Source organism: Convolutriloba macropyga, chromosome 2 (genome assembly GCF_964194025.1).
Source record: "Convolutriloba macropyga chromosome 2, txConMacr16.3, whole genome shotgun sequence".
Taxonomy (NCBI): Eukaryota; Metazoa; Xenacoelomorpha; order Acoela; family Convolutidae; genus Convolutriloba; species Convolutriloba macropyga.
Genome location: NC_134469.1, coordinates 42,805,758 through 42,949,936, shown reverse-complemented (window position 1 = coordinate 42,949,936; position 144,179 = coordinate 42,805,758). Strand labels below are relative to the sequence as shown.

General features: G+C 37.3%; 1 protein-coding gene across 8 annotated transcripts; it reads left to right on the top strand.

The window, feature by feature from the left end:
• Positions 1-28,380: 28,380 nt before the first annotated feature.
• On the top strand, positions 28,381-90,856 carry LOC142358680 (uncharacterized). 8 transcript variants are annotated; one of them, XM_075410182.1, is made up of 6 exons: positions 28,381-28,891; positions 86,026-86,267; positions 86,722-86,997; positions 87,225-87,661; positions 87,865-88,229; positions 89,707-90,856. In XM_075410182.1, the coding sequence occupies exons 2-6, from the start codon at positions 86,080-86,082 to the stop codon at positions 90,436-90,438; spliced, it is 1,998 nt and encodes a 665-aa protein (XP_075266297.1). In that variant the 5' UTR covers positions 28,381-28,891; positions 86,026-86,079; the 3' UTR covers positions 90,439-90,856. The 8 variants fall into 8 exon arrangements, with proteins under 8 accessions (XP_075266297.1, XP_075266300.1, XP_075266303.1 ...); XM_075410185.1 differs by lacking the exon at positions 28,381-28,891 and adding an exon at positions 36,103-36,402; XM_075410188.1 differs by lacking the exon at positions 28,381-28,891 and adding an exon at positions 36,103-36,468.
• The last annotated feature ends 53,323 nt before the right edge of the window (positions 90,857-144,179 follow it).

The window sequence follows — 144,179 nt, the reverse complement described above, 5'->3', positions numbered from 1 at the left end:
TAGTTTTTCGGTCGATTTGTAGCGCAGTCTCTGTAAACACAGGTCACAATCCGTTTCGCTATAATTTGTAACTTTTTTAGCTTCGTTTTTTTCTGGTTTTGTTAGTACTGTGACTACGAGATCTCAATAAATGTTAGTTTTTTATATTTTGTGCATTTCAAAAGATTTTTGTTTTCTTTTTAGAATATAACAAAACTCGTTGATCACATTGTCTTTGAAATAATGCGAAATCGAAAATGGGATAATAACATGTCTCATTTGCTTCATTTGTTGTTATTGATGAAAATTTTAATGGTTTCAGTTGATATCCAATGACATTAATAATTGTGAAATTCATTGTTTTCAAATATAGGAAATTATTTTTAAACATCGCACCTATTTGCTCTTTTTTGTTGACCTGTTAACCAATCGCATTGGAGACAGATCACATATCTTCTATAATGAAGTTTAAATTCAATTGTTTTGATTTTTATCTGATGCTAGTTCGATTCTGTTATGTTTTTCATTATAGATTTGTTTTTTATATCATATTATAGAGTTTATTATAGTTTTGGTCGTTAAAAATGTTTATATATTGATTTTTATTTTTGCCTTTCCTAGTAGTCGCATTATCAACAATTTTCATCAACTCTCTAGCATGGCATTATCGTAGCTCAGTGGTTGTTCATTGAACGATGTGTATGTTCTTGAAAGTTTTCTATCTCTTCATCATTTGGTAGCCAATTAAGTCAAGAATGTGGATGAGCAGGGTCGGAACATTCTGTGCGTACGCACATTACCGAGCCTCCTTGTTTTTGTTCAAGAAACTGGATAGGATTTTGTGTTCAATTATTGAAATGCGCATTCCCTCTTCGAATTGCTGATTTTTTCACACTATTATTGATATTTTTTTTGAAATAAAAATCAATTGAATTACATTATGGTACCAATAACCTACGTACACCTAAAGATTTTTTAAAAAGCATCTTTTGTGTTTAAGCGGAGAAAACGAGAAAGTAATTGCTCTTAAAACTTCTATATTTCAAGCTTTTTTTCACGCATTAGCGCAAATCTTGCTGATGAAGCACTAATCATGCTTTAAAAGCAGAAATCATGCTGTACGTAGCTTTTTGGTACCATTGTGTATTTGTAGTATAAAGGTATAGGCGATCACAGCAGCCCCAAAACAACCGAGCGCGAAATAGAAAAACCGTTAACTGAGAAACTTTGGCCTTTTTAACACTTTTTTTAGGTTCCGTCAGTTAATCTCAAATGTTTTGTTTGTAAAATTTAGAATATTTTTCTAAAATGAGGAAAAAATACTTGTCAGTAGCCTAATGCTGTATTTCTACACAGATCAAAATAGTTTCTGACGCGTGTGACCTCAATATTCTTTCAAAAACGTGTCCTAACTGTTCAGTAAATTAAACTTTTTTATCTGTAAAATGTCGCAAGTTTTTATAAAATTTCTTGACTTTTAATCAACTATAGATCAAATAGTTAAATCATTTCATATGTGGTTTGGTTTCTGTCGAAACGCTTGTGTTCAGTTTCCTACAAGAGAACAAAGCGGACAAAAATGTAATTAATCAATAAATTACTTTAGTCCCATATACTTTGGTCCGAAAGTTTCGTAATTAAATAACAGACGCATTATAATTTCTTTAATTTTTTCTATTTGCATTTTTAGACAAACAATCTACAATCGACATTCTGATGTATTTTTGTTTTCTATGCGTTACTAACCACTGAAGCATTTCTTTTAGGGAAATTTACATTTTTTGGGAAATTGACTTTTATTTCTATCGACTTGAGAAAAAATATATAAATTGAATTATATGGTTGACGAGAGAACGTATTCTAAAATTCTGTTTTGTGCTCGATGATATTATTGGGAAATAAGATAGTATCTTTGTTCTTTTTTCTCAATTGTTCACAATTTCTTTATGTAGTTTGCTTTTTAAACAATTTTTGAAAACTGCTCGATCTTTTGTCACGGCCTAGTTGACTTCATTTTCAATTTTTTGGGACTCCAAAAAGGATATCCTGAGTTTCACTGAGTAAATCCTTTGCGCCAATTTGAGTATCATTTTCATTATTGTCCCATAAGGCTGGGTTTCACTAACGATTTGGTTCTTTTGGATTTAGACACTTTATTATTTCTTACCAAGAAAAATTATTTACATTTGAGTTCATATTTTTTCTCTTGATTATAAGAGCGGAGATAATCGTAATGTTGAAGATTTGGTTATTAAAGTTGTTGAAGTGATTAACTAAGCTCTTTATTCACCTGAATCTTATTGATTCAAACAAGTTCCTTGTTTCTATGAAATTTTTTGCCAATTGATATAGAATTTTTTGTGTTTAACAAAAGGCCATCAAAATTTAATACACAAAGTTTGACATCTAATTTTTTTCAGGAATACTTTATTCTCATATCTAGTCTCAACAAAAGCCGCAGTACATTTTTATTACTGTTATCGTTTCTGCAGTTTTAGAGAAACAATTTGCACTCTAGATTCTGTCGTCATTGGTTTCCTCACTTCTGCGTTATGCCTTCTATTTTATTTTAGTAATGCTGAAATTTTCTTTCTTTTTTTTTCTGACAATTTTGGCTGATCGATATAATTATCGCAGAGAGTGCTGAGTGGTATCATTAGAAATCCCGTCCAGCGTAGTATATAAAATTAAAAATATTTTTTCAATATTTGCATTTTGTTGGGTGTTATCGAGGTTTAATTTTTCTGAATTTTATTCGCAATTCAGCCGTTTTTATTCACATTTTTGAACAAATTTTCGTCAATTATGCTCAAAAGTGTCACAAATTGTTAACAGTATTGTTACTGATTTTATCTCTAAAGATAGTTGAGGGTTGCTGAATTGTTGGATCCGAGTTTTTTGGCTAGAATTTGTGCTAAATTTTTCAAAATTCAGACTTTTTTCGTCGAAGAAATGGCTTTTTTAGCCTACTTGCTTTAAATTTCCTGGAAATAGACACCTTAAAGCTATGCCCATATTCTTTTTTAGCTCAAAAAACAGCTAGTTGTACTCCCGCTGGATTCAAGAGTCTTCTGGATTTATAATTTTGCAGATTTTTCGTTAATTTAGGCTCAATAGTTATACAAAAGGCAAGATTTTTTTTGCAAAAACAAAACTTCGTATAGAGTTCGTCTATTATCGCAATCAATTCACCAAGTGAGTGCTTTTTCAGACGCGCAGCATTATCTGGGCTTATCTTGATCTCACCATGGATTCTTATGAGAAAAATTTTAAAGTGGCGCAGCCTTTTTTTTAAATTTTCAAAACATCTCTGCTATGTAAATCTTTTTTTTTGTAAATTACGGACAAAAACTTCAAATTAGGACTCAGTTAAAGTCAAATACTTTTTACAATAAACGAGACCCAACGAGATTTTTCTATTGCTTCAGAGTTAAACTCATTGTGTTTATGGCTCTGACAAATTGTTTGCGTTAAAATTTTATGGACTTCTTGTGCTTTGCATTCATTTCATCTTTTTGTATCCTAATGACTTAGTGTCTCCAATCAAAGCTCCAGTTAGTTTTTAGAAGGTATGAGAGAACCTAAACAATTTTTTCATTTGTTATGCAGTGTCTTTTATGACTTTGAATGTACTTTTTTTGAGAAAATATCTGTGAATTTTTTGATATTTGCCTTAATTATTTTATCTTAACTCTCTCAACTTCAGGAGCAGTTTCAGTAAAAACAGGCGGAAACTAACTTTTTATGAATTTTAAATTGATGTCGGTAACGGTTTTTTTCTTTTTTTTTCGGTACTACGCGTTTTCATTTTCTTCTTTTATCTTTCATTTTAATTGCATATTTTATGAGTTCATTTTGTTTCCTTGTGGAATTATCAGGATATTGACAAATCCATTTAAAGCAATAAGAGAATTGTAGGGAAGATACAGAACCTTGAAAAAAGCGTATCTGGATATATTAATTTTTTTGTTGAATATACGCTTTTTGAGCTGAGACACATTTATCTCGCAAAATTTTATGTTTTTTTATTTTGCCAATGTTTTTCTTTTTTTCGCTGTTGTCGGCCATATGCCCCAAGACAATAGATTCTAATTGTTTCTCCATGAAGTTCAACTTAACCTTGTTAAATAGTTCAATTTATAGTCAATTTTTTAATGAGTTTCAAATTGAATTTAAAGAAAAGATTTTTTTCTGTCTCTTTTCTGCCTATATTTTCGTCATCACGTAACTCAACTTCACTCCTTAGAAATTTCAATAACAATTGTTGATTCATTCGTTTTTTTTGCGCTCTGTTATATGTTGTGACTGATTGGTTCAACCATTCAGTTTCATAGTAGCTTTCGCGATTTCTATAATATTCGATTTTTTTGTTCTCATTTCTAAGTAGTCCTCTTATAAGGAAGACTCGTTGATGACAAGATGAGGGTAAAATAATAATTTACAGTTCTGGCAGGTAACATTTTACAATTATAGAGCCTTGAACAGCGTCATGTCATGAAATTATTTGAAGTTTTGGCTTCTTTATGTGTTTGTTTTTTTTTGTGGGCACGTGATTTAGTCTCTCTATTATCAGGCATAATTGGCTTCCTGAGGTGTTGAAACTTAATTCAGCGCTTTTTTTGTAATTCTAAGTCTGCTATTAAATTTGAAATTATTTTTTTTTCAATAACAGATTTGGGTTTTTGAGCTTCGTCTTTTTATATAGTTTTTCAGTCGATTTGTAGCTCAATCTCTGTAAACACACGTCACAACCCGTTACCAGCAAGCAATAACTTACTTTCTATACCGGCTGTAGCTTCAAACATTTGTTTTCTTGGCTTTGTGGATACCGTTACTACGAGAATTCATATAATGATTGACTTTTGTATATATGTACTTTTAAAAAGATTTTTGGCTTCTTTTTAAATTATAACAATAACCGTGGATCCCATTGGCTTTCAAATTTTGCGCTATCTGACACTGAATAATGGCTTGTCTTAATAGTTTTCTATGTGAAAATAAACGAATATTTTAGTGATTTCAGTTGATATTCAATGACATTAATAACTGTGAAATTAATTGTTTTCAAAAATGGAAAAGTATTTTTGAACTTCTCACCTATTTGCTTTTTTTGTCAACCTGTTATCTGGTGGCATTGGGGAGGAGTCCCATAATCTTTCTAATGAAGTATAGGTTAAACGGTTTGGCTTTGGATTTTATCTGATGCTGAGTACGATTTTGTTGTGATTTTTTTTTATAGACATCGAGTTTTGGTCGTAAATAATGTTTGTTGTTTTTTATGGTTCTTTATAGTAGTCCTTTTTTATTGGCTCTCTAGTGTGGCAATGTTGTTTTTCATTGTTTATTTATTGAACCATGTGTATGTTTTTAATGTTTTCTATCTCTTCATCATTTGGGAGCCAATTAAGTCAAGATTGCGGATGAGCAGGGTCAGAACATTTTGTTCGTACGCACATTACCGAGCCTCCTTGTTTCAACTAAACTCATTGACTAGTACTTAACTTTTATACAATTCCCTATAGAAAACATTTGATCACTTGCCACAGTTCACCCGGACTTGAGTCGCAGAGCTTTTCAGCGCTGAACCAGCACATTTCAAGAGTAAAAACTTAATTCAGTTCTGAAACATTGTATCTCCAGATAATTTTAAGTTTCTTTATGTGCAGTATTTCTTCATCATGATTATATTGAGGTCATAGATTCGCCCAGGCTAAACTTATCCTGTATAGTCTAAAAATTACTCATACCCCAAAATTAAGTCTGAGCAGAGTAATGTCATACTTTTGTAGCTTATAACTAGTAATTACTTTAGTAGTATACGCATTGTTTATATTTAAGCTGGTTTGTAGGCAATTAAAAAAAAGCCCATTTAGCTCAGTGGTTACAACTTGCTGCGCAAATTAAATGTTACAAGTACCCACGCGGAAGTTCGAATCGCATATAAAGCAAACCTTGTTGGCGGGAGTTAAGCTGAACATATTATTTTTCATGAAGTAAATTTTACTCAAAAATCAGACTGGCCTGTGTAAATTGTGACATGAACAGAGTAATGGCCATCCTAAAAAAACAGAATGTCTTTAGACTGATTCAGCGCTGATTTGCTCTGCGACCAACCTCCGGGCAGTCATCCTCAGATTCATTTTCGTGGTTAGATAAAAATTACTCTGATTTTTACTGATTAATTTCTCTTTGCATTTTTTTAAATTAAAAACTATTGCTTTCCCTAACGATCAGTGCTTCAGCCAATCAGTACTTTTGGATTGTAACATGTTTTTGATTCCATTGAACCGTTATCTTTACCTGCTAGTTTTTCGATGAAACACTGCAGTGGAAGAAAGTGGATAAATTTTCTGTAGAATTGATTAGAATTGATTAACCATTTTTAAATGGTACTTCAATCAAACAATAATCATTTTATTGACAGCAAAAGATGAGTGCGTATTTTCGATTTTGTATACAAAAATACTTGCCTGGCTTTTCACAAAAATACAATTTTCTATTTGATATAGAAATGTAGTGATCGTGCGTGGAATATGTCCCATTCGAAGATTGTTTTTTTTGGTCAAATAGGGTAACTTCGATTTGCTGCAGGAGAAAAATGAAATATCAAATCCTCCTAACAAATAGTCTACTCTGAAAGCGGAAATGACAAGTTTTTTTTATACTTTTTAAAATTACAACATCAACAGATTTTTGTTTCTTTGTTCACCTTCAACAATCTTACCCAACCTGAGCAACACATCTACTTCTGTTGCGTATCAGTTTACTTGTTTTTTGTCCATATTAAACATGATTAATTTGCTTCTGTCGAGAACAGAGTGCTCTTTTAAAGATCTTGCCAGACTCTTGTTAAAAAATGTTGTCTCGTAAGAATACAACACTTTGCAAGACAGAAGTTTACCTGGCAAGATACTTGGAAGTTTCCTCCAGACGAGCCCGGCTTCTTCGGCTCTTTTTATTTGTTATTTACACAATTACAAATATCAGTTACACAGTTTACACGTAACGTATATTGTGATCACTTATACTGACCAAACTTTCCGTTAAACGTTTTCTCAACAATCTAATACAAACCATTATTTATTTTTTTCTGGAAAAATTTAAGACAGACTGCAACTTTTCGGTGCAGGAATTTTATATTTTGCGACTATTTTTCCAAAAAATCTATTGACTTTACTGGTAAAAGTTGCATCTCAGCATGTAAATGCAAATTTAAAACTTGTTTGAAAAAGATGTCCTGAAACCTCAGAGCTGAAAAATCAATTGGTCAATTGGTCAGTGATAGTTTTAATAGATCAGTCAGCATGAGCTCAGGATAGAAAATTGCGTCTGAAACGTTGGAACCTAAATATATGGACATATATAGTTGAAAAATGTAACTATTACAGGCGTTGTGATCAGAATAGATCTATGAGGAAGGTGTTCTAGCTATTCATCAAATATTCAACGTGTTATCCCAGGTTGAGGTCCCAGACGGAAAGTCGATATGTCCAGACCCAGATGAACGCACGACGGGGGTGTCGTGAGTTCAAATTTACATGGTCTGGAAACAATGAAAACCGCACGAAAGTCTGGACATGAACGCACAAATAGTCTGGTAAACGCACGAAAGTCTGATCATGAACGCACGAATAGTCTGGTGAACGCACGAAAGTCTGATCATGAACGCACGAATAGTGTGGTGAACGCACGAAAGTCTGATCATGAACGCACGAATAGTGTGGTGAACGCACGAAAGTCTGATCATGAACGCACGAATAGTCTGGTGAACGCACGAAAGTCTGAGCATGAACGCACGAATAGTCTGGTGAACGCACGAAAAACTGATCATGAACGCACGAATAGTCTGGTGAACGCACGAATGTCTGATGAACGCACGAAAGTCTGGCGAACGCACGAAAGTCTGGTGAACGCACGAAAGTCTGGACATGAACGCACGAAAGTCTGGTGAACGCACGAAAGTCTGGACATAAACGCACGAAAGTCTGGTGAACGCACGAAAGTCTGGACATAAACGCACGAAAGTCTGGTGAACGCACGAAAGTCTGGTGAACGCACGAAAGTCTGGCGAACGCACGAAAGTCTGGTGAACGCATGAAAGTCTGGACATAAACGCACGAAAGTCTGGTGGGCGCACGAAAGTCTGGTGAACGCACGGAAGTCTGTCGAACGCACGAAAATTTGGACATGAACGCACGAAAGTCTGGACATGAACGCACAAAAGTCTGGACATGAACGCACAAAAGTCTGGACATGAACGCACGAAGGTCTGGTGAACGCACGAAAGTCTGGACATAGGCATTTTCCGTCTGGGACGGTCTGGACATAGGCACTTTCCGTCTGGGACGGTCTGGACATATCGACTTTCCGTCTGGGACCTCAACCTGGGATTGCCCCTCTGCCGCGGGACAGATTGCTGACCTCAACGGCAGAGAGAATTTGCGAGACAGATTCCAGGTGTAAACCAGGAGAAACTGCGGGCAACTGAGCTCTTGGAAAATATTCAAAAATCATGAGCTGTGCTGTGATAGAGTCTGTTTCCGGAATGGAGAGCTTGAGGAGCTATGTGGAAAACTCCCGTTAATGATGAAATTATGTGGTTGATACCCGGGCCGAGGTTTCACCCCTAATCCACCACTAATTAGCGGGGACTAGGGTGTAATGCGTATTCCACTCGTATTTATTGGGGAAAAGAGGGTAAGAGTGTAATTTTGAAAAATTACACTGTATTTACACTCTTTTCTCCACTCATTTTACACTCTTTGCAAAGAGTGTAATTTAGGGTGGACTGATAAAAAATTACACTCTTACACAATTACCAATAAGACCAAATTGACACATCGGAATCTAGTGTGAGTTGGCGCAATGGTTAATGCAGAAATTTAAAGTAACATATCCGACAAGTGGAAGGTGGGGGATCAATCCTCAGTACCTCCTTGCACCTTTATTTTTTAAAATTACACTGTTATAATTACACTTTTCCACCCTTAATTAAGCGGAGAAATAGGGGTGTAATTTTTTTATTTATACACTCTTTACACTCTTTTCCCCGTTATTTTTGGGGAAAATCCTCGTCCCGGGTACGGTTGGTATGGTCCTACAATGAAGGAACAATTTAGTAGACAGTGAGTTTTGTCGTTTTTTGCGTTTCTCTGTCGCTGTTAGATGGATGGTGGTCAAACGAAACAGCAAAAATGATGAAACATTTTTGTTTTGTTTCTTTCAGAATATTTATATTAATCAACAGTTTTAACTGCATTAATTTTCGAAGCAGCATGCAAAAGTAAAAAAAAATTGTGCAACGACCCATTGAAATGAAACTTGATACACCTTGCCAAGACATGCAAGATCTTGACAGTCTTGACAAGACATGGATTATCTTACCAAGATCTTGATAGGACAAAAATTCTTGGTACATCTTGATAAGACCTTGCCATGATCTTATCAAGCTGTGTCTAAAAAATTTCTTGATTAAACCTGCCAAGATTATGGTTAAACATGGCAATATAAATTTCATTGAAATTGAGAGGCGTAAAAAGTAATCAAAGTGTTGTGATTGCTCTTTTCCTGGACATTATATTTTTTTACGTTGCTCTTTTCAAGACTTTTCGCATTTAAACAACTGTTTTTGTCCTCGGATGCTCGAATCCGTTGCTGTTAGTTATATATCAACAAAAAAATATGTTTTAGAACCACAAACAACGGCTTCTAATTCATTTCAGCCCTTTTTTAGTATTGATATGGGCACAAACACATATTAAAAAGTCTGTAAACAAAATAGAGTAAAGCGGAACAAAGACGCTTTTTGACATAAAACGAACTACGAATTGTTTTCTAAAGTAGAATGAACAAAGATAGGTCCCAAGTCAAGTTCAATCTCATTACTTAGCTCTGAAATAATTCATTCAGTTGAGTTTAGATGTTAAGAAGTACTGTAGTTGCTTAGTGATTGCTCAGTTTGATGAATTTATTGAGTCTTCCGTCATTTTATTCATTGTTGCTATATGTCATGTTAATTTTTTTTGTTTTTAAGCTTTTTCTAAATGGGACCTTAGTGGGGGCCTTCTCGGCGGCGGTCCTGTATAAGGTTTGTACTATGTACATACCGAGCTAGCATCCACTCAAAAATTTCATTATACTGGAGAAATTGGCTCATTTGTTGGTTAAAAAATAACCGAAGCAGCATTCTCCGACACTCCTGATAATTCTTGCTATTTCTTGATAAATTTTAATAATTCTCTCGCTTAATCTTATGATTTCTTGCTTGTTCATGTTTCTGGGTGCTATTGAATTTTTAATACTTGGTACATCTCGCCATGTCATAGCTAATCTTTCCTGGAAATCTTGCCAAGATCTTGTTTCTTGACACCCATGCAAAGATCATTCAAGTTCGTTCATTTCTTGATATTATCTTGCCATGTAACATGGCAAGATCTTGGCAAGAGTTTCCATGGTTAAGTATGTTTCTTATCAAGGCTATAGAGTTTTCGTTTCACTGGGGACTCCAGTGGTGCAAATTTGGTGAAACGCATTAATACACTGTTACACCAATAAAAACCGAAGCTATCCCTATGCTATTAATTTTATCAAATCTTAGAGATTAGCCAAAAAATCTTTTTTTTCGGTCAAAACAGCTCTTTTGCCATTCCATTAGATATATGATTACTTATCATTCAGATCAATTAATGCAGTTGAAATAACCAATGCTGCAACATATATGGTAATTAAAAAAGCTTATAACTGAAGTGGGTCACAAAATCGTATCTAATATAATTTTAAAGATTAGTGGCTGCTTAAGTTTGTCTATTTGTCAGCTTTTGCATAGGGCATAGCTCATTATCTACAAATCGCTCGATAAAATTTGTAGTCCTCAAGCTCCCTTGAATTGTCAAAAATTTTCATTATTTTTATCTTAAGCCAAAAGTTGTGCAGTAAAGGCAACAGATGATCTCAGAATCAACCAAAAATACTGCCAGTTATCTATTTCATCAAATGGCTATTATTGCATCATACCTACAAATGGCCATTCTCTTATCACATGGAGAGTTGAATATAATGTTAGCCACTAATCACTTATTCTTTGTCTCAAAAACCAACAGCCAAAAAAAGAAAACTTGTTTGTGAGTAAATCGAAAAATGACCCGAATGTCTTTCCAATAATTTTATAGAACACTGAAAACAAAAGAATAGGAAAAATTGTAAATTACATTTTAAAAAGAATGGTTTTTGCGATGTGCTTAAGAACTTGTTGAGAAATTCTCGTTTGAAGGTCAATATGTAAAACTTTGCCTGTTTGGTTTTTATTTATCCCAAGGTTAATAGTTGATTTACACTGACCTTGCTCACAGTGAGCTTCAGCGCTGTACTTTTGATTCTCAAATTTAACCACTACTGAACCAGACAAATAGCTGTATAAATACTTTTGCCAGTCTGTTTCTTTTTGACAGTCTGTCTCTTCGCAGCCTCATTTACATTATGGGTGAACACTGCACAGAATGTTTCACGTCATCAGAATATACATAAAAAGAACTTAACAAATTTTGAAAATTTTGAACAAATGATCTGATGCTTAAAAATTTAAAATGGCGATACCTTCAAAAGCTATTCTAGCTCAAACTATACCATATATCGGTGCATTGGTAGCAAAGGTCGGTAGCGGAGGTTGATGGAGGTCGGTAGTGGAAGTCAGTGGAGTTCGGTAGCAGAGGTCGGTGGAGGAAGGCAGCGGAGGTCGGCGGAGGTCGGTAGCGGAGGTCGATGGAGGTCGGTAGCAGAGGTCGGAGGAGATTGGTAGCGGAGGTCGGTGGAGGTCGGTATCGGATGGCGCTGGAGGTCGGTAGCGGGTGTCGGTGGAGGTCGGTAGCAGAGGTCGGCGGAGGAAGGTAGCGGAGGTCCGTGGAGGTTGGTGGCGGAGGTTGGTGGAGGTCGGTAGCAGAGGTCAGCTGAGGAAGGTAGTGTAGGTCGGCGGAGGTCGGTAGCGGAGGTCGATGGAGGTCGGTAGCAGAGGTCGGAGGAGATTGGTAGCGGAGGTCGGTGGAGGTCGGTATCGGATGGCGCTGGAGGTCGGTAGCGGGTGTCGGTGGAGGTCGGTAGCAGAGGTCGGCGGAGGAAGGTAGCGGAGGTCGGTAGCGGAGGTCGATGGAGGTCGGTAGCGGAGGTCGGTGGAGGTCGGTAGCGGAAGTCGGTGGGGCTCGGTAGCGGATGTCGGTGGAGGTCGGTAGCGGAGGTCAGCTGAGGTCGGTATCAGAGGTCGGTGGAGATTGTTAGCGGAGGTCGATGGAGGCCGGTAGCGGAGGTCGGTGGAGGTCGGTAGCGGATGTCGGTGGATGTCGGTAGCGGAGGTCAGCGGCAGTCGATATCGGAGGTCGGTGGAGTTTTGTAGCGGAGTTCGGCGGAGGTCGGTAGCGGAGATCGGTGGAGGTCGGTAGCGGAGGTCGGTGGAGGTTGGTAGCAGAGATCGGTGGAGGAAGATAGCGGAAGTCGGCGGAGGATGGTAACGGAGGTCAGCGGAGGTCGGTATTGGATGTCGTCGGAGGTCGGTTGCAGAGGTCGGTGGAGGTCGGTAGCGGAGGTCGATGGAGGTTGGTAGCGGAGGTCGGTAGCGGAGGTCAGTGGAGATCGGTAGCGGGGGTCGGTGGAGGTCGGTAGCAGAGGTCGGTGGAGGAAGGTAGCGGAGGTCGGCGGAGATCGGTAGCGGAGGTTGATGGAGGTCGGTAGCGAAGGTCGGTAGCGGAGGTCGGTAGCGGAGATTGGTGGAGGTCTGTAGTGGAGGTCGGCGGAGGTCGGTAGCGAAGGTCGGTAGTGGAGATTGGTGGAGGTCGGTAGCGGAGGTCGGTGGAGGTTGGTAGAGGAGGTCTGTGGAGGTCGGTAGAGGAGGTCTGTGGAGGTCGGTAGAGGAGGTCGGTGGAGGAAAGTAGCGGAGGTCGGCGGAGATCGGTAGCGGAGGTTGATGGAGGTCGGTAGCGAAGGTCGGTAGCGGAGGTCGGTAGCGGAGATTGGTGGAGGTCTGTAGTGGAGGTCGGCGGAGGTCGGTAGCGGAGGTCGGTAGTGGAGATTGGTGGAGGTCGGTAGCGGAGGTCGGTGGAGGTCGTTAGTGGAGGTCTGTGGAGGTCGGTAGAGGACGTCTGTGGAGATCGGTAGCGGAGGTTGATGGAGGTCGGTAGCGAAGGTCGGTAGCGGAGGTCGGTAGCGGAGATTGGTGGAGGTCTGTAGTGGAGGTCGGCGGAGGTCGGTAGCGGAGGTCGGTAGTGGAGATTGGTGGAGGTCGGTAGCGGAGGTCGGTGGAGGTCGGTAGAGGAGGTCTGTGGAGGTCAGTAGAGGAGGTCTCTGGAGGTCGGTAGCGGGGGTCGGTGGAGGTCGGTAGCAGAGGTCGGTGGAGGAAGGTAGCGGAGGTCGGCGGAGATCGGTAGCGGAGGTTGATGGAGGTCGGTAGCGAAGGTCGGTAGCGGAGGTCGGTAGCGGAGATTGGTGGAGGTCTGTAGTGGAGGTCGGCGGAGGTCGGTAGCGGAGGTCGGTAGTGGAGATTGGTGGAGGTCGTTAGCGGATGTCGGTGGAGGTCGATAGAGGAGGTCGGTGTAGGTCGGTAGCGGAGGTCGATGGAGGTCAGTAGCGGAGGTCGGCGGAGGTCGGTAGCAGACGTCGGTGGAGGTCGTTAGCAGAGGTCGGTGAAGGTCGGTAGCCGAAGTCGGCGGCGATTGGTAGCGGAGGTCGGTAAAGGTCGGTAGCGGAGGTCGGTGGAGGTTGGTAGCAGAGATCGGTGGAGGAAGATAGCGGAGGTCAGCGGAGGTCGGTGTCGGATGTTGGCGGAGGTCGGTAGCAGAGGTCGGTGGAGGTTGGTAGCGAAGGTCGGTGGAGGACGGTAGCGGACGTCCGTGGTGCTCGGCAGGGGAGGTTGGCCGAGGTCGGTAGCAGAGGTCGGTAAAGGTCGGTAGCAGAGGTCGGCGGGGGTCGGTAGCGGAGGTCGGTGGAGGTCGGTAGCGGAGGTCGATGAAGGTCGGTAGCGGAGGCCGTTGGAGGTTGGTAGCAGAGGTATGTGGAGGAAGATAGCGGAGGTCGGAGGAGGTCGGTAGCGGAGGTCGGTAAAGGTCGGTAGCAGAGGTCGGCGGTGGTCGGTAGCGGAGGTTGGTGGAGGTCGGTAGCGGAGGTCGATGGAGGTCGGTAGCGGAGTTCGGTGGAGGTTGGTAGCAGAGGTCGGTGGAGGAAGATAGCGGAGGTCGAAGGAGGTTGGTAGCGGAGGTCAGCGGAGGTCGGTATCGGATGTCGGCGGAGGTCGGTAGCAGGGGTCAGTGGAGGTCGGTAGGGGAGGTCGATAGAGGCTGGTAGCAGAGGTCGGTTGAGGCCGGTAGCGGAGGTCGGTGGAGGTCGGTAGCAGAGGTCAGTGGAGAAAGGTAGCGGAGGTCGGCGGAGGTCGGTGGCGGAGGTCGGTGGAGGTCGGTAGCGGAGGTTGGAAGCGGAGGTCGGTAGCGGAGATTGGTGGAGGTCGGTAGTGGAGGTCGGCGGAGGTCGGTAGCGGAGGTTGGTAGCGGAGATTGGTGGAGGTCGGTAGCGGAGGTCGGTGGAGGTCGGTAGAGGAGGTCGGTGAAGGTCGGTAGAGGAGTTTGGTGGAGGACGGTAGCGGAGGTTCGTCGTGCTCGGTAGTGGAGTTTGGCGGAGGTCGGTAGCGGAGGTTGGTGTAGGTCGGTAGCGGAGGTCGATGGAGGTCGGTAGCGGAGGTCGGCGGAGGTCGGTAGCGGACGTCGGTGGAGGTCGGTAGTGGAGGTCGGTGGAGGTTGGCAGCGGAGGTCAGCGGAGGTCGGTATCGAATGTCGGCGGAGGTCGGTAGCAGGGGTCAGTGGAGGTCGGTAGGGGAGGTCGATAGAGGCTGGTAGCAGAGGTCGGTTGAGGCCGGTAGCGGAGGTCGGTGGAGGTCGGTAGCAGAGGTCAGTGGAGAAAGGTAGCGGAGATCGGTGCAGGTCGGTGGCGGAGGTCGGTAGAGGTCGGTAGCGGAGGTTGGAAGCGGATTTCGGTAGCGGAGATTGGTGGAGGTCGGTAGTGGAGGTCGGCGGAGGTCGGTAGCGGAGGTTGGTAGCGGAGATTGGTGGAGGTCGGTAGCGGAGGTCGGTGGAGGTCGGTAGAGGAGGTCGGTGAAGGTCGGTAGAGGAGTTTGGTGGAGGACGGTAGCGGAGGTTCGTCGTGCTCGGTAGTGGAGTTTGGCGGAGGTCGGTAGCGGAGGTTGGTGTAGGTCGGTAGCGGAGGTCGATGGAGGTCGGTAGCGGAGGTCGGCGGAGGTCGGTAGCGGACGTCGGTGGAGGTTGGTAGTGGAGGTCGGTGGAGGTTGGCAGCGGAGGTCAGCGGAGGTCGGTATCGAATGTCGGCGGAGGTCGGTAGCAGGGGTCAGTGGAGGTCGGTAGGGGAGGTCGATAGAGGCTGGTAGCAGAGGTCGGTTGAGGCCGGTAGCGGAGGTCGGTGGAGGTCGGTAGCAGAGGTCAGTGGAGAAAGGTAGCGGAGGTCGGTGCAGGTCGGTGGCGGAGGTCGGTAGAGGTCGGTAGCGGAGGTTGGAAGCGGAGTTCGGTAGCGGAGATTGGTGGAGGTCGGTAGTGGAGGTCGGCGGAGGTCGGTAGCGGAGGTTGGTAGCGGAGATTGGTGGAGGTCGGTAGCGGAGGTCGGTGGAGGTCGGTAGAGGAGGTCGGTGAAGGTCGGTAGAGGAGTTTGGTGGAGGACGGTAGCGGAGGTTCGTCGTGCTCGGTAGTGGAGTTTGGCGGAGGTCGGTAGCGGAGGTTGGTGTAGGTCGGTAGCGGAGGTCGATGGAGGTCGGTAGCGGAGGTCGGCGGAGGTTGGTAGCGGACGTCGGTGGAGGTCGGTACCCGAGGTCGGTGAAGGTCGATAGCCGAGGTCGGCGGAGATTGGTAGCGGAGGTCGGTAAAGGTCGGTAGCGGAGGTCGGTGGAGGTTGGTAGCGGAGGTTGGTGGAGGAAGATATCGGAGGTCGGCGGAGGTTGGTAGCGGAGGTCTGCGGAGGTCGGTATCGGATGTCGGCGGGCGGAGATCGGTAGCAGGGGTCAGTGGAGGTCGGTAGCGGAGGTCGATGGAGGTTGGTAGCGGAGGTCGGCGGAGGCCGGTAGCGGAGGTCAATGGAGGTCGGTAGCGGGGGTCGGTGGAGGTCGGTATCCGAGGTTGGTGGAGGAAGGTAGCGGAGGTCGGCGGAGGTCGGTAGCGGAGGTCGATGAGGTCGGTAGCGGAGGTCGGCGGAGATCGGTAGCGGAGGTCGGCGGAGGTCGGTAGCGGGAGTCGGTGGAAGTCGCCGAGGTCGGTGGAGGTCGGTAGCGGAGATTGGTGGAGGTCGGTAGTGGAGGTCGGCGGAGGTCGGTAGTGGAGGTCGGTGGCGGAGGTCGGTAGCGGAGATTGGTGGAGGTCGGTAGCGGAGGTCCGTGGTGCTCGGCAGCAGAGGTTGGCGGAGGTCGGTAGCGAAGGTCGGTGGAGGTCGGTAGCAGAGGTCGGTGAAGGTCGGTAGCGGCGTTGGCGGAGGTCGGTACCGGACATCGGTGGAGATCGGTAGCAGAGGTCGGTGAAGGTCGGTAGCGGAGATTGGTGGAGGTCGGTAATGGAGGTCGGCGGAGGTTGGTAGCGGAATTCAGTAGCGGAGATTGGTGGAGGTCGGTAGCGGAGGTCGGTGGAGGTCGGTAGCGGAGGTCGGTGGAGGTTGGTAGCGGAGGTCGGTGGAGGACGGCAGCGGAGGTCCGTGGTGCTCGGAGCGGAGGTTCGCGGAGGTCGGTAGCGGAGGTCGGTGGAGGTCGGTAGCGGAGGTCGACGGAGGTCGGTAGCGGAGGTCGGCGGAGGTCGGTAGCGGACGTCGTTGGAGGTCGGTACCGGAGGTCGATGGAGTTCGGTAGCGGAGGTCGACAGAGGTCGGTAGCGGAGGTCGGTGGAGGTCGGTAGCGGAGGTCGGTGGAGGTTGTTAGCTGGGCTCGGAGGAGGTCGGTAGCGGAGGTCGGTAAAGGTCGGTAGCAGAGGTCGGCGGGGGTCGGTAGCGGAGGTCGGTGGAGGTCGGTAGCGGAGGTCGATGGAGGTCGGTAGCGGAGGTCGATGGAGGTCGGTAGCGGAGGTCAGCGGAGGTCGGTAGCGGGGTCGGTGGAGGTCGGTATCCGAGGTCGGTGGAGGAAGGTAGCGGAGGTCGGCGGAGGTCGATAGCGGAGGTCGATGGAGGTCGGTAGCGGAGGTCGGCGGATGTCGGAAGCGGAGGTTGGTAGAGGAGATTGGTGGAGGTCGGTAGTGGAGGTCGGCGGAGGTCGGTAGCGGAGGTCGGTAGCGGAGATTGGTGGAGGTCGGTAGCGGAGGTCCGTGGTGCTCGGCAGCAGAGGTTGGCGGAGGTCGGTAGCGGAGGTCGGTGGAGGTCGGTAGCAGAGGTCGGTGAAGATCGGTAGCGGAGGTTGGCGGAGGTCGGTACCGGTCGTCGGTGGAGATCGGTAGCAGAGGTCGGTGAAGGTCGGTAGCGGAGATTGGTGGAGGTCGGTAATGGAGGTCGACGGAGGTTGGTAGCGGAGTCCAGTAGTGGAGATTGGTGGAGGTCGGTAGCGGAGGTCGGTGGAGGTCGGTAGCGGAGATCGGTGGAGGTTGGTAGCGGAGGTCGGTAGAGGAGGTCGGTGGATGTCGGTAGCGGAGTTCGATGGAGGTCGGTAGCGGAGGTCGGCGGAGGTCGGTAGCGGACGCCGTTGGAGTTCGGTAGCGAAGGTCGATGGAGTTCGGTAGCGGAGGTCGACAGAGGTCGGTAGCGGAGGTCGGTGAAGGTCGGTAGCGGCGGTCGGTGGAGGTTGTTAGCTGGGCTCAGAGGAGGTCGGTAGCGGAGGTCGGTAAAAGTTGGTAGCAGAGGTCAGTGGGGGTCGGTAGCGGAGGTCGTTGGAGGTCGGTAGCGGACGTCGTTGGAGTTCGGTAGCGAAGGTCGATGGAGTTCGGTAGCGGAGGTCGACAGAGGTCGGTAGCGGAGGTCGGTGAAGGTCGGTAGCGGCGGTCGGTGGAGGTTGTTAGCTGGGCTCGGAGGAGGTCGGTAGCGGAGGTCGGTAAAGGTTGGTAGCAGTGGTCAGTGGGGTCGGTAGCGGAGGTCGGTGGAGGTCGGTAGCGGAGGTCGATGGAGGTCGGTAGCGGAGGTCAGCGGAGGCCGGTAGCGGAAGTCGGTGGAGTTCGGTAGCGGAGGTCGGTGGAGGTCGGTAGCAGAGGTTGGTGGAGGTCATTAGCGGAGGTCGGCGGAGGTCGGTAGCGGAGGTCGGTGGAGTACGGCAGCGGAGGTCCGTGGTGGTCGGAGCGGAGGTTCGCGGAGGTCGGTAGCGGAGGTCGGTGGAGGTCGGTAGCGGAGGTCGATGGAGGTCGGTAGCGGAGGTCGGCGGAGGTCGGTAGCGGACGTCGTTGGAGGTCGGTAGCGGAGGTCGATGGAGTTCGGTAGCGGAGGTCGACAGAGGTCGGTAGCGGAGGTCGGTGGAAGTCGGTAGCGGAGGTCGGTGGAGGTTGTTAGCTGGGCTCGGAGGAGGTCGGTAGCGGAGGTCGGTAAAGGTCGGTAGCAGAGGTCGGTGGGGGTTGGTAGCGGAGGTCGGTGGAGGTCGGTAGCGGAGGTCGATGGAGGTTGGTAGCGGAGGTCAGCGGAGGTCAGTAGCGGAGGTCGGTGGAGTTCGGTAGCGGAGGTCGGTGGAGGTCGGTAGCAGAGGTTGGTGGAGGTCGTTAGCGGAGGTCGGCGGAGGTCGGTAGCGGAGGTCGGTGGAGGACGGCAGCGGAGGTCCGTGGTGCTCGGAGTGGACGTTCGCGGAGGTCGGTAGAGGAGGTCGGTGGAGGTCGGTAGCGGAGGTCGATGGAGGTCGGTAGCGGAGGTCGGTGGAGGTCGGTAGCGGACGTCGTTGGAGGTCGGTAGCGGAGGTCGATGGAGTTCGGTAGCGGAGGTCGACAGAGGTCGGTAGCGGAGGTCGGTGGAGGTCGGTAGCGGAGGTCGGTGGAGGTTGTTAGCTGGGCTCGAAGGAGGTCGGTAGCGGAGGTCGCTAAAGGTCGGTAGCAGAGGTCGGTGGGGGTCGGTAGCGGAGGTCGGTGGAGGTCAATAGCGGAGGTCGATGGAGGTCGGTAGCGGAGGTCAGCGGAGGTCAGTGGAGGTCGGTCGCGGAGGTCGGTGGAGTTCGGTAGCGGAGGTCGGTGGAGGTCGGTAGCAGAGGTCGGTGGAGGTCGTTAGCGGAGGTCGGCGGAGGTCGGTAGCGGAGGTCGATGAAGGTTGGTAGCTAAGGTCGCTGGAGGTCGGTAGCGGAGGTCGGTGGAGGTCAGTAGCGGAGGTCGTTGGAGGTCGGTAGCGGAGGTCGGTGGAGGTTGATAGCGGAGGTCGATGGATGTCGGCAGCGGAGGTCGGCGGAGGTCGGTAGCGGACGTCGTTGGAGGTCGGTAGCGGAGGTCGACAGAGGTCGGTAGCGGAGGTCGGTGGAGGTCGGTAGCGGAGGTCGGTGGAGGTTGTTAGCTGGGCTCGGAGGAGGTCGGTAGCGGAGGTCGGTAAAGGTCGGTAGCAGAGGTCGGTGGAGGACGGCAGCGGAGGTCCGTGGTGCTCGGAGCGGAGGTTCGCGGAGGTCGGTAGCGGAGGTCGGTGGAGGTCGGTAGCGGAAGTCGATGGAGGTCGGTAGCGGAGGTCGGCGGAGGTCGGTAGCGGACGTCGTTGGAGGTCGGTAGCGGAGGTCGATGGAGTTCGGTAGCGGAGGTCGGTGGAGGTTGTTAGCTGGGCTCGGAGGAGGTCGGTAGCGGAGGTCGGTAAAGGTCGGTAGCAGAGGTCGGTGGGGGTCGGTAGCGGAGGTCGGTGGAGGTCGGTAGCGGAGGTCCGTGGTGGTCGGAGCGGAGGTTCGCGGAGGTCGGTAGCGGAGGTCGGTGGAGGTCGGTAGCGGAGGTCGATGGAGGTTGGTAGCGGAGGTCAGCGGAGGTCAGTAGCGGAGGTCGGTGGAGTTCGGTAGCGGAGGTCGGTGGAGGTCGGTAGCAGAGGTTGGTGGAGGTCGTTAGCGGAGGTCGGCGGAGGTCGGTAGCGGAGGTCGGTGGAGGACGGCAGCGGAGGTCCGTGGTGCTCGGAGCGGACGTTCGCGGAGGTCGGTAGAGGAGGTCGGTGGAGGTCGGTAGCGGAGGTCGATGGAGGTCGGTAGCGGAGGTCGGTGGAGGTCGGTAGCGGACGTCGTTGGAGGTCGGTAGCGGAGGTCGATGGAGTTCGGTAGCGGAGGTCGACAGAGGTCGGTAGCGGAGGTCGGTGGAGGTCGGTAGCGGAGGTCGGTGGAGGTTGTTAGCTGGGCTCGGAGGAGGTCGGTAGCGGAGGTCGCTAAAGGTCGGTAGCAGAGGTCGGTGGGGGTCGGTAGCGGAGGTCGGTGGAGGTCAATAGCGGAGGTCGATGGAGGTCGGTAGCGGAGGTCAGCGGAGGTCAGTGGAGGTCGGTCGCGGAGGTCGGTGGAGTTCGGTAGCGGAGGTCGGTGGAGGTCGGTAGCAGAGGTCGGTGGAGGTCGTTAGCGGAGGTCGGCGGAGGTCGGTAGCGGAGGTCGATGAAGGTTGGTAGCTAAGGTCGCTGGAGGTCGGTAGCGGAGGTCGGTGGAGGTCAGTAGCGGAGGTCGTTGGAGGTCGGTAGCGGAGGTCGGTGGAGGTTGATAGCGGAGGTCGATGGATGTCGGCAGCGGAGGTCGGCGGAGGTCGGTAGCGGACGTCGTTGGAGGTCGGTAGCGGAGGTCGACAGAGGTCGGTAGCGGAGGTCGGTGGAGGTCGGTAGCGGAGGTCGGTGGAGGTTGTTAGCTGGGCTCGGAGGAGGTCGGTAGCGGAGGTCGGTAAAGGTCGGTAGCAGAGGTCGGTGGAGGACGGCAGCGGAGGTCCGTGGTGCTCGGAGCGGAGGTTCGCGGAGGTCGGTAGCGGAGGTCGGTGGAGGTCGGTAGCGGAAGTCGATGGAGGTCGGTAGCGGAGGTCGGCGGAGGTCGGTAGCGGACGTCGTTGGAGGTCGGTAGCGGAGGTCGATGGAGTTCGGTAGCGGAGGTCGGTGGAGGTTGTTAGCTGGGCTCGGAGGAGGTCGGTAGCGGAGGTCGGTAAAGGTCGGTAGCAGAGGTCGGTGGGGGTCGGTAGCGGAGGTCGGTGGAGGTCGGTAGCGGAGGTCCGTGGTGGTCGGAGCGGAGGTTCGCGGAGGTCGGTAGCGGAGGTCGGTGGAGGTCGGTAGCGGAGGTCGATGGAGGTCGGTAGCGGAGGTCGGCGGAGGTCGGTAGCGGACGTCGTTGGAGGTCGGTAGCGGAGGTCGATGGAGTTCGGTAGCGGAGGTCGACAGAGGTCGGTAGCGGAGGTCGGTGGAGGTCGGTAGCGGAGGTCGGTGGAGGTTGTTAGCTGGGCTCGGAGGAGGTCGGTAGCGGAGGTCGGTAAAGGTCGGTAGCAGAGGTCCGTGGTGGTCGGTAGCGGAGGTCGGTGGAGGTCGGTAGCGGAGGTCGATGGAGGTTGGTAGCGGAGGTCAGCGGAGGTCAGTAGCGGAGGTCGGTGGAGTTCGGTAGCGGAGGTCGGTGGAGGTCGGTAGCAGAGGTTGATGGAGGTCGTTAGCGGAGGTCGGCGGAGGTCGGTAGCGGAGGTCGGTGGAGGACGGCAGAGGAGGTCCGTGGTGCTCGGAGCGGACGTTCGCGGAGGTCGGTAGAGGAGGTCGGTGGAGGTCGGTAGCGGAGGTCGATGGAGGTCGGTAGCGGAGGTCGGTGGAGGTCGGTAGCGGACGTCGTTGGAGGTCGGTAGCGGAGGTCGATGGAGTTCGGTAGCGGAGGTCGACAGAGGTCGGTGGAGGTCGGTAGCGGAGGTCGGTGGAGGTTGTTAGCTGGGCTCGGAGGAGGTCGGTAGCGGAGGTCGGTAAAGGTCGGTAGCAGAGGTCGGTGGGGGTTGGTAGCGGAGGTCGGTGGAGGTCAATAGCGGAGGTCGATGGAGGTCGGTAGCGGAGGTCAGCGGAGGTCAGTGGAGGTCGGTCGCGGAGGTCGGTGGAGTTCGGTAGCGGAGGTCGGTGGAGGTCGGTAGCAGAGGTCGGTGGAGGTCGTTAGCGGAGGTCGGCGGAGGTCGGTAGCGGAGGTCGGTGAAGGTTAGTAGCTAAGGTCGCTGGAGGTCGGAAGCGGAGGTCGGTGGAGGTCAGTAGCGGAGGTCGTTGGAGGTCGGTAGCGGAGGTCGGTGGAGGTTGATAGCGGAGGTCGATGGATGTCGGTAGCGGAGGTCGGCGGAGGTCGGTAGCGGACGTCGTTGGAGGTCGGTAGCGGAGGTCGACAGAGGTCGGTAGCGGAGGTCGGTGGAGGTCGGTAGCGGAGGTCGGTGGAGGTTGTTAGCTGGGCTCGTAGGAGGTCGGTACCGGAGGTCGGTAAAGGTCGGTAGCAGAGGTCGGTGGGGGTCGGTAGCGGAGGTCGGTGGAGGTCGGTAGCGGATGTCGATGGAGGTCGGTAGCGGAGGTCAGCGGAGGTATACAGAGGTCGGTAGCGGAGGTCGGTGGAGGTCGGTAGCGGAGATCGGTGGAGGTTGTTAGCTGGGCTCGGAGGAGGTCGGTAGCGGAGGTCGGCGGAGGTCGGTAGCGGAGGTCGGTGAAGGTTGGTAGCTAAGGTCGCTGGAGGTCGGTAGCGGAGGTCGGTGGGGGTCAGTAGCGGAGGTCGTTGGAGGTCGGTAGCGGAGGTCGGTGGAGGTTGATAGCGGAGCTCGGTGGTGGTCAGTAGCGCAGGTCGATGGAGGTTGGTAGCGGAGGTCGGTCGAGGTCGGTAGCGGATGTCGATGGAGGTCGGTAGCGGATGTCGATGGAGGTCAGTAGCAGAGGTCGGTGGAGGTCGTTAGCGGAGGTCGGCGGAGGTCGGTAGCGGAGGTCGGTGAAGGTTGGTAGCTAAGGTCGCTGGAGGTCGGTAGCAGAGGTTGGTGGGGGTCGGTAGCGGAGGTCGGTGGAGGTCGGTAGCGGATGTCAATGGAGGTCGGTAGCGGAGGTAAGCGGAGGTCGGTAGCGGAGGTCGGTGGAGTTCGGTAGCGGAGGTCGGTGGAGGTCAGTAGCAGAGGTCGGTGGAGGTCGTTAGCGGAGGTCGGCGGAGGTCGGTAGCGGAGGTCGGTGAAGGTTGGTAGCTAAGGTCGCTGGAGGTCGGTAGCGGAGGTCGGTGGAGGTCAGTAGCGGAGGTCGTTGGAGGTCGGTAGCGGAGGTCGGTGGAGGTTGATAGCGGAGCTCGGTGGTGGTCAGTAGCGCAGGTCGATGGAGGTTGGTAGCGGAGGTCGGTCGAGGTCGGTAGCGGAGGTTGGTAGTGGAGGTCGGAGGTCAGAGGCGGAGGTTGGAGTACGCGTTCATGATTAGATCATGAATTGGATGACGGAAGTTGTTCTCTGGATGTCGACAGGAGTCTATCAATCTCTGTTACCTTTAGTTCACGTTGATGAACCTACTTGAAAATTATTCACGCCAGCCATCTTGTTGGACAGTAATGTCGGGAGAAGAGTTCGGAGGTCGCAGGCGGAAGTGGGAGGAGCCGCAACTTAAAGAGCCGCAATTCAAAGAGCTGCAATTCAAAGAGCTGCAATTCAAAGAGCCGCAATTCAAATTAATTAGGTGCATGCGACAAAATCAAAAACTATAACTCAAAGTCGTAGTTAGTTACAATCATATAGTTATATTCATAGTTATACATTCAGCAGGTATTATCAGTTCAGTTTTTACTTTCAGTGAGCATGTACATTCAAAACGCATGGACTTTTATTACGATCGAAACAGAGATTGAGAGAGAGAGAGAGAGAGTCGAGATAATTGGCTATTGATCAAATAAAAGCGCGAAAGCAAGGGTATTTATGTACGCTGTACGCATAACAAAACCAGGCGGCATGTTAATATGCCCATAACCAGGGCAGACAAAATTTGTTTATGTCCTGACGGCAAACCGAATTACCAAAATTCACGTTCAGACAAAAGTCAGTTGATGAATCATCTTGTCTTACTAAAATCATACTAAACAGTGAAATCTCGGACCTGAACATAGTAATGGCCCGCCTAAATATCAATATGATTTATATTCTGGTTCAGTACTCAATCTCTCTGACGATGCGCTCCGAGTATATCTTTTTGTTCGAATTAATTGCTTTCATATTTCTGTGAACATCCTGTAATCCTGTAATTTCCGTTATGTCATCTAATGTAAGTTGAAGGTAAAAAATCCTGAATCAATATTCAAAGTTTTCAAGTTTTGGTTATAGAAAGTGCTACAGTACAAAAAACTCCTTGTCGTATTTCTTGAAAAAACTGAACTACAGATCATAAGTTTTTCAGCTAGCGTGAGGCTACCCAGTTTGAGGTCCAGACCGAAATGGCCTCTGATCAGACCATCCCAGACAAAAGCGATCTCTGATCAGACCGAGCCAGACTGGTTTGAGCTCTGATCAGACTAGAGTGCGCTCTAAGCTCCGTGTGCGCTTAGAGCGTGCTCGAAAACTTCCTCTGATCAGACTATTGTGAGCTCGAATGTTACCCCCTGCTCAGTTGAGTGTGCGCTCGAATCCGTCTGTGATCAGACAGAAGTGCGCTCGAAGTTGCCTCTGATCAGACTGAAGTGCGCTCGAAATCGCCTCTGATAAGACTGAAGTGCGCTCGAAATTGCCTCTGATCAGACTGAGGTGCGTTCAAAATAGTCTGATCAAATTTGAACAAGAAAAAATCTCTCATTTTGGTTATAAGATAATCATTTCATGAAAATTGATGTTTTCAGAATTATATTGAACTGAGGAAAAGCCTAGAATAAAAGTATTGCCAATTAAAAGAAATCCGAAGTGCCGGAAAACAATTTGTTGAGTATGCCAATAATTCATGTTTTTGACCTAATTGATTATCTTGGACAGCTTTGCATAATAATGTCTTGATCTACAGTTAATCCCAAGCTTTTCAAGAGGGGACCGGCAGTTGCTATCAGCTGGGCCTCTTGTTTCTGATCACCCCATCAGGCTCTCTGTGAGTCTTTGGTCAGAATGCTTCTGTATTGTAGACTCTTGGGAGAGACAGCCTCTGTCAGCAAAACAAAAACAAAAAAAAAATGAAAAAAAATTCTCTCGAATCGGTCTCTGATCAGACCAGTGTGCGCACGAATCGGCCTCTGATCAGACTAGTGTGCGCTCGAATTGGCCTCTGATCAGATAAGATCCAGACCATTGTCCAAACAAAAGTGCGCTCGAAGTCTTCTCCAGACCATGTAATTCGAGCGCACAGAGAACATGTGTGCGCTCAAAGATGGTCTGATCAGAGGTCACATCGGTCTGGCCATCTCGACCTGGGTAATTTTTCATTTTGTGAGCAACAATCCGACCATCGTATATGTTTTTTCAATTGAGATCAAATCACAATTAAGGCAACTACGACTATGTGTCATGAAATACTGAACTACAATAAATGCATTAACATAGGATTTTAACATAAAAAAGTCAAATAGCCAAAATTTACAAAAATTCACTATTTTTTTTCAATATCTATTTTACTTAGCGAGAAATTAACTTCTTTCGAGTTAAATATTTTTGTATTTACAGCTTCTATCAACTTTGTCAATATTGTCTCTCGATAGAAAACAATAGATGGAACCCCACGAATTAATATGTTTTGGTGTCATCTGACAACGACGACATATCAAAAATCAAATGGCTGAGCCTATATTTCATAGAGATAACAATTTGTTTTAAATTTGTGAAAGTGAAGTAAGTTACAGTTAAAAGTCATAACAGGAGGGTTGTGGTATATAAAATTGAAGCATTTTAAGAAAAAGATTCGAGAGTTCGAAAAATTGTTCCATTTTCATCTGCTTAAAAATGAAGATATTAGTAGAAGCTAGAAAAAAATAGATGCAAAAAAAAGAATTTGCAAAAAATATTATTATAAAATTACTTCATCAAATGTTCACTATTTGAGTAACTTAAGTTGAACCACTTTTCAGTCAAGAGCATGCCGGCGAGCTATTTGGAAACATCAGTTGTTTTAAGCAAATAATACTTCTTTGTACTTCATTCCAGTCGACAATATTTTTCTGCACAAGTGGTCCCAGATAACTCAGGCCGAAATTGGTTTCTGATTACAGCAATTTTAGTCGAGCATGAGGGTGCCAGACCTAGTTCGGTTGCACAAATGGGGGAAGTCAGATCTATTTGAGTTGCGCAAAGGAGGTGCCTGATTATTATGCATCGTGCACTCTGGTACACAGACTAAAATTGTTAGCAAGTGCAATAAAATTGATCTTTGATATAATGATTTTTTCAGAAATATAGACTTTAATATAGTATATGCCTATATATAGTATATTGCGCATAAAATCTAAATTCTTTTCAAACAAAATTTTTTGTGGTCTTTGATGCTCAAAAAATTTAAATTTTGAAGTAAGTTTTTTTGGAAGTTCATAGAGCTTTTTTTTTTGGGGGGGGGGGGGGTGGTTGGCTCTTTTCTTTAACTAGACCGCTTGGAAAGAGCTGTTTTCAAACTAGCCAGCGCAGGACACCACACTATCCAGATTCTAGGCCATGCTCTAACCATACTATCTAGATTTTGGACGCAACTCTGATCAAAATTTCCAGACCGTTGTTTGTGCGCTGATCAGAGTGCACAGTTTGGATCAGGCCCTGATAATACCTGCAAAGTTCGAACAATGCCCTCGTATGAATTTCCAGACCTTGCTTCCAGTCGCAGTCGTTGGTTCGCGCTTTACCCACTGTGCGCGAGCCAAGTCGGTCTGACAAGAGCTGGCATGGGTCGCTTCCCTCAACTTGGCTGCAAAATGTCACCACAGAGTATCAAAACTAACTGTTAAAATTGTATTAAAATTTTGCATGAAGCCTTAGAAGTTGTAAGTTAAAATCGGAAATCAGCAATTTCATATCAGAACGTACTAACTTTCTCAGAAGGTAATCAAGATGGCAAATCAAACTGGCGGTCCAAACGTTGCATAAATTTTAACTGAGTTTGTTTCAAATTGCCTCATTGGTCAACAAATGATCAATGTTCAAGGTTTTTAACAAATATATCGCAGTACAAAATTTGTCTCTTCTGCGTTCCCAAGATTCGTCTATATCGAATAAAATAAATACTTCAATTTTTCAACAGTTCAGAAAGACAGGGACCTCAAACAGATCGTGCTACTTTGATGCATTTTTCTTCTACAGAACCGAAAAATTCCGATGAGGTATTTTTTCTCAAACTTTTGGCTGTTCTATTATGCAACCAAAAGATTAAAGGGTTGCTTAACATGATACAGTTTCTTGACTTATCTTGAAAATAATCTTAAACTTTTAGGAGATTTGCTTATAGTTAATTTCTTGAACCTCTGGTGAAACTCATGTCAGTTTTAAAAGCAAATTAAACTCCCTTTTTCAAGCGTTAGTTTCGAAATACATAGTTTTCTATTGTTTTTAGTTGGTAGATTTCGTTTACGTACGTTGGTTTTCGTAGGTTGGTGGATATCAGAGAGGCTGGAACAGACCATTGTCTGAAACGTCACATATCTCACATATCATTGAGCCTCCTTGTTATGGAAATTCAAAATGATTCCGTCTTCAAGTCAACCGATATCAGATACCAGTAGTGACAGACACACTTAGCCTATAAAACTGAATCAGAAAACGATTGTTATACTTCAAAAAGATTAGTTCCGAAGTAGTTTTGGCCTTTTGCTTGACGTATAAACAGTAATCAAAGCGGAGCAATGTTAGCGCTAGTACCAGATCGCTGTTTTGTCTGTCCGCTACAGCGACTGGAACCAACATAAACTGACCAAACCAAATGGGAGCTTTGTAGTGTGTCAATCAATGGCTTAATGTCCCTGTGTGTAAGTGCATGAATGAACGTATGCGTGTGTTGATGTGGTTATAAGGATGCTCTGAGATCGGAGGTGAGAAATAGTTTGGCAAACAATGCTGTCCAAATTTGAACAATTCCAAACAAAGCCTCGCCAAAATGAGCAGTGTATCTTTACAAGAGAGAAAATGGCTTTTGTATTTATAACTAAATCGTTAATATCGCCAAGAGATCTTTTGGTAAGTTTTTAACGTGTCCTGGTTAGCCACTGAGAACTTATTATCCTACATGACATCAAAATACTGATATAAAAACAACTTTTCAAAAAATGAAAAAAAAAAATAATTTGTGGTATGGAAAATTTGCCTCATAGGCTGGTAGCTCCAATGTAAATGGGAACAATCTTGTCAACCCGATGGGAACAATTTTGCATTATAATCATACAGAAATGATCCAGTTTAGCGGAGACATGTAAAACAACGAGATTCAAATTATGTCACAAATTTTTGTTTGGCTATATTTCTAGAAAGCATTACCCTCTTGTTGCATAACAAATATCCAGTATTACGCAACAACTAACAGTTAGATCCAAAACATTGGCAGTTTTGGACAATCTGGAACTTTTGTTGTTTGCTTATTGACTTATTTGTTAAGAATGGACAAACTAGAGCAGCTTTCATAATGACCAGTCAGACCACAAATCCAAATTGTAAACAACTGACCAATCAGAATGACGCTTGACAGATGTCAAACTAGTTGTCGCTTAGCGTTGATGAGAGAGTTCCCCAAGATTGGAGTCGTATCTCTCAACGAAATACAACATTGAATGAATTTCATCTCGTAAAGTTTCGATATGTTATTTTTGGGATTAAGAGACGTTTCCGACCACAAAACTTTGCAACCAATTTGTTCAGCTTATTACTTGCTATTAACAATCTGTGGTTTTCTTTCCACAAACAAGTGTTCACACAGCAAAAGATTTAGATTCTGTGATTATTTGGATACATTTCGATAGTAAATTGCCACTATCTCTCTGTCAAGTTAATTTTTTAACCTAAAATTTCCAATTAGACTTCTATTACAAGCTTTAAATTTACGAGCCGGGGATATTAGTTCTCTTTAATTTCGTTATAAGTATTCAAAACTTTACAGAATTTGGACGAGGTATCTTCATCACCAGGTTAGCGTTGAATCACTACCAACAGATCAGATGACATAGTTCTTTTTAGTCGTCAGCTTATATGGTATATACAGAGGCATTGAAGTAAGAAAAGATTTTCTGTTCTTTTATAACACTTGGAGGATGATTTATGCCGAACATAACTTCTTCGGTCAGTCATTTCCACTTTTGTTTTTCGTTGATGAAAGTTATTTGAAGAAGAAAAAGAACACGTCCAAAAATTTTAACTGAAAGAAACGAAAAAGGTATTTATTTCTTCTTCAAAATCGGTAATTTTAAATGCTAATCTAATTCGATGACAGCCAATGTAATAACTCCCAAGTCCAGAAGACCAAACAAAAACCACTTAAAAAATGTTCAGTATGTTCGGTTTCAAGCATGTTTGGTCTGGTGCTAGAAATTAGAGCCGAACGGACGCAGAGCCGGTTGAGAAAAAATGAGAATCAGAGCCCAATGCTTAAATTTGATCGGCCAAATAATTTGATTGGTTTGAATTAAAGTCCAACAAACATAAGAAATATCGAACTGATTAGTTCCCAGCTTAAGATTCAGACCGAAATGGCCTCTGATCAGACCGTCCCAGAAAAAAAAGCGACCTCTGATCGGACCGGACCGACCTAGACTAAATTGTCCTCTGATCAGATTATTGTGCACTCGAAAGTCACCCCTGATGAGACTAGTGTGCGCTCGAATCCGCGTCTAATCAGGAAGTGCGCTCAAAATCGCCTCTGATCGGACTGAAGTGCGGTCGAAATCGCCTTTGATCATACGAAAATGCGCTCGAGGTTTCCTCCTATTAAACTAAAGTGCGTTCAAAATATTCTGATCAGAGAATAATTTTAAACACGAAAAAGCTCTCAATATCGCTATAATATATTCATTTCATGAAAATTGATATTTGCAACAATACTTCAGCTAACGAAATGACAATTCTAAAAGTATTACTAATGAGAAGAAAACACAATGGCCGAAAAAAAATTATTGGGTATGCCGTCAATTCACGTTTTCAACTGAAAAGATGAACTTAGACAGCTTTGCATATAAACGTCCTGATCTACAGTTATTCCAAATCTTTTCATTAGGGGACCGGAATTTACTATCAGCTGGACTCCTTGGTTCTGATCAAGCCCTTCAGACTCGCAAAGGTGTTCTGATCAGAATATTGATGTTTTGTTGACTCTTAGCAGAGATAACATCTGTCAGTATAAAAATAAAAAAAAACTTGAAACAAATTCGCTCTACTTAACCTCTGATCAGACTAATGCGCGCCGTAAAGTGCTTCTGATTAGACCATCCCAGACCGAAGTGACCTCCGATCAGACCAGTTCCAGACCATTGCAGAGGCAAAAGTGCGCTCGAAGTTTTTTTCAAGACCGTGAAATTCGAGCGCACCGGGCACATGTGAGCGCTCGAAGATAATCTGATCGAAGCTCAAATTGGGATGGCCACCTCGACCTGGGTTGCTGTTGCTTTATTATCTATGGTGTGCAGTCGCGTTGCGCTGCGCTCGGTCTCTGAGCAAGGGCAACCCTTTGACAGGGGCAGGTTGCGACCACGGATGGACACAGACTTTTTTACGCTATTTGAAAGGTATTTTTCAAAAAAACTGCCGCTAAAGTGCTGAGTTTATTATCAACCAATCAGAGCACGGGAAATATTCGGATTTAAATTGCTTTTTATGCTATTCTGCTCTGCGCACGTACGGCTCTACTTGATTCCTCCGTTCGCCCGTTCGACTCTGTCGGCGTCCCCCGTTTGTTCGTATGGCTCTACCGACGACCTCTGTTCGCTTGCTCAGCTCTACAGACGTCCTCCGTTCGGCTCGTTCGGCTCTATAAATGTCTTCCGTTTGCTTATTCTGCTCTACAGGCTTCCTCCATTCGCTCGTTCGGCTCTATCAGTGTTCTCCGTTTGCTCGTTCGGTTCTACCAGTGTCCTCCATTTGTTCGTTCGGCTCTCCCGACGTCCTCCGTTTTTGCTCGTTTGGCTATACCGGCGTCCTCCATTCGCTCGCTCGACTCTGTTGGCGTCCCCCGTTTATTCGTACGGCTCTATCTGCGACCTCCGTTAGGTCCTCTTGGATTCAATATTATTGGTTTCTTAGATTCGGTCATCGCTTATTTCAGACTTTGTGTATGGAAAAAATTGTTCAGCAACAATTTCACAGGGACTCTATTTTATACATATAATGTATTATTTTGAAGGATCATACTCCAACTTTCTCAAAAATAATTTCAAGCAATATTTTTTTGCGGATTTACCAAATATTTTTGTTGGCTTCGTCATCTGTCGTTTAATCTACTCAAATTGATTTTGAATCTACAGTTGAGTAAGAGGTGCAATTTCTAGAATGCTTTCTTAAAATTTTAGTATTATATTTACTTAAATATTTTAAATTTTGTGCCCCTAATCAACAAGGAGGCTCGGTAATGTGCGTACGCACATAAGGTTCCGACCCTGCTCATCCACATTCTTGAGTTAATTGGCTACCAAATGATGAAGAGATAGAAAATTTTCAAAAACATACATATGGTTCCATAATCAACCAATGGAAAACAATAATGCCACCCTAGAGGGCCGATGAACTTTATTGATATAGGACTACTATAAAGGACAATTATAAATATCAATTAACAAATATTATTTACGCCCAAAACTTGATTTATATAATAAATAAAATCATAACAAAATCACACCCGCATCAGATAAAACCTAAAAAAATCCATTTAACCTATACATCATAAGAATAAATATGGAACCAGTCCTCAATGCGCTTGGTTAATAGGTCGACAAAGAAAGATCCAAGAGGTGCGAAGTTCAAAAATAGGTTTCTATTTGTGAAAAGAATTAATTTCACTGAAATTCATATTTATTTATACCTCCATAGGAAGTAATTGAGACATGTCATTATGAAAGGGACCTACGACCATTGTTATAAATTAAAAAGAGAACAAACACAATATAAAATGTAGGAAGACTCTTTAGTGTTAAAATGAGGACAAAGTGACTCCACCACTGTTTGTTGAAATCTTAAGTATTTTATGACTTTTGAGTTATTTTAAATCAAAAACATAATTGGGTTTTTGAGCTTCGTCATTTTTTAAATATTTTTTCGGTCGAGTTGTAGCTCAGTCTCTGTAAACACAGGTCACAACCCGTTTCCAGTGAACTATGATTTAACCTCTATAACGGTTTTAGCTTCAAACATTTGTTTCTCGGCTTTGTTACTAGTGTTACTACGAGATAAAATATTTGAGATTTTGTATATTTGTTACAAAAGGATTACGTGGTCATGGCAACAAAAAGAAACCCAGAAATTGAACGTATAGAAATCTCAAGAATTTTACGAAATTAATGGTCGAAGCAATTAATCACAAAGTATAACCAGGGGCAAAAAAATGTTTGAATGAACGAAAGCAATTGAGACTTATAATTAGTGAGATAGAGTTACGTGGTCACAAAAATGAAAGCAAAAAGGATATAATTGAAAATTTTTTTATTTCAGTTTTAAAGTAATTAAAACAAACAGCTTTGAACTGAAATTTTTAATTAGGATAGGTTTTAAGTCCAAGGGACGCAATTGAGACCTATCTTTATCAGGTATATGGCACTTAAAACCAAAAAGAGAGAAAAACAGTGGCGAAAACAAAAAAATCCACAAAATTTTGCGAGATAACTGTGTCTCAACTCAAAAAACATAAACTATATAACAAAAAAATTAAACATTCAGGCAAGCATTTTTTCAACGCTGTGCATTGTTCCTACTAAGCTTTATTTCAATTAGACCTGTCGAAGTTGAGAGAAATAAGATGAAACAGTGGCAAAGTTCAACATTTCACCGATATTTTCTTAAAATGAACATATTCAAAGTCATAACAGACGTTAGATAACAACTAAAATTACGGTCAAGGTTCATTTATGCCTTTTAAAAATAACTGGATCTTTAACGGCGACAATAAGTCGTTGGGCTACGAAAAAGACAACAAATCAAAGCAAAATTCAAGAAGCATATAAAAACCTTTTTACGAAAACAATTGTTCAGAGCCATAAAAACCAAGCACTTAACTGTGAAACCGTAATATAATATCGTTGGACCTCGCTGCTGTATATAGTATCTGTCACTAATTGAGACCTGGTTCTTTTTTAAATTCTTTTAAGTAAAGAAAGTTTACATAAAAACATTTACATAACGGAAATATTTTGAAAAAAAATCGCGCTCCTTTAAAGTCTTAAAAATTTTTTCATCGTACAGATCCATGGCGAGATGAAGTATGAAGATCAGTTCAGATGTTGCTGCGGGTCTAACAAAATACTCATTTATTCAATTGGTTGCGAAATAGGTCAATTGTTTAACAAAATTTCTCAGTTTGTCAAAAATAAATATGCATTTTGTAAATTTATTGAGTTTAAAATTGCAAAGAAAGGCAAAATTGTAACTCCAGAAGACTGTCAAAGCCAGTGGGTGAACAACTAGCTCGTTTTTCAGCTTAAAAAGAATATGGCCACAGTTTTAAGGTATCTACTTCCAGCAGTTTAGGCAGGTTGTCCCAAATTTCGTCTCAAAAAAGTCGAATTTTGAAAAATTTAGCATACATTCTAGCCAAAAGACGGAATCGAACAATTCAGAAACCCAACCCTCTATCATTAGAGATAAATTTAATAACACTACAGTTAACAATTTGATCAAATTTTAGCAAAATTGACGAAAATTAGGTCAAAAATACCGAAAATGTGAATAAAACGGCTGAAATACGTCTAATATTCACAAAACTTTAAACCTCGATAACTCCCTATAATTAATGAAAATTGAAAAAACCTTTTTTATTCCATATTCTACGCAGGACGGGCTTTTTAATGATACCACTCACAACTCTGTACGATGATTATATCGATCGGCCAAAATTGTCTGATAAAAAAAAACCCATTTGAGTATATAGTTCGGGTGGGTAATTATAGTGTGGGTGGGTAACTATAGTTCGGGTGGGTACTAAAGTGGGTCGGAACAATCAGAGTTTTAAATAACTGATTATTGTATTGTGGGGGTTGTACCATTGTCGAGAGGTGAGAGTACAAGCTGTATACAGATATATTTGAATTTATAATGCACTTATCGTAGGATAATCAGGCCCATACAAATAGAGCTCTAAAGGGGCAAAGTGTTGACTAAAACAGTGTGTTTCCTGTAAATATTGACTATAAAAACTAAACATTAGCAACTATTTGCTTCTTAAAAGAAACACCAATGTTAATCATTGCATATTTTTATCCTTTGTTTAAAACAGGCTGCAAGTGTCATCGGGAAACGTACAGCATTGCGATAACATTTGATTAGCGTTTTTATAGCCTTAAAACTTCAGCTTTTGCCCAGATTTATGATCAGGGCTAGATTAAATCCTCTATGATACATGAACACGTTTATGAACCAGCATAAAGATTTTCGATGAAACAACCGAAACGGTCGGTTGATGTTTTCAACAATTTCAGGTTATCTGTTTAAGATCTTTAAGATATTTTTCACCCTAATTACATACATGTTCTCCGAACAAAGTTGAAGTTTTTAAACTATAGAAACTGGTTTCCATTCAACATGTTTGGCACTCTGCCTTTATCAGATACGTCTGACTTTAATCTGCTGCGTTGGTTATTCTTTCTTTCATGTTTTCAAAGTTTAGGACGAGGAGTTTCCACTAAAGAGGGTGCTGAGAATATTGGCCGACAGGGGGTTTAGTCGACAAGGAAAAAAACAGAAATATAGCTTACCGCTTAATTTTTATTGGTCGGCAAAAATGAGTGGTCAAAATATCACTATGGTGTTTCAAACATTACAATTGGTGCGCGGTCGGGTTGTCGGCTAAAATTCTCATATTTTGGTTGTCGGCTAAACGGGCAATCTGCCAGTTCGGCAATCTCCATTAAAGAGATTTGAAAATAGAAAGAGAACTGTGGGCTGTTTGGCTTCTGCTGCTTTCAGTTTGGCTTTGTTTGAATAGTTGGGCTAATTTCACAGCGATAGTCGTACCACACTATTTAAACTGCTTTTCTGTCTTCAGTACCGTCAATCAGGGCACTGGAGGGGGAGGGGGAGGGGGTTGGGACATTGCTGAGAAACGAACGAGATCTCGACATTCTTTCACTTTAATTCTGCCAAGAGACATCACGAAAAGTAACCAAATGATAAACACCACTGCTTCGATTGTCCGATTAGCATAAAAGCGCATATTGCCAGAAGCTAATAAAAGTTATTGAACAATGACTCAATTTAAACAAAGAACCTTTCATAAGTCATATTTGTGAGTGAAAGATTTCATTTTCTAAATTGTTTTCCATTTTGAAAGATATTTGATTAGTGTTGGTAGAAAATTGAATAGGTTTGATGTACAATACTTTGCTGGTTCTGGCTACTTAAGAATGTGCCTTCACAGTAAGACGTTTTTTTTATTTCTTAATATTTTGATGGTCAAGTCAGAGTAACAAATGCAGAAAATTCCAGGCGGGTGGATTTAAGTTCAAGCATAGCAAAAGTTGTAACCCACTGTTGTTTACTTTTTACGCCATCAAAATGTCTGGTCTTAGCTTGCTGAATTTTAGGATCAGGTTACCATCCATGTATTGAGATACTGGTTTCGATAACAAACGAAGACTAGATAAAGCCATAAGCATGTTAGCGTAAAAATTCTCTAATATTAAGGAATCGGTCAGAAAGAGTTCGACCAAAACGAACCCTATTAAGCAAGGTTTTAGATGGTTTGGGGCGTTTGTTGGTCGGCTGACGGCAGTTTTGACTAGTAGCATTATGGCTCTCTCTGTACATCTGTATATATTTGTATGTGTATCTTGTTTTAAGGTGTCCTTTGTGTTATCTTTGCCAGTGAATGAAAGAATGAATGAATCTCTAACAAGCAGTTTACTGTACCCTATCTTCTGCCCCCCCCCATCTCTCTCTAGTCCGCTCAATTCCCATGCCAAACCAAACAGTCAGACACAACACAGAGAATAAAGAGCAAAAGCAGCTCTTACAATACACATGTATTAATGGCTAAGAAAAGCCACTAAGAAGATATGCGGATCTTCTTTCGTTCTCTCTCTCTCTTTCTTTCTCTCATTCTCTGGTATCTAAATTTGATCAGTGGTCTCTGCTTTCTCTCTTGATGTTTTGCCATACAATTGTGAAAGAGTAAGCCCTCTTTTCTTGTGTAAGTCAGTCAACCCGCTTTACCCAAAACTATCATAATTCTCATCACTTAACATTCCCTCTTTACCAGTTGTGCTATAATTCTCTTGCTTTCTTTAATTTTCTCTCAAACTTACCTGAACTCATTCTGTCTTTCAGTTTACAGAACCTCAAGAATTAAAATGATATAATTGATTTCAAATAAGAGTCGTTGAAACTTTGCGTTATTCTCTGGGCCAAACAGTGGGCTGGGTGTTAATTTGCTTTAATTTGAAGCTAGTTACCCTAGTTGAACTGAGAGAGGGATTTATTTTACGATACTTACAGATTCTTAACGACGGTAAGTTGTAAGAGTCTGGCAAAATAATCACAGCCCTGCAGACGGTTACTTTGCAAAACGCGTGAGGTAAGACAACCGCAATATTGAAGATGCAGCTGTGAAGACTATTTTTTAAACAATTGCGGTATACATTTCATGCAGATAAATTTTTCGATGGGCAATATTTTAAACTCTAATAACCCTCTTAGAGCAACCAACAGTTATAATTTTACTGACTTCCGAAATAGGGATCTCAGCCTAAATAGTGTTTTACTCACAAAAAAATCCATTTCTTTGAAATCACTCCAAGTTGTACTTTGCTTTTTTGTGACACAAAAAATGTTTCATTCAAAGCAATGCTTTGTTGATCTCTCTGGCAGAAGTTGAATTTGATCATTCTGCAAAATTTTCTGCACAAAAAGTTCTGCAGTAACAAAAATAAACTAATGCAGAAAAATAAAAAAAAGAAAACATAGCCAGAAGGATTCCGGAAGCGACTCGATGATGTCTTTGCCAAAAAACAGCCAGTCGAAGAACTAATTTCTGATCGCAGCAAGCATCGAAGAAGAGAAGAGACTATTTCAATTCAAATACAAGAAAATTTAACAAGTAGTTTCAAATACAAGAAAATTTAACAAGTAGTTTCAATAAAAAATACGGAAATTCAATTAGGTTTTCAATTTGTAAAAGTACAAATACAATGGGAAAACAATATTTCAAGCAATCAAGCCAACCCCATTACCCACAACAGTTTGGAAAAACATAATAAGCTCAAAAACAAAAAGTGTAAGAAATTAAGAAAAGTTTTAACAATTTATTTGCAATCTGTTGCCAAAATTCAAATCAAAAATTGCTTAGTACCAAATAACCCGTATTTAATTTGTAATAAAGACTGCTCACGAGCGTTAAACTTAAATTCAGCAACCAGTATACGCAATAAAAAACAGTAATGAGCCTAAAACTGCTAAAAAAGAATTTAAAACCGGAGAATTTGTTAAAAGAATCTGACAATTTAAACTTTGGACTAAGATGATTTCTTCGATAACATAAAAATTTGGAAAAAAACGTCGCATATGAATAAAAAATTTAATCACTGAGCCAAATTTTTTCTCACTTACATTTGTTGTTATGTTTCGAAAGAAGGCATGATCAAACGAACCTCTCTCTCTCTCTGTCTCTCTCTCTCTCTCTCTCTCTCTCTCTCTCTCTCTTTTCTCTGCTCTTCGAATTTGTTCACTGAAACAATTTTTTCAAACTTTACTCACTCCATGAACTTCATGCTTGCCCACTCTTTACCAAAAAAGATAGCCGGAAGAGCTCTGGAAAACGACTCGCAATAGACAATTTAAATTTCATATTGACATTTTTCTGTTTAAGTATACTGGTCAGTTTGTAACAATAAGAGGAAAAAATGGAAAATGTGGGACAAAAAGATAAAAACTGATACAGAACCTTATATAAGTTTAGTAGTCATTCAAATATCTCCTACCAGTTGAGTGATGAAACATCAAGGTTTGTTTTTAGAGAGAAAGCCGGCGAAAAGGAAAAGAAACGAAGGACAAAGTCAAAATACACTTTTCTTTACAAAATTCTCTCAAAAAAGTATCCAGAAAATGATAAGAAGCTACTGCACAACCGTCCTTTTGCAGAGGCTCATATTTTGCGTCTTTTCTTCAAGCATTCATCTATTCAACACCTGAGAAGAACATTAGACAACAAAAAAAACGCAGAAAAAAAAGAGAAAAGTTTGGGAAAAGTGTTTCATAGAAAAGTTCCTTCTTTAGCCTTCAGTTTCAACTTTTAGGAAAACCATGCTTATAATTGCTTGAAAGAAAATTTAAATGAAAACTTTATTACACTGAGAAAAATCAAATGAAAAACGGAAAAAAGGCTTTGAAAAATAAACAGACAAAGATTGACTAAAATTTTGCACAAAATCACCACAATAATTAAAAATAAAAACATTCAAAATTTGGAAATCACTTAATTCAAAATGCAGTCAAAACATTTAGAGCAACCAATTAAAACCACAAAATCCCCCAACTCTAGAAAGATTTGCAGAAGAACAGAAAAACTGTCAAAAACGCCTGCAACAGGGAAAACCCTTCTAAATGCACTATTACTAGTTTGGAAAACTGAGAGAGACACCTCTTCCTGAAAAATTGTATTTTAAACAAAAAGTTCAATTGAAAATGCCTGCATGTGATCAAAAAATTCGCTCGCTCAGCAAAAATTTTTCCACCCATACTTTTCTCGCTCTCTTTGCCACACGAACAGAAAACCACTCCTCTCTCTCTCTCTCTCTCTCTCTCTCTCTCTCTCTCTCTCTCTCTCTCTCTCTCTCTCTCTCTCTCTCTTCTATCTGCTCTTCAGCATTTTGACCCAAACACTTTGTGTTCAAGCATTTCACGCTCCACCAATACTCCTCTTCGTGTCGTAAAAAAAAACAGAAAACCATAATGCTTATTCGATTCTTAATAACACTTCAGTTTTTCGTAAGGCAGAGGAACAGCATTCGGCCAACAATCTGTCTCTAGCTGCCATTCTTTTACTTTTCCCAATTTTCGGCCTGTGTTTTAAGCAGAAAAGTTTGTTTTTGGTAACTTTGGGCACTTTTTTGTCTGTGAAGTTTTCAGTTGTTACCCCCATTGCAGCCATGGCCAGCTTCAAGATTGATTAGACTATGATTGAGTTGAGGATACGGCTAAATGATAGCCAATTTTTACACCGGCAATTTAACAGAGGTGTTTGTGTTGGACGATCATTTGTTGGTGTCTGAAGCACAAAACTTACTGCTCAGCAATCACGCCACTTTGATGGAATTCCGCTCCTTTGCAACAGGATCTACTTTTCACTTGGTTTCGAAGTTTTTATGATTTTCGTATGTTCATAAGCATATTTGACACAACTTTTGTTAATGTCATGGTTTTTGACAGTCAGTAACTATGGTAAAACAGTGACTAAATGTTTTAACGTCAATTAAAACCCAAGTGCAGGTCTGCAGAAGAAACACTTTCTCATTACTGCTCTCTGATTTTGTTTAAAAGATATTGAAAATCAACAAAAATTGTTTAACCTGATATTGGGCCATTGCAAAACCTGAACAAGGTTGAACAAATTATATAAAATGTTTTTGCATACTTAATTCAAAAATTGCCCTACCATTGATTACAAATTGTTTAATTTTGCATGCTGTGACAGCCCCATCCGTGCAGAGCAACCGTGTTTCATTTTGTTTTGATCGGATGTCATTAAATTGATAGTGATTGAATACCTGTATCGGCATTAATTCTACTTCCATTAGTAACTTTTCGTATTATTCAATCGATGTGACAAAGTTCTGTTCTCAAAACTTTTTTTATGACCAGTCTTGGATGGAATACCAACCGGAATTTTTCATTTCTGGAGTTTTGGTGCTCGCGATTTCTTTCAAAACTGAATGAACTCACGACTCTGTTTTTATCTTTGGGTGGCGCAGTCCAAATAATTTAGCAAAAATGCCCAACAGCCTGCACTCTTTAAATCCTGTTGGCGTTTGCTCTCTTTACAATGTACCCCTCCAATGAAATATGTTATTAATCTACCCTGAGCCGTGTCCCAGTTTCTGGGTCCCCCTTTCGTGTGTGTTTTGGATTGGTCCTGTTAACTAACAGTAGAGTACACTTATGTGTACACACATGCATAGAGTATAGGGGGAGAGAGACAGAGGTAGAGAGAGGGTGGTTGTGGGTGCAGATGAGGGGTGCATTAGCAAACGGGGTCTAATTTGGGTTTATCCGGAGCACTATCTGTCTCCCTTCCATCTTTTCCCTCTTGGGAATCCCCTGTCATTCTGGTACACTTCCTACCCACCCACCCTCTACGCCTAATTCCCACAGCACAGAATAGGCATTGACAAAATGACCAAAAATAGAATGACCAAAAACTGTTGCATTTACCAAAATTTTCAGAAATACCTACACCAGGTCGAGGTTTTCGATTGTCCTCGTCTATTACGCTGCGCAAACCCTTTTTGAACGCAAGCAGGAGGTATGGTGCGTTCATACATACACAACTGAGGAACTTTTTTTAACGAGCTCAATATACGCACCAGTATTTACATGCTTGAACATACTAAAGTACTTCAAAACTTCTGTTTTTTTTTCTAAAAAATGCGCAAATATGACTTCCCTTTCTCTATTTAAAAAGTTGGTGCTGATATCGGAATCAGAATAATCATAAATATTTCAAAAGCTACAAAGCATTAATGTTGTCCAGAAAATATATCTGTAGATTTTGTTATGATTCGGTGTAGTGAGACGTAGGCCGTTTGCACTGGACTCAGGTTGCACCAGAAATGATAGTAATGATGATTTGGTGTCAATTTGGAATATACTCGACATGATTTGGAACCTCTCAAGTCGACCAGATTTAATTTATTGTTCCAACTTTTCCGTCCCAAAAACGGGGTAGGCGCATTTTTAAATGTGATGATCAGTCTGTTCTAATATCGGAAACAAAAGCCATCTCGCCAGCCAGATAACTGTAAGTGTTATTTATTCCATTCTTATCTTTATCACGTCTTTATCTGACAAAATATACAGTATGGCTACGTGTTATAGCCATAAAATACAAATTTTAGCGCTTTTTTGGTTTTTGATCAAAATATCTTTTCCTTTAAATCATGTTCGAAATAGAATCGAGTACCCATTGGACAACATCGAGTACCCAGATACCGCCAAGTTATCCCTCCGAAAACTGTCTGATAATTAAGGACAACAATTTTAAATTTGGAGTGTTTTTTCAGTTGAAGTATGAAAATAAAACCGTTTAAATTCCGTAAAGTAATGAGCGTAATTCAAGATCATTATCAGTTAGTGCTTAAAATTTAAATACGCGGTTGGGGTAGGAACTATCTGCTCAGCTGTTTTTTGTGCCAGTCAATTTTTGACAGTCAACATATTTGACATAGAAAGACATGAGTGGTATCATTAGAAAGCCCCTTGAGCGTAGAATAATTAGCAAATAAGAAGTTTTACAGTTTTGTATTTTTCCGAAGAGTTATCCAGGTTTTATTATTTTTGTCAACATTTGGCATTATACCACTAGGCATTAAAATTTTTGTGAAAAATCAGCATTTTGTTCACTTTTAGCATAAATTTCGACACATATCAGATAATTATCCCATATTTTGTTAGTATTAGCAAGAATTTCGAGTTGTTTTTAATCAATCCATTCAACAGCGATGTTGCGATTAGTCTCATTGTCCTTTTTTACTTATTAAAATCGAAAGCATTTGAATTATGTAAGGGATACATTTTTTTCAAGATCTTCAAATTTTTGCAATTTTTTAGCGTGAAAGAGATGACATATTGAAGAAGTGAATTTGGTAACACCCGAATAGTAAAGGGAGCAAACGAATGAGCAGATCCAATGCATGAAGGTTTTTCAAACTGGTTTTCAAATTGATGAGAGAAAACTTTTGTTGGAGCAATGATTTTCTAGAACTGCAATTGCAACTGATCTTAGTGTTCCAATGGTTCATAGATTTGTTGTAATTTGTTGTAATTCGTGTTTTCTTTCAAAAGCTTTTTTGTTTTATTAGTTGGGAATTTGTAAAAACATTGATCATTTTTTTAACTCATTGTGTTAGTTGTTTTTGTTTGAAATTTGGAATCAAGTAAATTCGTCTACTGTTTCTAGTTTTTTTAATGATATTGAGGGTAGTTGTTTTTTGCTGTTTTGTATCTTATCCTCTATAATAACAAGTATCATCCTACTTCTATAAATTTTGTTGGTTAGTTGTTTTATTGTTGAGCAAAAATTACTGATCAAGACCTAAATACGTCTAAAAGTTTCATTGGTTTTTTAAATCTTGCAATCTTTTGATCTAATTATTTTTTTATAGTTTTTATCTTTTGTCACTTTGTCACTGTAATTAGAAACAATTTTTGCAGTTTTTTTCTAACACTATGAAGTGTTGGCTGCTTTGAATCTTTTAAAAAATGAAGTTCGGTTATCGTCTGCTTGTCTTTTTGTTATTTTTTGCTGGTTTTCAGTAAAAATGCTCTTTGTGATCAATGTGACTTGGCCATACTTTGTTTTGGATAAGAATAAAATCAATATACTTCAAACAAAATGAAGTTCAAAAAAGTTGAAAATAGGATCAATTATTTCCCGATTCCTCTGAAATTTCCTTCGGGATACTCATTCCCATCTTTTTCTAATCAGTTGTCTTACTAGCGGTTTACACGTGAAAAAAAAATCAAAGAGCAACTTTTTCGTGGAATCCAAAAATTTCGCTGCTAAATTTTTGGTCTTGGCGTCTTTTCTTGCTAAATATTGTATCGGATACTGGTCCATCGGTTGATTGGCAAACACTAAGTAAATTGTATAACGCCTAACCAATTACAGTAACCACTTTTTGTCTGAAAATGGAATTTATTGTTCCAATTTTGTGTTGAATTTCAATAGAAGTTGAGTTCATTTGACTTTTGTTAACTGACAAAGTTAGCTGCTTATTGCCCTAATAGTTGGTTTTCCGGTGAAGAAAATGTTTTAATGTTTTTTTATTTCAACTAATAGCTAAATGTGTTGGTCAGATCAATTTTGAAAGTCTTGTGAAAGACTGGTGATAGCTCTAGTGGTACATGCATCTGCCTTATTTTGCGAATAAATCAAGTTTTAAATCATGATCAACGTTTTGTTATTTTGACTTTTTTCCTACTTACACTTGATTGCTAGACATTTAATCCAAGAACATTTTTTTATCCAAAAATCACGCAATACGTTAATTTATCAAGAAAATTTAGTTATCCATCTGGTTTTGATTGTTTTTTTTTGGAAACATCACTTTGGTTAATAGTAATTTAAGAGCGTGCAGCTCCTAGCTATAAAATCAATCATCAGAATTATAAGTTCCATGTCTTTCAAGCTCTTTTAGTGTTTTGAGTAAATTTGTCCTTGTTGTTCAGTATACTTAGATTTGATATCAAACAATGCTGCTAGAACGTCTGTTAGGCCAACGCTAGTTTTTTATTTAAATGAAACAAAAAATAATATAGAGCTATAATAAGTTTCTTCTTTAAAGAATTTTTGAAAGTATGAACTAGTCGAAGTTTAGGTAGTACCATAATCTCATATAGTTTGGCTTTTCATAGCACTTTTGACTGATTATATGAAAGCGCAAAAAATTGAGTTTGCAAAATTCTATTTCTGTGATGAGATATAGTTTCCAGTTTCTCAACATGACATCATCTCAGAGATAAAATGTGCAAGTTCTGATCTTGCAACCCAAGGAGTGAATTAGGCGATGTAATTTCGTGTAACAAAATGAATAAAATTTTAGCCCTCAGAGCATAAAAAACACATCAATATCAGAGACTGCTTTGCTTCTGTTAATACAGTGGTTGGTTGTTTCGACTGAAGTTTTGTTTCCATTCAAATGGTTGAGACCGCCAAAGTGTCCTATTTTTCTGAAAGCTTATTCCAAGTTTGTTAATAATCTGTTAATACAAGCCTTGGCAGTATAAAAACTTTTGGAAAATTTGATATAAGGAAACTGTCCGATAGTAATTTTTTATTATTATTTTCCGATAACTCATTTTTTTTTTCATTTCAAAATTTTACATAGAGAAAATCTCCTTTGTTTGGTCACCCAGGCATATGTTTTCCTTGAAGAAAACAAAGGAATAGGAACATGATTTGTGTTTGAATTTGATGACCGGATCTTTTGAGCAACGAAAATTGCTGCAATGAACTGAGCTTGTCATTTCTTTGTAGGCTATCTGGCTGTTATTAACAGTAATACTGATTTAACCTGTATATATATATATATATATATATATATATATATATATATATATATATATATATATATATATATATATATATATATATAATATATTTTATTGTTAATCAATTTCAGATTAAAATATTTTATTAGGAATTGTTGTAACTGCTCTTTGATGCACGCAGATATCACTATAAAACAAAATCAAAACCTGTTGTAGTATAATTACCCCACTGTTGATTTTGGGTTTATTTTAATTGTACGCTACTAGAAGATAGAATGTTTGTTAGTTTTTTCGGTCTGCTTATTTTCCGAATGCAACCAACCCACCGCTTTGTTGAACCTTGTATATTTTGTTTATTATATCTCAACAAAAATAAAAAAATGTGTTAGTTTTTGTTCGGGCAATTATCTTCTGGAAGTAGAATGTTTCTTTCTTTCAACGAAACCCTAGTCGCAAATCGTCACCTTTAGCTGTGCACTTTACTGAAAAATCTACTCAAAGTGGAAGCCAAAAATATTTTCTCAAACAGGGCTTTTTCTAAGAACATGATTTTCGGGATGACCAGGTAGCAGCACATTGTAGTCAGGATCGATCTTTTCATAGGGCCTATAAGGTTGATCAGAATTTTAACTCGCAGAACATAAAGAACACAACAATATGATTAAATGCTTTTCTGGGATAAAACAGTGGTTCTCTGGTTTTTTCGATTAAAAATTTGTTTCCATTCAAATGTTTTTGACGGCAATGGTGTCTTTTTCTAAAAACTTCTGTCAAGGTTTATTACTTTTGGAAAGTTTTACATTAACAATTTGTCCTCAGGTCAAATTTCAAAACAAATGAATAAATACATGTTATGTTTTTCAGTTTCATGAACAAGATTTCTAGTCTTAGTATTTTATGCTTTTAAGTTTTTTCTCTCTGCTGAAAACATACTAATTTCCCAAATACAACAACACTACCATGTTCTTTAACCTAAAATCAAATTTTTGTTTATCTGAATTCCAGCAAAATTTGAGCTTATTTTTGTTTAAGCAAGTATCTGTCGAAACATATATTTTTTGACAAAACAGTTTTACGCTTAGCCCTCACTTCCAACGAAACTCAAATGATTTTCGCTGGACCGTCGATTCTTTGATCGTTCTCAAAAAAGCTTTTTATAAGGAAGTTATGATAGGATATAATAAATAGTTTTTCCGGAAAAACTGCGATCTGCTTTTCCAAATTTGGAATGGGTTAGAAACAGGATATTTTTTAGCATTATCAACGCAGTTTTACGAAACACACAAGTTAAAGATTTTGTTCTGAGTATCCTATAATTTTCATACAAGTTTATTTAACCTTTATGCACAATGCCAAAACTTGTGAACGTTTTTAAATCATCTAAGCCAGTGCCAATAATCTTTCACAGTGGAATCTGAAAAAGAAAAAGTCTAAACAACTTATAGTTCTTGCAAATTTTTTCAAAGGCCACTTTTTCATTTTTTTGTTGACTTGTATGAGGAATAATATTGAGATTTTCCTCTGTGATTTGTTTTTCCCGTTAATCGTGTTTTTGTTTCAACGACGTTTTGAAAAGTTGAGCCCAAAGTGGCTGTTTTTTCATTAAGATTTTGACTTGTGGTCATTTCTGTATGTTTGCAACGCAGTAAATTTCATCACGATAAATTGTTTAGCAATTCACCTGCCTAATCCAGAAGTTGTCCATTTGAAACCTAGAAATGTGTTGGTATGTTTTGTCTGTGTTAGACAAAAACGACGAAAGTCCTTACGTATTATTCATTGGTATCATCGGTATGTTTGGTATTCAAACGTAGGAAATCTTATTGTGTTCGGTTTGAAACGTAGGAAACCGTTTGTATCGTGCGTTTCAAAATTATGACAAATAGACTTATGTACTGGTTTTGCATGATCATATGGAGACTCTTCGAATGTAAATGATAAATCTGAAACCCTATCAATGTTCAACAAGTCACATTAAAATTATCTTTGAAAATTTTAAATATAAAACAAGTTTTTTTTTCCATCAAATTTTGCCGCGAGCTGGTTTTTCTAAAGAATACTACGAGAAAAACTTTTTAAAAGAAAAGAGATTGAAATTTCTGCGAATGGAATGAGTATAACTTTTGACTATATTATGAACAGAAAACTAAATTTCTCGAATAAAAGCGATTTCCATCTCTTACGTCTCAGCCCGACAATTTCCTTCTTTTTAAAATCATGATCTCGACCCAAACCAAACTTTCCGAGCTATGAAACCGAGCTTATCAAATATTTCTTACAAAATGTTGTTTTTTGGACTAGGTTCTTGACATACTGGTAACGATTTACATTTCTTCAAACTCATAAATTTCACAAATTGCTCTTTATTACTTAGAGACAGTATCTGTCTTCTATATATGAGCTACGGTTAAAATATGTTCTTAAACCCGTTCTGTTGCTATCATATTCTTTTTTCCACTTGTCCAGTAAAACTCTGCTCGATGATTTTGAAGTTTAAGATTTCATTCAGCTTTTGTTATTCATTTTTCCTATATTTTGCACTGTTATCCGGATTTCTTCCTCTATATTTGTTGTTACCTCTGCTTTCTTTCTATGTGGTTATTTTTGCTATATTTGCTATCTATTTCTTTATTACAGAAGTACATAAAAACTGGTCACTGCTTTTGTAGTTTATGCCACTACAGCGACCAGATTTGTGACCCATTTCCGAATTTCTCTTCTTTTCAGTTTAATGTAGTCCAAGTTGTTCGCTACTCTTGGCGCTCATCATTTTTGGCTATCAGTAACATAGCCAACACATGTCGAAATAAGTTGCTCTTTCAGTCGAGATAGTCAGTTTGGCTTTTATGTTTTGATCGACGGAACATTTGTACTTTTTACAACTTTGTGTTGTAAAGTTCTTTTTCTGTCAATAAAATTAAAAGATGGCTTTAAACTGCCTACTCGTTTGGTTGTAAAGATCGCGGCTAGTGATGAGAACAAAAATGCGCTAGCGATGTTAAGAGTATAATACTATGTGTCTGTTTCGAGAGTGACCCAAATTTACCAACTGGTTTCCCCTCATATCTGGCTCATATTCCCATTTGTTTAGTTCCCACATCTCATAATAAAATCACTCACATCTATTTCATAATCCACAGTTCCATTCCGAATACTTTCCATCATTTAATTCTCTGCAATAAATTGTAACACAACACGTTCTGAAGTTATTCCAGATACATTTGTAGATAATGCACAAAAATTTTTAATTTTGCCACAGTAATTATTAACCAAAAACTTTCCAGGAAACAATAGTTTGTTATTTGCGTTGCATTTTTTAAAATCAACAGTGCCAGTTGAATCATCATATTAAGGTAAAGGTATTTACTGTGGATTGTTTGCTTGTTATCTTTTAATTGGAACCCTCATAAGTGTTGAACAAATCATAATGAAAAAGGAAAATTTTTAATTAGTATTACCGCACGGTTGTTATCCCCATCGAGAAGTTATCAAACTCCAAGGCAAAGCCAACTTGCAGAAGAAATTTGACAATGAAATAACAATCGTTTTTAATTAACTCTCGTCGTTGCATAACTTACACTACACTAGAAATTATATCACTATCTTTTCTGCCCCTCTTTTCTTGTCACTCTTCATATTGAAATAGTGTCGAGAAAAGCGTGGCTGAAAAGAATAGAATGTTCACAAAGCAGAGTTCAGATTTTTGCAATATTCATCGGAAGGTAACAAGTTTTTTTAGCTGGTTATATATTCAACAACTGTTGTCAAAGAGTGTTGAATAAAGATAATATCAGCACAATACGTTGGCATCAAACACAAGTAATCAAATAATTGTGATTGTCAGAAAGTTGTTGAATATATAGTTATTTATATTCTTGAAGCTTTTTTATATCAGATTGTTCATTAAAAAATAATTTCAATGAGTTAGCGCCTTTTGAACAGACCTTCTTTTCACTTTTGATCCAAATTTTTAGAGGAGCTATGAAAAAAGAAACAATGCAAAAAATGTGGTCAGGTTGATGAGAAAATTTTCACGAGGCATATAATATTGAATTTTATGTTATAATAATAATAATAAAATTGTTTCCAAAGTATTGATTAGAAAAAAAAGAAACTTGCTCTTTTACATATAGAAGTTAATATCGAAATTCATTTATGCATTTAATACTCCAAGAGAACACTTTTAGGCCATGGTTGGCCTGTTTTCAAGTGTCTCTAGCGAAAGAGATCGTAAACATCAAAGATTATATGTAAAGATTATAAAAATTTTTACTAGCTACATTAAAAGAAAAATGTTGGGAGCTTGGAGTTTAGTACTCGGTTTGGTCTCACATTTTAAACCAAGATAGCAACTCATCATTGTCAATAATAGATAAGTCCAAAAACTTGTGACAAAAGTCCTTTACTTGCCGCTTTGAGAGATCAAAAATAAAGTTGACAAAATTGGGAAAAAAGTTTAGCAAGCAATTAACCATTTCACGAATATTTGGTTGCAGTGAGAAATTTTCAAACTTGTTCTTACATAAACACAATTTGCGAGAACTGTTTCGCGTTTTTGCTATTTTGAGAAGCTCTTCCCTTGAGATACAGTTTTTTAAAACTGGGATTTCACATTCTTTTCGTATTATTTTTATTGCCATTTTGAGTATTTCATACAGGTGGAGCTCTGATACATTATAGAGTAGCAGTTCTTTCCGCTTACTTGCTATGGAGTCAAACTTTTTTTGAATGTTATGATTCTGGCTATTCTTTTCACCATTTGATTCAGAGGTTTGAGTACTTGATTGTTTGTGTTAGCGTAAACTAGGACTCCGTTGTGAATTACTGGTTGCACACATATGTTCTATAGACTTGAACTAACTGATTTGTTAGGACCTTCCTAATGCAGTAGAGAAATGAGCAGAAACCTAACATTTTTTTGTTGAATTTTTAGCATGTTCTTGAAAACTTAGTTTATTGTCTACCTGAATCCCTAGATACTTAAAATTTTCAACATTTTGGATTGTTTTACTGTTAATATACACACTTTCAGAATTCTTTTGCACTCTTTCGGAAAAATTGACGCATTTTGTCTTCTCAACATTTAAAGTCGGTCGATTTCTATTCAACCAGGAGGCCATTTTCTGAAGAATTACATTGATTTTAGTTTCATTTGTTTTGAGTTCACTTTTGTACAAACTACAGTGTCATCTGCATAGGGGATGGATTTTATGTCAGACGTTTCGAGGGCCAGATCATTTATGTATATAATAAAAAGCAAAGGACCCATTGTTGAACCTTGTGGGACACCAATTTTAATGCTCCTCATAGATGAATTCTTCGAGCCTATTTCAGTGTATTGAAATCTTCTGCTCAAATAGGACTTCGAAACTTTCAAAACATGTCCTCTTAGACCATAACTGGAGCACTTTGCTAGTAAGATTTGGTGGTACACCGTGTAAAAGGCTTTTTTGAGATCCAAGAAAATACTGATCGTATTTTGTTTACTAATTACCCAATTTAATTGAACATGTTCGCTGAGTTCCACCAGTGCATCAATTGCGCTGCGGTTTTGTCTAGAACCAAATTGAGTTTGATTTAACACTTTTTCTTTATTAAGGAAAACAATAATTCTGTTGAAGATAATTTTTTCAAAATTTTTGCCTACCGCCGGTAGCAGAGATATCGGACGATAATTTGATGGATCACTTTCGTCCCCTTCCTTGAATATTGGGATTACTTTTGCAATTTCAGGCAATCAAGAAACAAACCAAAATTTAGACAGGAGTTGAAGACTTCGCAGAGAAAAGGTGAAATTGATGGTGCAAGCAACCGTAAGCAATAGTTATTCAAATTGAAAGCATCTACACTGCATTTGTTTTTCATATCACTCAAAATTTTGCTTATCTCCCTTATTGTTGTTTTTTAGAGAAATAGGCTGTTGACAATTTTTTCTGTGTAGGACTCATTGCGTTTAGCACTAATTTTTTCTGTAAGTTTTTTCCCTATGTCTGCAAAGAAATTATTAAACGATTATAGTTTTGACTCTAATTCCTTGATCTCTAGGTTTTTGGATTCACCACCCATTATTTCTTTTACAGCAGCAAAAAAATCGAGCGTTTTTATCAGCTTTTTTATTATTTTTGTTTGATAGTATTGTCTCATCTTTTTCCTGACAAGTTTTTTAACTACTTTGGATTGATTTTCGTATTTTGCTTTCAAATACAATTGCCTTAAGTGATGTTTTTTGTAGCAGCATTTTTTGCTTCGTTGTCGATCCGGTTTCTCTTGTTTCTAACAGATGGGTTTTTTCCGAAATTATTTTGTTCAGTTCATTGTTAAAAAAGTCTTGGAATTTAATCAATGATTCATTGCAATTGATGGAGTTTAATTTTTTCTTGAGCAGAAAGTTGCTGTAAGACACAATTTTTGCTCTTATTCGATTCAGATTATCTGTGTTCTGTAATTTTATCCATACTCGTATCTTATTACATTTTTTTTTTGGAAAATTTGTTATTTTCAGAAAATTGTAATTTAATGGTAAAGTGATCGCTTACAGCTGTTTTCAGTACTTTTTGAGAGGATTTGAATTTTGTAAAAAACACATCAAGTAACATTTTCGCGTAATTGGTTTCTTTTGTTGCATCTTGTGATGACACAAAAGAGAGCCCAATAGCGCTAAGTGTTGATTTTAGCTGGTCATTTTTTTTTCCTTTGTGAAAAAAATTAATATTCAAGTCTCCACAAAGTATATGTTTGGTATTTGGTTTGAGAACTATTTCATCTAAATAACTTCCTAAAGTTGAAAACGTAACTTCATTGGTGCAGTTTGGCGGTATATAAAAACAGGTTATAACTATTTCAGTCCCTCTATAATTTATCAGAACTGATATAGCCTGAATTGAGACTTTTTCCAGTTTTGCAAGCAATTTTGCATTAGCCGTGCAATTTACAAATATTCCAACGCCACCACCCTCTTTTTTCTTTCCGAACTAAACAAGCTACTGTAATTTGCTAGAATAAAAATTTGTTTGTTATCTGTTGGTTTTTGCCACGTTTCAGTTAAGCAAATCGCAATTGCCTGTTTCTCACTTTCTTGAAATATTTTGAATTCGTCAAAACTTTTCGACAGTGATCTTATATTTTGCAGAAGTTTTGAGTTTTTTTCATTCAAGTGGAAATTCGAGAACAAAAAAATTTCATTCAAGTGGAATTTAGTGGAGATTCGAGATGTCATTTTAGGAAATAAAAGAGCAGCGCGTTTTGGCAGCAAATTTAAGCCAATCAAAACCATCTCTTCATTGTTTTGTTTCAGATCTTCAATATTTTCAACAAATAAATTGTTTCAATTGCAAGCAGTTTTAAAAAGAAAAGAGAGAAAAAACAGTAATAATAAAAAGTTTCTTGTTTCTTTTTTTTTGCTTCCTCTGCGGAAATCACAGAGTTTTTTAGTGTAGTGTACCCATCTCTCGCCATCAGCAAAACTGCGCACATCACAGCTTGCTATTGACAACTTGCGAAAATCACAAGCAAGACAGTCACGCTTATAGAAGAGAAAACACACTAAGTTAACCTTAGCCTATCCTAATTGATCTCTTGCGCTGTTTATAAAATTAACCACACGTTAAGTTCTGTGTTAATAACAGTTCAGTTCTTGCAATATGTTAACAAAAATTATTGAAATTCACCAAGACTTCTGATATTAATAAGTTTTTGTCATTTTTAGTATTGTTTGTGTTCTGCTTTGTGTGAGCCAGCGAATAATGGTCATCATGGTCATTGTTGTTTGACCTCGCGTTGTACGTATTTTTTTCCCAGCCAAAACGTTATCCAAGTCTCCAACATCATTGATTTTTTTGTATGTTGGTTTTTGGCTTCCTCGATCAACCAAAACATAGAAAGTGCAGTTATGTGTACTGACAATCGTATTTTTTTTACTGCTTCAGCTTTTATCTGTGCCTCGATTTCGGGTAGTGGCTCGTTCAGGTATATGTTCGATTTTTGGCTTTCCTCAGCGCTCTTTTCTTCTTGCAATCTTCCAGCTTATCATTGAAGTAAATAAACTTGCATATCACCGTTCACATTTGGTATTCTGTCTCAGTGTTGGGTATTATATGACACGCTTTAATGCTATCAACCGTTGATTTCACTCCGAGAAAATCATCAAATAATTTTAATGTGTCGTATGTCACGTTTTTACTAGTGCGCGCGTTAAAAGGAGGATTCACAATGAGTACACTATCTTTTCGAGAATACCTCTCCTCGGCCTGCAATCGTTCATTGATGTTTTTTTTGATTTTCCCGAAGAATTTTTTGTTCCTGATCTTGCTCAATATTTTTTTTGTTTAAGATCTTTAACCTCCTTACAAAGTGCTTCAATTTTTTGTTGTGCGTAATTGTTACTCACGACCTCAGATGTCACTGCTACTGATGGTTGTTCGTTGCTGTCCATGGTGATAAGACGATAAACAGAAGGAAAAAGAATTAATGAGTAGACTAGAAAAAAACGTTTAGATATGCTATCAATAAAGATTTCAGTAAGAAACAATGTTTTAAGAGATGTTTTTGAAAGGCTTTTGCTGCTTTAAACGCATAAGAGTTTTTAGAGCATTCTTTTTCTCAAGGACGTCACGCTTTTGCTGCTTTCTTTTTTTTCAGCTTTCGCTTTTATCATTCTTAAAATCAGATAATCTAGTTTTCTTTTAATTTTGTGTGTGACTATTGCATGATGAAAAATTCAGGTCGAAAAATATTCCAAAAAAATTCACTTTGCTTTGTTTCATTGCAAAGATTCCCGTTTTTTGTTTTTTGATTTGTCAGCTAAACTAGTTAAATAATTACACTTCCGAGATATACCCATTTGTTTCAAATGGGCTTTTGGAAAAACTTTGATAAAGAGGACAACATGAAAAACAAAGTATTTTACAAAATTTTTTGGAAGAGAGAAACAAGGTCTACTAATGCAAACAAAGGAGTTGATTTTTTACTTTTGTGAAAATCTTTACCTACAAAAACCCCGAACGCTGAAATGTGTCTTTGGTCAACTTCGAGCGCAAAATTTAATTACTGATATAATAAAATTTTAAAATTTTCCTTTTATAAATATTCAGATATTGAAATCACTTCGAGCCGAATGTTTCTAATCTTAAATTGACTACAAAACCAGTTGTTCACATCAACTAAAAATAGCAAAATTTCTTATTCGTAGCGGTTTTTTGGACGAGAGAACAAAAATCTTTTATGTTTTTGGAAAAACAATAGAAAGCTTCTATCATAAAATACTAATAAAAGCACTACACAACAATACATAGGTGCTAACAGAATTTGAGTCGCAAAATGGCTCTAAGGTAAAAACTAGTTTCACAAGTTAATACTGAAACATCGACAAACAACCATTCTTTTCGAAAATGAAAAACAATAATTTTGTCATACCTTTTTCGTCGTAAAAAAGGGTAAAACTTAGAGTAGCATAAAAACAACAGAGTAAAAACACTAACTTGTTCGTTTGTCTCACCGATAGGATTGGTTTTGATCGTTTCGCAAATGCAAAAATTATTTGTTTTGTTTATGACCAAAATTATCTGGCGATACATGACATTCCGTCAAAGATCAAATCAATCACAGTCTTTATGAAAGGCCGCCTAAGTGATTTCGAAAGTTTAGAACACTAGGTGACACTGCGCTCTTAGCTAAATAAATTCAAATTATTGATATGAGCGTTTTTGAAAAGCGGGAAAAAACTTTATTTCGGGACATACCCTAAAACAAAGACCAAAATGGGTTATTAACGCACGAAGACGGTCAGAAATAATCATGAAGATAATTCAGTAAAAATATTGATCAATTTTTACTGAGCCAAAACCCTTTCCTTGATTTTTTGGACCTAAATAATGAGAATTGCGTCAAAAAGAAAAATTAAGAGTTTAGCTCGGAACATAGTTTTTAAAGATATATATTTCGGAAAATCTCACTAGGTAGCTTTTTATCTATGTATTTCTGCTAAGGTAGCGAATAAAATATTGAAAGATATATTTTATGAAACCATGTATCCGATGTAACCCAGAGAGAGGAGAGATATCTGGCTTAAGGGATATCTTCCTGATCTGTATGTATTCCTTATCCACATTTTCATGGTCATTAACAAACAATTTCGATAAATTCACCGATGTCTCTGTAAAATTTGGAGTCATTTCTGTAATAGCGATTGTCATATCATCATGTTTCGTTATAGCGATTTTTTGGAATGCTGAATAAATCTGGGATTACCGCTAATGAAATTGGAAAATATGAAAATTTGGTCTGCATTAGTTGAGGAGGAGAAGCGGAGTAGGAAGAGAGGGAGGCTCTTGATTTGGAGGGACGTTAATGCGGGGGTATTTGTTTTGGTCATTCTGACTTGGGATGGTACCGATAGGGGGAGGGGGTTGTGGTATGATGTGGATTGCAATCTGTAGAAAATGGGGCGGGGGTAGAGAAGTGAGTGTATGTTGACTGATTTGATTAGCTGTCAGTCAAGCGGAGGCTAAGTTAGATTACTCTCGTAGCTTTTGGCTAATTACTTTGTTGGATAAGTTGAAGTGGGAAAAATAGCACAAATAACAGCCAAGGATGAACTAGAATCAACCCATCATCTCCACTACCCACCCAACATAACACCCCCAGCAGCCCAACCGTATACCCTCCCCCATCCCTGTACCCAACACCAAATAACTACCCACTCCAATTTGTACTCCACTGCTCACTTCCCCCTGTACCTCTCATACTCAATTTTCGCCCGGCCTTCCGGGTTGCCAAGCAACGGCACCTTCATATAGCCCTCCAGCTTCTGTCATAAATGCCCTCGAATGCCCATTATATTCGTACAGCCAAAATTATCACCCTCGCTTCAATAAGTCCAAACACAGCTCAATTTTCACTTACAATCTAAACAGTTCATAGTGCTAGTTGCCTCATTCAATCAAGCAATGATCCAAACATTAAATGACTACTCCCTATCGGCTATTCAAGTTCTTCCAATAAGAGAGCAATTTTGGGATTATTTGGCAGGTATTAAAATGGGACGCTAATGAGAAGAAATGTGGGAAAATTTAAGTATTTCTTCTTTTTTATATAATGGCGTTCCGTGCATGTACCAAAATTTGGGTAATTATTTACTAGGTGTGTTAGCTTGTGTATGCGTGAGTGGTTGATAGTATTGGCTTGTTCCTCCGGGCTAACAAATCAATTGAGGGGAAGCCTCTTTTGTTTTTATTATTCCCATTCTGTCAATAAACAGTACCCCCATTCTCTTCCCCTTTCCAACCTCCCTGCCTCCCCTTTTGGCCCAAATGTACCATTCCTCGCTTCCAAATTAGCCCAAAATCACCACAGCACCCAATTTTCCTCTATCCGTAATGACCCCGGTCAAGCAATTCACCCCCACACGTGAACAATGGGCAAATGTCACATCAAGATCAGATCCCTTTAAGGTGTTAATGGAATTTTTGATCTAATCAACAACTTCTGGAAGTTCTCATACTAAATCACTCACCTGGCTTTACTTATTTCTATTTCGATTCATTTATTTTGATCATCATATCTTTTTACCCCCCACATAAACATAATTTAACCTGAAATCTTTTCTTTTTCAGGCCGTGTCCACAACCCTAAGTTTTAACTAATTTTGAATGTTAATTATTCAAATTATAGTAAGAATTAAAATCGAGGTGATATGCCGGCTGACTAAATCAGGGTTAAATGACAGGAGGTGAAACAAATAGAGGCAAAAAGACACCCACTAGATCACCGCTCGTATCTTCGGATGAGATAGGCCGGCTATTTTCTTCATTAAGTGTGAAACTAGTATAAAATTAAGATATACCCGTACTTTGGTTACATAGTTACCAAGTTCTGAACCAGTGAAATTGAATTTAAACAGTACTGCACAATCGTATCTGAAGAGAAAAATTGTGACTAATCCTGTGCAGATAAAAAAAATTAAATCTACAGACTGTTATTGCTCTGAGCATGAATTATTACAGACTTACATTTGTCTGACCATTCTTCTCATTCGTTTCAATGATAAATTTCATGTGCATTAAATATAAATAGAAAATTTCGAATTGACCAAATTTTGACTTCACATGATGGAGCACGCTATAGTTCAGAGGGAGATGGGGATATAACGGGCGAACGGGGCGAACGGCGACGGGGCGAACGGGCGATGGGGCTATAATGGAGATGCTGCTTCCTTTCAATCATTCCATCATTCCTCACAACCACCCCCCCCCCCCCAACAAATCAGCCACCCACCCCCCCCCCCCCATCATCAAGTTTATATTCTGTGGAAACTCGTTGATGATCGAAATAGCACTTGTTTATAACGCAGCAGGTTGTCCCGAGGTAGCAGCCGACTTTTCCTTCGATCGCCATTCTGGTCCACCACATACACGTGCATGGACTATAATTATAATCGATCGCACTCGTGTCGCACGTGCTCAAATCGTCACTGTGAGTGCAGGTAACACAATAAAACGTGCTCTCGGATCATTCTGCAAATATCGATTTTATAGGCAGAAGCTGCATGGATATTTGTACTGAGCAAGTCTGAGCTGCATGAATATTTGTACTGAGCAAGTCTGAGCTGATTTGTACTGAGCTGCATGAATATTTGTACTGAAAAATGATGTCATACTTTTTAGCCTCTAACGAATTAATAAAAAACTCGGTTTCTGCCTTTTTTCTATTGTTTCAGATGTATGGTTGAAGTCCTGCTATCGTTTTTTATTTTGGCTCGGTTTACCCGATTTTTTGTGTTACCTGCACTCACAGTGACGATTTGACGACGTTCGACACGAGTGCGATCGATTATAATTATAGTCCATGCACGTGCACGTGGTGGACCAGTATGGCGATCGAAGGAAAAGACGGCTGCTACCTCGGGACAACCTGCTGCGTTATAAACAAGTGATTTTTTGACGAATTTCAACAGAACTCAAACTTCAAAAACAAACAAACAAGATATAAACTAGTTCTTCAAACTAGATCTAAAGGCCATCAGAGGAGGACTTTACTTTTCGTTATAATTTGTTAATTATAATTTGTTTTCCCATAATTATGAAGTTCATGTTTAATTATTTCCTTTTTCCTCAATTCAATTTTTGAACTCGTTTCATTCCCTTTTGAATTAGTTTTATTAATTAGAGCAGTCAAAGCATGCAAACAGGAGAATCAACTAGATGCAGCATGAGGACCTGTTCGAGAGAGTATAAATTGTAATTGCACTCAATGATCTCAATATGCACTTAAAGCAAACAAAGCGCGGGTAATTAGGTCAATAATTGGTTATGCTCAAAAGAAAAAATGGCGGTAAATCTTGATGCCCAGATTTTCAACAGGCGGTAATTATAAATGCTCAGAACGAAAACAGTCGTATTTTGTTCATTTGCAGATAATGCTAAGACATGCTTAAAGTGACTCATATCGAGCAATTCTGCCAAACACTATGTAATGTCAAAAAAGTGACATGAACATAGCTAGGTTCATGGTAAAATACATAATGTAATTTTTACTGGCGCAGCGCTGATTTCAAATGTATTTAAGTACGGGTAATTGATCAATTTTCCGCTCCCGTTCGATGGAATTTTTCTGTGTCTAGTCCTCTCTCCGTCAATTTTTTGAAACTTAAATGGTTTTTTAATTTCTTATGAATTAATTTCATTTTTTGATATCACATTTGAGAAAATATTGAACATATGCGGTATACGGGCAACAACTAAACAAATTGTTGATCATGTTAAGGATAGCCCAGTTTCCCACATTATCCTATGCGATAAAATGGGATAGCGGGCTAAAAATTTCCTGCTTAGATAATAATTGCCTTCACTCGATAGTTAATCAGAAAGTCTGGATTATCTTTCCACATCCCTTTTTTCAACAAACAAAGTAACTTTTAATCAAGTCGAAAATGCTTAAAAGCATTTTAATTTAGAATCAAGCTGATAGTCTTAAAGCAAGCTCTCTCTAATTAGCCAAACACACGCTGTGCATCCAGTGGAACATAGTCACTTTTTACCAGGATGACCTCAAAGAATAAACAAGATAAAGTATTGTTTTTCCTTATCATCATAAACAAAACAAATGATTGCTTTTCTTTGCTATTCCATATCCTTATTTTTCCTTCGTCGGCCTGGATTAAATGATTAAAGGAGTTGAAAATAGAGTCAGAAAGTCAGCTTTATTTCCTAATATGTGAAACGTTTTTCTGAGGATTTGGAATCGGGCGTGATTAGACGGCACGGAAAATGTTGCCAGAGAGGTAAAATTACTCGTGACTGCAATTTCAAACAAACTTTGCGGTAATTAAATTGATGCCAAGCTGTTTGCATCCAATTTTGCAGCAAAACACAGGCCTTTTTCGGTCAATTTCCTAAATTGAAAATGAAGAATTGTCTACCATTTATAATAATAGTTAGGCTATTTTCATGACAGCGATCACAGCAAAATTTTCAATTTTCTGAATGAAAGTTCTTTATTACGACTCGAAGAGGATTATTGATTTTTATTACGACTTGAAGAGGAGTATTGGTTTTCTTAACGTTTTTTACGACTCGAATAGGAGTATTGGTTTTCTTAAGGTTTTTTTTACCGGAAGTACTATTCGTTCAGACGCTGTTTTGACCTAAAAGCGAAAGTGAGTAAAACTGCAGTGTGAAATAATTTTTTCTGAGCGAGAGAAATTTTTTGATCATGCGCTGCGTTTTGTGAATGACTTTTTGACTTTGAAAAGTAGTTTTTTACTGGCACATATAGATAACGTTTTTTTAGCCGTTTTTTTCGTCTAAGTGGCCCAGTGTTTTTGCCTGTAATTTGGTTCTTGTAAAAATAAATTTTATTTGACGCTATATTGAAATGTAAAGTTTGGAAAATGATACCACAGTGTTTTGCAGAGCCTGAAAATACGTTTGAAATTCAAAATTGGCACATATTTCTCGATTTTTTATTTAATTTTTGGCTTTTTTTCTATTTATTTCATCATTTTTGGATATTTCAGCTGTCTTTTTGTCAAAAATCAGTTGATGTGGCTACTTCCTTCTGACAATTCATATACTCAAGGCCTCTTTCCACCTCGATGTAATTTTGTTTTATAAAATTGTACATATGCTAATCCGATTTTGGTAGTTTTTTCCAATTTTTCTCAATTTTTGTTTTTATTTTGGTTTTAATTATTAGAACGAGTCTTTTTGGGCAACATGAGGGACTTGAATTTCCTTTTTCAACAAATGTTCAATCTTTTTTGGCGTTAAGTTTGTCGAAAACAGTTTTTTTTTCATTTTTCGTTGATAAACTTTTTTTCATAAATGTTAAATTTAATTGAACTCCAAAATTAATTGAACATCTTTTTTTTTGCAAAATGTTTTGTATGTTTGTATTCCGCTTACTTGTTTTTTGTTCTGTTCAGGAAGATGGATCTTTGTCTCGGATGACTCATTTTCTTTACTATGTCTCGAAGGCTGAACAATGAAATGTATTCGTTTTTCTTCATTTTTAATTTTGATTTTTAACTTTCAAAATTCAAGAATTAGTTTTTTTGTTGCTGTGTTCCTTACATAGTGTCCATATTCTTTGCAATCTAGTTTGTATCATTCTGACTTTGTCCTGGCAGCTACATTTATATTCGTTATATTATTTTTTCAGTTGTTAAAAAATTGAATGATTTAAACTGTTTCTAAGATGTTCGTCATTTCTTTGGTTTGCAATTGATTTCACTCATCATAAATTAGTCCTGAGAGTTTGCTAGAAAACCTAAACCGAAATTTGCGCTTATTACTATTTATTCAGTTTTCTTCCGGCCTTAGTTTTGTTTTTAAACAATTTTTGCCTTTGAACTTTATAATGATGCTTGTCTTTCCTATGGTTGATTTATTTTTTGAATTAGTATGGAGGCATATCTCGAATATATACAAGAATGAGGACGTAGGAGATGTTTTTGTTCTAATTGCTTTGATTGGAAACCTAATTGGAGTGGTTTTTTGACTTTTAAATTTGAGCATTCTTTTTTTGAAAAAATTAACCTATCGCTAAGAATTTTTTCTGCCGTTTGCTTTCGCGATCATTCTGAGATAAAAATCAAGAATCATTTGAGGGCCATTGATAGCCCTGTCAATTTTTTCAGCCTATCAGTGTTTTGAGCATCCTTTTTTTCGGACTGTTTTTAACGTTACCAAACGTTTTCCATAATTTAAATTTATGCATCATTTTGTTTCTCTTGGTGACGGTGGTTTAATTTTCAACAATTTTTAGATCGGACAAAGCCAGGCAGTGAGTTAATGGTTTATTTCAAAAGGTAATGGCTTGAGCTGCATTTACGGTTTATTTGTGAAGTTTTGAGAGGCTTCGAGTCGCATCCGGAATTCTTGCGGCTATGTTTTTTCTACCGGAAGTACTATTCGTTCAGGCGCTGTTTTGACCTAAAAGCGAAAGTGAGCAAAATTGCAGTGTGAAATAATGTTTTCTGAGCGACAGATGTTTATTTGATCATGCGCTGTGTTTAGTGAATGACGTTTTGACTTTGAAAAGTAGTTTTTGACTGAATGGCACATATGGATAACGGTTTTTAGCCATTTCTTCATTTAAGTGGCCCAGTTTTTTTGCATGTAATTATTTTTTTTTTAGAAAAAAATTTAATCGATGCTTGGAAGGTAAGCCTCTGAAATTGATACCACAGTGTTTTTTAGTGCCTGAAAATGCGTTTCAAGCTCAAAATTGGCACAAATTTCTTGATTTTTTTTAGATAATTTTTTAGATTTTTTCATTTAATTTCTTCATTTTTGGATTTTCGGTTAAAATGGCATTTTCTTTTTGATAATTCATATACTCAGCGCCTCTTTCTACCTCCGTGTACTTTTTGTTTTGAAATTTTTTACATATGATAATCCGATTTTGTCAGTTTTTTGTTCGTGTTTTGGGTTTGATTACTAGAAAGACTTTTTGCGCAACATGAGGGACTTTAATTTCGCTTTAATGAGAATTCGATTCTTTTTTGGCGTTAAGTTTTTGAAAAACATTTAATTTTTTTTTCATAAATGCAGTCTTAAAAGTTTTTCTGACCAATTGCTTGCAAATTGTTTCAATGTTTCGTATGTTTGAATTCTGCCTTTTCTTTTTTTGTTGCTCTGTTCAAGAGAATGGATCATTGTCTCGGATGGCTCGTTGTTTTTTCTATGTCTCCAATGCTGAACAATGAAATGTTATCGTTTTTCTTAATTTTTTTAAATTTGAATTTTTAACTTTTATTACGATGTTCATTATAATGTGTCCATATTCTTCACATTCTAGTTTGTGTCTTTTTAGCGTTGTTTTGGCAACTTTATTTATATTCGTTATATTAATTTTTTTCAATAAAAAAAATGAAAGATTTCAGATTTTTCTTAGAACTCGTCATTTCGTTGGTTTGCAATCGATTTCATGCATTATACGGAAGTACTGAGAGTTTGCTAGAAAACTTTTTCCACAATTTCCTCTTTATTCTATTTGTTTTAATCTTGCTCCGGCCTTGGTTTTTTTCTTAAACGACTTTTTGCCTTCGAATGTTATTCTTTTGCTTATATCTTTTCTGATTAATAAATTAATTTTTGAAATAGTACGAAATCATGTTGTCTAGCATATATACAACACGGATGATTTATATGTTATTTTTGTCTTAGTTGCAGTGATTAGAAATCTATTTATTGTGGTTCTCTAATTCTTAAATTTGAGCTTTTTTTATCTTTTTGAAAAATTTAACCTACTTCCTCAGATTATTGTCTGCTGTTTGCTTTCGCGATCTTTTTGAGATTAGAGCCACGAATTATTTGAGGGCAATTGTTAGCCCTGTCAGATTTCGCCCTATCAGTAATTTGACCATCCTAAGTATTTTGGACTTTTCTATTGATACCAAACGATTTCAATAATATAAAATTTTGATGCATGTTGTTTCTTTTGGTGAGTGATTTAATCTTCACCAATTTTTAGATCAGACCTGGGGAAGTAATGACTTAATGATTTAATACAAAACGTAATGGCTTCAGCTGCAATTAAGGATTTTTTGTGAAGTTTTGACCATTCGAGTTGCTTCCGGAATTCTTCGGGCTATGTTCTTAGCGTGTTTTTTTACAGTAAGCACTATTTGTTCAAACGGCAGACGGCATTTTGACCTAAAAGCGAAACTGAGTAAATTGCCGTGTGAACTTTTTTCTGAACTAGAGAAGTTATTTTTAATCATGTGCTGCGTTGAGTGAACAACTTTTTGATTTTGAAAAGTGTTTTCGAGAGAGTGGCGCATATAGATGACAATTTTTAGCCGTGTTTTCGTATATTTGGCCCAATTTTTTCCGCTGTATTTTTTTTGCAGAAACAAGCTTTCATCGAAGCTGCATGAATATATAACCCTCTAAAAATGATTCCACAGAGTTTTTGTGCTCATAACAATGCGTTTCAAGTGAAAAAGTGGTAAATATTTTTCAATTTTTTTTTCAATTTTTGGCTTTTCTCCATCTATTTCATCATTTTTGTAGCTTTGATCGGACCCTTTTTCTAACCGCTCAATAAAAATGACAACTTCCTTTGGTTAATTTATCAATTGAAAGTCTCTTTTTGACGTTCAATTTTCTTGTTTCTACAAAAGTGTACGAAAATTAATCCAGTTTAGGCGAATTTGTCCCAGTTTACTCAGTTCTTTTGTATTTTGTAGTTGTTTATTATTAAAACTCTGTAAGAAACACTTCATTTGCACCGCCAGATTTTTTTTCGTTTTATTATTAATTGAAATGTTTTTGCTAATACTTCTCTCAAATAAAGTAAATAATTTTACCATTTTTTGACCAATTTTTCTATTTCAAATTGTTTGTGTTTCGAGCATGAACGGTTTTTATTTCTTACTCTGACAGGAAGAAGGGTATGCAAGAACCTCGATTGCATTCTTTGCGAACCTTGACTTAATAATTACAAATTTGTGATTTATTTACTTAATGATTACAATTTGATTTTTAATTAGAATTTCCTTTTTGATTTTCTATTTTTCAAGAGTTGCAAATTAGTTTCTTTATTCTTTTTTACAATGTCTGTGTTCAGCACACCTGCATGTATTTTTCCTACATTCTCTAATGATTTGTAGTTTTTTCTCTGCTTTTTTTGAAAAGTATTGATTCGAATTAACAATTTTACTCTTTTTTCAATTTTCCGTATGCAGCTTGCTTTTAAACGCAATATAGCCTTGAGTTTTTGCTAGATTCACTGTTAAACATTTTATTTAAATTTTTCTTCTGGGGTTTTCCATTGGGATAGGTTGTGGTTATATAAGAGTTTTTGCTTTTGAATATTGGTCTTTCCTATAAGTCCTTTTCATGATTCATTTCTAACTTGATAAACTTATTGGATATTGTTTAGTTTTATCAACGCTTTCATTGGGATTTAAAACGACAAAACCTGCTGAAGATTTATTTAATTTTTGAATAATTAAAATTTTTATGCTATAAATTAGCAATTTTAATGAGAAAAATTAACGAAGTTGATAAGTTCTGTACCAATTTTTACTAGCAGTTTTTAAATTTTTCTCAAATATAGAAAACTTTGATGGATTAACATAGCTTGCGCTTTGCCGCTTGAGCAGTTTAGTGGCTGAGCTTTCCAAACTCAGCAACCAAACTGAGTAGCGCTTCAAGGCCATCTCAAGCAGTGAAGTTAGAATAGCATGACAAGCGAAATTTTATGCCACATTCTATCGAATTCATAATGATTTGTTCACTTCGTTCAACTTTTTTGTTCAGTAACTATTATTAGTACGCGTTCATCATACATGAAATTGAGCTGAAACAGAAAATCAAGCTACGTTGTTTTTGCCACTTATTCACGTCTTCACAATCAACCAAATTAGGCTTAAACTGAGTAAGAGATTATTAATTTGGTACGCAAATTTTGATGAATTTTGCTATTTTTTTAACAATTCAGAGAGTGCAGCGCACCGTATAAAGTATCCCGAACCTCAAACTCAGTGGATTTCTAATATAATTCAACATAGTGATCTACAACCAATCAGAAATGCAAAATTGAAATGGACGGCAGTATAAAGAGAGCTGAAAAGCAAAAATCAGTTGAGATTTGCAATTCCCATTATACTAAATTGACATTCAGTTCGTTTTGAAACATATTTTCTTGAATGGTAAATTAATTGTTATTGTGTCTTGTTTCTGTAGATCATATTAGTGATAGTACAGTGTAATCTAGTTTTGACTTTTTGAAAAGAGAAATAACTGGATATTCTCAAAGCTCTTTCTCAGGAACAAGGTTCGTAAGTAAGAAAAACTTTGTGCAAAGCACATGGTCAGTTGCTCTTACTGGCTTTAACGGGTTCTTTCCTAAGTCGATATTGGTGTTCTTTAGGACCAATAAAGAGACTTGTTAACTTCTAATATAGCGGACAATACAGTTCACAAAAATTAACTGCAAAAACAGAATATCCGGACAGATTTAATACCACTGAAACGAACTAGTCGGTTTTTAATTTTTCTTGACTTTGCTAGGAGAGCAGCCGTTACATTTTGGCCTCTTATCTGGACCATAGAAGGCAAACTGCTGTCCAATCTGATAAAGAGTGTGCCAAAACCACCGCCCAAAGAAAATCAAACGAATCAACAGCGCAATGACAGTGAGACAGAGCGAAAGGTGCGAGTGCAATTCACAAAAGAAGTTGAATAGCTAACCCTGTTTGAAAGCGACAGGCAAAAACAAAACTGAACCGCAACAGATATTTCCAGTGGAAAAGAGCTTCAATCAACTGTTCACAGATACGACAAGAAGTTTTTAGAGTTAGTGGAAGAAGTCAACAGTAAAAGAAGTCTTGGCTACAAAATAATTAAAGTTTCAGATAGACCCAACAAACCAAAGGTCCTTTACCAACTTCAACTTCTAGAGGAAGAAATACTCAGGCAACTGCAGCATCGAAGCAAGCTTGTGCCCAACCTTGAAAATTTCGTTGAGGAACATTTGAAAGAAGCAACAAAGTGCAAAGCAAGTTTGGAATATCATTGTCTTGCATAAATAGGGAAAAGACCGCAATGAATGCAGAGCAAAGTAACTTAACTGAAGCAGTGAACGACAGCGAGAGTAACAACAACTACTCCATGGATAACCCAATTGGTCAAAGAGTGCAAAACGGAGCAACCGCAAGGGGCCAACATGCGGAGAATGTTTCGGAAACATATTCAGCAAAGCATATGCGCGACGAAAAGATGAAGAACTTCAATATCGATTTCAAAACCAAGATGAGATGGAAATGAAAATGAGGAAACAAGAAACCAAGCATCAACTGGTGGAGGAAGTGTGTGAGCTAGAGCGCAAAGTGAAGAGAACAGCCTTAGAGAACGGTGATGTCGGTTCCCAATCGACTGGTGCTCGAGACAAGTCACCCTTCAACTGGACCTCGAAAAAGAAAGATATCTCAGATTAGGCCTGTAGAATCAACAACCTTCTAACACCAGATCGATCAACACTTCTCTTCGAAGTAACCACTGAAGTGAACAGGCATAGTAACTTCTCTAGATATCGCAGTTCACGAGATCTTTCCTCAAGTGTTGAAGACCAAAACTTTTTCCCCAGAGCTCGTTTATGATACAAAAGGGGTTATTCTGGTAGCAGTAACCTACCAAAGCTGAAGTTGAACAACTTCGACGGAAACCCTCTCAAAAGGCCGGAGTGATCTATGTTCCTTGTTACAGTGAATCAACGCCCAATCCCGGACTCAGAGAAGATAAGATGGGCCATCTGAAGACTCTACTGACAGGCAACGGAAGGTCAGCAATCTCTGGAATGGGATATTCTGGGGAGTTCTATGGTGCTGCATGGAGCATTCGGTAGAGGAAGTTTGGAAGGCCTCATGTGATCATTGATGCCCAGCTAGAGAGTCTTTGCGAAGCAAGTCAGGTGAAACCTCACGCCTCAACAGGTCAACTGATTAGGCTCTCAATTATTGGTTCAAACTTTGTGAATGAGCTCAAATAGTACTAGCAGATTGTTGATCTGCAAACAAGTTCGACACTCTATTTGGCAGTAGATAAACTACCTCAAGTGCTCAAAGAGAAATGGTGATTCTATGTTGATGATGATAAAGATGATGAATGGCCTGATCTAATTATTTTTGAAAATGGGCTATCTAGGACAGCATTCGTGCACGAAATGTTTTCTGCTTTCAAGGGAGAGCGAAGGGAAGACCGAAGAAGCAGAAACAGAGACAAACGTTTCTCGAAAACATCGAACCTCAGTGCTAGTTCGAACGTGAAAGAAACCAAGGAATTGCAAAGTGGTCACAGCTCTTTAGCTGATAGCACTCATGACTTTTGAAACTGTTCAATATTCAGGAACATGAGTATGAAACATCGGTACCCAGCAGTGAGGAAGCAACGCTAATAATACGGATGTCTAGGCAAAGCATATGCAATCAAAGATTGTAAAGTCAATGCGTGCGGTATCAAGGGATGCATAAAGAAGCAAATACGATTCCTACACTCAAAAATCCAATTGGCCGAGGGCGGTTGCCCAGTCAGATTAAGCGATGCAAAAATCAACCAGAATAACGAAGTTAAGAGCTTTCTTCAGATAGCTCCGGTCTCAAAAAAGAGCGGTGGCAACCGGTTGAACACATATGCTTTCGTCGATAGTGGATCAACGGTTTCATTCTAAAGTTACGAGCCCAAGGCACCGATGTGACGCTCAACATAGCTGACATACAATGAAGAAAGGATTTGATCACAGAAAGTTTCCTCGCAAAATAAAGGGGCTACATTCAAATGTGCATTCAATCGAAGCGTTTGCACACCAATCCAACTCCCCGAGAAACACAAACTACAACTAAAACAATTTGAAGCAAAGCATCAATCACTTGAGTGTTTCGCGCAACAAAAGCTTCAACATGACAGAAGTTGTTATCAACCTTGGTCAAGATGCTTATGAGCTACAACGCCTATTGGAGTACAAGATAAGAACACGAAGTGAACCCTTCGCATTCTAACAGATCTAGGATGGGTAATTAGTGGACCCATGACGGGCAAAAGAAGCCAAAATTTTTGTCATTTTGCTTGCACAGAAGATGTGAAAGTGGCTGAGAATATCCAAACCTGGTGGGACATAGAAACCTATGCTTCCCAAATCAACGTGTTCAGTCAGTCAAAGAAGGAACTACCGGCTCAAAAGATGCTAGAGAGTACGACGAAGTATACAGGCGAGTAGTACGAAGTGGGAATTCTGTGGAATGAACCAGCGACTAACCTACCGAACAGCTACAGCTCAGCTTTGGGTCAAAAATACTCACTGGAGCGAAAATTGCAAAGGTACCCAAACCTGAAGAGTTTGTAGAAACAATCTAGAGATGAGAATGTAGAATAAAATTTGTAAAGATATTGCACGAGGTGAAGGGAACCTTCGTAAAAGAATGATTTTTGCAACACCGTCCCGTACTAAACCGGAACAAGCATGCGAAGTAAGACGTGTCTGCAATGCTGCATCAAATTACAAAGAAATAGTCCTAAATAATAGGCTACTAGAAGGACCTGATCTGGTACACGGGTTGATTGGAAGAGTCTATAGATTTCAGGAAGGACCAATAGCCCCGACAGCTGACATCGGATCTATATTTTTACAAGAGCAAGTCCCCGAACAAGATAGAAGTTGCTTGAGGTTTCTTTGACGTCCAACAACCAGCGAAATTGTTCCGAAACACGAAATCAAGCGTCATGTATTCGGAGCTAAAAGTTCTCCAACCTTTGCAACTATGCTATCAGGCAATTGGGACAGGACAGATAAGAATAGTATCCAATCGCAGCAAAAGCAATACAGAATAATTTCTACATGGATGATTTCATCAAATCAGTAGAAACACCCAAAGAATCAATTGAGGTCTTCAATCAACTACAAATTCTTCTCTCGCAGCACGGACCTGAACTGAAGAAGTGGATGAGCAACAACGATCCAGTGATCGCAGCAATCCCTAAGACTTGAAGTCAATAAGGAAACAAGTCGAAGTGGAACCTAATAAAGAGGTATCATCAGTGCTTGGACTACAATGGACTGTCACTGATGATAGTCTTCAAGTGTGCAGAGGTACGAACAAAGAAGTTGAAGCCCCTATAACCCAGAGGAAGATTCTGTCACTGGTATCTTCAGTATTCGACCCGATCGGATTGTTCGCTCCGTAGAGTGTTCACATGAGGCGACTTCTGAAATGCATCTGGACTAAGAATGAACAACATTGGGATAACAAAGTCGACATTGAGAAGAAGGAGAAATCCTGAGATGGAAAGAAGAACTTGCGATTATAGCTGAAACAGGCATCGATAGAAGGTACTTCAGCAGGGAGAGGGACAAACCCAAACATCATGTGTTTGCTAACGGATCTAAAGACATGATGTGTGCAGTGGCCCATCTACGTTCACAACCAAAAAAGTTTTCAGCTCACTTAACAATTGTCATTGGAAGATTCAGAGTGGCACCGATGAAGCATCTTTCTTTATCACAATTGGAACTGCAAGCGGCACTCATGGAAGCGAGGTTAAAAGAACAGATAGTCAGGGAACATGAAATGAAGATAAATAGTTGCAGTTTTCGGTCAGACTCGACTACAGTATTGCAGTGGATACACAGTTCACATCGTAAGCAACAAATGTTTTTGGCCAACCGAGTAGCTGAGCTACTGGATACAATTGATGTTTCATATTGGAAACATGTGAGCGGTATCAATAACTCAGCGGAGATAGGCACCAGAGCAATCAACATTGTGGAATTCAAGAAAAGTGAGTGGCTCGCTGGGTCAGCCTGGTTGAAGCGACCAGAAAGTGAGTGGGCAGAGCCAGCGACGCTAATTTTTGCCCCAGATGAAGAGATTATACCCTCATCAGTCTTCATGATATAGGCTAAAGAGAAGAAAGCTGTTATTCAGTAGGAACGATTCAGCGATTTTAACCGACTAATAAAAACAGTGGCATACGTACAGCGAGCACCGTTCAAATACAAATCAGCGGCACTTGTAGTCAGCATTGAAGAAAGAGAAGAAGCAAAAGCAATCTTCTTTGAGTTAGTACAGCGAGAACTGTTTGATGAAGAGACGAATTCTCTCAAAGCTGAAGAGGATTTTCCAAAAGTTAGCAAAATCCTACAATTCTCAATTTTTCTAGATGAAGACGGACTTATTCGCTCCAAAGACAAAAATTCAATTAGACTTCAATGCAAAGCATCCAATGCTGCTACATTGAAAAAACATCATGCGGTTGAACTATTCTTGCGAAATGAGCACAAGGATAATCAACATGAAGGCACTGAGCATATAAGAAACTTTATTCAACAGAAGATGTGGATCCTAGGTATAAGAAACGACTTAAGACAAATCAAGGATAAGTGCGTTACCTGCAGAAAAGGTAGAGCACAAACGATAGCACCAGTAATGGCTGAGCTACCCGAAGAGCGGTTAGATGCTTCAAAGCCTTTACAAATTTTCGATTTGACTACTTTAGCCCGTTCACAGCCAAGATTAGACGAAGAAACGAAAAGCGGTGGTGTTGTCTCTTCACATGTCTAACTATGTGAGTAATGCATATAGAAGTGGTACCCAAGTTGGACACAGAGGGTTGCCTCAATGCGATTATGAGATTTATTACGCGAAGAGTCAAACGAAACACAATCATCAGTGACAACGGGACGAACTTCGTTGGAGCAGAAAGAGATTTTGCAGAGTGCGTTGATGCATGGAACAAAGAAGGGATCGACAAACATCTAATTCAACAAGGTATCAGATGGAAGTTCAACCCGACGGCAGCACCTCACTTTGGGGCATTATGGGGAAGGTTGGTCAGAAGTTGCAAGAAGCAATTATGGCTGTGTTGATTAACAGATCAGTTACCGAGGACGTTCTGTCAACAATCATGTGCATTGTAGAGCTGACCTTAAACGCAAGACCATTGACTTCATTCAGTTCAGACGTTACTGACTTGGAAGCATTGACTACCAATCACTTCTTGCTTTTACTTCTTGCTCTAGAACGTTTGTTTACCCTATCAGCCATGCGCAGAAGAAATTGTCGACCATTAAAACCTCTTTCGACAAATTCAGACCTATGCAAATCTCATATGGGATAGATTTTGTAAAGAGTATCTGCCAACTCTGCATAACCGACAAAAATGGCGCTCTACAGAAGAAGGCTATCTCGTTTGGGTGATCGAAGACAGCGTTAAGCGAGTATATTACATATTGGTTTGAGTCACGGAGACCATCAATGTGTCTGACGGTGTGTTTCGATCAGCGAAAGTTTGCACGGGAGAGGCAGTTTACAAGAAACCAGTAGTGAAGCTCGCCCCAGTACTTCCTGGAAGAGATGTTTTCATGATGGAAAACAGAGCAGGCAAACTGAATAGCGCTTCAAGGTCATTTCAAGCAGTGAAGCTAGAATAGCTTTACAAGCAAAAATTTATGCCGCTTTTTTGATAATCTCAAAACCTTTTCTGAGAAACAAAGTTCCTAAGTAAGGGAAACTTTTTTCAATGCACATATTCGGTGGCATTTAAAGAGCTTTAACGAAGCCTGTTCTAATTCGATATTAGTGTTATTTGGGTCCAATTTTGAGACTTGGTAACTTCGAATATAGCGGATAAAAAAGTTCACAAAAGTTAACTGCAAAAATAGAATATCCGGAAAGATTTGAAACCATTGAAACGAACTGGGCGGTGTAAAATTATCCTTGGCTTTGATAGGAGAGCAGCGGTTACATTATCCTCGCATTTATTGGGATTTAAACAACAAATACTGCTTAGGGTTCATTTAACTTTTAAAAAATTGCAGATTTTATGTTTTTTAATGAGAAAAATTACCGATGTTGATGATTTTGTACCATTTTTTTCTAGCAGTTTTTAAGATTTTTTCAAAAAAAGAAAATTTTGATAGCATAACATAGCTTGCGCTCTGCCGCTTGAGCAGTTTAGTGGCTGAGCTTTCCAATTTCAGCAACCAAATTGAATAGCGCTTCAAAGCCATCTCAACAAGTGAAGTCAGTATAGCATGACAAGCGAAATTTTATGCCACATTCTATCGAATTCACAATGATTTGTTCACTTCCTTCAACTTTTTTTATTCAGTAACTAATATTAGTACGCGTTCGTCATACATGAAATTGAGCTGAAAGAGAAAATCAAGCTACGTTGTTATTGCCACTTATTCACGTCTTCACAATCAACCAAATTAGGCACAAACCGAGTAAGAGATTATTAATTTGGTACGCAAGTTTTGTTGAATTTTGCTATTTTTTTTAACAATTCAGAGAGTGCGGCGCACCGTATAAAGCATCCCGAACCTCAAACTCAGTGGATTTCTAAAATAAATCAATATAGTGATCTACAACCAATGAGAGATGCAAAATAGCTTTCGAATTGCCGTTTGAGCAGTTGGATATTTCCAGTTCCGTAAAACAATTTTTGCTTGTAAAAGTAATTTTTGCTTGTTTTGAATACAGGAGTAGTGGACGTTTTCAGTATTTAACTGAATTAATGGGCTATTTTCAAATTTTGACCCTATTTTTTAGTTTCAGTAGTCACTTAAGTAAGTACCAGTTAATTTGAATTGTATTTTTTAGAGAAATGACTTTTCGAGTCGTTTCCGGAATTCTTCTGCCCATGTGTTTTAATTGCTTAAATACGTGCTTCTTCATAGATAGCAGAACTGCTCTAGGAAGTCAGTGAGCTGCGCATAGGGAAATGAAACGTCTTATTCCACGACAAACATAGATTGATCCATCTTTAATGACAAATAACAATCTTGAGAAGCAAGAGTGAGGCAGAAACATTACCTAAAATTTTCCGCCGCAATTTCCAAGTTTCCTCAATGTTTAACATTATATGATTCGTAGCTGAATAATCGAAAATTTATTTTTGGGTTTTTTCCTTCATTTTTAACTTTGTTGCTCATTGTAACCAGTAAAGTCCGATAAGTAGGGGACTTGCGTTTTGGTATTTTTTGGTTTCCTAATTTTTTCGGCGTATATGTTTTGGTATATAAGGCATGATAATTAAAATTACCAGTGAAAATCTTAATTTTATTCATGAAGAGACAGACTTATCTGAGAGATGAATCTTTATTCTTAATTTATTCTTAACAACATTAACGCGTAATTGAGTTGATTTCCTCCGGACGAAAACAGATTTGCGTCAAAAGAAAAATTTGATCTCAAAAAATTTCTTCATTTCACAGAAAGATTTTTTATTAAACAGTGAATTAATTTCCTCAGCCATGCTGCAATACTTTTTGCTACGTATAATTTAATATCATTGTTACATAACGATAATAACATCCTAAGAATAATTATCAGATGGTTAAATAATAATTTGTTTTCTTTTGGTCTAAATAAAAGAAATATTGTCTTCAAAGATAACTTGATTGTTTTTTCAATTGACAATATACATGGTTAGAAAACTGTTGGCCGAATATAGTTCTAAGTTAAGTTGATGTTTAGAAATTTGGAAATCAATACGATCAAATTCGTATCCAAAAACTAACATGGTGTCCACGCAATTGAGTTTTTGCCCTTCATTCATTCCCAATAAGGCTATAAGTTTCAATTTTTTCGAATCAACTCTTAGAAGATTCCACACAAATCAAACGCCAGTGGTGCAAAACTGGATACCTTTTTCAGTACATTTTTGCCAAAATTGTCATATTTCTTTTCTTCTGAAAATCTGATAGCGAAACCACGCCTCATCGCCGCATCTGAAATTAGGCTGGGCTGCCAAAGGGAATTTTTGGTTACATCCAACACTGCTGGTTGCCTATCTCGGCATGATTATTTCTCCTGGACTTGATTTGTTCTCCGGAATCAAATTCTTTTCTTCGCAACTGGTTACGAATTTTGCAATAAAGCTAGCAGCGAGTAATTTTTTCTCTCGCACTATAGTGCCACAAAATCATATCTCTGACCACGTCAGCTTGTCACATAGCCATCACCTAGTTTTATTACCTAGCTTGTCCAGTATTCCATTTTGACTGTATGGGAAAATTCGTTCCTCAATGTATAACGGAACACCACTCCACTTTTTCAATGGGGCTTTGAGCTCGTTTGGCTGAAGATATACGCCCGGACTAAGCCTTGCAGGCGCAAAAAACGAGGCATTTGATAGAGGCGACGCTAGTAGACAAGATTGAGCTTATTGCCTATTTAAAATTTGATGACAAAGAAAGTTGGGAAATGCAGCATCGTTAACTGCTTCCATCTTGTTTTATGTAAAGCTCCGTAGTTTCTAGAATTTCTATTAGTTTTGTTTCAGATTAGGTTTGCTGCTATTTGCTCCTAGGCAACCTGATCTATTCAAGCGTCTGACTGGCAGAACTGACACAACACACGCCGCTTTTAATTGTACTACCGCTTGACTATTTTCGACGCTCTTTTTCCTTTTTCGTTACAGGAGTTTTTTATTTTTGCATTTTTCAGAAGCAGTTTTTGTTGCATGTACCATGCTCTCGGCTTAAGCTTCGACTGCTACTTCCCATTGTTTTATTTTAAATATTTCAATAGCTTCTGAATATTTTTCAGTACTTATGCATTTCGTAATGAGACTTTGAATGATTTCCATAACGCCGTTGGGACGGGTTTCGTCATTCAATGCAGCTGGTTTTGCAATACTTGGAATAGTAGCAACGAAACCGAGTAGCTGATCTTGGTCGCTTTGTTAACGAATATCGCTAACCTGGTGATTGCTCGGTTTGATGGATCAAGGGCAGCGAAATCTAATTCACGCAGTATATCCTTGGGATTCTTTTTGTACAGCCCAACTGCAATAAATTGGCTGAACACTTCAATTTGAAAGAACACTGATGCCTCTTCCATTTGGCATGCTTGTGTGTAAGCATTTTGATCAAATCGGTGATCACTTTTTTATCTCTTTCTGTGCATATTTTTTGGTTCATGCGTGGCGGTTCATTTTTTCGGTTCAAAGTTGCAGCGATGTCAAGTGCAACGCCCTCTTTAGATTGGGCTTTCCCTGTCCTCTCAAACTGCACTTGCAGGTTTTGTTCGACTTGTTAAAGCGTCTATGGATTTTTTGTTAGTTTTCCTTGACTGCCAAATTGAGGCCGCCTCGCACCACAGCGCAGAATCATTTGATTTCCATCGCTCAAGTCTACTCAACAACTCTCGCACTTGCTGCCACCTACGCTTCTTATCCCCACGATTGGACGGTTGTAAAAAACACATTTGCTAATCGCAATGAGTTTTCTAATAATTTGGTGTAAAAGATGCAAGCATCGATAACGAAATTCTGTATTTCCATTTTTCTCACCCAATATATTACAGGAAAGAGATCCAGTAAAGGAGTACGCTTGCTGCTGGTGGCTTTGAGATTTGGGAATTCACTTAGATTTATATAGGTTGCAGCTGAATTCGCAGACTGCACAATCGTGTCTATATGGGACCGTAAGTCAACTGGTTTCGGACCATATTGATTTAGAGTTCACCATCTCAACAAATATCAACATGGTCCCCAAATTTCACATCTAAATTTTACTCTTTTAAAGATGCTGTTCAATAACAGATACTTGGTATAGTTTATCAATTATGTCGGAGTAGAAAAGAACTGTGTTGGCTGCCACTTGAAACCAGGACACGTTGTAATCAGTTATTAAACTATTAAATTGGTGAGTCAACCCCTATATCAATTTATATTGCTCTGACACATGACTGGACGACGTAGTTTTTCTCCAGTTTTTGTTTTCTCCAGTTTTCATAAGTGTCGCAGCTGATTAAGTTTGAAAGCCCATTATTAGAACGGTTATTCCTCGTTTAATGAAAGCTACCGATTGTACTCTGATTGAGTTTTTTATCCCGCCAGATAAAAAAAACAAAGGCTGTTGTCATTTTGATTAGATCTCATTGTTTTGAGGTCTACAAAAGCTGCTGAGCAACCACTACATTGATGTGTTTCTCACGTACACCCGGTTGAAAAAACCGGTTTCCACGAAACTACCAAATTTAACCATTTTTGACATGGTAACGGTCAAAGACTAAAAAATGTTGTCGGGGATCACTCAAATGTGCTAAAGACCGAGTTTTAAAAAAATTGTTTTTATCTTGCTTGTTGGATTCGAGAGACCAACATAAACACAAGTGCCAATGTAACGCAAGTGTCAAAGTTAACTGGTTTTTTGCATCATTTAGATAAAAAATTTGTTTCATTGAAAAAAATAATCTGCTTATGTCAATACTTTTTTTCATCAGACATAGTATCAAAAATCAATTCCAACAATCGAAACCGCAAAATTTGTACAAGAACTCTAAGATCGTGATAGAACTATTGTTGTTTAAAAATTGAGGAAATATTACGCAAAATATTGAGCTGGTTATGTAAACGGAATTCTTTCGCTATTAAATTTTTGATACACTTACGACAAAGAAAACAAAACAGAGAGTATAACAATTCAAACAATTAGAAAATTAATTTTTCGTCGCTATATTTTTTTTACTGTGTGGGATAAGTTGCCTTGCTCTGTCCCCGACTGAGCTAAGTAATAATATCAGTCTCAGTTGAAAAATTCTTCATGTTTTCACACTTTTTTCTAATCGTTTCAGCTGATTAAAATTGAATGCGCATTTGTAAACTTTTTTTCCTTGTTTAATAGAAGGTACCGACAATACTCTCATTCTTTTTTTAATCGCACCAGATAAAAACAAGGGCTCTCGTCGTTTTGGTTAGATCTCACCAATGTGAGGACCACACAAGCTGCTGACCAAACAGTACATTGTTGATTTTTTCAAGTAAACAGTTTTCAAAAAACCAGTTTCCACGAGACTTTAAGATTCAACCATTTTTGACTTGGTAACTGCCAAAGATGAAACAAATGTGGTTGTGAGCATCAACCAAGGGCGCCACAGACTTAGTGTAATTAAAATTTTTCTCTGATTTTGCCACAATTGTTGAAATTGAGGTATTAATTTAAAACCACGTGTCAATATTAACGCACGTGTCAGAGATAACTGACTGGTTGTTTCTTTTAGATACGAAAAAGTGATTCATTGTAAAATATAATCTGCTTATGTCAATTTTTTATGAGACAAGGCAAGAAAATTCAAATCTGACTATCGAAACCGCAAAATCTGTACCTAAAAGTCTATGATTTGTTACAGAATTAATCTTATTCAAAATTGAGGAATTTTTCCGCTAAACAGTTGGGTATTGATTTAAACGTATTTCTTTCATAATTGAAGTTTTTTTCTAGATTTACGACAAAGGAAACAAAACAGATAGTATAACAACTCAACCAATAAAAAATTTAGTTTATGGCCGCTGTACTTCAAGTTATTGGTTAAAAAGAAATGCATTGCTCTGCCCCCTCATTAAGCTCTGTAAATTTATTGGTCTCATTTAACAAAATCTTGCTTTCCTTCTTTCTCAGAACTGTTTTAGTTGATTAAATGTGAAGGCGCATTTGCAGAACGTTGTTTCTTTGTTTAATAAAAACTAGGCGACAGTACTCTGATTGATATTTTCATCCCACCAGATAAAAGAAACAAGAGTTGTCGTCATTTTGGTTAGATAGCATCGGTTCGAGGTCTATAAGAACTCATGACCAGAAATTACTTTGTTGATTTTCTCACGTCCACCTTTTTCGAAAAACCAGTTTCCATGAGATTTCCAGACTGCATCAATTCTGAAACGTGCCATTGTAAAATTTTATCTGCTTATGTCAGTTCTATCTATGACATAAACACTATGAAAGATCAACTCCAACCATCGAAACCGCAAAATCTTTACAAAAATTCCTGATTGTTGAGAGAACTACTGTTTTTCAAAAATTAAAGAATTGTTACACAAAACATTTGGTTGTTATTGATTTTTTGCTATTAGTTGTTATTGATTTTTTGCTATTGACTTCTTCCGTTATTGATTTTTTGCTAGAATTACAGCAAAGGAAGTAAAACAGATAATATATCAACTCAACCAATTAGAAAATAATTTTTGGCTGCTGTCTTCAAGTTATTGGGTGAGATAATTTCTTTTGTTAGATATATCTACCAGTAATTTCGTTGATGAATTTTTTGGAAGAATGTCTCATGAGATGTACATAGTACAGTTCTTTAATTAGTTCCAGTACCTTCGATTACTATTAAGGAGTAAATACAAAGTGCCAATTTTTTCTCAAAAGCATTCTCGATAAATTTAAAAATATTTTTAGTGAGTATTCATAATAAAAACGTTTAGTATCTCTCTATGTGTAGAATTTCATCTGAATTTGTAATTTTCTCATTTTCTCATCCGTCGATTTGTTTCCGAATCTCACGGGCTAATTTTTCAGGTTATTCATGTTTTTTATACTTTTTACTTGAAGAACAGAAGCTAAACAGGCTTTTTAAACTTTTTTAAATGAAATTTTGGTTAAGCAGATAGAGATTCTTTTACCCAAACGATGATCAACGGACAAAGAAATACTGCCTTGAAAAAATTCTATCAATGAAAGCATAGTTTTTTAGTTTTTTTCTGAAACTTTTTAGGTACTGCAATATTTACTCCAGGATATCCAACCCTGAGGATCCAAAACATCGAACTCCAAGACATCTAAAACAAAATTATCAAATTTGAGTAAAGCGTTTCTTTGTGGAAAAAAACTCCTATCGTTTTTTAGTTTTTGAATTCATCTTCTTTTGTTACAATCCAATGTATTTGGATTGTACTGGTTTCCTGGATGTTTTTGAAGATTTGTTCTGAGTTTTTTTGTTGGTAGTCTTCTCATCAATTTAATTGGTTCAGGTCAATGATATTTTTTCTCTCTGAAATTTAAAATATTCGATTTCGGAAAATAGCATTGAGTTTTTCAGTCTGGCGTTTTTTTGTTGTTTTTTTATTTTGTTTTCATCTTTTAGCCTCATTAATTGCAGGTCTCATCTGTTTACAAAGAACGGAATAAGTCGTTGCACCTCACAAGTGTTGCTTTCGACGATTTATACGATGTTAGTTTTCAACAAATAATGTTACATTGTTGAGTTTTGCTCGTATTTGTTACACATTTTGCTGTTTTATCACTTGATCTAAGTTGCAACAGATGGCATAGTTTGCTAATGGGAATTAGTTGAACGGTTTTTTGTCTTTAATCAAAGTAGTCTTTTTGATAATTTTTCCATTTTGTTCAAATGACAATTTGATTTTCTCTTGCTTGTTTTTTTTCGCTTTTGTGGTCTTATCGCTTAATTATAAAAACAAAATTTCGCATTGGCCTTCTAGTTTGGCGTAGTTTTTGTATTTTTTGGTTCCAACTTTTTGCTAACGCTTTCTTTGACAGATACAGCGTTTATTTTTGAAATACTTATCGAAATTTTGAACTTTACCTTCACTTGTTGTTCTGTTGTTCGTTTTCAGCCAATAGAACTGCGAAATTTGTTTCGTGACTTTAAAATTTTTTTGATTCGCCGTGGTCAAACTTTAAGACCTTCAACTTAAGTTTTTGTCTGTGTCCTTCTTTGTCATTTTTTCGCATAAACAATGTTTCATTTTCACCTCATTCTAGAGATGCGCAGAGTGATCATTTTCGTAAAGCGTTGCTATTTTGTTGATTCTTGAAATACAAAATCTTGGCGGAAAAGATTGTTGTTGTTTATTGATTTTATGTTGTTTTTGTCCATTCAGGGTTGTTTTTTCTACTTTTCAGTATGAGAGCTTGAGTAAAAATTAATGAAACAGACACCAGCAGTTTTTGGCGATAAAAGATTAACTGTTTCTAACGGCTATCTTAAAGAATATAAATATGGCCCATACTGATATATAGTTAGGGATAAAAACTGGAAACTCAACAGGCAAGACAGGGTGACCTCTGAAACATTGCTAAGTATATTACATTGTTTGTCACCGTTTTACTCAAATTTAGAAACTACTAGACGAGAAACTTTATGCATTCAGATTAATGCCATGAATTCTTTTCTTCATCTGTTAGAAAGTTTTGTTTGAAAACTTAATGTGAAAAACTTACTTCTTGAGTTTTCATCTTGAAATACTAAAAAACCAATTATCTTGAAACAATTAAATAAAAAAACTTTTTGATAACAATGTGATTAAGAAAAACTGAAGACAACATTTTTCGCTCAGGTAGAAAGACAATGGTTCCTAAACTACTCATTTTCTATGCAACTTGCTGTGTCTGTGCTATCGATTAAAAATAATACTATTGAGTTTTTTTTATTGTTTTACAGGTATTAGAGCCATACCATATAAATAATACTTGTAATCTTGGTTTAGTTATTATTTTCGTGCATAGTAAAAAGACTTTTTAAAGCATTTTAAAATAAGCTTTGTATTGTTTTAATAGTTTTCTAGTATCTTGACAAACGTTGATAGCAAAAAACTACAACATAAATTTAAAAGAACAGAACTAAAAAACGAGCTTGGAGAAATCCAGACGGTTTTCTAAAATTGTTTAGATAATTTTTATCTACCAGAAGAATCATTAGAAAGATTTTTCAAAGAGTGTAAAAAAATTGAGATGCCTTTATCGTTTAAAGAGCAGAATAAAAGTTTTAGAAAAAAACTTTCTGTCAAAGTTCATTTTCATAGCTTGATGAACGTAGCAAAATGATATGTTGTAACACCCAAAGTCTAAACTTTATTTTTCATGACATTGAAGAATGTGAATATTCTAAAACACTGAACAGAAAATTGAAAAGGAAAAAACAAGGTTTGAGACCGTCGTCTTTTATTTTGGAATCTATATCTAAGAAAAATACAATAAAGTGATGCTTTTTATTTTTCTCATTTCTGACTTTGTGTTCAAATTTCATTCGTAGAAAATTTCAGAGAAAAGTTTTTATTAAGGTATTTTTTCTTAAGGTATATTGACATTGAGTTTTAGTCGTAAATCTTGCTTGATGTTTTATTTGACTTTGTTAATTTTCTTCTCGTTTATTCTATATAATATCGGTTATCATCGGCCTTCTAATGAGGCGTTATTTAGTTTGTTCAAAGGTTTGAGTTTAAAGGACTTTTTTAAATGGAGACACCAAATATTTTTGACCAAGAGAGGAATTTTTGAGAGTTTCCTATCTGGTCCTCATTTGGTAGTTTATTCCAAAAATTTGATTAAGCGGTGTCGGAACTTTCTGTGTGAATGAACAATACCTGACCTCTGTTTTTCCGGCGTGTAATAAGAGTTGCGCACTCAAGACTCTTTCTTTAGCGACTGATTCAACAGAGACAAAGCCAACGCTCTATATGTTCGACAATCCAGATGGAATTTCTCTTAACTTATTGAGTGTCTCTTTCCCTGCTTCCACAAATGACCAAATTCTGTAGAGTACTTTATATGAAACTATTAAAACTGAGCATTGGAATGATTTGCACGGGTCGAGGTGTCACCGCTAAAAATTGCTAAAAGATTTAAGATTTGCAGTGAATTTGAGATAAACTGTAAGATTTTCGCTCAATGCGATGAATTCGGTGACAAAAAATATTTAAGCGGTGAAAAATTTTTCATTTCACCGCTTAAGCGGTGAACGAAAATTTTTCAACGCTACCAGCAGAATGCGGTGAAAAAAAGCTTTTCAGCGCTATTAGCAGAATGTGGTGAAAAATAATTTTTCACCGCTACAAGCAGAATGCGATGAAAGAAAGTTTTTCAACGCTAAAATCGCAAACCCTACAAATATTCACCGCTAACTTCAGACGTTTACCATAAATTCACAAGAAATATGAATGAAGTAAGCGACAAATGGCGCAGTGGAATAAGAAGTTGCCGACAACCAGGAGGTGAGTGACTCGAACCCGTGTACGGACGTTTCTTTTTCGTAAGAAATCCGGTGAATGCGGTGAAAAAAAATCTTCACCGCTAAAAACTGCAGATCTTACAAATATTCATCGCTTTCAGCGCATTCAACGCTAAACGATGCGGGCGCTTTGCGGTGAAAAAAGTTTTTTTCACCGCAATTCACCACTAATTTTACATTATTTTTTAACTAAACCTCGACCCGGGTATCAGCCTAATTATGTGAAAACATGCTTGCAATACCGAGTACTAATTTGTAATGGGATTTGGAATTATTGAACGAAAAGAGCAAAGGGATTAAATTAGGTAAAATGGCTTGGGTATGTTGACTTGTTGAGTATTTTGGCATTTTGGTATTGGTATTGCCATGAAACCGTTTTTGTGGGCGTTTCACAGCGGTTCACACTAGAAGAGAACTTTGGATAAAATTTGATCACTTGTTGGCATTTGTATCTTACTTAAAGCTGCGCTTGCTATGGTTGATATTCTCCACGTATCGCAAAAAAATTGTAAAGCTGAAAACTACGCATCATATCACCGTTTTGGTATTTTAAGGGTTTTGAAATACAACCCGGAGCAAATTAGCGCTGAGTCAGTCTAGAGACATTCTGTTTTTTAGGGTGACCGGCTCTCTGTTCATGTCACAATTTATACAAGCCGGTCTCGATATTTAAATCAAATTTACTCCTTGAGAAATATTAGGTTCAGCTTAACTGCAATGTTTGTCTTATGTGCGATTCGAAATTCCGCGTGGGTAATTGTTACAAATACTTTGCGTAGCAAGTCGTAGCCACTAAGCTGAATGGGTTTTGTGGTAATTGTCTACAAACTAGGTTACGTATAAATAGTGTCTATACTAGTATAGTAATTACCAGTTATTAGCTACAAAAGTTAGACATTATTTTCCCGGTTCGGCACTTCTTAGTAGTCGTACATGGATCATACATGATGTAATACAAATCATAACGTATTTTTGAGTACGACGATTGTATGACTACTAAGATATCATATATTATCCGTGCATGATTACCAAAAAATCATATATGAATCTAGTGTCAAGAATCATACATCTATTTTTCATAAATTTTTCAACATTTATGTTTTTTTTTATTTTATTCGGTGAGGTATCACATTTGTGATTCCCCGCATCACTTTGTGATCCACCAAAAGACGCTAACATACAATATCTTTTTCAAAGTTAAACACTGAAGAAAAGAGTAATTCCAAATAGATAACTAAAGTTTTGATACTATCTGAAGCCAGTTAATACCCATAAAAGCTAATTTAAAAGACACACTTAAAAAGTTGTATATTACATCAAATTCATTCTGTGGATATGTTCAAAATGCAAAGTTACTATTTAGTGAGCGCTTAGAATCAACTGTGCTTTTCAAATTCGATACAATAATTTAATATGTCCCCTCAATATTTCATACGAGAATTTGTGGCACCAGTCAATGTTTTTTGTGTCATATAAAAACTTGTATGAAAATTTCTTCAAGTTCGATGGAAAATGCAAATTTATACAGTTTTTAGGCTTTCCAATTTTTTGAATGATCCCTGTTTGACTTCTAGGAAATCGTATATGATCTTTGTACGACTACCAAGAGTTCATACAAATCATTTACGACCTGGTATGGTTACTAGGAATCACATTTGACCTTGTATGACTACTAAGAAATTGGTATGACAACCAACCCGTTCTGCTCAGACTTTTCTGGTGAATGGTGAATTTCCGAACTATACAGGATAAGCTTAGCGAACTCTAAGACTTCAATATAATCATGATGAAGAATAACTGCGCATACAGAAACTTAAAACATTCTGGAAATGCAATGTTTCAGAACTGATTAATTTTTTACCATTGAAATGAGCCGGTTCAGCTATTTCCTTAAAAAACAGGTTCTTACATTTTAATAGTTCTTGCAAATCATTTACACGGATCAGATAGAAGTTTTACTCTCGTTAAGAAAAAGCAGAAAATAATGCAAAACAAGATTTTTCCCGTTTAAACAATAAAATTTATGATGCAAACCAATAAAATTGACAATCTTTCCAACCCAAAGATGTTACTCCCGACGGTTTTTCGCAAAGAGTTCCAGAAGTATTTTAGGGATGGCACACCATTAAGCATTTTTTTATTGTGCATTTTTATATTAACAAATAAATTGCTCCAACTTAATTGCGCCTTTGTTTGTGATTATATTTTAAACTGAAATTAAATTCTGAAGATTCAAAATTTTTTTTGAAGTTAACCGGGCATTTACGTAGTCGTTTATAACTTTTCCTATGTGTCACCCTAAAAAAAAATGCTTGAAGAACTAAACTCTACATATCGTGTTATTTGGGTGTAAAATAGGATTTAGTGAAAAAATAATGAAGCAAATTTGAGTGACATTAAGCGTTCATATTTTTTGTGTTTAATGGTTGAAAATGGAGGCATGGATGAAGCCATAAAAATAAACAGCAAATCGCGGCGCGATTAAAGCAATTTGCTCCAAAAATGCACAAACAGTTGGGGAAAATTATTGTAAAAGCGTTTCTTCAACCCCGGCAACATTCTATACAAATCTACACTACAAAAACTAAATTACTCCCCGATTTTCTTCTGATTTCGTTTCCTTAAAAGCGCACCGGTTTTGCTGGGAAAAGGAGTGAAAATTCCAAACGCAAATTTATTCAGATAATTCAGAGAGTGAACGCTGACTATGGAAAAGTGTGGCATAAAAGAAGAAGCTTCAGCTTAGAATAGCTATGCCGAAATTTCTCTAATTATCCTCACAAAATAACAGGAAACGCTGCTCAACACACAAAACTGCATTCTGTTGGAACTGTTGTTTAATCAACAAAATATCAACTCCCAGTTTTTCTCTTTTTTGTTCATCTTTTATCTTCCTTATTTCATCTCGCGCATTATTAGCGTGGGAAACTTTCTTGGAACAAACTCAAATCGTCGGTGACTGAACAACAAAATTGGGAAACAATATCTTCATCCCCAGGAGTAAGTTTCCCATTTTCCTCCCATTTTATCCGTACCTTTCCTGTAAGTAGAACACGTGAGTTAAGATGTTGCCGGTTTTGTGCTATATGCTTTTGGTAAAAACTAAACAACTAGTTAAGACTGCAGTAGAGGTTGCAATTTGCTTAATAGCAGTTTGGGTACCACTTCCACTTTTTCTGATCAGTTTGCTTGTTTGTTTGGTTTTTTTTCTGTCTATCGGCTGTCCATCTTGTTTTCAATCCACTTAAATTCCATAGTTTTATCCTTTCAGTACCGTTCCTTTGTTCTTTCAATTCTGAGCCGTTTTGTGTCCAATTCAATGAAAATTACAATTTTCGGTTTGTCTTTTCTGGTTTGGGCAAATTGCCCGCTTTGTGGTGCCGCTTTTTGTTCCCATGGCGCAGAGAGACTTGCTTAGGGAAAATTGTGGGATTGACGGATAGAATTTGTTTGGGTTGTTTGTTTGGTTGATTTGTTTGCTGCTCATTTAGTAAAAACAGGGGAAATCTAGCAATTATCCAAGATTGTTCCTGTTATACTTGACTTGCTTCCTCATTACAATTTTCCCACTTATTTACTTTTTCTGGTGCTTCCCAAAATTGGTTTACGAAATAATAAATAGCTCCCCACTAATGCAACAGTGCAATTACTGAACAAGAGCAATATTAAGAGCAGTACGGGTTATTTGTTTCGCTTTTAATTCCCTACTAATCGCCTGCCCACTGCTTGCTACTGCTGCTGTTGCCTACATCCCCAGCAAGCTAGCTAGCTGCTACTGCCTAACTAAACATAAAGCTCCCTCTCTCTTTCTCTCTCTTCAAGCGCCGCCGGCCGACCGGACGAAGAGCGACCAATTGAATTGCCCAAATCCAAAAACAATTCCTTCAGCCAATTTCCATCCTTTGCTTTCTATCCCAATTTTTCCATTTTCATTTTCAGGCCCCCATCTTTCAATTCAATTGGAATACACAAACACAATAACACTCACTTTTATTTATAGTATACCCGCTCAGTAGTCGCAGTATTCCTCATTTTTTGTCTTTATTTTCTTCATTTTCCTCCCCGGCCTAATTCCTTATTTTCCCTCCTGCCAGGAAAATAGCTCAAACAAAAACAAAAATCTGATAAGTAAACAGAAATATTGTCATCGCCAAAGCTGTAGATTTGCCAAGTCTAAATGATCTGCTAATTTTGAACTTCAGCGGTAAGTACCCACGAAAGCTTTACAGGTCATTCAACCAATTTTTTATGCGCAAGAATTTCATAGCTTTACATATTGATCGACCATGTTTCACGATTGTTGAGTCTTAAAACAGCATTTGTTTCATAAGCCGGCGTGAAGTCCAAAAAATTCACGCCTCGGCCAGTTTTTCATTGTGGTTTTTGTGCATTCGCAAATTTCTGTCACGCTCTAGTTTGAATGAAAAGGTCAATTATTCTATTATGCAATCCGGTTTTTCACGTTCGGTCACATCACCGCAAATTCTCAAGTTTAATTGTAAGTCACATTTTGCTGTTCTTCAAAGCTATCATCTTCAAGCTAATCCGTAATCAAATTTAATTATTGAAACGGCAAATTTTGTCAGTTTATCACCCTCTCAATCTAAGGTAGCCAGGCAATAATTAAAAAGTTTTGAGAACATTCGACAATTATTGAAATAGAATCTTAGGAGCATCGGTCTACTTTTATACTTTGTAATTTTTTCCGACAAAGTTTGTTTTTCAAATTTATGTTAAGCAAACAATTAATTAATGCCTCTGATATCCATTAAACCACCCGCCATTGATTTTTAGATTCATTCAAGCTAGTGACTGTAATTAAGTCAGCTTCAGCGTTTCTCAATAAATCAAAGCTTAAATTTATTCTATTTCAAAGCATAAACAATCAGAAAGCCGCTAATTGAGCGCAAAGACTTTTTAACCAATTCCCGCTCTATCTTAACAATTTCAGGAAACTTTCATCGTTTTTGAGTAAAAATCCTGCATTTAGATGAATCAATTACTTTGAAACTTTTCTTCGCGATACAAAGCCGCCTTAATTGAATTCTTCCAACAACTACTAGTCGCTCAAAGCTTCTGCAATTTTTATTCAATGCACATTGTCTATTTAAGGTTTGTGTCGAGGGGTGAAATTTGCCAAATCGTAAGATAAGAGACTTCATCAAAATGTCAGTCTTTCAATTCGTGAGGGCTCAGCTGGGCGAAAACTTGCTCGACCGAATTTGCAAGCGACACTGCGACAACAAGCAGACATTCTTCGACCTCCTCCAATCAATGACAGGTGTCAAAATTGACTCACAAATGACAGCCACCAATTGTTACGTCATCGAAGGAACATGGGAAGCCCTTGAAAGGTAAATAAAATGACGAAGTTTCAATTCCACGCAACTTTTTGTGTTGAATTTGTGTGCCTTAAAAATTGAATGGGAGTGAGAATTGTGGCCACTAAAATGAAATAGCAGGTTTTGAGAGCGTTTATTGACTATGTGCTCGTGGTCAAGAAAATCGGGAACGGGGAGATCAAATAGTTTTCGTTTAATTAGTTTAAATGCAATTCTGATAATTATGAAACGGTTCGAATGTGTTTTTTGTGCTTAAATACGAGCTGGCAGCAAAAACATTGTTGTGGTAACTTTACAAGTTTCAAATTAACTGATAGCTTTTACAAACTGCAATAACATCGTAAACATTGTTGCAAAGTTACTAGGATATGCGTGGCTGTAAATCGTGAGTGTAGTATCGGAAGGCGAGAGCGAGAGAGAGAGGTGTTGGAGAATTTGATGATCTTCAATCAAGTTTTGGTTCTAGATGCCACACCGTGTTGTACAAGTATCAAGCGGAGCTATGTGCGGAGGAGTTGGCAGATCTGGCTGACCAGCAACAACAGCAGCAGCAACAAGGCTATCCTCTCCTCACCCCGCCAAACAGCAGTGGGAATGGCAATGGTGGAAACATCATCACCTCAATGACCTCAAATATCAATCACCAACTGAAGAAGCCTAGTCCCGATAGCAGCACTTCATCATGTGCACCGCTGGAACCCATCACACCCAACTCAGCCTTCAACGCACTTTCTGACGCTAGGTTAGTTTTTGGGAAAAAAGGAGATAAACAAATCTACAAAAAATGCTCTCATTCAGATGTCGCATTGTTATAGGATATAATAAATATAAATAGCTTTTGGCTTATCAGAGAAAATCAGTTGAAGGAAGGATTGAGCGATATCTCTAATCACGACTTATTTTTCATTAACGTCCAATGAACTGACTTTGGCAGTATCCGTGTATGTCGTGGTATTTTTGATGTTTCAGCAACTCATCGCCTATCATCAGTGCTCTGCCCTTGATCCCATCACTATACGACCGCGCATCAGTTTCACCTGTTGCTTCCCGAGGCCTCGACCTTTCCCTAAAAAGCATGGCGCATCCTTTGGGACTGTTCGGGAGTCCAGTCGCGGGTCATACCACACCGCCTGTGGTGGTTAACAGTGCCACCGCTATACAGACAGCGGCTCTCAACCTCGCGACTGTTGGCTGTTTGCCTTTGGTAGGCCAGGCGAACAGTCTGCTAAATGGCGCACTTTCTAATGTAACAGGAGAAACTCACCAGATTGAAGGATCCATTGATGATGATAACGACAACGGGAGTATGGATGGATGTTCGGACTACAGTCACGACTCACCTGTTGATATTGAATCCACCACAACCACCACCACCACCTCCAAAAGTGCAATCGATTGCTTAATGGGTTAGTAGTCCGTTGACCAACAAGAAACTAATGACTTCAAGATGCCAAAATCAACTAATCGCAATTTTTTTGCGGAAGAAGTAGTCAAAACAACAAAAATCCTTATATATTTTTTCCAAACGTTTCTCAAAAATATCAAAAAGAAATCTAAACAAGTTTTTGAAAAAATACCGCAAATTTGAGTTGGGCAATTGTTTTTTCAGATATGAAAGTGGAACCCGGATCCATCAAGGTACCCTCCGACTCCCAGTTCCTAGCAAACTCTCCCCAAAGTGACGCCCTGAGCATCAACAGTGACATTCTGTCGCAACCAGCAAATAACTCGACGTCTAACCCAGTCTCTTCTTCGACTTCAACTACCCGGCAGCGCAAACCGAACTCTGCTAACAGAACCAGTCGGCCTGGAACTGCGGCCAGCGGAATGGGTGGGGTTCCAAATGCTGGATTTATGCCCAATAAAACAGACCAGACCAAAGTGCACCCTTGCCCTTTTTGCCCGGTGACTTTGGGCTCAAGCATGAATCTAAAGAAACATATCCAACGCAAACATAGCACGCCTCTTCATAAGGTACGTTTGAATTCATAAATAAAAATTCTTAAATTATACTAAAGAAAATAGTACCATCAGGGAGCATTTTATCTTTTGAAGAACACTTCAGTTATAAATTGTTATACTGTTTTCCAAAAAAAACTCAGACTTTAGAATTTTGTTTGAATTTTTTTTGCAAATATTATAAATCTTATTTACATGGATTCGATGCAAAATAAAAGCGATGCTGCTCATAAGTTATTCTGAAATGCGATGTAACAAAAAGGCAGCTCAAAAGAGGCCAATTCTTACCTAATTCTGTTGTCCTGAAGTTACCCATAAACAGTTTATTATTATTACTAGTATTATTTATTGTTTCTTGACTGTAGACCATAAACTTAAACTGTCTATTCCTTAGAAAGCTTATCTTCCCAAAGTGTGGGAGCGGACTATGAGAAGGGGATGGAAAAGGACGGGTTGGTATAACTAAACTACTTGTGAAAAAAGTCACCCACTTACTCACTTGGGCTAGCTGCGTCGCTTTCTCTTTCTCTCTTTCCTCTCTGTTTCAATTTAAAGCTGAGTTTGATTTTTAACACGTTTGGGCCTTAGTTGCATATAAAAATTGCATACTCACAAGTGATAACTAGACAACATGACAATTCATCGTAGTTTCTCTTTATACTTCGAACGAGTAAATTGCGATTTTTTTTAAATACAACCTGCAAAACATCATAAAGCTTACGTAGAACTTCTAGAAGTTAAATATTTGAAACCTATACCGATTTCTTGCAAAACTGTTTAGGTTTTAAGTGAAAATTTTGCATTAATGCATGCCGAGTTTACTAACACATCTTGATTTTCCACTAAAATTATGTGTGTGCTTCTTTAACTTTCATTGGAGCTGCCAATTTTAAGTTATAAGTTTTTCATTTTTGATAACCAGCGACTGTTTTACTTATTTTTGTTGTGCACACTGAACGAAGTTAATCATTGTATACTTCCAAGGACACTTTTCTGTGATAATTAATGCTCTCATCAGGTGAGGTTTTTCACAGAGTGATCTATCATTTATGCATGAGAATTGAAAACACTGAAAACTAAAGTTACAGGTAATTTACCCGGGTTGAACGATTTAAGTTGTCATTCAAGGATCATACATGATACCAATCAAATTATAACCTCCTGCTTAATACGATCCTGATATGAGACCAAAGAAATCATATATGATCCCTGTATGATTATCAGGAACGCATAAATCCGTTTTGTTCCAAATTCTATTGTCAAATTGATTTTGTTTCGTCGAGGACTCGCCAGTCTCTAAGTGTCACATAAGCCTTTTTACAATTACCTTGTTTGAATTTTGTATAATTGACAACCCGGATATTCTGCCAGGTAACCAAGTATGATATTTTGTGCGCCAAATGGTGCTACATTTTAGTTAAAATCATAACCGAGCTGCATTGTTTGCTGAACAATTTGCTTTTCTAAATAGAGAAAATGCGTCCATTTTTAGTGTGACATTTGTGGAAAAGCGTATGGATTTGTGAACGACTTGAGGGAACACAAAAAGATCCACTTTCTCAACTTGCCTTGCAATCAGTGTGACAAAGTGTTCAAATCCAGGAGATCTCTTCTTGGACACCTCAGTATTGCCCACAAAGACAGTGGAGTGCCCCCGCCCCCTCCTCCCCCCACTGGCCCATTCACTGGATTATCACCATCTAATGTTTCTACGACAAACAGTGATTCGAGCAGCACCCGAAGCAGCAATACGACAACAGCCCCCTCGTTAACAAGTAGCGACCTAGTCAACACGACTGCCCAACAACAACTAAACTTAAGTCTCTACTCTTCGCTGAGTGCTATCAACAGTTACTTCTCGGGCGCAGGATTGGACCCTGACGTCATCAACGCTTCGTCCAATCCCGACAAACAATCACCCAACACCTTTACCAACAACTCAGTTGCCCAAAATTTGCTTTCAGAATTTGACAAGCGACTGGGAATGATATCGAACTCGCCTAATTCTCTCTCCTCGTTGTCGGCCAATAACAACCTCATCAGCCGAACGATCGGGAGCTCTGTCGTACCGACAACCGCCTCCAATTTTGCCACGGGTGACATATTGAACTTAACCAAATCTGACCTCTCCGACACAGCTCTGAAATCTCCCATGAAGGAAGAATCAACAACTTCTCCTAAAACTGTCGCGTCATCTGTCCCGATGGAAGTTTCCGTTCAATAATTCCGATTCCCTAATTACATTTCATCATTCCATCAAACTAATTGTGTGTAGACATATTTGTTTAAATACTGATTCAAATCTGTTCGTCTAAGCAATAACAATCAATATATTTTGGTTCTATCAGATCTAAGCTTTCCATTGACAAGTTATTTATAAATTGTTGACAGCAAATGTTGATGGCAGAACTAGGCTAGACTTTTAGAAACTTTGCAGTGATTCATTTGCAACATAAACATAATCTTGTCAATATATCTTTGTACAATACTTACTTAAGTTGATACCATAGTAATTTGCAAATTATACATGCAATAGTTAAATCTCATGGAGCTTTGAAAGTTGCGCTGTTTCCAAAATTGTTCTCTATTAGTACTTTTTGTTCTATTACCAAATGTTGATTAATTAAATGTTTCCCAATTAACTAATTTTCACCATAAATTCAGATGAATTTTCAGATTAATAATTAAAATCTGAATCTTATTTTATCAGAAATAGTGCTCAAAATTAAAATTATGAACTAAAATTGCGTAATTCCGATAGATAGGATAAAATTTATGTTAAACGGATGAGAGAACAGGCGACTCGTTCAACAAGTTGTTGTTAGGGATGGTTCGTTAAATATTATTCCAACATTTTTTATCAAAAGGGGGGAAACATATGCGAGGTCGGCTTCTTTTCTTCAGCCAAATTTTTGCTCGTTGTTTACGCATCGTAGCGAAAGAATAAACATCATTTTGTCGACTTTAGAGGCTACTTTTGATTTATATTATAAAACTCTCATTTTTTTCATGTGGAGAAAGGGCGAGCTATTTTAAAAAAATATCGGGAAAAAAACGTTAAAAAAGGGAAAGGAAAATTCGGGGGCGGGGGGGAGGGTTTTATTGAAATATTAAAATCATTTGAGATGTTACTAAGTAAATAGATGTAAGCGAGAGATTATTATCCAATCAGAATCGAGTATTTCTAAGCGTTAAGATAAGAACATATTACTTTCTAATATACGTAAAAAGTTCCGAAAAAATTCATAAAACCTAATTTTAAGTAAATACTACCATGATATTTATCGAATAAGGCGGTTTTCGGCTTAACATTGTTAAGTTCTCTAGACGATTGTTGACCGATTATGAACCGATTTTGATGTCAAAAACAGACAAAAAACCGGCAAAAGAACATCAAAAATCTTGCCGTCTAAATCTCACTTGTTGCTATGAACGTTACCAATGCTTATAGATTGTTTTGCTTATATCGTTAATGAATTGAATCCTTAACGAAAGAGTGGTTTTACTCCTTTTCATGGTGCCGCTCCCTAACCGAACAGAAGGGATCTTCTTGAAAAAGCAAGTACATTGCTTCTCGTCAATTACACTAGATAATTTCCCAAGATTAACCAACTTCTATAATTAAACCAATTGGGATACAATTCTCAAATTATTAGATTATGCTAATTTGTTTTCTGCCAAATCAAGTTGCGTTTTTTCTGTCCAATGATTCACGATCCATCTATCGCAGTTGCTCCTAAGGCAAAGCGATCATGTCAGAAGTTGGGATCCCAATCTATCCAACCCAAACGGAACTTTTCCGGCTGCAATCGGTTCTCAAAGCAGAAATCGGAAGCAGCTGGCTGACGAAGAAAAAGGAATTCTAAATACTGGACAAATCTGAAATTTCTTAGACCTGGGCACCTTTTCAAACATTTCAACTCTGCTTCTGCTATATTACACGAATTGTAAGACCAAAGTACTGATTTATTTTTGGTATCTTTAATCTGATATAGTGAGGATTTAGACGGCAAGTTAACCTACCCAGCAAAATAGTTGATTTTTACAGCACCAAATGGAATAACGAATTATCAGTAATAAATCAATCTTGTATTTTTGGATAGAAGGGTCACCATCAAACCCCACATATCAAAATTTGGGACAAAAAAACATCGAGTTTGAAAATTTTTGCTCGAAATTTGGGAAATTCAGAAATTGGTCCACTATGATTATATTGCAAAAAATTAACTTCAGATATGAGAAAAATGTGAGAATATAATGCTAAATTGTTCAATTTTGAAAATTTTTGGTCAAATTTGAGGCAAATCAAAAAAAATTTAGAATCAATACCGAATAACAATAAACCGTACTTTCAAGCTTTAAACCATCCAATTTAGTGGATTACCATTAGATAACCAATAATTTGCAAAAAAATTGACCAAAATTAGCAAAAATTGGACAAAAACTTATTTTTTTTACAAACATTATTAATATTATTACCTTATTATTTTGACTGCCTTCATCTATCAGATGATTGTTCGGATTTTTTACTGCTCCTAATTTTCACACAAAACTGCATGCGAAATACGGCGAGTTATAATTTAAGTTTATAACCCTAAACTATAATGTTTTATCCTCCATCCTAGCAATTCCAGTTTAAAACACGGAATCTAATTACGCCATTTTCGTCGCAAAATTATCAGTATTTTGTCACCGTTATCTGATATGAAAGTCACTGATTTTCAACACAGAAAACGGTGACCGTAAATTGAAAAATAGTGACATAATAATAGTGAAATAGCCCGAAAATCTTAAAAAGATCTATCTGTCAAGGAAAGTAAAGAGCCTACACATTTCATCGTAGTTTGTTCATCCCAAAATATTCATTTAGCTGAAAAAAGTGATGTAATTTGGAACATTGTAACAAAAGATTGGCGATATTTAGGCCAAAAATCTTAAATATAGCTATTTTCCAAGGAATGAGCCAACATTTTTTCTCAGCCCAAATAGTGGCCTTAGTTATTTTTGATGCAGTGGTGTTTTAATCTGAAGTTGCTTCCAGTTAATACTTCACATTTGGGGCCACAAATAAAAGTGCTGTGTCTACTTTGGAGTGATTTATTGGCATTGTTGGGTCTAGCTGGTACTCTATCTCCATCTACTTTTATGGGCATTAGAGGAAACGGAGGCAGCAGGGAGGGACTGCTGACTAGAAGGATGCATTGGGCTCATCTTTGATTTGCCTGGCACTGGAAAAAGCGGAGGATTAATAGGGCTGGTTTAGAACCATAGTACTATGTAGTGTGATAGTGGATGTAGTATTAGCTGGGAAGGAGATTTATCATACTTGGATGCTTACCTTACAATCAAATACTTAGGGTTTATTTTGCTTAATAAAGATATACATAACTCCAGCACACATTCGCCAGAACGCACTAAATGAGGGGGCGGGGGGCATTTGGTGGTTATTTCAAGGAAGAGATGTACAGGGGGTAGGGGGAGGGAGGGGGGGGGGATTGTTGATAGAAGGATTGGTGGATATGCTGGTACAAGAGTAGAGATGTAGAGTGGGGTATGTACCAAGTGACATAGCTGGGTTAAACCTGGATGAAGGGTTGGTCTTCAGTGGGGTACCAGATTAGAATATGTGTATATGTATGTATAATGTGTATACTGTTCGTTTAATGTTGGGCACAATTTTGGAATTGCTTAATCTGCGTCTGCGTGGCTGGTCCTTATCACTAGAGTGACATTATTGTAATATTGGCAATTCACTGCCCGAATTCGCTCACACAGATCTCTAAGTACATGCATACATACGGTTATGTAAGTGTGTACCTTGGGTTAAGAGCAAAAGTGTAAGAGTGTCAAAAAAGGCGAAGGCTAAATAAAAATACTGTAGCCAGATAGGGCACCATGGTTCGGTTAGATGATGGTTATTATTAGCCCCTTTAACACTTTCGTAACAACGGAAAAAAATAGGGGAATTCATCAGCACAGCTACATTTAACAAATGTAAAATAAATTTAGAATTTGAGGTAATATAATTCAACTCTCATCACTATTCTTCAGTTATCCCTCTATTTCTGGCTCTTTTTGTCCCGCACTCTGTGCCGGACTGCCGCTGGCACCGGCAGGAGATTTATGCCCAACTTAGGAAAGGTGACAGGAAAAAGACGCAATGAATTCTGGGGCAAAATTGAGTAGTGATTGGGGTGCACAGGAAGGAATGTGGCTTAAGGGCGTTTTGTAGGGACAAAATACAATATTGGATGTAAGCTCAAGAAGCATACTAATAATTTACGGCTTGTAGCCGAATAAGTCATGCTTGATCCAGAAATTTCACACTTTTCGATCTGGCTGAAATTTTGGGCATCCCCAAACTTTCAATCGATACTATGAAAGATTGGACAATTCAGAAAGTTTGATGCAGAAAATTAACTCCTTGATGTCCAAAATTAACAACTATTTTGCATCACGCCTCATAAATGTAGCTTAAATGTGGCTGTGATGTAACCCTTTGTGAGAAAACATTTATAAGCCGTTCCTACTAAAACCGTGTTTTGTAAATCACGCAAAATCACTGTAAAAAGTAAATGTCGAATTGTTTGGATGTGCTAAACAGATATAAAAGGACAGCTTGCTTTCAAAATCTGTAGAAAATATCGCACAGTTATGTACTGTGTGTAATTATGAAGATTCAATTGAACTTATGAGATGTTTCAGATCACTTATTACGATCTTTTCACTTTCGAATCACCCAGGGATAATTTCATAGAAAAATACCAAGTATAGCATTAGACAAAAAAACAAACAGAAAAAAATTGACAAAAAACTGAACATTAAAATAGCAGGCATTTTAATATACATGTTGATTTAAACATTTCCCTCTGTCAAACAATTTTCTACAAATTTTAACCACGAGATTTGATAAATTGAGTGAAAAAAGACGAACCTGGTGCAAACTTTTTATGCAAACTATCAAAGCTTTGTGTCTTTATCAATTTATTTGGAAAATTTCTATGAAAATAGCGGATATTTTCTAGACATATAATTTTCAATTTTCCGTGACAGTATTTAACAGTAATAATTTTTAACCTAATTTTTTTATTCAAAAATACACTGAAACCTTTTAAAGGTTCTTAGTTTTTGCAATCTAGCTTCAGAATAATTTATCGAAAATTTATCATGTCGTTTTAAACAAATTGTTAGCCACACTACTGAAATACAAACTATGCTGCTTTTTTAATAAATTGATTCCAAGCAACCCTGTGCTCTCGGCTGAGCCAACTGGTCCAGAATTTCAAGCTACATTTTTTAATCAAAGTTTTCATACTGCAGTGCATATTCTAACAAATAGAAACAATTTTTGATCAAACAACTTGTTTAATCTTTTCATAATTTTTTAAATCCGGGTTTTTATAATCTTACTACGTCCTGTGAGATAGTAAAGAAATTATTTTTTTTGCGAAACGTTTTGTTTTCGTAATTAGCATAAAGAAAGGATGTATGGAGCCCTAAAATGAAAAAACTGAGTCCAGGTTTACGAAAACACTAATCAAAAACTTTAATATCTCTTCACCGAAAAAGATGTTTAAGAAAAATTGATATTAAATTATTTACCCCAAATTATTTACCCCGAATAGGTTTTTCATTTTTATTGGCTAGGGTAGATTTAAAGTAGTTACACTGAGGCAGTATTTTAATGTATATAACCTGAAATCTTCAGATACTTTACAGTAGATTAAATTAAAGCTAAGGTTTATTCTAGTAAGGCAAAAAATTTTAACATTTTATGTAAAAAGTTGCGATGATAAAAAATATCGCGAAATAAAAATTAAATACTAAGCCGAGTAGAATTAATCGATCAATGATCCAGCATGTTAACGTATTTGAATAAAGCGAGTAATTTTTTACATTGAGAAAAAGAACTTCAAGTTTCCAGAACTTGAATACCATTATTGGTAATATAAGTACCCGAAGCCTCGTGTCAGAACATTTCAGTACTGATTCATTACAATTCAATGTTAAAACGTTAAATCAGTCCTGAATCAGAGTGACCTAAGGGTAAATTTACCTCGCATTATGAGCAGACAAAACCCAGAAACATTTTTATCATGAATTGTCACTGGGCATTCTTAGTTGATTGTTTTTTTCTGATCAGAGTAAAATCATAGTAAAAATTAAATTTTTGAAAATCGCAAAATTTGGTAAACGTGTCGCACGATCAAGCAAAAACCAAGTTAAATCGTAGTATAAAGACACGTTACAAAAAATTAGAAAACAGAGAACGGGGGGGGGGGGTGCAGAGTAGAACAGCGGGGAAAACAGAGAACAGGGGGTGCAGAGGAGGAGGAGGTCCTACATTTTCCTGACTCTTGACTCTTGATGAGATTATTCCCAGAAGTTTATAAAATAAAACTGTGGGGGTGACAAGGAGGGGGGGGGGGGTTGGACTGGGCTGAGCTGGGCTTGCGGCGGGGGTGAAGAGGAGGAGGAGGGGGCGTTGGGCTGGGCTGGAATAGCGGAAAGTACACGTAACATCAAACCCCAACCCCTACACCCACTCCCCCCGCTATTACCCTCCTCCCGAAACCTATATTTTCATCCGGACTCCTTAGAGGTTCTTTCGTGAAAATTCACGACGTATCGGACCCTCCTGAACAGACTGAAGGTTGGCCAGGAGCGTCCAAGATTGGCATTACCTGCAATCAAATCGTCCTGAAATTGGGCCCAAACAATAGAGCGGTTCTCAAATTTACAGGATAGTTGAATCAGATAGTTTTTAAAAAAAATGGGGGGGGGCGAACGAAAGGGGGGGGCGAACAAGAGCGGGGGTGCAAACGAGAGCAGAGAGGGGGGCGAGGCGGAGATGGAGGTGGGTCGGAGTGGAGTGGGTCGAATGTATTTATATATATAACTATATAAATTTATGCCCAGTGTTGGATCTAGATGGGTCGACAGTATTTATAAATATTTATGTTTATAACCACAGTGTTGGATGTAGATGGAGGGTCGACTTTATTTATAACAGTATTTATAACTATAACCACAGTCGACCCTCCCATTTTGGAATGCTATCTGGCCGTCGAAAGTAAAATTTGTTGGGAACATGAGGCGAGGGGATCTAGATCCCTTGATTGTGACGAACAACAACGTCTTTCTGAGTGAAAAATTTGGAGTTAATTTCAAGTGTGCAAAAATGGTAAAACGTGCTGATTTTGATCATCATAAAACTTATCATTTCAACAAAGAAGGCCATGATTTTAGTCATTTGGCCGCAATGATCCTCTCTGTATTTGAGGAGTTTGTCAGTAGCTGGTAATATTGTACTGCAACTTGTGTATTAATGTTCACTACTGTGTATTACTGTGTAAAGTTATGTGGTAGTGTGTATATCAAGGTGAGCAAATGTTAAAGTGTGTTCAAGTGTGTGCAATTTTATTACCATGTTAATTTAACGTTTTGTCTATTACAATGTGTTTTCCGTTTTATCGGCTTCTTTTTCGGCTCCTTGGATCTGTTTCAGAGGTATGGTTATCATATTGACGCTTTGGTGAAAGAATTGGACAATTTGACGAACACCCGGATGTTTGGGCGCAATTTCGGGACGGTTTGAGGGCAGGTGACGAAGGTGGCGGCTGGTAAACCTTCCAGCTGTGCAGAAGGGTTACAGTTGTCGTAATTTTTCAGAGAATCTCAGAATGTCAGTGTGGAGAATCTCAGGAGATGTATAGGAGTTCACAGGAGTTCAAGCAGTGATCCATGTAGTTTTCCAAGCAGAGTTGCAGGAGCAGAATTTCAGAACTTTAAACAGCCTTTAAACAGCAAAAACTGAAACTTTAAACAGCCTTTAAACAGCAAAAACCAAAACTTGCTGAATTTGGTCTCATTTATTGAAATCTTGTAATTTTTCCGTTTTTCTTCAATTTGAAGTCTGTTTTTAGTGTTTTCAAATAGGTAGTAATTGTTAGGCCATGGAGGAGGAAATTTTTTTGCCGTACGTTCAAAGATGAGTTTTAATCATAATGCTTAGTAAAAAATCAGTGAAATTTTCATAGAAAAAAAAATCATTTCATTGAAAATTTAGCGTATGAGTCAAAAAAATTCATTCTGCTGAGAGAAAACTCATAGATTTTTTTTTCATACTGTGAAGAATAAATCCAGAAAGACGCTCTGAATTTACCAGGATCAGTCCGAAAAGTGACATGATCAGAATAATTGGCAGAAAAAAATACAGAATGAAAAATTCTGAATCATTGCTGAAGTTGTCTGCGAGGTTCGTCCGGGTATTCGCAATCTGAATTCAATTAAATCTCTACTAACGGTAATACGTTTTTTGAAATTAATAGGGTAGATCTGAAAACTGGAGGCCTACGGTAGAGAGAGACCGCATTTATTACAAATTTGCAAGTTTTTAGCGCCTTTCATTGATCTGATACAAACTCTTTTTCGAGCTAAAATTATTGCGGTTTTCTGGAATCTTTCTTCCGCATTCTTTTATATAATTTCTTGGCATGGAAATAATGTATTTTTAAAGGGGAGGGGATAATTTTGCATTAATTGCACTGACAGACCAAGTAGTAGGCTTGGTGTTAGATTTCCAAATTCCGGTCTCTGCTGCGAATCCAAGGGTATGGAATTAATGGCACCCTATTACATCCAACCTACTTAACAGTGAACTTGTAAAGGGATGGGAAGGCAGGCAGTGTACACAAAATTGCTCTCCAAATCTAATGTGGATATAGGTGTGGGTATTGTTAGACTATTGTGTGGGTATAGATAGAAGGGTATAGATTAGACTAGGGCGATAGAGGGGGGTGTGGGGGGTGGGGTGTAGAGGGTAGGAGGGAGGGAGTACATTTAAGAGAAATCGGATAGGAGTCTGTTTGTGATGTACAAGTCCGGAACATGATTATGTTGGACTGATGAAATTACATCTGGACTGCCCAAAAACGGGAAGCACAAAGAGGAGGAAGAAGCCAAAGACAAATGAAGACCTCGATCACTTTCTCTTTTCCCGGTCTCTTTTTCATCTTTTCTTTTAACTTCCTTCTCTCTAGTTCTCTCTCTCTCTCTATCTCTCTTTCTCCCGGCAAAAAGACTATAAATGTTTATTCAAAAACAAAATGTCGAGAAAATTAAAATTTTTGATTAAATCAAAATAATTACATTTGTATTAGTGTAGAATATTGTACGATAAAACTGTGTTATTATATTGTATCATTGTACTAATATGGCAACCTCGAGAGAAAAATCAGTTTTAGTGAGATTTTGGTCATTCTATCTTATACATCAAATTCAATATATTATTAGACAGCTAAACGTAGTGAAAGACTTGAACTAATACTAAGTTTAAAAAAAGCAATTTTTAACGCAATAAAAGAAATAAATTCTTCGTTTGAAGTTTTCATATATTTGAGGACCCTGAAACGAAGTGGAGCCAAAGTTGGCTATGAAAAACACAATTTTTTTCCCCAAATTTGTCAATTTGTCAATTTCAGAGCCTAGGAGGAACAATTTTTTGTTCTTTGATTTTTGCAAGTCTAGTCCTCATGAGTTGTGAACAGGAAACAAAATAACAGTAGTCCGAGTTCACCAATTTTTCCGGCTGTTCTTACAATTTCTAGATCCTTATACGTTTTTCTTCGAATGTCTCAAAACCAATGTTATGAGGAACTCTCAATGGGCAGAAGATTTTGAAACACGTTTTTGGATCAGACATATTAAAATCTAGCAATTCTACTTGATACTGTTATTTTAAAACTCGAATTTTTTATGCGCATGGGCTCGACTTGGGTTTTTTAAAAAGGGTTACCAGGAAATTTTTAAGTCTTGTTATTAAATACACTCAATTCACGCACATGCTTTTCTCTAAGATTTGGCTTGAATAACAATTGACTCGAAAGAATTTAATTCTAAGCGCCAGCTTGATATTGAGCAGGAAATCAAAACAGTGAAATTGATATTTAAAATACAATCTAATATTGAGAGTTTCTCCTTCTCGGGGCGCTTGCGTCACATGTTACCGATAATAGTTCAATTTCTGACTTGTACAAAGTACAATGAACTTATTAAGAACAACCAACGAACTCCTAACAACCAAACTGGATCAGGTTAGCGAAATGACTCACCAGAATTTTTGGTTGTTACATGTCTCTCTTCCTAGAGAGAGCACGTCTATGTGCGATAATAAAATTTTGTAAGTAAAGAAGTAAAAGATATACATCAGTAAAAAAGTTAAAAGGAAAACGAAATTGAACTAACAGTACCAACTGTTTTGAAAAGTGGGGAAAAGAATTTAAGATTAACCAAACTCTAGAAATGTTTGATCAGTTAAGTGCTCAGTTTTCATCGGATGAAGACGATAACGATTGGCTGGAGACCAGCCTCCTTAGTGGCTTTTTTTTTGAACCTGGTTTCCTGGCATTACAATAGTAACTACTGCTTAGTAGGTAAAATCAAATTTTGCTTGTAGCAGTTCCAACTGCCTTTTGTTATTGGTACAATTACTGTCCGACGACTCCAAACTTGCTTTGTTTCTTTCCTTCCTTATTTGATCATTTTCTTCCTTTAGCATCTCTGCTTCGTCTTCTTCAATTTTTAAATCCTCTTGTAGTTTTTTATTACTTCGTTTGTCCCTTCCAGAGAGTAACCAGTTTGACGTAATTCTTCATCGTTTCTAGAAATTGTGATTTCAGTTCTTCCAAGTTTTCCTTGTCCGTTTTTAAACGTTTCAATTCCGTTAGAATTTTCTTTTTTTCTTTCTCGGCTGACCACAGCTGTTGAGTTGACCTATGTAGATCTTTTTTCAATCCTGAAACCCTGTCGTTTAAAATCACTTTTTCTCTTTTTAAAGAACCGGCTGGCACAGGAGTCAGAAATCCATTTAATTTTAGGAGTACCATCTCCTGATTATTTTTCATTCTTGATTTCGGGTCAACCTGTAGGAGACACCTAGCATTTCCTCCGCCAAGGCTCTTTTGTCTAAGCATATGTGCTCGGTCTGAAGGCAATAAGGCCTTCCTTAAGTTCTGGCTTTACTTCGGCTTTTTCCAGAAAATCGTTTTTCTTATTTAGAGGATCTACTTCCGGAACATAAAATGTCACCTTCTTCGGTATACGGTATATGCACACCGGCGCTTCATCTTATGTTTTTTCTTTTGTTGGTGAGGTGTCCATTACAGTAGTTCAATCGGAAGGTGATGAGGCCGCGCCAAATACTTTTTCCGTGAGGTTTGAACATCATTTTTAATTGTAGGCTTTTATGTTGGCACCGAGCCAAGATTGGTTTCTGGAATCTCTGTATATAGTGGGACAAAGAACATCGGTCTCGAAAAGACCGCTAGTCCTCTCGGTTTCCTCGGCCCAACTGCCTTTGTAAATAGGGCTAATTAACGATACGGGATCATAATCAATCAAATGGCTATTGAGAATCTCCCCAAAAGAACGGTTCCAAAGAAAAACTAGATCCTTCTTGTGTAGCCACTATCCTTTCTGTAGGACAGAGACTATCTCTTACCAGTTTAGGAGGCACTGCTTCCAGCAGTGGTTGATTCGGAACACTAGAAACAGGATTGTTTAGTTGCATTATCTCACAGTTACGATCCATGGTCCTGAGAAACGGAGCGAACGGATTCATAAGATAGTCGACGCCATGAAAAGGAACGCCGTACGTAAAAATTTGAACGGAAGAAATTGCTTTAGACAATATATGGAAACACTCAAGTATCGCAAACAATGTTAACATGCTGAGCTTGAGGTTTTCAGCCCAATACAAAGAGCTTTCGGCTAAACTTTCCAAACTTTTTAGTATCTCCACGTTGGTAAATCAGACATTTCCGATCGCAAATTGGGATTGAAATGGCTTAAAACATGATATGAATGTTTTTTTTCTAACTTCTGATTAAATCTCCCGACCGCAATTATCCTTCGTGAATATTTCAAAACTCGTGCTCTTGCACTTATCGAAAATTCTCATAATTAAACAATCTCGCCGTGCATAGAGAAGGTAGATTGTTAGCAAAGTCTGAGTGACTAAACACAGTCAAAGATTCCGGATTCCGAGCGGCAGAATGGTCACTTACATAGAAAATCAAAATGCCTTCAGCAATTGGATCACAAGTTTTTAGTGTATAGTTAGGATAAACTACTTGAGTGATGGGATTCGTAAACTTTGTTTTGGTTGAATTATCCATAATGACAAGTAGTTTCTCAGAGCAATAAGGAATATCAGCTATATTTGCTGTTACCGTAGCACATTTATGTACTTATAACACTGCACTAGATTTCTTTGCTTGAAATCCCACCATAGAAGGAACAAATTGGGGTTGTCAAGATTAGACGGAAGAGATTTTATTCCGTTAAAGGTCATTTGTCTCGTTTTACAAATCTCCTGTTCGATGAAATTGACAATCCGTTGTCTCCAAAGGTGAGCTTTTTTATGCAAAAGTTCTATCTTAATTCCATTGACCAGATTGGGGATTGCATCAGTGTTAAAGTCCACTGTTGGAATTTTCGTTTTGATTTGCTCGATTGCCAAGTACACACCTGTGTATTTTGTTCGTTTGAGTCTGTAGGAACCAAGTGTTAGAGTATTTTTGAGGTTTTGAGTAGCTCTACGTAAAACACTCTGGAGTTAAAACCCTAGGATTTTGTCCGCTAATGTGTTCCGCTTCTATAGATTTTATGAGGACACCTTTGTCATCTTCATTAAAGACGAAAATAGATTTCATTTCACATTGTCCATAAAATTGCGACAGATATGCCACTGAATCAAGAATAAAATCAAAGCCAAGAAACATGCGTGTGGTTTTCTGACCCATAGACTCTTGCATTACAAGCGACAAGGGCGTTGCTGTTTTGTCTGGGGAAGCAATCAACTTTCCTATCACTAGTTCTTCAGTAATTGCTACCGAGACAAATATTACTGAACCTGTGGGTGTTTTCTCTTCCACACCATCAGCCCATCAATAGCCAATTTTCGAACCTCTTCGGTTGAACCTAGCCGTGAATTGAAAACAATTTTGGCTCCTCAGCCTTCAGTTATTGACCAACGACAATAAATTGTTTTTTCAACTTATTTTGGGAATTGGAAAATCCTGATAGTTTGAACTCGTGGTTCGTCCAAATAGCAGGACAAGTTTCAATTGAATAATAAGTCGGGATCAACCTTGACTCTTCTGCAATGATTGTTGCATCATCTAATCCGGCCGAATGAGAAATTTTCCAGACAACATACTATGCACGGCACATACAAAACTCAAGTCAATGACAACCTCCGGTGCATGTAACACTAGACCACCATAGGTTATAATTTCAGTATCCAACTTATCAGGTAAACACCTCTCAGAAGGCATCAATGAATACATCTTTGTTGACGAAACTTGTTCAATGTTGTATCCAATCAGTGTTCCGTTAGTGACAGAGGCACCGCAAATGTTGCCACAAGCAACATGTGTACTCTCGCCCTAAGCATCAAGGCAAATAATAAAACCCCGATGACCTTGTTTTTCCGGTTGCTCGCGGCTGCTGTTGTTGAACTTGATTAGATCTCTGATCAGGTTCAAACAAAATAGAGTTATTATCAACTGACTGTATTTCAACATCTTCTACACTAGGTTGCTCGGTTGTCTTTGTAGAAAATGCAACTTGTTTAACTGAGGGTGTTTTCTCAGGCAGTTAAATACGTTTCTCTTCGAAAATATTGTTATAATGTTTATTACAAACATAGTACACAATGCTCTTTTTACCATTAAAAGCATTTTGCACGATAAAATTAACATCGTTAATTTTCTTTGTGATAACATAAGGAGCAGTCCAATGGCTTGTAAGTTTTGTTGAGTGCACCAACACGTCTTGTTCTTTGTAAGAGGGACCGTAAATTTTTTGTCGAATGTCAGTTTTTGCCTATGGTGCTCCAGCACACATTTTGAGCGCACATATTCCAAAAGTTGTGAGTTATGAACCAACTTGCCTTGGGTTGCAGACTGAAAATTTTGAGGACTGTGAAAATCCGTCGTGATTTGATATAAACAATCAATGGGATTTCTCACCTCCTGCCCAAAAAACCACTGACAGGTGTTTAATCAGTTGATTCATGAACGGCTGACCTCTAGGCCATCATAAAATCTCAGCAAAAACTCAAACTACAGATTTTCTTCGCAATATTTTTCTAATCAATCCATTAGTGTTCTATTGATTCGCTCAAATTTAGCTTTATCTTTTCGGTGATAATGTGTGGAGTAATTCGGCTCCCTTCTCAGTTTATGACAAACATCTTATAGAGTTTTGAAGTAAATTCGACACCATTGTCACTGTGAATGTATACAAAGGTTGCGCTATTTTACCAAAATTTGATAAACACTTCCGGTTAAAAACTGTTATTCCTAAAAACGCACGCACCTGCTTCACCATTTTAGGGACTGGGTATGAACTTACAATGGCTATTTGAGCTGGATGAGATTCAATTCTATCCTTGGAAATAATGTGACCCAAGAAGAGGATAGAACTTTGAAAGAGTGTACATTTTGAGGGCGATAATTTCAAATTTGCCTCTTCTATTCTACCTAGAGTGATGGCGAAGTTCTTCAGGTTTTCCTCAAACGACCTGCCATAAACAATGATGCAACCTATAAACACCAGTACAATTTCGTATGTCAATCCTGTAAGAGACCAGTTGCATACATCTTTGAAAAGCGCCAGGTTCATTACAAAGCCCCATCGGCATTTGTTTCTATTGGTACAAGCCAAATGGAGTTATTAAATAAGTAAGATGTTGATCTTCTGTTTCCATGTGATGAAAATCGTTGCTAAATCAAATTTTGAAAATTAACAGCTACCTTATAAGCTTCCCAGAATATTTTGAATTCGTGGCAACGGCTATGATGTCTTAACAGTCTGGGAGTTCAGTTTCCTAGTCTATGGCCGGCCGATAACTACCATCTATCTTTGGTACTAACACTGTTGGCGCTGCCCATTCCGAATGGGTCGGCTCTATTATGTCTTCTGTCAGTAGGCGATCGACAAGCTCTTTTAGAGCCTTCCATTTTGATAGATTCATTGCCCAGTTTGGAACCCTTTTTTGTTGGGAATCTTCCTTTAAGTTTATTTGAAGGTTATCTTCAATCTTCATCTTCCGAGATCCCATTTGTCGCGCACAACAACATGTGAGTACTGCTCAAGAGGTCTCAGTGCCGCCTGACGCTGCTCGTTATTAAGTTTTTTCAAATCCTCCATGGAGTGCTGAACACATTTATCAGGAAATTTTATTTAACTAACTACAAAATTCGCAGGTGCTTGAATTACAACTGCAACTTTCTGACTGCTGTACAATATAATGTTGCTCTTTGCAGAATTCAAGATCCTAATATAAATTTTACGGTCTCTGGAAACCGATACAATTGCTGATGCAATTATGTACATCTCATTATATATTTGCAATGGCTCAATCAAGCCAATGAAACCATTACAGCCGGTAGACCTCAGCAAAGGAGGTGGGGTTTGAGCCTACTGGTTGCTACGTAGGCTTACATAAAATCAGATGTTCGCTGCTTTGGGGAAGCATTGTCGTATTAACAACATATACTGAACTTTTGTCTGGTAGTAGATCGACTAATACATTGAAGAGCTCCCTAATTAAGATCTGATTGACCCAAAAATAAATCATGTTTGCACTTCTGCTGACGTAGCAAACCCATTCCCAGAAGTACTGTTACATTTAAATCAACAGCTACATAGAAGTTTCCAACAAACTTTGGGTTGCCGTGAATCCATTCACACAATAAACGAGGTTTTCCGGCAAAACAAAGCGGTACTCTTTTTACAGAGGCAGCTTGTATGTCAGATAACTCCAAGCACCCGAGAAAAGAACCCTTCTTTGCCAAAATTGATTCCTGTGTAGCCCTGATAACAGCTCCAGAATCTATTAAAGCGGTTAAGAGGATATTCGAAGTTTTAAGACGGGTGCGGAGGGAATGAAGGCCATATATTGGGTTCAAATTTGACATTTAGTAAACACGACAAGACAAAAACTTTCTATATTATTTCTTATTTTACGTGTTTGCTTAAGGACAGTTTCTTCTTGTATGAGAGCTAGATCAACCTGACCAACAGTTACAACAATTTTTTTCGGTATGCCCTCTACGGTTACACTGATAGCGAATAATTTGTTTTGTAAAAATAACGCGGCGATTGACATTTGGACACTTGGTGAGTGAGATGAATTAGAGAGAGATCTTCGAGGAGACTGCTAAAAAGACTTTTTATGGAATGCAGATGCCGAGGAACTCGTATTGTTCCTTTGAGTTGTTTTGTACCTCTCCCTAGATTTGTTGTGATTTCGAGAAAACACTTTCTTGGTGATAGAGAATGTTTGCTTGACTTATTTGTTCTACTTGGTCGACTAGAGTCTCTACCGGAGTTAGAGTTATGTTGAGTGATACCCATCTTATGCATCCTCGAATCCATTCGATTGATAAGTCTATCAATGGATCCTTTTCCCTGAGGACTACTATTTAAACCATTATTAACGCCACCTTGGCCTGGAATTTCTAATCTGTAGATTGCAACCAATTACATGGCTCTTTTTAAAGCATCCACCAAGGAAATATCTTTTTCTTTCTTAATTTCTACTCTGACATTCTGATCAAGCAATCGTCCCAAGAAAGCTTGCATAACAGGATGTTCCCTGATTTCCTCAGAATTATCAGGATAGGGATAGGCCTTTTTACCAAGAAGTTTTAGTTCTGCCAAGAACTCAGTATCTTTCTCAGACTCTCCTTGAGTTTTTTTTCTAAGTGCTCCTCTGAAAGATTTCGGAGGTTCTAAATATTGTTTCGCAAATGCATTCCGAAGTCTTTTAGAACAATTTTTAGTATCTTCGTCCAGCGAATCATAGAACTCTATTGCACCAGTTCTTAACCTAAGTGTAAAAATCTGATGTCTTTTATCAGTGTACAGCTGATTACCATCAGCTTCCAACTAAGGTTGACCATCGGCATCCTTACGAGGCGTCAATCAAATTTGCAATTTTTGTAATTACTAAAATTGAGTGATATATGCCGATATTTCTCCCGTGCAATGAAAAGGTTCCGGCAAAAGCATACGAACGCTATCCGTTGAGGTGGCAAACTTGGCACGCGGCGTTTGTTACTTTTACGTTTGTTTTCGATCCAACCTCTTTTAAGTGCGCGCACTTGAATTTTATTGATTGCTTCCGACAAGAGACACAAAAATTGTTCAAATTTTTGTTTGAAAGATAGGCGAAAGCAATATAATTTGCGCTGCAACTTTATGGTAAATTTATTTTATTCTTCAAAATAAAATAATCAGTTAAAAAATTTGTGTAATCAAAAGATGACATTCCATGACATTCTCCTATTTGAGAACTTTTCTGGTTATTGTAGGGGAGGGGGTTTAGGAACTCCTGTCACAAATATAGCGACCTATCTGTTACTCTTATTTTAAAACTCAAATCCTTTTATGCGCATGGGCTCGACTTGGGTTTCCCAAAAAAGGTTACCAGAAATTCTCCCAGTCTTTCTTTAAATACAACTATATCACTTACATGATTTTCTCTAAGATTTGGTTTAATAACAATTGAGTCGAAAGAGTTTAATTTTAAGCGCTGGCTTGATCAGAAAAAATCAGAACAGTGTAATCAAAAGATGACATTCCAAGACAACTCCTATTTTGAGAACTCTTCTGGTTATTGTAGGGGAGGGGGTTTAGGAACTCCTGTCACCAATTTAGCGACCTATCTGTTACTCTTATTTTAAAACTCGAATCCTTTTATGCGCATGGGCTCGACTTGGGTTTCCCAAAACGGGTTACCAGAAACTCTCCCAGTCTTTCTTTAAATACAACTATATCACTTACATGATTTTCTCTAAGATTTGGTTTAATAACAATTGGAGTCGAAAGAGTTTAATTTTAAGCGCTGGCTTGATCAGAAAAAATCAGAACAGTGTAATCAAAAGATGACATTCCAAGACAACTCCTATTTTGAGAACTTTTCTGGTTATTGTAGGGGAGGGGGTTTAGGAACTCCTGTCACCAATATAGCGACCTATCTGTTACTCTTATTTTAAAACTCGAATCCTTTTATGCGCATGGGCTCGACTTGGGTTTCCCAAAAAGGATTACCAGAAATTCTCCCAGTCTTTCTTTAAATACAACTATATCACTTACATGATTTTCTCTAAGATTTGGTTTAATAACAATTGAGTCGAAAGAGTTTAATTTTAAGCGCTGGCTTGATCAGAAAAAAATCAGAACAATGATTTTGAAATTTAGGTACAATCTATTATTGAAAAATTCTCCGCCTCGGGGAGTTTGCAACACATGTTACCGATAAGCGTTCATTTTCTGACTTGTATAAAGTACAATGAACTTATTAAGAACGACCAACGTACTCTTAACTACCAAGCTAGATTAGCAGAGCGAAATGGCTCACCAGAATCTTGGGTTGTTACAAAAGGTTCATTTTACTCATCTTGAAGACAAAACAATTTGATAAATTTTTTGAGTTATGTTCCTATAGATTTGTTGTTAAAGAAGGAATCAGCTAAGCAAAAAAACAAACAGAAGCAAAAAACTTTTCTTCAGATCCTTTTTAAAAATTGGAGAAAATTATGATCTGCAAAAAGAACAAGCAAGATTTCAGAATGAAAAAAGTGTTTTGAATGGAGTCAATTAGGAGTGGATAGAAGAAAATTTACAGTGGCAAAAGTTGCCCAGTTTATTTCAGCATCTAATCAATTTTCCGCTAATTCAAGAAATTGTAATTAATATAATTGATAAACTCACTAATCAAAACGGGTTTTTACTGTTTTTGAAATAAAACAAACGAAAAACGGCTTGTTTTGAAAAATTGATCAGGTTTTCTCCCTTTCCCCACATCAAACTGCAAAAATTGCTTAAGTGATTGAAATTTTTTGTTAAAACGTCAAAATGTTTCATTTTCTGAGAAGATATATCAACATTTCGCTCTAGTGTGTATCAAAGATACAAAACATTTTTAAAAACACGTGATTTAAATCATCTTGACGATTGAAGTTTTTAAATTAACGATGCGTTTTACTGCAAAAACTCTGGACGCAAAAAAAGCTAAATTTTTAATATAAATTTGATATGAAATAACTTTTTGATAAAAAAAAACTTTTTTCGTTTTTTAATTAGCCGAATAACCATTCTGCTTATGCAGCTTACTTATCTGTGGTTGTTGATCATGTTACTGTCAGTGAACCGGTTGTGGTCAATTCTGTGTTGAAAAAATGAAGAAGAAAAATCTTAAAAAATTTGTCTGCAAATCGTCATATTTAAAAACCTAAAAACGATAACCAATCAATGCGAATTGCCACAATAATAGTTATTGTTTCGTTTTGGTCAATTTTCTATGCTTTTTTTCTGACTCTAAAAACTCAATTAGCAAACCACCAACAAATTTTTTTTGCACATTCTGAGATTATTCAGTTGCGCTTTTTTTCTTGTTGTAGAATTAGAATAGTGTACATGATCTTCAAAAACTACAATTTTTTCTCACTTATTGCATAAATTTTACTTAGCACAGCATTATATTATGTTTAAGTTGTGAGGCCGCAGTAAGTCATTGCAAAAAAACTAATTCCGAATCTTATTTCTTGTTTATCTATCTTAAATTTTACTTATACTAATTATGTCATAAGTGTATTGATCACTGCTTCGGCCTAAAAATATCGTTTCAATATTAGATAACTCAGCAAAAATTTTCATGAGCATGAAAAAATTTTGAAAAAACTGGTTTCACTAATAATGCTTCTATTCAGACTGTTAATTTCAATGAACATCATGCTGACTCTTTTTAAAAAGTATTTTTCATCAGTCTTGTCAGATTAGTTCATCCCAAAAAAGGGGTTTTTGTAGGTGGCTCAAACATTATTCAGCTTTGAATCAAAATCTAGTAAAGAGCATGCATATAAAAAATAGCCAAAAAGTAATAGGCGCAAGGCGACTCCAGAGAAGGAATTGTTCAAGTTCCTCGAAGAAATGGAACGAAATTTTTTAACACAAAAAACAGAAGAAAATCGAGTTCGGAGAAGCAATCACCTTTGTTTTGGTTCAACATAAAATCAGATGGGTGGAAGCTGTTTGCGCGATGCTCAAACTTGGAGGTTTTGGTTTACTTGGAGAATTGGAAAAACTCTAAAGAATAATTGCATTTTCAATTCCTTGTTTTTATTAAGATGATGTCCATGTGAAAAAAATCAAAGATTGTCAGTGATTTCTTCTAGCAAAAATTGCGGGAGGTACAGTGTGGTCAGCGACTTGTCCCAATCTGAATCCAACTGAAAACAAATGGACAATTTCGAAGCAACAGTTTCAAAAAAAATATATAGTTTTTTGTCAAATTTTGAGGAAAAAAAGTGTCGGAAAATTGATTCGTAAAAGCTGTCGTAAAAATCTTGTGTCTAAACTACACAAAACGTCTAAGTTTAAAAAACTAAAAAAAAACATATTGACTCGATAATAGAGAAGTGATTTGAACTCAAAAATGTTGCCTTATTCGATGTTTGTGCCGCATTTTAAAATTCGTTAGTTCTACTTAGCTTTTTGGTACCATAGTGTATAGCTCACATGTAGACAATCATTATAGCCACCTGGACGCTTCCGATTTAAATTGTGTAATTTTCATTTTGAGCAGGACTGATTATTAAAATTGAAATGCTAAAGCTGTAATTTATGAAACTGCAATCATCTCAATTTCTTCTTTTCATCGTTTACTATAAAATCTATTTCCTATTTTTTTCTTTTCCTATACTTCCAGATAAGTGAAGAATAGATTAGAAAATACTCGGATGACTTCATTAGATAGTTGTATGGTTATAAAGAATGAGGCGCCTAATTAGTACTTTTTTTCTCTATTTTCCTTAGTGTATCAATGCCTCATTGATAGGGACTAATTGTTTTGCTCCCCTAACAATACTGGAGTCTTTTGTTTGTTGCAAACAATTATTTTGTTTTCCAAAGCCGTCAGTTTTGTTTTCCTTCTTTCTCTTTAGAGTAATTGCGTAGTCATACACTTGTCAGAATATGCACTAATCCAATTGCGCATTCCTCTATAATACACATTCCTGCTTTTTTGGGGGGGGGGGGGGGGGTTAAAAACGGCAGCATGCGAGAATTCATTTTTAGGGCAAACAGCATTTTACTAATATATACCAAATGACATTATCTTTTCGTAAAAATTTTTAAAAAGTTATATTCTGGTTTCTGGATGAATCAAAGGTAGTATGAACAGCTTTGTGGATGGGGTGAGGAGGGTGAAGGGGCTGGTAAGGGAGGGGGAGAGTAGGGGGGGGGGGGGGGGGGTCGGACGATGTCTCATCTTCAGTTATTATCTTCATATTATCCTCTCCTTTCATTCAATATATACAATTTTATTCCCAAGAAACAGAAATAGCTTATTTCCATAGCCAATTTGGAGTTTTCACAAACAAGACAAGTCCAAATTGACATTTGGTTTCTTTTGTTGTTTGTGATCACTTTTGTTTACTAAACAATGTTTCTCACGGAGGTTCATCCAAACCAATTAGCGAAAATGGCCCAAAAGTGTTCAGCGTGTAATTAAGTGAAGTGCAGGTGAATATATGCCAGTCACTGAAAGAGACAACAATTTAGAATGTCTATCTCATCACAAAAGTGTTTGGAGATAAAACACATTAAAAAATGAAACAGCCAAAAAATATGGATAAATAATCACTAATTTCTGATTTGATATGTTTTGAAAAACTCAAATTCAAATCCTTTTGTTAAAGCGAAATGAGCTTGCTGAAATTAAGAAATGCTGTGCTAAATTTGCTGTAAAAGATGAAGTGCGATTGTGGTGAGATATAATGTAAAATGATGCCATGAAATATTTTCTTTTAGGAATCGTTTTTAATAAACGAATTAGTGTTTGTCAACAATCAATGAAGCATTGAACGTAACTCTCTAAAGAGTCTAGGCGACCTACTCTGTTAACAAAAAATATTGACTTGTCAGACACAATTCCTCTATAACCCTAGAAAACAGTTGAGTAAAAGAGATTTTTGTCATGATTTTTCAACTTTAATGAAGCGTCCGCAACAAAACAGAGTTAAGATTTCTCTTATTTATCAGTGGAGCACAACTATAGGATAAACAATTTGCATTTATACTTAAAGATCTTGTGAAAAAAAAGAACAAAATACCATTAACTATAATTTTTAAGGTCTACTTATTTATAATATCTTAATAATCATAAAAAATGCCAGAAAACTATTAGAAACTCCAAACCACCATCTGTTAAAAAAGATCCATTTTGATAATCAAATCAAATCTGCACCCAATCAGTTCAGTACAGATTCCAGATAACAACTTGTTCTATTAAATATCTCCTGAAACTAAATTGCTTGCTAACTAAAAGGAGCAGATTAGTGGATCAATACTTTGATTTTTTTTTACTATAGTCAAATTCTTTAATTCGCCAAGTGACATCAAGAATTTAGAGACTTTAAGGCCACGGTTATACTCCGGAAAATTACTCAGAGAGCTCCTCTGTTGAGTTTCAAGAAATATGCCAAGAGTTAATTTCGGTGACAGAACTAAGTAAAACAAATATAAAAAAGGGAAATTTACAACTTCACTCCCAAGAGTAACCAAGACAATTAATTGCAAAAACATTAACTGTATTTGATGCTGAATTTTTCCTAAATCTTTTTCAAAATCCTCTTAGAGTACCTTTAGACTCTAAGAAGACGACAGAGTCAGCAGAGCATCATTCGTTTTACGCAATGTTTCGCTAGTACTGATTTACGATGGACGTAGATGTTCTAAATGAGGCGCATAGTCAACCTGCAGAAGTCACCTCGATATTTTGACTTGAAATCTGAAAATTAAACGAGGTTCCTGATCATTACCAGAACATTCCAGAAGTCTTCAAGCAGAATCACGTAACCTATCTATTTTTAATCACAAAGGACTTTTGACTCTGGCTTTTCATTTGGTCACAAATGCTTTATTTCCTTCCACGTTTTGAATGCTACGTGAAATTTCGAGAAGTATGAACTTTAAATGGACACTGAAGTTTCAGTTTTTGCAAGCTATAATTATATGCCCGACCAAATATTGAACAAAAATCTAACATAATTTTCAGTTGGGTATTAACTCGAACAATTAGGCTCATATAATATTTATGTTAACTGGAATATTTTTAGCTGGATTAAATAAAATTTCAGCTAGAAACAACTCAATTCAGTACGTTTTGAACATAAGGTTTATCCCAAAACAAACATTTATAACTTTTTTCAATCAGGAGGAAACTTGAGCACTAACAGGACGCCAGTGCAATCAGAAACAACATTTGCTTTTGATATTTTGTAATGAAATGTCAATCATTCCTCCAACCAGTATATTATCCACTCCTTTCGTTCAATATGAACAAATGTATGCCAAGGAATAAGAAGTTGTAGACATGCAAGAGGTGAGAGGTTTGATCCCGTGTGCAGAAAGTTCTTTTTTTTTCTAAAAAATCCGCTGAATGCGGTGAAAGTAATTAAATTACAGCAATCCACCGCTTTTACCGCAAAAAGATATAAGGAATACTCAGTGAAAATTATTAATTTTCACTGCATTTCACTGCATTTGTGAAGAAAAATTATCAACAAAACTCGGTCCGGGAAAAAGGCGACAGAGTTAGCAGTGCATCATTAACTCTACGTTATATTTCACTTGTACTGATTTATTCTGTATTTAGTTGTTCTGAACGAGGTGTAGTCAACCTGCAGAAGTCACCTCGATATATTGACTTGACATCCGATAATTAACGAGGCTCGTGTTATTTACCAGAACTTTAAAGAAGTCTTCAAGAAGAATCACGTAATTTATCTATTTGATTCACCACGGACTTTTAGATTCTGGTCTTTTTTGGTCACAATTGGTCTATTTCTTTGACGTTTAGAATGCAATGCAAAATTTTGAGAAGTGTTGACGTTGAACGGACATTAAAATTTTTTTAATATAGTATTTATAATCATACGCCTGACCAAATATTGAAAACAATTAACATAATCTTTAGTTGGGTATTAGTTCGAACAATTAGGCTCATGTAACTACATATATCGGAAAATTTTAGCTGGATTTTAAAAAAATTGAGCTAGAAACAACTCAATTCGGTAAGTCTTTTTAACATAAGATTTATCCCAAAACAAACATTTATAACATTTTTCAATCAGGAGGAAACTTGTGCACTAACATGACGCCAGTCCAATCAGAAACCACAATTGCTTTCGCTATTTTGTAATGAAAATTCGACAACCCTCTCAAAATCCTTACTCCAAACCTCCCAAACTAACTAACGACCACCCACGCACCCAAAAATATATCCATCCATCGGTCCATCCATCCATCCATCCAACATTTATATATATATATATATATATATATATATATATATATATATACCCTCATACAGACACACACACAGTCAAAAACACACACACACACTCACACACGCACACTCACACATATATAGAGACCAAAAAACACACACTCACACACACACTCAAGCACACATAAACACAAACACACACAATCGCACACAAACTCACACACACACACACACACACACAAACACACACACACACACACACACACACACACACACAGAGACACACACCTTCTCTCTTTTTTTTCTCGCACACACAACCTCACAGGACCTATACACACTGCTTGCACGTAATCACAGTCAACAGACGCGCACAAATACACCCGTGACGCTAACAATACGAAGTGGATGAAACAAACAAAGAGATGCTGTAAGTTGCGAGGGAACAATTCATCCTGGCAATTATCACTGTTTTGACTTCTTTTTTGGCACGATCCAATTAGTGAATAGTCTTGTTAACACAACAATCTCTGTCTTGTCTAATCGGGCCATTTTTCTCAATACTCTTCTTTTACTTTCAACTCTTTTTTGGCTTTTCACTCCATTTATGCATAGCGCGCTCTGTTTTCCCAGCTTATTTTCCCTACTTATCCACAGATTTCTAAAATGTTTTGCTTTTTAGCATAACAGTTTATGTAGCATAATCGCCTTAGCTTTCTAGAACTAAATATCACAAAAATAGCGCGTAATGCGAAGAAAAGGATACATAATGTTAAATATACTCGCTGAAAATTTATGACCAAACTAGAAACTTTGACCTGAAAAACTTTGAAGCAGTATAATATTGCTTGAATGTCACGCTCGCAGGATGGCACTCTTGCAAGAATTTTGCAATGCGAACTCTTACCTTGCACCATCATGCTAAACTGTGCATAATCGTGCAAGATTCTTATCATTCTTGCAAGATCTTGCAACATTAGCATACGAACCCTACTCGGGTTTTTTTATAACACTACTACGGGCCGGTTGACACTGTATGTCATCATCGTATGTTCTGAATAATACACAAAAGGTATAGCTTTGCATTTTGGATATTTTTTCAAACCTTACAAAACTTGCTTGTTTTGCATTTTATTAGCAAATGAGGGTTCGCAAGATAAGCAAAATTGCAGGAATAGTTAAACATTGAATTGTCTGAGCTGAAGTTCAGTGTCCCTTTCTGATTAGCGCACATTCGCTTGAATTGGACGGATGAGAGCCTCAAATGTTTCCATATCAAGAAGGGGTTCTATCTTACACGTATTGTGAAAATCTAAGCCCTGGTTTGGGAAAATGGATTCCATAAATAAGTAAAAAGGCAAAAGAAATATGCACTCATTTCTTTCTTTTCTTGTTTTCTTGTTTTTCTCTCTCTCTCTCTCTCTCTCTCTCTCTCGTTCTCTCTGTGAGTACAAAGAATGTACGTTGCCACTTGAGTAACGCAGGCTCTGGTTTTGAGAGGCAAAAATCGGAGCGCTAATTGGAACCAGAAAAATCAACAAGTCAATAATGAGACAAATAAGTGGAATAGTTGAATCTTTAAAGAGCTTTTCCTATTCCTAACAATTGGCACAAATTGCGCACAGTTTGGATAATTATGGAAAAAATATTGACGCAGTTTTGATTCATGTTTCTGCTTTATACACGTAAACGGAGCACTTGTTTTTCCAGCATAAGCCGATCGTGAATAGAATTTTAATGCCTCAAAGTGAAGGAAACAATTAATCAAACATCAACCAAAAATCCAAAAGAAATGCAAAATTTGCTTAGTTTTTAGAAAAACACTCGCGACCTGCAAGAAAGTAAACTAGTTCTATTTATGGGCAATTCAATCTCGCTTATTGTACGCTCACTTGGATATTTGGGTTAAGGAAGGGGAAGTTTTGCAAATGCAGCAAATATTTGCTGCATTTGCGAAGCTCCCTTTCCATAATCCTGGTCGAGGCTCAGCCAACCACTTCATAATGTGTTTGAACAAATTGCTTTATTGTAACTTCATTTACAGAATATAGATCCATAACCCCCCTAAAAATAACCCTCCTTTGCTCTTAATAAAATCATGTTTTTAGGGGGGTTATGGATCTATATTCTGTAAATGAAGTTACAATAAAGCAATATGTTCAAACACATTATGAAGTGGTTGGCTGAGCCTCGACCAGGATTAAATGTCATAACTTAAAACGAAATTTCAAAGACCAAAATGTACGACAAAAACTCAAATGATAGTTTATTTTAATGAATTGGATCGCAGTTTGCGTCAAAAATGGCAGCAAAGTAGCAAATTGTGTGAGTTCGCTTCCAGTTCATTTGGTTTCCCGGAAAGAGTTTCAAGTCTTGATGAGAACTTTTCCAGTGAAATACATATCTTGAATTGATAACTCAGTAATGATCACGTCTTTTTTCAGTAATAAAGCAATATATTCAAACTTATATTATGATTAACTGCACAGTGCAGTTAATCAGTTAATCAGCGAAATAGAATTTTGAGAAGAAACTATTAATGAACATTGAATTTCAAAATTAGCTAAAATTAGTGAAAGGTTACGAAAAAATTGTTAATCTGACTAAGCTATTACAGATATGAGAATATACCAACTTAAAATGTCCCATATGTTCAACCCGAAACCAAATTTCTTCAAGGCGGCAGAAAGGAGTGGCCATGGCTGGTATCTTTGGGCAATATCGGATTTTTTTTCCATTCTCTATCAACTATAATTTGTAGCAGTTCTCTGTTTTTTTGTGCGTCTTTTTTCACATTGGAGAGTTCTGTAGGCAAGCCACTTTAAATGCAACCGTTGTTGGGTACAAAACGGAAGAAAACCAACAATGAAAAGTGTGCTCAATAATTCAGTCAAGACATGCTCAAGACTTGCTACGAATTAAGACTTGGTTCAAGACCTACAAGTCTAAAAAGTGACAAAATCAGAGCTCTGATACAATACTGATTCAAGATTTGCAGTTTCACGGAATGAGTACTGATTAAGACTTGACGTTCAGTCCGGGTCAATTATCATCTCATCAGTTAATTTGCCGCCAGTGCAAGTCTCTGTTTGGCAAAGAAAATTCAAACAAACGTCTCAAGCTTACGGGTAAAGCAAATTTTGCTGCGACATTGAGTCTCGTTTCTTTTTCGCAATGGAAGGAAATTTTCAGAAAGGTCCAACTTTAATGTATTGAACTCAGCTGCAATCTTCAGAACCCCTAAATTTTCATGATAATTTTTTTTCAAACGGTCTTTTCGGAAATAAAACTAACGTCTGTTTCTTTTCAAACTCTATTTTTTTAGTTTTTCTTCATTCCAGTGTCATTTTTTTCTATTAACTCAGACAAGTCTTGTTTCCAAAGAATGTAGCTAAAAATCATGGATGCTTCATAAAAATAAAAATTTTTATTACTCCGTAGAAACACGAAAAACTAAATGAAACATAACATTTTATCCGTTCATTTTTTTAAAAAAAAGCATGGAACTTGTGATGAAATTTCAGCAGAAGTTAAATATTACAACTTGTGCCGGTTTGTGTTGTGCAGATAAAATAGTTCTCTTCTTTTGCAAAAACAAGGTCTAATTTTCTCAACTGAAATATTTGATGCTGCTGATTTTTAGTAGCACCAAGTTTTTGCTGAAACAATGTGCCAAAACAGCAGCAATGGATTTGAGAATCTGGGAGACTTCAGTGAAAATTGAATTGAGAATTGCGAAAAAAATGAAGTTTACCGATTCAATATTTAGTTTCTTTTTTTTGCTTAAAAACAGTTTTTTTCTATGTATCCTGCATTTTGGTTAGCTGACCACTTTCTCACTAAAAAAAAACAAAAATATTCCAAATCCTTGCAAACAGATTTTCAAAGAAACTCCTATCTCAAAAAATAAGAAGTAACTCTTCTAGAGCTTTAAACTTATAAGAACTGAAATAATGTGGATTGTTTTTGCAGTGTTAAAATTTTTCTCTGATTGACTTTTTATTATTTTTGAAGTTTTTTTGAAGGTATGTCTTATATTTGACCTTTTTGATTGCAAATGATGTTTAACAATTTAGATTAGACTCTACTGAATTGCTCAAAAAAATTTCCTAATCTTCCATTCAATAATTCCATATTCCTTCAAAATTAGAGTTCGCTTTTTCTTGGAACCAAAAATGCAACTTTTTATAAACAAATCAAATTTTGATCTCCAAGAGCTAAAGTAGTTTAGAAATTCAAAGTTTACGATATGAAAAATTGCTATGCGACAACTGCTTATGCCTGAATATTATAATAGCTAGTTTTTTGGGCATCCAATAAAATTTCAGTAAGTAAAGAAAATCTATTCCTGGCGTTATACTTTCTGATGTATTTGGTTTCACTTAATACTTTTTATGTCTGATATAAATGAGTTTTGTTTTTCATTTGCGTTTTAAAAAAAGTAATGTTATTTGCTATAATTATGAATTGCTCGTTCCCAAGATTATAGAAAAGTAACAATCAGTTCATTTAATGAAAGTTTTTAGTTAGCTAACTAAATAAAAGAGACAAAAGGATTAAAGACCCAGCGCAATTTGAGTTGCGCTGAGAATTTAAGAACGTTTTTTAGAACTTAAATAAACAAAGCATGTTGTGAGGATAAAATTAGGGTTAAATAAACATAATCAACCAGATGTTTTAGTAAACGAAGACCTATTGATTTTTAAACAGATAAAAAAATTGAAAAACAACCTGAAGATTTTAAACATAAGCACAGTGAACAACAGCAAAAACTTGGTTAAAATGTCCGAATGTTTTTCCGCGAGGTACTTATAGCGAGGTATGATTTGAAATCAATTAACTAGTGTTCTAAATTATAAATGATAAAAATTTATTTTGGGTTCCAAATTAATTATTCAAAATGCAAATGAAATTTATAATTCATATAATAGTTTGGTGATTTATTCAAGCTTCTGTGCTCCGAATCTGAATAAGCAGTTTTAAAGATATTGTTTAAAGACTATTTTATTTGTTATGTTTTTTTTTATTTTTTAGGATAAGAACAATTTTTATAATAAAGACTATATTATTTTTTATGATAAGAACATTAGCGTGAAGAAATTGAAAAAAGATTGTTGAACAAAGAAGAATGTTTCAGCATGTTTCAGAACGGCAATCAAAGAAAATTCAAATCTTTCACTTTACTTCACTTATCTGACTCTACCTGCGGCTGTTTCAGTCTCAAAAAGTAGTTGAAAACCTCCGATCTTAATGAATTATGTTTTATGGCAGTTCATTGTGGAACTCATGTTATGTGGGTTTGTGCGTAAGAAGTCTGCTAAGAAACGTAAAACTTAAAGTTTGATTTATATGTTGAAATTTAGTAAAAATCCAGTGCTTTTTAAGTCTTCTATGTGCGTTTAAGTCTTCATTAATGCATTAGAACAAATGTGGACATTTAACAGTTAAGGTGCAATCTGTGAAATGTATAGGCATGATTTGAATTTAATAGGCATGATTTGAAATCAGTTAACTAGTGTTGGAATTATTAATTGATAAAAATTTATTTTGGGTTTAAATTAAATTATTTAAAATGCATATGAACCTTCCAAAAGAATTCAAAACATTGTTTTATTATCTCTATTTTAGATAGCTAATCAAGTTTTTCACTTACAAAAAATTAAGTGTACAGAGATATTTAGTTTTGGTGATTTATTCAAACCTCTGAGCTCAAAATCTGAAAAATCAGTTTCAAAGATATTGCTTACAGACTAATTTATTTTAAGCACATTAGCGTGAATAAATTGAAATAAAAAATTGTTGAACAAAAAAGATTGTTTCAACATATCTCCGGCAATATAGAAAACTCCAAATCTTTCAGTTTGCATCACTTATCTGAATCCACCTGCGGCTGTTTCAGTTATGAAAAATTAATGAAAAACCTCAGATATAATGAATTATGTTTTATGGCAGTTTTTTGTGGAAATTATGCTGCATGGGTTTATTCGAACAGCCATTCCAATTGCAGTCTGTTAAAAAAAGTAAAACTTAAAATTAGATTTATATGGTGAAATTTAAACAAAATCGAGTGCATTTTCTATGCGTTTAAGTCTGCATTAATGCATTAGAACAAATGTGGGCCTTTAACAGTTACGGTGCAAACTATGAAAATTTTTGCACGGATGGAAAAACGCTAAAAATGTTATTTTTCAATTGAATTCTGGGTTTCTCTTCAGATAAACAGAAGACCCTGCTGCTGTCACAGAACAAATTTAGGACTTCCTGGACTGTATTTGATGAAAATTGTATATATACCAACTAGATGGAGCGCATTAACCTATGTTCTTTGTTCAATTATATGCAACATCCATTAACCGGGAACGAGTTTCAAGTCTTTATTGGTGCTTCTTCAGTAAAATACAGGTCTTGAGATGACAAAATCAGAACTCTTAGAGTCTTATTTCAAGTCTTCAGATTTGTGCAGTCATGATAAATCATGGCGAATCTTGAGTCAAGTCTTGGCTAAAATAAGTCAAGTCTCAGTCAAGAGTTGACCAACGCTTGAAAAGTCTTGATGATCACGCATTTAATAAGCTAAGTACAGTTTTTAGTAGAAATTATATTGTAATTAATACATTCGAAAATAACCTAAAATTATAAGATCATTTTACAAGAAATTTGCTGTTATGACCAAGCTATTTTTGATTCGAGCATATTTCAATTTTGAATGGCCCATACATTCCTTCATAAACCAATTTTTTTAAAAAGGGCAGAAAGGAGTGGCCACGACTGGTATCTTTGAGCAATATCGTATTTTTTCTATTCTTTATCAAATGAATTTTGTTGAAATGATCGCAATTTCTTGCGCTTCGTTTTTTAATTTGGAGAGTTTATAGGCAAGCCACAGTATATGGCGGCCTTTTCCTTTTGCTACGAAACGAAAAAAAAACAACTATAACAACTGTGCTCAGTACCAGATTTGTCAAGTTTTGTTCAATCTTGCACAAGACTTATCAAGTGTTGGCCAAAACCTGCGCAAATCTTGGCCAGGATTTAACTCAAGACTCAACAAGACCTGAGAATTGGTTTTAGGTGTGCCAAATCTAGAAAGCGACATGATTGGAGCTCAGAAACAGTACTGATCAGAGATTTGCTATTTCACTTAATCAGTACGATTAAGACGTGACGTTCAGTCGCGACAAATATCCCTCAATCAACGTGTGGTGGTCATAATATATAACATAACAATGCAATTTTCGTTTAGATTGTAAAATACAAGCTCAAAACAACTGACTGGATCCTAAACGATCTTTCAACTAAAACGAAACATGGTCAAAATCTTTATTTGTTAGAACTGATTGTAATCAGACGTCTCATTGCCTGCTGTTTATTTCAAATTTTGCTCTGTTTTATCCCAATTTCAGACAATATTTACCACAAATTCATATAAAATTTCATTGACGTTAGCTGAAAAAATACAATTGTCTCGCAATTCAAGCAAACTAAGTGCTTTTCACAAAATTTTCTTCTTGGCCAAAAAATCAGCTAAATTTTCTATAGAAACTAACTTCAAAAAAGATTAAAACTAAATTGTTTACTTGTTTTATCTTGATAATTGGAAACAAGCAAACAAACTGAAAAAAAAAATGGTTTTGCAATTTTTCTTTTTTTCCTTGATTACTTATAATTTACCTCACGACGGCAATGAGATTTTGCCTCTTTTAGCAATGAGTTTTTGTCTCTCAAATGCAATTTTACTTCTACCATGCAACTTATCTAAAGGACTTAAAATCTGAATGAATAAATGAAAACCGAATGTAGAACTCAGAAATATCCCAAGCAGGAAATCGTAAAAGTAAATAAAACGAAGAAATGTCCAAAATATTTTATACGACAAGGCCTGATTTAAAATTCATTAAATTGAGCAAATTATGGACCTGATTGTCAGGAGGTGTTGTCTACAGGAAAAGAATTTTCAATATAGTGAATGAATCTAAACAATTAAGATAAAGTTCATAAGAGCAGTAAGCATTCCATTTTAGAGCTTTGGTGATATTTATTTCTTACCAAGAGTCTCAATAGAGGAAAAAGTTCACTTGCTATGTTCGCAAGGAGACTACATAATCTTGAAGAGCTAATGATAATTTCACTACGAAAATTTAACTAAACTTTAACACCTCAATTTTTCATCACGTAGATGAATCTACATATAGCTGTTTCAGTCATAAAAAATAACTAAAAAGCTCAGATCCTAATCTTAATAGACAATGTTTTATGAGTACATATTGTGGAACTCAAGTTTCAAGGGTTTAATTGGGTAGTCATTCAATTTTCTCTCTCTCTTAAAATTGTGAAACTTATTGTTCTATGTTTATATGTTGAATTTAAATAACAGATTGAAATTTCTGCGCGTCTAAGTCCATGCATCAGATAATGTTAACATATATAATATTGGATGACCAATTTTTGAAGTATAGAATATTGCTCAGATTGAAAATTGGTAAATATTGAAGTTCAATTGATTTCCTGGACTTTATTAGGATAGACAGAATATTAGCCAAAAACAAATGAAAAACTATAAATTATATGATCAGAAACAACTAATTGAACCTTGAATGCTCTAAAAACTTAAACAAAGTATGGTCTAGAAAGTTTATTTGCGTGAACCGCTTATAATAAAATATCTTATCCAGTGTGAAATTTTACAAATTATGCACTGTTTTTTTCCAATTTCGGTTACAATTCTTACCACAATTTGATTCACAATTTCATCAATGTTAGCTTAAAAAAAACTAAATAGTCAAATTAGAAAAACTCTCTTGAATCTTTGCGGCGTTCAAAATTTTTCCAATTCCGACTTGGAAAGCTTGCAATTCATCATTATCTAAAATTAGATTGCAGAAATTATGCCTTAGCTTTGAAATTTGTGATTTTGCTATCCCTAAATCCTGCGAATGTGGCAACTGTTTTCTAACTTAAGCTCTGCGATTATACTAATATAAAGAGGTTTCAATTTCACCGTTTTTTGATGGTTTTGATTTTGCTTTATCTATTCATCCGGTTGCCTTTTACAAACTGTAGCAGACTTTGATAATTTTTATCAATTTTAGTGTTACTTGGGTTGGCTTGTAGTTCAAAATAAACTAAGAGTAGCTTTCCGCAGGAATTTCATTGTGTCTAAAACAATAAGACAAATTATCAATAAAAAGCTTCAAAAAATCTTACAACTTACTTGTTTTTATGTTTTATGTTGAAAATTGGAAGCAATCCAAACAACATGGAAAAATATGCAAGGTTGCACTCTTTTTCAATTCGTCTTGTTATCTGAGTATTTTCTTCATTATGGCCTTTTTAAAACCAGCAATTTGGCTCCCAAGAACAGCAATAGAACAGAGCTATTTTTAATTATAAGCTTTAAAATAGAATGAATGAATAAAATTACCAAGTATATCCAGAAATATCTCAGGCAAAAAATTTGTAAAAGTAAGCAAAATGAAAAAAGGCCGAGAATTTTTTTTGAAAAAGCCTTTTTTTAAGTTCAAAAAATTTACGAAATTATGGTCAAGGTACCAGGCTGGTTTGCCTGCTGGAGAACATCTTTCAATAGAGCAAATGTACCTAAACAATTAAGATAAACGTTTTACAAACAAACTTTTCAATTTCAGTGATCTACTGATGTTAAGATCTTGACAAAAACCTCATGAGAGGAAAGTGATCGAATTCTCTGTTCTCAAGGACACTGCATGCTTTTTAATTACCCAAGACAACGTCCATACAAAATGAAATTTAAAAAAGCATATATATATATATATATATATATATATATATATTGAAAATGAGTGGCTTCAAGTTAAGTTGTCAATAAGACTCAATTATCAAATGATTACATAAAAATATAAAAACAACGCAAAGAAAACATTTACTTTGCTAAAATTGGACAAATTAACAATTAGGACACGTAACGGAAGTCATACTCAAAATTTTTTGCGTCTGAAAAATGTGGTGTCAGAAGGGTTGAAAATAGATTAGCTGCAGATTTAAAGGCGAAGATCTTTGGAGCTCAGTCATTTACAAAAGCAGTGCATTTTGAACAAAGCAAATAGCAATAGTGGCTGTAATTTTCAACATTTTTTAAAAATAAAAGTGTAAAATTTTAATGCTTTTTTCGTGACATTGATAACCTTCTTCAAAAAAACGGAGTTTTCAACTTCTTCACCTCAACTTGATATCAGTGAAAGGTTCCTACTGTATTCTGTATTAAGCCCAGAAATGTTTAACAATCATGAAGCATTGCTGTGCTGTGCAGCAATTGTTTTCGTATTAAAATTTTTAATTAATTTGTTTGTGGCTAAATCGTACAGCATGACGGCAAAATAGTCCAATTGTCACTAAATGCTTGCAAACACCAGCTCTTTAAGAGAACTATAGGAACAATAATTTTAACGAAGGAATAAAATTCTAAGTAAAAGTGCAACTGATTTCAACCACAATGCTAAAAACGCGCAAAAAAGCAGCAAAATTAGACAAATTGAAAGAAAGTTCTGCAGAGGAAATGAAAAAGATAGAAGGACAAGAACTGAAGAAACTACCGAAATCAATTTCTGGCTGGTTTGATCAGAAGTTGAGCTGAAACAAATAAAAAATGACAAACAAATATACATTTCATATGCAAAAACCAAGAGTAATAAATTAATAACTACTTGTTACTTGAAGCATCTTGTCAGTAAAAAAAAACAAAGTAACTGTCGGCAAAAAATATGCAAGGTTGCACTCTTTTTGAATTCGTCTTGTTATCTGAGTATTTTCTTCATTATGGCCTTTTTAAAACCCACAATTTGGCTCTCAAGAACAGCAATAGAACACAGCTATTTTTAATTATAAGCTTTAAAATAGAATGAATGAATAAAATTACCAAGTATATCCAGAAATATCTCAAGCAAAAAATTTGTAAAAGCAAGCAAAATGAAAAAAGGCCGAGAATTTTTTTTTGAAAAAGCCTTACTTTAAGTTCAAAAAACTTACGAAATCATGGTCAAGGTACCAGGCTGGTTTGCCTGCTGGAGAAAATCTTTCAATAGAGCAAATGTACCTAAACAATTTAGATAAACGTTTTACAAACAAACTTTTCAATTTCAATGATCTACTGATGTTAAGATCTTGACAAAAACCTCATGAGAAGAAAGTGATCAAATTCTCTGTTCTCAAGGACACTGCATGCTTTTTTATTACCAAAAACAACGTCCATACAAAATGAAATTTAAAAAAAGCATATATAATAAGATAACTGAAAATGAGTGGCTTCAAGTTAAGTTGTCAATAAGACTCAATTACCAAATGATTACATAAAAATATAAAAAGAACGCAAAGAAAACATTTATTTTGCTAAAATTGGACAAATTAACAATTAGGACACGTAACGGAAGTCATACTCAAATTTTTTTGCCGTTTCTGGAAAATGTGGTGTCAGAAGGGTTGAAAATAGATTAGCTGCAGATTTAAAGGCGAAGATCTTTGGAGCTCAGTCATTTACAAAAACAGTGCATTTTGAACAAAGCAAATAGCAATAGTGGCTGTAATTTTCAACATTTTTTAAAAATAAAAGTGTAAAATTTTAATGCTTTTGTCGTAACATTGAAAACCTTCTTAAAAAAACGGAGTATTCAACTTCTTCACCTCAACTTGATATCAGTGAAAGGTTCCTACTGTATTCTGTATTAAGCCCAGAAATGTTTAACAATCATGAAGCATTGCTGTGCTGTGCAGCAATTGTTTTCGTATTAAAATTTTTAATTAATTTGTTTGTGACTAAATCGTACAGCATGACGGCAAAATAGTCCAATTGTCACTAATTGCTTGCAAACACCAGCTCTTTATGAGAACTATAGGAACAATAATTTTAACGAAGGAATAAAATTCTAAGTAAAAGTGCAACTGATTTCATCCACAATGCTAAAAACGCGCAAAAAAGCAGCAAAATTAGACTAATTGAAAGAAAGTTCTGCAGAGGAAATGAAAAAGATAGAAGGACAAGATCTGAAGAAACTACCGAAATCAATTTCTTGCTGGTTTGATCAGAAGTTGAGCTGAAACAAAAAAAAAATGACAAACAAATATACATTTCATATGCAAAAACCAAGAGTAATAAATTAATAAGTACTTGTTACTTGAAGCATCTTGTCAGTAAAAAAAACAAAGTAACTGTCGGCAAAATAATTAACACAATGGGCTCTATGATGGGGTAAAATCACAGTGAAATCTAAAAAATTTGTCGAAAACAAAAAAAAATTTGATTTACAATCATAAAAAGAATATCGATCGTGACAATAGTGCGCTGAAGTACAATTTTTATCTCACATCGAAATATAGAATACTTAGCTTAACTAAGTTAAGTATTCAATTTATCTCATTCTAAAAACAGAATGACGATATTGAATAAACCATTCAGGTTGTGCATAATGTCCCCCGTTAATTTTACCGTTGTACTTTTTGATGTTCAACTAGCAGCAACGGAATTATCCCGTTATAGAAAATATATGTACAAAAGCAAAAAGTAGAGCGATAGAGAAATTATGAATTGAGAAATTGAGAAGTAAGAAATCAAGTTAGGAGTTAATTTGCAAAGTTTTTAGAAATAATTCTAAAGTCAAATTACTTAATACTGCTCAATCTCATCAACTTTCAACTTAATATTAATTTGATCGTAGTGCTTCCGTTGAGTTCTCGGCCCAATTCAACTTGACTAAAAGCTAAATTTGAGTTAGCAATCTACAAACAATCAGAAACATATCAACTGCTAATTAGATGATTAACTTTTAGAAATATTTTATATATTGTTTAAATAGATTATTTAGCCGAATCTCCTAACTTAGATCATTAGGCACTTTTATGAGACTTATCAAGATTGGGAAGATAACTTACACTAAGCGTTCGAACATCGATTCAGAAGTTTAACATTCGCACCCCCTTGACCTCTACTATAAATTGGTGCGACCAGTGAGGCTCGCATCATAAATTCTATTTGTCTTAAGCACGTAATTAAATTAAATTTTTTTTATAATATCCTCCGGAGGAACACCAAGCAGTGTAGCATCTTCAACTGTCTCTAGTACAAGAACTGTAAGCTCCAGATCAGGTAACACTGCTACTGTAACACGAGCATTAATCGAAATCCACCTTTCTTATACTAATATGTCACTTGTAACTTTCTCGGGAAATGACACAAGACAAAATGCAAGTGAGTTCTGGAGCTCCGTTGAACAAAAACTAAATTTCTCTCTACGTATAACAGTAAAAAGCAGTAAAAAGGAGATCAACAGACCCAGACTAAATTCATAAAGCAAACGATTATTTTCCAAAACACAATATGTGTCTAGATAGCTAGAAACCTCGATTTTGGATAAAAATTTTGCTTTATAGAAGTGGTTTAATTTTATTGCAAACCAAAAACGAACTTTCTAATGAAATTAGACAAAGCAATTGAGTAAAGTGAATTTTTTGTTGTAAAAGTGGTTTGTTTTTATTGCAAAGCAAAAGCGAACTGTCTAATTAAACTCAAAGGAGTCGAAACCAAGAACGATAAGAGAGAGAGAGAGAGGGGGGGGGGGGGTGGGGGGAGGGAGAGGGAGAGGCTTAAAATTTCATATAATAAATTTTCAAGACAAATGGCATCGAGATTATGAAAATAATTGGAATATATTTATTTGAATGACTTTTCAAATAAGAATTTTTGTTCATTTTTAATCGCGAATAGTTTGACAGTAAATATTAAAAAGAAAAGAAAAGAATAACCAAAATACTGTTCCGACTCTTATCCAAACTTTTATCTTCAAACTTTTTATCTCTTCCTATGACAGGCATATGGCCACTTGATATGGAACCTGTAGTGGACCTTTGCTGGACAGCACCTCTTAAAAAACGAATCTCCAGAATTCTGCAAATTATATGAAAAATATTAAGTTGCGTCATATAAGTTGAATAAATCGATGAAGATGACTCTAGGAACCAAAATACACTAATTTTGCCACTGATTGAAGGTGACAAAATATGAACGAAATAAAAGCTCGGTGTTGAATATGTTAAGTGTGATCAAACTAAAATGTGTGAATAACAAAATGTGTAACTAATTTTTCATATTATAATTTTTTTTAAACCTTTGTTTCTTATTTTTCTATTTTTAACGTCCAGTTTGAGTTTTTTTCATAATTTACTAATTTACCTCAATTTTCTCGATAATTTATTGAAACAAAACCAACAAAAAAAAACCATCACAGATGTCAAACGGTTTCTTTCTTTTTTGTTCTGAAGACGTTATAAGCTACGCAAAATGAAAAAAGTGTGTAAAATAACAAAAAACCAAAGAAATGTACAAAGAATTTTCAATTTTTATGTATTTTATTCATATTTGTTGACAGAGTAAGAAACTTTCATAAGTATTGTTCTTAGATATCTTCAAAAAGCAACTAAGTATCTAGAATGATCCAAATCAAAAACAATTTTGAATAATTTGATTTGTAAGCTTAATTGTGCTAAGTTGTTGTCAAAACTATTGCAACAACTTCTGAAAAAAATGATTTCTTTAATTATTTCTGAATAATTAAACTTAGACGCAGAGGCTTTCATTTTTTACCAAATGAATTGGTGTGGGGAGCTCTGAAAAATTCATGAAGTGTCTTAGCAAAAGCGTTAGGCTAGCTTGAAATTTTCACAGTTTTGCAAAAAAAATATGGGAACAAAAAGAAGACCAGTATCTTGAAATAGGCCTTTCTTTTTAATTTGTTTCTCTGATATAGATTCAGCATTGAATCAGTGCATGATTTAGATTTATCTTCGTCACACTTTTATGTTAGCTTGTCCGAAATTTCTATGCCGAACGTACACGTGAAGGAGTAATGGAGGAGAGTATTGTCGAGTAATGGAAATCTCTGCAATTAAGGAAAAAAAGAAAGCAATTGACTGATAAAATTTTTTTCAGCAAAAAAACATATAGCCTCAATTTCTGTTCTCAAATGCGTTTCAGCTGTCTACTTTGAAAACCTGCTCTTTTCTATCTACTCAATTAAAAGTACAGAAGCACTTCACTCCCATTGCAAACACTTTTGTTGGATCTATTCTATTTCGTCCTCGAGCTCACTAGCATATATCTTTTGCGCCTCAAGTCTGCAGAACTCTAAAAACCATATCAGCATTTTTTGTTAGTTTGGTAATTACAGTTAACGTTTCATTATACTTCTTTGCAATTTTTTCTACAATTTGATATAAAAATTTATGTCTCTCAGATTTTTACTCTTTTTTGTGATTTTAATATGAAAAAAAATATGGAAACCAATTTCCGCGTCATATGTCAATATTTGATTTAATGAGTATGCTTGAATTATTTCTCTTAGAGTTTTATTTGGTTTCTTCAGGTGCTATTATAGGCTGATGATAATCCATAAACATTGCAAAGTTTGGTTGTTAATCTTGCAAGATTCTTACAAAATGGTGGTTAATCTTGCGAGATTTTGCAAGAAATTTTTGCAAGGTTTATGTAATATCTTGCAAGATTAGCATATAATTTCCACTCGGGAACAACAAAGATCAAAGTAAAGATTCACTAAAAATTTTGGAGAAAATCAACGTGATATCCATACATAATTAGATTTATACCCTATGAGTTGTGAAGAAATGTCCATTCTGCTTGAAAAAAAGTATTTTCATGCGCCAAATAACATAAACATAACAAAACCTCGAAAAATGCGCTTAAAAGCACCGCTAGGCAACGCGCTAAAGATGAGCTGAAAAGAATTTCGCTGAAATATACTGAAATATATGTTATAAATGAACTGTAAATGTCTGAATTAAAAAACAAAAATGCGAACAGCGCTGGCTTTTAGAGAGAAACCCAATCAAGGCACTTTGGTAAATTTTAAATTTCGCGCTTGTCAAAGCTTCCAATTTTCTATGCGCTGAAATTTCATTGACGCCTCAACCTGGGTTTTTGTATGATGATTAGTGGTGTTATCTACAATCATTCTTATGTATTTCTGTAGGATTACTTTTTTGGCTGTTGATAATCGAATGTCTAAATATTTGTTTTTATATCCAATCCACAGCTTGCGCGTATCCCCTTTAATGAAGCCCTTGGGTTTCCCGATTGGGGAGGGGGCGGAGGCTTGGCCTGTCGTTTTCCACACAGTTTAAGTACATCACTTTGTGACTAATTTGGGGGTGTTTGGAAAGAAGTACTTAGCTGTAATAAACGCTTTTCCAGGATAATTTGCAAGCAAGAGGCATCTTCAATTGGCAGTCAATTTGGTTAATTTGCATTATTTACTTTTGGAAAAAGCTCTTTTGGCAGACACAACAGCGCTATCAATGCATGCCGCTTTTTAAACAACAAATTGTTGATGGAAAATCTTTACAAGCTTCAGAGGCAGAGAGGCAATTTAATACCCGTCCTTCCCTCCTTTCACAAAGCACTCATCCAGTTAAAAGGCTAATTATACACACAACGAACAAATGCTTTTAGCCGCCTTAGCACGTCTCGATATTTCAACACACACAGCTCATTCACTCACTTTTCTTAGTCTCTCTCATACTTCTTACACTAACTACTCAAAACAATAACAACACCCAGACCTAGCTGTCCTGACACATATTTGTATCTCATCTGTTTTGAAATGCATGCTCAAAATGTCGGATTCAGTAGCTTGTGAAAATTTTTTAAAAAAACTAACAGATACAGCTAGTCCTCAGAAGATAGACCGGCAACCAATTACCCTGTTTCCAAAAAGGCCCAAAAAACAAATTGTACTCACAGGAAATATGAAATTTGATTTAAATGGTTCCAAATATTTAAGAGATGATAACTTAGAAAAAAACTGAAAAATTTAAAAAAAGAACTGGAGGAGATTACATGATTTTGTACCTATAACATGTCAAATTATATTCAGTTAAAAATCTTATTGTTGTCAAAAATTTTGGTTGTTGAGTACCGTCAAGTTAAAACTTGAAATATTTTGATCAAAATATATAAGAAAGCCAGCGAGATCTTGCAAGATAAAATTCCTGAACCTCCATCTTGCAATATACCCTTTGTTTGCAGGAATATTGCAAGAACTAACAAGATATGCGTCAAATGCAAAAAGTCCGTTTGAGTTCGATGCCTAGTAATCGGCAAAACTTTATTTATTCACCCGGACTTGAGTCGCAGAGTATTTCAGTGCTGAACCAGCACATTTCAAGTGTATAAGTTTAATTCAATTCTGAAACATTGCATCTCCAGAAAATTTTTGTTTTCATTATGTTCAGTTCTTCTTCATTATGATTATATTGAGGTCATGGTGTTAGCCTGTGAAGTTATCATGTACAGTCCGAAAATTGCTCATAGCCCAAAAACAAGTCTGAGCAGAGTAATTTCATACTTTTGTAGCTTATAAATAGCATTTACTATAGTAGTATACACACTGATTATATATAAGCTACTTTGTAGGCAATTACCACAAAGCCCATTTAAGTTAGTGGTTACGACTTGCTACGCAGATTAAATGTTACAAGTACCCACGCGGAAGTTCGAAGCGCATATAAATCAAACCCTGTTGGCAGGATTTAAGCTGAGCATATTATTTTTCATGCAGTAAATTTTACTCAAAATCAAGACTGGTCCGTATAAAATGGGACAAGAACAGTGTACTGACCATCCTTGAAAACAGAATGTCTATAGATTGTCTCAGCGCTGCTTTCCTCTGCCACCAACCTCCGGGCAATTATTCCAATTCATAAATGGCATATAGCGCAGAAATGAAATCTTTTAATCGATAACTTGTCATGTTTTTACATAAGTTAATCACTCAGCTAGATGATCATTATAATTCACTTAATTGCTATATGATGTGAGATAAGGCATAAAAGAATTGAGATATTCTGATTTTGTTTAGAAATTTTTGGTTGTGAAACAACGCCGTAAGGTTTTTATAGCTCGACATTGGTTTCAACCACAGTTTTCTCAAGTAACTCGTTTTCGATTTAAAAAAATGCATCGGAACGGTTAATGTTAGAATTTGCATTGTTGATAAATGACTAAAACTATCGTAATTTAATATTTTGCTATATCGTTTCCTTAGAAAATATATTGGCACAAAGTTTGATCTGTTCCGCTGCCCCACAATTCAGTTACTCACAATTGAATATGTTTAAACACTATGTATGCGTTTGAATTAATAGATTCCAATAAGTTAGAATAAACATTTCGAAAAAAACAACAACGAGCAGAGGTTTGAAGTTAATGCTTTAATAGTAATAGCGCACTGCAGATAATATAAATATCACTCAAAAACTTGTATTCATTGATTTTTTGGGGTTACAAACTTTGTAAGTAGTCAAATGTTTTCATTTTCTTGAAAAGTATATCGAATATTGTGACGGGTCTTACACCAAGACGTAGTTATTGATCATTTTCGTAATAGAATAAAAAATCAATTTTTGAAGAGGTCTAAAATTCAGCGCAATAGGACTTGGGATGGGGGATCCATAGGTTGCCGTAGGAAAAAATTCGCAAATTGTTCATTGCCTCCGAATTTAAAAACTTCTTTTAAAATTTTTATGAGCTAACTAGAAAAGCTGTGGTTTATATTTATGTCTGATTTAACTTTGGCCCCACATTCAGGAATGTGGCTTTGATTTTCTTGAATTGTTTCACTTTAATTGAATAAAAAATTCAGCATTGTTGTATGGCTATATGAGGGATAATAGCTCAGATGTTTTGTCCTATTTACTATTTTTTGCTATTTGGGTTTTATTTCAGTCAGTGAATATGTGTTGGTGTGAATTTATGCGCGTAATAACTGCTTTCAGGATCTGGTTTTCAGTTTTCTGTTTTTTTGCCGGTGAGTCTGTAGTGTAAATGTAGTCGAAACTTTCATGACAAAAAATAAATCAGTCGTGATATGAACAAATCTTTTAATACAAAAAATTGTGCAAGATTATTTTTTAAATTTTCCGATGAATTCAGTAGTTCATCGGTACAAAAATTTTTTTAAAAGAAAACAATGACTGATCTTTATCGATCTCATAAATCAATCTATAGTTAATCAGATTATCATAAACACGATGAACCAAAACAATCCAAGAAATATAAACCTGTATAAACCTTGAATTCTATTTTATGAGCAAGAGAACGGACCCTCGTCCCATAGTATGTCAGTAGTGAAACATTGTATTCAAATTGTATATAGTCGGCCAAGTACTGTTTCAGTGTATCCTAAGAGTATATGATATGATCACCTCATTATGTGCAGTCTATTCGCATAGATTCTTTTTTTTTGAAAACATACTGAGCATTCTTGGTTTTGATTCTCATGATGTTAATAGCAAAATCATGAATTTTTTTCTGAAAATTTAAAAAAAAATTGAAAGTTTTGGACGATGCACTTTTTGAGCCTGACGATTACCTATAATCCTGCAACGTTGCAAGAAACGCAATAAGATTAGTGAAAACCACCACAGCGAGTAAATACACGCCTGGAACCGGGAAACTAACAAATTTTTCACGAAATTGCAGATTTTTATTGTTTTTGTTTCAGATTGTAGTGGAGTTTTGTATGAATGTCTTAGTTTTAGCTCAATGAAAACAGATACAGTTCTGTACCGACGATATGCAATTGGAATACAATGTTTCAGTAAGGAAGATGGATTAGCTCGAGTTTTCTGAATGGAATAGATTCCTTTTGATGTGGCATACATAATCTTCTTCCTTTTACTTGTTAACATAGTTTTTAAAATTTTGCCGAAAATGATACTGAAACTGGGCAATATATTTGAAACCTTTCTCTTTATTCAAAGTATTCAACTCCTTTAATAGCTTTTGCTGGTCATAAACTTTGCATTGACGAGTTTAAAATGTGTTATGCCCATAGCACAGATTTCATATACTTGCAATTAGTCTTAAACAGTACTGGAATTGCTATTTGGTGCTAGTTCACAGGCCACAAAGATTCGAAGGCAAATAAAGATTTTATCCACTTTGACAGAAGCCACTTCCAGGTGATAAACTTTAACTTTCATCCACTTTGATAGACTTTCATCCGCTTCAACTGGCAAATAAAAATGGCTTGATATATGATGATGATGATATTGGTATTTAATCTTGCATTTGATCATGGCTTTCAATATTTTCCTCAAAATTCATTATTAAATTTATCATTTTTTAAAAAGAATTTTCCTAATTCTGTCCAAATTTCTGCCAAGGGTTTTTTCTCGATGATATTTTTGACTGGGCATAAAGATTCCAGCATTAGTTTTGTAACTGGCCAGCGAGAATTCAGAAATCTCTGATTTTTTCTCCTGACAGTGTTAAAAGTGACATGATCAGAATTTGGCCATAGTAAAAATCCAGAATTGGAAGTTCCTGATCCAGTACTGAGTTTCTCTGAGACTATGATCCGGGAAAGTGAGATAGGGGATGTGTGAATGAATAATTGAGTGAGTATTTCAGTGAAAGACTGTGTGAAGCGATTGAAAAACTTCAGATACTGAAAAAATGATTTTTTTTAAATGATGTTTTATCACTTCTCCGCTATTCTTGTATACCCTTTAGGTTAAGATTCTCTTATAAAGTGAAAACTCAAAGCAAGCTGATTAATCAACATTTGTCAATCAATTATTTAAAGAGCGCTTTCACCTTTGTTTCTTTTATCTTCACTGTAGTACCCACTAATAACCTAACACTTGCATTCTACTAAAGGGCATTTCTTTCACGTTCAACAAATAAGTCCTCCACTTTTCCCAAATTTCAAACGAGCAGATGAGGCTTTGGAGGAGTGGAAGCCAAGCCCAAAAATCAGGAGAAGGTTCTCATTCTCTGCTTAGTTTTTGTAGTTACTGTGACTTTATGATTCACTTCACTTCAATTTCGCTTCCTCACAAGAGCACTATCCAAAAATGTTACCTGTCAACAAACAAAATTTTATCCACTTTTGTCACGTTTTGTTTTCCTTTCCTGTTCCAACAAAATCCATTTGTGCGTATGTTTGCGATTTGATGGATATTTACAGTGGGATAATGGGGAAGGGGAATGAGGAATAGAATGGGGGTTGAAGTTGGGGTGGGGGGGGGGGGGGGGGAGAGCGGTGGAGCAGTGTAGAGAGTAGATGAGTGAAGAAGGGGGAATAAATAAAGAAGGTGGGGGTTGGAGAGGGCTCTTGTTGTTTTGTTGTTGATTAGCACTGTCCCCTCATTGTTTTGGGCTCTTAACTTTGGATTTGGAGCACTCTTGTTTTGGCTTTTACAAGATACATTCATTTGCCAAGATAAAAAATCCATTAACTACTTAGAAGCAACCAAACAAAACACAACAATCATGCAAGTATGTACGTTGTGTTTATGCGTGTGGTGACATAACTGAGATTGTTATCTCAAAGTGTACTCTTGTTTGTGCAAAGAAAAAAGAATGGATGAAAAACTGAATTGAAACGATCATGCGCTCAACAATGACGTAGCAATATTGCAAAACTTAGTAATTGAAAAAGTACACCAAACAAGCAACATCTTCAATCTTTCACCAATATAGCCTGCTATAAAATCACTTGATGCACATATAGAAAAATTTATAAACTTATTTTTGTACCCATCTGAGGTCCTCGTTATCAGGAGCATCACAGCAAAATGAACAATGACCAGTTGAAACTGGCAATAATCAGCCATGATCAGTTGAAAGTGACAAGAATTGTCAATTAACTTATTTGGTACTGTGATCAGTTCGATCGCGAACTATGACCTAAACTTGGGTAATATCAAACCAAATCAACTTCGAGAGCCCTGAACTAGAACTTAAAGGACGTTGAAGCATATTAAAAGTTCCTTCCAAATAAGGGCAGCCGGCCATCAAACATCCACCCACCAAGGTCGAGGTGTCAACGCTAAAAATAGCTAAAAATATAAGAGTTGCGGTGAATGCGGTGAAAAGATTAAAGATTAAACGTTGAATGAAGTGAGGAAAAAATAGTTCAGCAATAAGAATCGCAAATCTTAAAAAAATCACCGCAAAATTTTCCAAATATCTTCACTGCAGAAAGTGTTGCAAAGAAGATGTAAGATTGCGGTAAGTGCGGTGAGAGCGGTGAAAAAAACTTCACAGCTAGGACTAGCAAATCTTACAAAATTTCGAAGCTAAATTTTCCAAATAGCTTCACCGCAGAAAGTTTTGCAAAAAATGTAAGAATGGTGGCAAATGAATTGAGAGCGGTGAAAAAATCTGCGCACAGTGGAACGTTTTACCGCTGAGTCAGCACACTTTTCTATTGACTCAATTTTTTAAGAGATTCATGTAAGATTTAAGGTTTACTGCTTTTTCAGTAAAACTCACTGAAACGCACACATAGCTGAAAATCATAGCAAAATTTTAAAATGATTTTCCACTAATGATTTCTGTTTACTGCTCATAACTTGCCATTTTTATTTCATTTTTTAATGGCGAACAGCAGACAGATGGGAGACTTTAAGCTTTCGAATGAGATTTGTAGAAAATCACGAAAATGTATTTCGTTACGGCCTCTGCGTCAAATCAGCTGAATACTTAAACAAGTTGTTGGTTTTCCAATTTGCTATTTTTTGACTTCTGAATTTTTAAACTAAAATATTAAAAAAAAATTTGTGTAATCTGCCCACGAACAAAAATTGATTTTCATGCGGCTTTCAGTAGAATTTTGCCATCGTCACTGCTTGAAAAAAAGTGTTTCTCAAACAGGACCAACGAATTATTGAAATCAGTTCGATCTCAGATTCAGCATTTTCTTATATATGGGGAGCTAAGAAGCCACGAAATTTTGTGTAAATTGCGTATGAAAAAAAAATTGGTTTTCAAACGTTTTTAGGACAATTTTGCTATTGTCATTTTCTAGAAAACTTTTCAACCGAACCAAGCTTTAATTGAAATCATTTCAAGCTAAAAGTCAGAGGTCCCCTGTGCATGAAAACATTAAGAATTTTTGGTGTGGCTTCACTAGAAAAAAAGTAAATTTTCATCAGCGAAAGTTGTGACAAAAGAAAAACACCCTAGAAACCTCAAATTTCACGTCAGTACCCTGTTAAAAATCATCTTACAATTTGTGCCTGAATTTTGGTGTAATAGTGGATTTTTTTCACCTCTTAAGCAGTAAAAAATGCTAAAAACAGCTAATCTTGTAAAAATTCAACGCATATATTTCCCATAGTTTTTAGTGAATCTGATTTTAACCAAAAGAAATATTGCAGAAGTAATTGACAGATTGCGCAGTAGAATTAGAACTTGCTCACGTGCAGGAGGTGAGGGGTTGGTATTTCTTTTTTGTAAGACTTCCGTTCAATAAGGTGAATTATAAATTTCATTGCTAAAAACCTTAAAGCTTACAAAAATTCACCGCATTCATTGCCAAAAAGAGGCGGGCAATTTGCCGAGAATATTTTTTTCACCGCTATTCAACGCATTTCTCGCCTTAAACTTTCGACCAAATCTCGACAAGGGCACTAACATCCCTGCTCTAGGTGCTAGCTGGGTCTCCAGTAATGGCCCAAAAATGTAAAAATTGAGGCGAAATCAAATACTGTTTTATCGTTTTTTAAAAAAAACTTTCTTTCACACCCAGCTGATCAAATTGCAAAACTCAAAAGTTAAAAATCTACTTTTCTCTTAAAAAAATCACAGCAAGTTCAGAGGTTCCGTATTCTGCTAAATATAAAATAAAATATTTTGAATTAACTAATGTTTCCGTCGAAAGGTATGAGAATGAACTGCTGAAGCAGATGCTGTTTTAACCATTTTTTTTTCAGTTTTTTTGTGATGCATAAGAAAGTGGCGATCTCACATTAGAAATCTGTTCTGTTGTTGGGAATGGCTGCTCTTTCTGTATGTAGCCAGGCTGATGTCCCAGACCGAAAGTCGATATGTCCAAACCGAAAGAAACGTAAAAGAGGGGTGTCGTGCGTTCAAAAAACTCAACGGTCTGGAAACAAGAATGCAGGCACCTTGAACGCACAATATTCTGGACGCAGGAAAATTCGCATCCAACAATTTGCTTTGTTTTGGACAATTTCACAGCAAAAATTATAGACATTTTTTGAAGTCGCAAAACAAAAAGAAGCATTAATTACTGGAATGCTGGCATCCCCTTCAACCAATATTTTTATTGAACACCGTATATTAATTTATAATTACCAACTGCTTGGACACTTAATCCCAAACATCAACCTGAGATATCTCTACTTGAAAAAAAAATACAATATAAAAACGTTATGTACAAATTACATGAATAAATTTGGCGACAGGTCTGGACATAAACGCACAAAAATCCAGACAAACGCACTTTTGAACGTACGAACCACCGCACCGAAATTTTCGACCGCACGAAACGGGACATAGGTGTTTTTGAATACACAATATTCTGGACATGAACTCACAAACTCTCAAAATATGAGCGCACGAATTTTTGCTTGGAACGAATCAAAGTCTGTTCGTATGTAATTTCAGACGCACGAAAATCTGGACATTAGTACGTTCTTGCTGGGGCGGTCTGGACATGCTTTGTCTTGGACTGTCTGGACATATAGACTTTCGGTCTGGGACCTCAACTTCGGTAGTCAGTTGTTCTATTGATAATTTTTATTGACAAAATTTGTTGAATTACTCGAAAATTATGGCATATCTTCTTGGTAAAAAATTACAAGTAATTTTTTCCGATGCATATGACTTGCGTTTGGATACTTCCTACGGTTCCTCTGAAAGCAATTAATGGTTATTTTTACAACCCCGAGAGGTATGTTGGAAAATACTCTGCTAAATGCAGATAAACTCGATTTTTTTATTGCTTTTTTGTTAGCAATAAAAAATCATTAATTCAAAAATTATAAAAGAATTATTATGTTTGGTTGACGTGTTCTTTGAATAATCATCTAGACTTGGTTACAAAATGGTTTTCGAAAAAACCAGCAAACAAATTTTTTATTAGATTCTGGAAGAATTTTTATTATCTCAAACAGTTCCACGTTTTCAAAGATACTTGCGCTGAATGTAAGATCAAAGTTGCCTTATTCTCTTCAGCAAATACTAAAACGTCAAATGGACCCATTTAAATCAAATTATTTCTTTAAACATCGCCAAAAGCGTTCAGCAAACTAATTGCACGCAAATACTTTTGAGCAACAGTTTATTAATTATTCAAAACAGTTACTTGACTTTCGAATGCACTATCAGAAAACAAACATTTAAAATTGCGAATTAGAGTGCTCCCTGAAAGCACGACTAACAGGAAAACTTTGCAAATCAATTGCGACTCTCACAAAAATTTAAAATGCTAATTTGTGTTTTAGCAGATTGCAACAACTAGGTCTTATGTGGACCTGGAAAAAGTAGGCATTTGATAGAAGTGTTTCAGTCTCTGAAGAGCCACCATTATCAATAAGGAGAAAAATAAGACACAAAAATGAAAACTGAACTGTTTCATTCCTTACTTATGCAAATTGTTTTTGCTGGCTGACTCCAACAACTGAAACCAATGCAAAAAACTGCGACGTCAAGCCATCAATCAAACCAAGGACAATTGAGATGAAAATACATGAAAATTATATGGAAAATTAATCAAATGATTGGATTTTTTGAAACAATTTTTGTGTTCCTACTCATTTTTAATAAAAACTTAGGGCCTTGGGTAGACAACGCCGTTTTTGAGACGTCTGATATGTTTACTTTTTCGTAGAAAAACGGAGTTATAAATGTGAAAATGAGTTAGAACGAATAATGATGACATATTTTTAATCCGTTTTTTCTTGTCGTCAAACATGTGAGTGCTAAAGTTTACTCATTTAATCGATAAATTTAATTAGAAAAGGACAAAGAAAAATAACAAAATTGAGTTTGAGAGTCCAAATATTTTCCTCTACCTAAATTGAACTACACTAATGTGAGCAAATTCTCGATGCTTGGGTAAAAATTTTGCCAAGTTTGTTATTGATTTAAATTCAGTTCTGTTTTTATCCTGTAATGAGTCATTTTTGGATCTATTTCCAGATGGACTTCAGGTTTTCGAAGTTCAACCAATAAAGTTACATAACGCTGTCAATAGAAATCATAAACAGAAAGATGTCTAGGACACTGAAACTTCGTGATTGAAGCTTTTTAAAACTATGTAAAAAATATAAAACCTTTTGTGCCTCTAGCGGCACTAGATCAGTCAGTGACTGTTAGTACTTGAGAGCTTTATTTCAAATAAAATACGAAAAGTGAAATCGAATGACCACAGTAAATATGTCTGATGATTCTATTGTATAAATTCATATCCAGATTTAAGAAATTTTCAAAATCTCCCCGAAATGTGAATTAATTAAAATTTTACTTATAACCGCACTTCTTTGCTGTTTCGGAGTTTAGCAAAATTTGCCGAGATCACCGACATTGCGAATAGCACCGAACAAATTGCCGTTCCTACGTCGTTAGTTTTGTCATGTCCCTTTTTGCGCAATCTAGTGGCAGTGGCCATCCAAAAACTGGAGACCAATCACCCCGAATCCAAGGTTGATCAACCGAAAGACTAATGCCCCTGATCAAATGATTGTAGTCAATTATACTTGTGATTAGATTGTGCACACTGTAAAATGAGAAATCTACCAACCTATATTCAAAAGTTTGAGCGTGTTGGACCTTTTCGCGCGCTTATTTTCCTCATATTAATACATGACTGCGGAAAACAACAATATTGCCGAGTATATAAAGTCAAGCAAATGTGCTTTTTGTCATTTAATGTGATCATTGTTATCATCCAATCCGTTCGGATAAACAGTGGCATCATTCTCTCTACCTATGAGAATTATTTTGAGGTATTACTGTTCTCGATCCCAAATTTTCTGTTAGTGAGTTAGAATTAGCAATCCTCTGTTTATGGATGAATCATCAAAATCACAAACTCTTTCAAAGCACCACTGGTTCAATTGATTTATTGCTGACAGATAAATCAATCATATAACCGCCCAGTTGGAAGTTTCTGTCTTTTCCGAGAATGCACTTGATAAAGCCTCAAATTACAAAACGGACCCCGGGAATCATTCCAGGTCAATGCGCTTCTTAGATAGATTAAAAATCAGCTTTAATCTTGCAAAAATGTTTTGAAGTTTGAAGACCGAAATGACCGGCTTAGCTGTTTTTTTCTTGCCCGGCAATTTGAAGACTGAAGTTTCAAGTCCGAGTATTAGAAAAAAATATAAAAGAAATTTTTTTCAAAAAAAAACGAGACCTAATTGAATCAGTGAAAAAATGTTGTTAAAAGGGGTTAATATATGGTAAACCTGGTCACAGGCTCATGTAATAGAAAACAAAAATGATAATTGTTTTTGGTTGACACTTTTGCATTGAAGGTGTTATATTCCGAAATTGACTCCTCTTGATATAACAAAGCCATCAAACACAAATAATTTTGATTTTTTGTTCAAATGAGTTCAAGATTTTAAAACTTAGTTGACATAATGCCGCCGTAAAGGACTCCTTTATGCGATATTCATTTCAAACAAAAAAAATCACTAAATTGAAAAAAGCAGTTATACGTAATACTTTGATAAATCAAAATTTGGTTAGCGTAATAGTGAGAGAGAGAGAGAGATTTACTTTTGTTAACTAATACTTTTAGGTATCATCCTTTATGTGATTGTTTCAAGGAAACTTCAAAAAACTTAGAAATTTTCTTTATTAAAGTGTTAAAGAACAAAACAAGAATTTACCTGACGAACTTTGTCAATAAGTAGTGGCCCACAAAACTAAACTCAATTCTAATTCAGTCTTGGCGCAATCTTTATCTTATTGACCTACTAATCATATGTCAGAAGTAAATTTTTCCACCAACGGAAACCTAATTCTAACATCCACTGATCTCCAAATAATGAACTGGATTGTACCTAGGTCATATATGATTCTCATGAAATGTTGATGAAGTTAGAATATCACATCCAGGAATCAAAACAAAGATCTACTCATATGTCAATCATGTACAATTTTTTCAGCTATTCCAAATCTTCTCCGTATATTTTCGCATAGATAAGATTTTTTCTAGTAATTCGAAAAAATCTAAATGTTGAAAAAATAAAAAAAAATGCAAAAGCACCAACTAACAAAAAACAATTCGAGTTGTTTGTTGGGCTAGCAATTTTTGACGGAAGAATGATTCCTGATTTTGCCACAAAAATGCTACTTCTAATTAACATAAGAAATAGCAATTTCTCATTGGGCAAAAAGCAACAAAAAACCTTTGAAGACATAAAAAATGAATTATATGCTAACCCACTTCTACAGCCATACAGTTTACAAAAAAAAGCAACAGACACTACTGACGCCCCTGAAAAAACCATTGGCGAGATTTTTTCGCAAGAATGACATCCATTTATATATGTATTGAGAAAGTTGATCAAAACTATTCGAACATAGAGCGGTCATTACTGGCAATTGTGTTTGTGGTCACGATATTGAAGCAATTCCTTCTTGGAAAACAATTTACCCTACAGACGGACCACAAAGCACTCAAATATCTCTTTGCACCAGACGAGGAGATCCCAAAGACGGCATCAGATAGAATCACAAGATTAGCAATAGCTCTATTGGGCTTCGATTATGAGTTGAAATACACACCAAGAGAGCAGATACCGCACGCAGATTCTTTGAGCAGAATGGAGTTTAACGAAGACAAATCCGACAACGATCGAGTGTACCTCGGAATCAATAACATCTACTTCGCTCAGAGTGAATTGGTGAGACATGCAGAAATAAAAACCGAACTTTGAACAGACAAAATCTTCCAGGACAAAATGAAAGGAATCAAAAGCAGAAATTAAAAACAATGTTCAGAAGCGGAAAAAGGACTTGAACAACAGAAAGATGCATTGACCATATAAAACGGAATCATCTCCAGAGTTGTTGTTCCTTTTCATTCCACTCTAACTACCACAATTGGTTTTGGCAAAAACTCATGAGACACAGCCTGGGAAGAATGCAATTGAGGCATCAGTCAGAATGACAGCATGGTGGCCTGGCATTACCCAAGAGGTTCAGCATTTAATTAGTAAATGTAAGAATTGTCAAATAAACAGGCCTAGCCAGGGAAAAACAGTCTCTACGAGGCCAGAAGCCGACGTTTGGGAACGCCTCCACATCTACTGAGGTTACGTTGAGGACCAAGGCAATGTCTTAGTATTGTTGACGCGGGTTCTGGATAGATAGAAGCTTTCTCCGCGGGAAAAAGAACATCAGAAAAAATTAAAGTATATCTTAGTCAAATCTTTGCAGGATTCGGAATACCAAAAAAATTAGTATCGAATAATGGTCCTGAATTTGTAAGTGGTGACCTTTAACAGTGGTGTTAATCTCTGGGAATTACGAAATTGTAATCACCCGTCAATCATCCAAGACTTAATGGACTAGCTGAAAGAGCAGTTCAGACAGTGAAGCGGGCACTTCAAGCATGGAGTCCCAATCTCAATGTGTCAAATGGAGCGTTCCTGTAATGGGCATTGATGACACCTCGCAACACTTCAAAGACGAGGAGGAAAATTCCAGTTGAATTCCTGTTGGGACGCAGAGTCAGACTACCACCAATAGCAGATTCCAACTTGTGCGAACCCATTCTATTCAAGTCCAATGA

Bases quoted from the DNA above. Each gene is read 5' to 3' on its own strand.
- LOC142358680 (XM_075410182.1), top strand. From the start codon at position 86,080: ATGTCAGTCTTTCAATTCGTGAGGGCTCAGCTGGGCGAAAACTTGCTC. The intron at 87,662-87,864 runs GTTAGTAGTCCG...TTGTTTTTTCAG, and splicing joins TGCAATCGATTGCTTAATGG to ATATGAAAGTGGAACCCGGA. The intron at 88,230-89,706 runs GTACGTTTGAAT...GTCCATTTTTAG, and splicing joins ATAGCACGCCTCTTCATAAG to TGTGACATTTGTGGAAAAGC.